Source organism: Pelophylax lessonae (genome assembly GCF_965119305.1).
Source record: "Pelophylax lessonae genome assembly, chromosome: 1".
NCBI lineage: Eukaryota > Metazoa > Chordata > Amphibia > Anura > Ranidae > Pelophylax > Pelophylax lessonae.
In genome coordinates this window covers 773,890,285-774,034,463 of record NC_138768.1, presented here as the reverse complement: position 1 = coordinate 774,034,463, position 144,179 = coordinate 773,890,285, and the positions used below count along the sequence as shown (strand labels likewise).

General features: G+C 44.5%; 1 protein-coding gene across 1 annotated transcript; it reads right to left on the bottom strand.

Annotated features, from left to right (window-relative positions):
* Nucleotides 1–61,920: 61,920 nt before the first annotated feature.
* DHX15 (DEAH-box helicase 15) lies at nt 61,921–137,480 on the bottom strand. Its single transcript, XM_082267851.1, has 14 exons — nt 137,296–137,480; nt 113,303–113,645; nt 111,692–111,885; nt 107,869–108,028; nt 104,700–104,918; nt 102,269–102,436; nt 96,974–97,060; nt 96,068–96,217; nt 95,588–95,696; nt 85,016–85,207; nt 81,079–81,201; nt 69,532–69,722; nt 63,595–63,764; nt 61,921–62,487 (listed from the first exon to the last, which is right to left on the bottom strand). The coding sequence occupies exons 1-14, from the start codon at nt 137,355–137,357 to the stop codon at nt 62,370–62,372; spliced, it is 2,286 nt and encodes a 761-aa protein (XP_082123977.1). The 5' UTR covers nt 137,358–137,480; the 3' UTR covers nt 61,921–62,369.
* Between the last annotated feature and the right edge of the window lie 6,699 nt (nt 137,481–144,179).

Genomic DNA, 144,179 nt, shown 5'->3' with positions numbered 1-144,179 from the left:
CCTGGAACATTTTATATTTTTTACAGCTTTTCTGGCACTGGAGAGATGGAGAATGGCTTGTTTTCAAAAATGGTCCATTCACATAAGTGAATTGATAATTATTTAAGCTTAAGCTTATATTTGTATAACTCCCCTCTAGCAGCCATCAACTCACTTCACTTGAGTTGACTGGCAGTTGCAGGGGGAAACAAACATCACGGTGAACATGGAAGTTATGCAGCAGTGCACTATTGCCAGGTTCACCTTTGATATTTGCTACTAGTTAGGAAGTGCTCTCTTTTGTAGAGGACAGGTTATGGCACACACCTGGAATTTATTGCAATGCATGTCTGTCTGCTGGTCTGTTGTACTCTGTAGCAATAGCAAGTGTAGGGGGTTCCCTCAACCAAACAAATACTAAAGGTAAAAGTGTATCTAGACAACTGAAGGCAAGCCAGGCAGCCACGGTACAGGAAAGGACATCCTTGAAAGATTAAATCAATCATACATTGAAGCGTAAAACCTTGATTAAATCTTTACTGGATCACAAATACACACAAACCTGACCTAACCTATATGCCTTGAGTTGTACCAGTGTGCCAATGCCAAACCTTTCTTCAGTTCTCATGATTCTGATGCAGACAATCGTGTTGTGTGTTTTTTTGTGATCCCATGAAGATTTACTCAAGGTTTAAGCTTCAGTTGATGATTTACTCTGTCAAGGGTTTTCCTTCCTCTAATGGTGGCTTTGGCTTGGCTTCAGTTGGGTTTAATCGTGGTAGAGACAGAGACTGTCTGCAGGACAGGTAACGTTTTCTGTAAAGTAAGTGACATAAAAGTGACATAAGTGAATTGATAAGCTTAAAGCTTATATTTGTAACTCCCCTCTAGCAGCCAATCCATCAACTCACTTGAGTTGACTGGCAGTTGCAGAGGGAAACAAACATCACGGTGAACATGGAAGTTATGCAGCAGTGCACTATTGCCAGGTTCATCCTTGATGTTTGCTACTAGTCAGGAAGTGCTCTGTTTTGTACAGGACAGGTTATGGCACACCTGGAATTTATTGCAATGCATATTCACATAAAAGGATTTATATATAATGTTTTGTGGGAATTTATGATGACCATTTTCACAATAATATTAGCTTGGCTGGCTGGCTTCTTCTATCTTGGCTTGCCTTTAAAGTACAACTATAGGCAAAACTTTATCCAAAATCAAAAAAGTTTTGCCTTTAGTTGTACTTTAAATGGTGGTAGACCTGGCTTATATTAATATTTTCTTTTATGAAGCAGTAAACTGCACTACTACAGTTTTTTACTAATTTTACTGTTACTTCTAGTAAAATACTAGTGTTGTTGTCTGTCTCTGCTATGCTGTTTGCATTTTCAGACCCTCCTATATGTTTGCAGTGCAAGTGCACTAAAGTATGCAGGGCTTGCAGGCCATGACAGGGTCCAGGAAAGTGTCCTTTGAAGCAAATGAAAATAAAAAGGATTCTTTTATTTGTGACTGCTTGATTGTTTGTTTGTTTTTTATAAAGTTTTGAAAACCATTGGGCAGTGGGCTGGGCATGGGCATTGGGCAGTAATCGTGATGCATCGTGATGCATCGCGGAATCGAATTGTATCGAATCGCGACCCTAATAATCTTAATCGCATAGAATCGTGAGGTAAGTGAAGATGCGCAGCCCTAGTATCTACTGTATATGTGCACTAAGTCAAAGAAAAGTCCAAATATCCACACTCTTGATACTATATATGCAATCTTCTTAACTCTTAAGTTCTTCACGCCACACCAAGTGTTCAGTTCCACCTAACCCCAATCGGACACTTACTCACCGGACTTTAATGCCTCGCAATCTCATGTTCGGCATAATAAGCATTATAGCTTTAATTAATCCGATCCATCACAGAGACCCTCCAAATCAGCTTAGTCATAACAAGTAACAGCATTTATAAAAGAAAACAGGAACTCTAATAGTGTTAAAATACCATTTATTTTCCCATCTGTAAAAAATCCGCTTACAAGCAAGAAATCTTTAAGTGCCTTAAACTTATCACAAATGCTGCTGGAACCAGATAAGCTAAAACAGACCGACCGTGTCAGCGTCTCACCGACAGCTCCTCCATCACTTCCCGAACATCACTTCTGGTCTAATGTGCTACATCACTTCCGGTTGCCATACAGCCACGTTCCGATGGGTTTCATCACTAAGACTTTAAACAAAGTCGTAATGACAAAACGCTTTAGCACGTGGCTGTATAGCAACCAGCAGGGATGTAGCATGTTGGACCAGAAGTGACATTCCTGAAGTGACGGAGGAGCTGTTGGGTGAGATGCCAACATGGTTGGGCTACTCTAGCTTGCCTGGTCACTGCAGCATTTGTGATAAGATTAAGGCAATTGAAGATTTTTTGCTTGTAAGTGAATTTTCAATGGATAGGGAAATAAATGGTACGTTAACGTTATTGCACTATTGGAGTTCCTCTTTTCTTTCTCTTTTATGAATGATGTTACTTTTTATGATTGAGCTGATCTAGAGGGTCCTGGTAATGGAGCAAATTAATTAAAGAAAATAATTTTATTATGACAAACATAGGAATGTGAGGCATAAATATGCGGTGAGTATCCACTGAACGCTTGGTGTGGTGTGAACAACTTAAGAGTTAAAGAAGATTGCATACATCACATCAAGATTGTGGATTATTGGCCTTAGTTCACATATAGATACTGGTTGGGTCTTTCTTTCTTGGTATATTTCACGTGTAAGTTTTTTCAGTAAATTTGTCATATTATCATTAGTTTTAATATAAAATAGCATCGCTGTCCGTTCTACCTATAAAATAGTGTCGCTGTCCTTTCTGTCCTTTAAATTAGCGTAGCTGTCCTTTCTACCTAATTTAGAGCAAGTGCATAGTGGATACTATAGTGGCAGCTATCTATGCAAATCATTAGGATGATATTTTCTGTGGTGCAGAGGGATAGTTGTTGAGCATAAGGTGGTGGTGCACAACAGTTTATTTGGGAATGATTTTACATTTTATTATGTTTTATTTCTTTAGAAAAAAGTACAGAAAAATACTTGAATCTGCTAGAATCCACTGAACCTCTAACTTCCTTTTGTTGGCTGACAATGCTGCCTCTGCTGCACTGAATTCCTAAACATTGTTGTCAGCCCTGCCTGAGTTCTCCCCTGCTCTACTACAGAACTCTGCCTATGTTTGCCCCCCTCTATCCCAATCCACTGCATACAATTATTTCCCAGAAAAGCAAAGTTACTGCCTTGACTCCCAAGAGCCTCTCCACGCAATGGGTCCTGTTTATGAGTTAGTTCAGAATGGTAAATAAATAAATTGTTTGACTATTCACTAAAATATCCAATCAAGTGCAAATGAAATAAGCAAATAGAAGTTTGCTTTTCATGTGACTAGATAAATGGAATGGATATTTACACAATTTAGGTGTCGATTCTAAACCTATACCTACCTAAATCAAGTATCTAAATAAGTCTCAATGAGTGTAGGTATAGGGTTCTTGGGTAATGTCGTTTTGGGGGTGGATCCATCTCAGTAGTAATAGAGCTGCCAGCAGCTTCCTATCCAAGACTTTTACAAGCCTAGTGATGATGTCACAGGGTGCATTGAAAGCTGTTTCTTGGTAGAGAAACAAGGTAAAAGAACAAATCAATGCTCTAGAGCAGTGGTCTCCAAACTGCGGCCCAGAGAAATGTGGTCCCTTGCTTGCCTTTTTTAAGGCCCCTGGGACACTATTCCTCCTTCTGATACAATACAAAATTCCTTCTACTTCAACAATGGGGTATAATTCCTGTCACTGATACCAACAATAGGGCACTATTTCTATCACTGTCCCCAAAAATGAGGCACTATTCTGATATCAATGATGGGGCACTATTCCTCCCACCGGCACCAATGATGGGGCACAATTCTTCCCACTGACATCAGTGATTGGGGCACTATTCCTCCCACCGGGAACCAATGATGGGACACTATTCCTCCCAGTGACACCAACTGCAGGGCCCTATTCTTCCCACTGACACCAATGATGGGATACTATTTTTCCCGCTGACACCAAATGCAGGACCCTATTCATTCCACTTACACCAATGATGGGGCACTATTCCTTTCCCAGATACCAACAATGGGGCACTATTTCTTCCCCTAATACCAACAATGGGGCACTATTCCTCCCAATGACACCAATAATGGGGTATTCTTTACTCTCATTGACACCAGAGAATTGTCTACTCACACTAACTACAGTCCAACCCCTTCAAAATCTGAAGGACAGTAAATTGGCCCTTTGTTCAGAAATTTTGGAGACCCCAGCTCTAGAGTTAGGGAGGGAGGTCTGAAGGTAAAATTTGTGTCATTCATTCACTTCTAGTCCTCGATTTCTCAACGTCTTACCAGGTTATTATGAAGGGCTGTATCAAATGCATTTGCAATAAGAGCATTTGCCATAGCCTGGATCTGATTGTATAAAAAAATGTATTGTAATAAATACAGTGGGTACGGAAAGTATTCAGGCCCCCTTACATTTTTCACTCTTTGTTATATTGCAGCCATTTGCTAAAATCATTTAAGTTCATTCTTCTTCCTCATGAATGTACACATAGCACCCCATACTGACAGAAAAACACAGAATTGTTGACATTGTTGCAGATTTATTAAAAAAAAAAAACTGAAATATCACATGGTCCTAAGTATTCAGACCCTTTGCTGTGACACTCATATATTTAACTCAGGTGCTTTCCATTTCTTCTGATCATCCTTGAGATGGTTCTACACCTTCATTTGAGTCCAGCTGTGTTTGATTATACTGATTGGACTTGATTAGGAAAGCCACACACCTGTCTATATAAGACCTTCCAGATCACAATGCATGTCAGAGCAAATGAGAGTCATGAGGTCAAAGGAACTGCCTGAAGAGCTCAGAGACAGAATTGTGGCAAGGCACAGATCTGGCCAAGGTTACAAAAAGATTTCTGCTGCACTTAAGGTTCCTAAGAGCACAGTGGCCTCCATAATCCTCAAATGGAAGACGTTTGGGACGACCAGAACCCTTCCTAGAGCTGGCCGTCCGGCCAAACTGAGCTATCGGGGGAGAAGAGCCTTGGTGAGAGAAGTAAAGAAGAACCCAAAGATCACTGTGGCTGAGCTCCAGAGATGCAGTCAGGAGATGGGAGAAAGTTGTAGAAAGTCAACCATCACTGCAGCCCTCCACCAGTCGGGGCATTATGGCAGAGTGGTCCGACGGAAGCCTCTCCTCAGTGTAAGACACATGAAAGCCCGCATGGAGTTTGCTAAAAAACACCTGAAGGACTCCAAGATGGTGAGAAATAAGATTCTCTGGTCTGATGAGACCAAAATAGAACTTTTTGGCCTTAATTCTAAGCGGTATGTGTGGAGAAAACCAGGCACTGCTCATCACCTGTCCAATACAGTCCCAACAGGGAAGAATGGTGGTGGCAGCATCATGCTGTGGGGGTGTTTTTCAGCTGCAGGGACAGGACGACTGGTTGCAATCGAGGGAAAGATGAATGCGGCCAAGTACAGGGATATCCTGGACAAAAACCTTCTCCAGAGTGCTCTGGACCTCAGACTGGGCCGAAGGTTTACCTTCCAACAAGACAATGACCCTAAGCACACAGCTAAAATAATGAAGGAGTGGCTTCACAACAACTCCGTGACTGTTCTTGAATGGCCCAGCCAGAGCCCTGACTTAAACCCAATTGAGCATCTCTGGAGAACCCTAAAAATGGCTGTCCACCAACGTTTACCATCCAACCTGACAGAACTGGAGAGGATCTGCAAGGAGGAATGGCAGAGGATCCCCAAATCCAGGTGTGAAAGACTTGTTGCATCTTTCCCAAAAAGATTCCTGGCTGTATTAGATCAAAAGGGGGCTTCTACTACATACTGAGCAAAGGGTCTGAATACTTAGGACCATGTGATATTTCAGTTTTTCTTTTTTAATAAATCTGCAACAATGTCAACAATTCTGTGTTTTTCTGTCAGTATGGGGTGCTATGTGTACATTCATGAGGAAGAAGAATGAACTTAAATGATTTTAGCAAATGGCTGCAATATAACAAAGAGTGAAAAATTTAAGGGGGTCTGAATACTTTCCGTACCCACTGTATGACCTATAGTGCACAATTCTAAAGCTGAACTCTAGCCTTACCTTCAATTCTGAACAGTTATACAGACTGCTCCCCTGTGAAAAAAAATTGCTTATTCTGAATTCACTGCACAGTGTACCCTTTCATTCACAGCGCTTAGGGTGTTCACCTCTTCTCTCCTACACTCCCGGTTGGGGTAGGCCCTTGCCGTTCTCATGTACCATGCAGGGCTGTTGGTCCTGCATTGTGCTTGATGATATCAGCGTGCAACCGCCAGAGTCCTAAAACAGAAACGGAGGGGCAACAGTCAGAGTGTCGGGAGGAAGCCTGCCAGAACGAAGAATAAGGTAAGTATTACAGATTATTCTTCTTCCCCTAGACCTTAATGAGCATTTAACCCTTGCAGTGTGGTTGGAGGGGGGGGTGTATATGCTGTAGTTCGGCTTTCAGTTCTTTCAATCATGGAGGCTCAGCATCACATGAATCCATTAATTAGGGCAATCTGCAGACTGACACCTGGCCATAAAGGCATTTTTCTTTTTAAATTCTTTGTTTAGATCTTACAATCTGTAAAAAAAGAGGCAGATTTTCCACATATATGATTTCATCAATAGTGAAATGCTGGATTTTGCGTATTAGTAGTAACTTCTTATAGCAGCAGGGTTGCCCTCAACCAAGCATCGGTCAGTTGGAAAGTGATACCATGAATTTTGTCCCGGAAATTTGGCAGGGCAGGGCAGTCCCAAATAAAATATACTAGCAACCTCTGACATCTCCAGCAGAGGTGTGAGCACTGTAGAGACAATTTATGTAAAGTTTCAGGAACCCTGAACCAGCGAGCTACCATGTTATAGCGTGATCCCTGTATTTTATTATAAATAGAAGATTTGTGGGCAATCTGCATTATTATACCAAGAAGGTCATATTTAAGTCCTATTGCCAGCGAGATAGAAACAGGGAGACACAATGACTGGCAGGTTGCAATAGACACTTGTGTGAGACTGACAGGCCAAGTTAGATAGGAGAATCTCCAGACATATTTGTTCCAAAGCAGTGGGAATAGGTGGGAGGATGGAGTAAGAAATGTGTCAATTGCATGGCTTGCCATAGCGATAAAGGGGGATATGACATATGTTGAATTTTAGAAACAAATCTTCATCCAGACAACATCTGGAAGTATTGAAGCCAAGTGTTACCTGAATCTTTTAGGTAATTTGTTCATTTGGTCTGTAAATTTTGGATAACCAATAACTGGGGTCAAGCACAATGGGTAGGAGTAAGGATATGTTTCTTGTTTTGAGCAAGCACGTCAAGAGTAACCCCAATCAAGGGGTGTAGCCTGACCTATGGGAGTAGGTCATCTTGAAGCCACGGGAGATAATTGGGAGGAGTATATGATGCAGCTTGCACAATCTGATTCCATCGTTTTTCTTGATGATGCATATACCAGTCAAGAACTTATGTCATACGTATTGCTCTTTGAGATTTGAACAGGTCCAGCAGTCTTATACCACCTTGTATTTTAGGCTGTGACAGAAGGCAATAACTCAGATGATGGCCCTTTTGTGACCAAAGGAATTGGCTAAATTCTGTGCATACTTGCTTGAGAAAGTGTATCAGAACACAAATGGGAAGATCTTGTAAAAGGTATTGGAGTTTTGGGAGGACATCCAGAATGCAGTTTCTTCCAAAACAAGAAAGAGATTCTTTGTCCCACTTGCATAAGCCCTGTCTGATTTTAGTAATGAAAATTTGCAGAGAAAATAGATTTGACAGATTTGAGGTAAGATTAACCCCCAAGTATTTAATATGGGTTGAGTCCCAGCTGAAAGAGAAATGGAATTTAATGTTTTCAGGCGAACGTTGGGGCATAAAGTTGGTATTGAGGGCTTCTGATTTTTGGCAAATGACCTTGAAGTTCGACAGCTTACAATATCTCTAGAGCAGCAAGAAGGTTCCGGAGAGACAGTTAGTTGCGTTACAAATAATAACAAATCATCAGCATAGGCTGCAGTATTCCAAGCCTGCAGATACTAAGCCGTGAATATTCAAGTCAGATCCAATGTAGCAAAGGAGGGGTTTAAGCGTCAAGATAAAAACCGAGGTGGAGTGGAGTTATGGAAATAACAAAAATAAAAAAAACTCTTGACTCCACTCGGACATGGATTCTTGTGATTCATATGAAACAGCCTAGCTGGTAGATGATACTAAAAAGCCAACAAAAATGCAAATAAGGATTAACTTTTGGGAAACAAGAAACAAAACAATGACTTACTGTAGCTAGAAGGGCACTTCAAGCATATTATATAGAAACGTGAATCCTGGAGAGATAGACGCAATACAGGTGAGGGTGGTTGTCTAAAGGACCCCTCCTCTAGGCCAACTCCCCCGCGTCCAGACCAGGAAAGCACGGTAACCTTTTTGGCAGTCAGGACTGGAGATGTCGTGCATACTGGGTACGTAAGAGAGAAAACCTTAAGATGCCATCAAATAAAAGCAAAGTAGCAGGGTACATGACAAGGTAACATGACATGGGGCAGAGCAACTGACAAACAATACTGGGAGAGAGCCAACCTCTGGTGCAACACACCACGGTACTTACTGAGTCCTCAAATTAAGATGCAATCCAGGAGTCTGTGAGTCTGTGTACATGTCCATGGACATAGAAGTGGAGACTACATGTGAGCCACTGGAGAAATAAAAGCCCTGTCAGAAGGGTTCAAAAGGACTCTTTCAATACTTGTGGTCTGTTGGACACCTTGTCCTAGGGAGTTGGTCTCTCTTGGCGTGATCTGGACCTTTTCTGACATGGGGGAAGTCAAGGCAAGATTAAACCGCCCGATTCTCCTTCTGTCAGCGCCAGCTAGTTGGGGATGTCTATAGGCTTTGCACTCAGAAATGTAAACTGGTCAGGGAGCTGGTCTCAGCAATGAAGGAGAAAACTGTTGCCAATTTTCCTGACTTGGATCAGTGAACCTCACTTGTGCAGTGCACCATTGTTGTGAATCAAGTCCAGGGGAGGTTGCACCGCACATGGGCAAGGTGACTCTAGAGAGATCAGGGCAGTAGATGAACATGTGCTTTATCGAATTCCACCAGACAAGTGCACTATGCCCACTGCATTATTTCTAACCTGACCCCAAAGAAACATATCCAGCATAGAACATCCCTCAGACAAGAATACATTCCCACTCTTGACCCTACCACATTGTGTACTCTTTAAAGTTCTAGGTGATCAGTAAGAGGTTTGTCTAGGACTTTGTTGAGAATAGCAGTCACCATGGATCAGAGTTCCTAGCCAGGGGTAGCCTTCAGAATGCCATGATGCAACCATATGTTGGGTGAAGAATCTGTGAAGAAGAAGCAGCCTCTCCTTTAATTTGCAGCTGTGCTGGGTCCTGGGGATGGGGCCTTCTTGGAAGCAGCCTCATCTATATTCACCTCGCACACGTTCCTGGGAACAAGGCTCATCCGTAGTGGGTGCTGCAGGGACTAACAGCTGGTTACTGGAAAATCACAAGTAAATGCACATATTTGCCAGCACACCAAGGCTCCTTAAATGTGGTTCAAAAGTTTTTATTGCAGAATGATTACATCACAAGAGAAAGTGCAACATTCCGGAGGACCCCTTGGTCAGGCATGTGATGATCTTGGGAGCAGAACAGTCAGGTCCTTTCAGTGGGTTTGATACCAAGAAATCCCACAGGTTGGGCTGTGTAAGAGGTCTGTCAAGCTTTTAAGTCCTTTCCTCATCAGTCATATGCGCTAAACCCTTGTAAAATAGCAGCGGGAGAGAGAAACGACTCCTGAAAAAACACGTCTGCTCTCCTCCATAGCGGGGCATGTCCCCTTCTATAAAGGCATTAAATAGTTACATATCCTTTCTAAGAGCCAGCCTACTGCTTGCATCAGGGTTGAGAGCATTTGAGAGGCGTGCTGAGTCAGGGTGCTGGGATGTTTTTAGAAAGCTATGTACAGCATCCTGCTAGACCTTCCCACCAGCCATAATATGCATGCAATGCATAGGGAAGCACAGAGAAACAGTGATGATGTCACTGGGTCCAAAATAGGGTATGTCATGAAAAGAAAATGGTTTTATGAGGGAAAGGATGAACCAGGGAAAGCAAAACATAAGCAGATTAGACTTTAGCTTAAAGCAAAACAGAAATGAAAGTATGCTTGAAAGAGAACCGGAGAAACAATGAGGCTTAACCAGTGATGCAAAGAGCATCATTTCAAGTGCAATGGCCCAAAGCTTCCAATCAGGAATTATGTTTCATTGCTCACCATCATTGTTTTCTTCACTGCTTTACTAAATAAGCTTGCTATGTCTGTCTGTAGGTGAGCATTAAGGCTGGAGCTGCTAAGGCACTACTGATCTATTTCAGAACTGTAGGAGGCTAATAAAACTGCACTGCATTTAAGCTTGATATTGTACATTTCAGTGCTTTTCAGCCACTCTGATTCAATTGTAATGATGGGCTATCACCTGCAGTTACAAACTCAAAACTGCATGGCGTCTAGAACAGCCATCAAAGATGAGATAAGATGGTGTGAAAAGTCACAAGACAAAAAAATGTATGCCGATTTTACTTTTCTGTTTAAAATGAGGAATGCTACATATTTAGCAACATTATAAAAATTCCCTCTTGTCAACTGTGTCAAATTGTAAAAATGTTCTTAAAGCGGTAGTATCCCACTTTTTGAAACTTTTACCTACAGGTAAGCCTATAATAAGGCTTATCTGTAGGTACAAATAATATCTCCTAAACCGGCACGGTTTAGGAGATATTTACAGTGCATGCAGCCGCTCGCGCGAGCGGCGCATGCGCACTGAAGGTCCGGGGGACCTTCAATTAAGTTGCCGGGAGCTTGCCGGAAAAATCACTCCCGTGCGCATGCGCGGGAGTGACGTCATCGCGGCTCCGGCGAATCATCGCGCCGGAGCCGTCTCTTCCGGCCAATCAGCGCGCCGGAGCCGCCGAACCCGGAAGAGACGACGAGGGACCATGGCAGCGCCCGCAGCGATGTCCGGGGGTCCGTGTCGGGGCTTCGTTTTAAGGTAAGTTACACATAATGGGCTAGTATGCGATGCATACTAGCTCATTATGCCTTTGTCTTGCAGGTTTTTTTTTTTTATTTTTTTTTTTATAGAGTTTACAACCGCTTTAAAAGAGAAGTTTGGGTTTTGTTTTTAGAAATCATACGTATGTAGCGCTACCCCCGTAGGAGCCGCTGGTGAATGTGGTTGTCTCCCATCCTGCACAGCCAGGCACACAAATTTTGAGTCACTCAGAGACAAGAAGCAATCCTTGCAGTTTTTTTTTTTTTTTTATTTAAATTTATTTATTTAGGGGTATTGAACTTTGATGGGGGAAGGGTGCATATGGGATGCCTACTAGATTGAAGGAAATTGGTAGGGACTTAACTATATACACTCCAGTATATACAATCTCTTCTCCTCAGCCTCCAGCACATAAATAGCTCGCAGACTATCACTCCCAGAACCAGCTAGCACTCATTTGAGGATCTGATACTGGCTCTGTCAGGCCCAAAGCAAATACCCATTGCAGGCAGGGACCGGGGGCCCCTATGGTGTAGCAAAAATGTAAGTATTTTTAGTGCTAGCTGTTCTACATGTGGCTACTGCTCCCAGTAACACCTCCTCAGACCCTTCTGGCTGCAGCTGCCCTTTCCACTGCCTGTGCCACCACAGTCCTCCTGACTGTCTCTGTTACCATCCCAGACCGTCCCATCCCAATCCTCTCAGGCGTACCTCCCAGTCCTCCTGACTGGGTGTCACTCACCAGCCCTCTTGGCTGTTCCTTGTTCCTCCTGGAGACTTGCCTGGCAGTGTTCACCCACTGTGCTCTCATTGCTCCCTTGCCTCCTGGCCAGGACACCTCAGTGTGTCTTTAGAGGGTCCAGTCCGCACCCGAGCCCAGGCCCAAGGTCACCCCCCCCCAGACCAGGGAGCTCCCTAAAAGGCTATGACAACCTAACAGCCTAACGCTCCATCTTCAGCTTCCACTTAAACAACTCCTCCCCAGCCAGGCTGACTCAGAGTATTTGGCAAGAGACAGAGAAGGCAAGAAAGGAGGAGGAGTGGCCCTGTATGCAGGGCCGGTGCTTCCACTAGGCAAACTAGGCAGCCGCCTAGGGCGCATTGCCACCTAGGGGCGCAGCCATGAGTCAGCACTCACTCTCCGTCATGAATGATCCTTGTGAGCTGAGGGGAGGGGCGGCAGGGGGGGAGGAAGTAGGGACATAAGAAGATGCCAGGTGTCTGAGGCAGTAGCAGAACTACCAGGCCCTGGCTTTCCACCATTGTTGGGGGAGCCCCAAGGGGCAGGAAAGAGCCCACTGGAGTGCTACCTGCATGATGATCCTTTTCGTCTGGAGCTGCGCGGCCTAAACCATGGGCGGGAAGTCACTCTCTAAACTGAGCTGGTAGGCAGCGGTTCATTTCCCTGGGTCGGTATTAAGCAGGGAGTGGAGGAGAGCTGAACTTGAGCCGGAGCTCAACACTAGAGGGCGGCACCTTTACTGGAGCAGAAGCGACAAGGCACCGGAATAGTCTGAGGATGTTGGTGATGAAGGAGGTGCGGAGCTCTCTGACTGCTGCTTCTCCCTCCACCAGGAGTCGGTTGGAGCTGTGGTGAGCACTGTGGTCCAGGAGAGGAGCGTCCTGGGAGAAGGAATAAGCAGGATGACGGTGAAAGAGGGCAGAGTGCAGGCCACTCTCTTCATACTGCCCAGTGAGTGTCCCCAGAACAGAGGATCAGGGTCCCTGGGTGTGACATGGAGGATCCCTGGTGTGAAAGAGAATTGGGGTAACCAGGTGTGCCACGGGGAATCTAAATCACCAGGTGTGAAATGGGGGAGAGGGGTCACAAGTGTTACAGGGGTTCGTGGTCACCAGGTGTGCCATGAGGAATTGGGATCCCTGGGTGTGCCATGGGGGATTAAGGTCCCCAGGTGTGACATGAAGGAACATCAGGGTCCCCAGGTATCACATGGAGGAACATCAGGGTCTCCAGGTGTGACATGGAAAAACATCAGGGTCTCCGGGTATGACATGGAGGAACATCAGGGTCCCCAGGTGTGACATGGAGGAACATCAGGGTCCCCAGGTGTGACATGGAGGAACATCAGGGTCCCCAGGTGTGACATGGAGGAACATCAGGGTCCCCAGGTGTGACATGGAAAAACATCAGGGTCTCCGGGTATGACATGGAGGAACATCAGGGACCCCTGATGTGACATAGAGGAACATTGAGATCACTGGGTATGACAACATGACATGGAGGAACACAGGGGTCCCTGGTTATGACATGGAGGAACATCAGGGTCAGTGGGTATGACAGCAGTATATGGAGGAATATTGGGGTCCCAGGATGTGACATGGAAAAACATCAGGGTCTCTAGGTGTGACATGTAGGAATATGGGGGTCACTGGGTATGACAGCATTACATGGAGGAACCATCAGATCAGGGTCACTGGATATGACATAGAGTCAGTTTTGGTTACGTTGCAGTTTGCTAATCATGCAGTAACTCGTGTAGGTGTGATATATAGACCACCTGGTCAAGTCAAAGAACTAGATGATCTACTAGTTGAAGAAATAGCTAAAATGATAATGAAAGGAGAAGTTATCATTATGGGAGATTTCAATCTTCCAGATATAAACTGGAAAACCAAAATAGCAAGTTCTACCAGGAGTACAGATATTCTAAATTCCCTACTGGGGTTGTCTCTGCAACAAGTGGTTGAGGAGCCAACCCGGAGGGGGGCCATTTTGGATTTGGTATTCACAAATGGGGATTCGGTATATGATGTCATTGTAGGCGAAACCTTGGGATCTAGTGATCACCAGTCAGTGTGGTTTAATATAAGAACTGTGAAAGAGTCACACCGCACAAAAACAAAAGTTTTAGATTTTAGAAAAACAGACTTTTCAAAAATGAAATTAGTCATAAATGAGTCCTTATCAGACTGGTACGGATTACATGGAGTCCAGGAGAAATGGGACTACTTAAAAGGTGCATTATTGAAGGCAACAGAAAATTGCATTAGACTTGTCAGTAAAAGCAAAAAAAGGAAGAGACCACTGTGGTACTCAGCAGAAGTGGCCCAAATCATTAAAAATACAAAGCTAGCATTTTGTAATTATAAAAAAACCCAGAGCAATGAAGATAAGGAAATCTACAAGATTAGGCAGAAAGAGGCCAAGAAAGTTATAAGAACTTCTAAAGCGCAGGCAGAAGAAAAACTAGCTCAGTCTATGAAAAAGGGGGATAAGACATTCTTCAGATATATAAATGAAAAAAGGAAATTAAAACAAGGAATAACTAAATTAAAAACAAAGGACGGAAGGTATGTAGAAGAGAATAAAGGGCTAGCCGACTGCCTTAATGAATACTTCTGTTCAGTTTTTACAGAAGAAAAAGAAGGAGAAGGACCTCCACTTGAAAGGATGACTAATGAATTGTTTGATGCATGTGTCTTTACAGAGGAAGACGTTCTAAGATTGCTGTCTAAAGTGAAGACAAATAAGTCACAGGGTCCTGATGAGATACACCCAAAATTATTAAAAGAGCTTAGTGGTGAGCTGGCAAAACCATTAACAGATTTATTTAACCAATCATTAATAACAGGAGTCGTCCCGAAAGATTGGAAATTGGCAAATGTCGTGCCCATTCCCAAGAAAGGTAGTAGGGAGGAATCAAGCAACTATAGACCAGTGAGTCTGACATCAATAGTAGGCAAATTAATGGAAACCCTATTAAAGGATAGGATTGTGGAACATCTTAAATCCCATGGATTGCAAGATGAAAAACAACATGGGTTTACTTCAGGGAGATCATGTCAAACAAATCTTATAGATTTTTTTGACTGGGTGACTAAAATAATAGACGGTGGAGGTACAGTAGACATTGCATATCTAGATTTTAGTAAGGCTTTTGACACTGTCCCCCATAGAAGACTTATCAATAAACTGCAGTCATTGAGCATGGACTCCCATATTGTTGAGTGGATTAGGCAGTGGCTGAGTGACAGACAACAGAGGATTTTTAGTCAATGGAGAACATTCAGAACAAGGTCATGTTACCAGTGGGGTACCTCAGGGATCTGTACTGGGACCAATTTTGTTTAATATCTTCATAAGTGATATTGCAAAGGGCCTCGATGGTAAGGTTTGTCTTTTTGCTGATGACACAAAGATATGTAACAGGGTTGATGTTCCTGGAGGGAAACGCCAAATGGAAAAGGATTTAGGAAAACTAGAAGAATGGTCAGAACTCTGGCAACTGAAATTTAATGTGGATAACTGCAAGATAATGCACCTGGGGCGTAAAAACCCAAGGACAGAATATAGAATATTTGACACAGTCCTGACCTCAGTATCTGAGGAAAGGGATTTAGGAGTAATTATTTCAGAAGACTTAAATGTGGGAAGACAATGTAATAGAGCAGCACGAAATGCCAGCAGAATGCTTGGATGTATAGGGAGAGGTATAAGCAGTAGAAAGAGAGAAGTGCTTATGCCGCTGTACAGAACACTGGTGAGACCTCACTTGGAGTATTGTGCGCAGTACAATAGTACAGAGAAGAGCTACTAAACTAGTACATGGATTGCAGGAAAAAACTTACCAGGAAAGGTTAAAGGACCTTAACATGTATAGCTTGGAAGAAAGAAGAGACAGAGGGGATATGATAGAAACTTTTAAATACATAAAGGGAATCAACTCGGTAAAGGAGGAGAGCATATTTAAAAGAAGAAAAACTACCACAAGAGGACACAGTTTTAAATTAGAGGGGCAAAGGTTTAAAAGTAATATGAGGAAGTATTACTTTACTGAGAGAGTAGTGGATGCATGGAATAACCTTCCTGCAGAAGTGGTAGCTGCAAATACAGTGAAGGAGTTTAAGCATGCATGGGATAGGCATAAGGCTATCCTTCATATAAGATAGGGCCAGGGACTATTCATAGGATTCAGATATATTGGGCAGACTAGATGGGCCAAATGGTTCTTATCTGCCGACACATTCTATGTTTCTATGTTTCTATGCCCCCTGCCAACCTAAGTTGGGGATCAGTCAGGGCCCTCAGAATACTCCAGGCAGCTCCACCTTACTCCCCCTTCCCTTTTTTTAAAAGGTTCCAGCTTATTCTAGAAATAGGGGGGAGGCACCAGGGACCTGAAGAACGGCGAAGAACTGGCTCGTTTGAGGATAGCCCTGGATCCCTGGACAGGTAGGTTTCCTTCTAATAAAAGTCAGCAGCTACGCTATTTGTAGCTGCTGGCTTTTATTTATTTTTATTCAAACACACTGAAGAATGCTTTTTAAGCAATTGGAATTTTGATGGTGCTCAAGGATCCACATACCAAAAAAACTTAAATATATTTTTTTAAATTTAAACTACTGTATACATATAAAACTACTATACAATAAAGAATGTTCCTATTGTAAGGGTTAATTTCAGTCAGCATCCATTCCTTCTCCCATCCAACGTGAGGTACTTTACCGAACGGGTACCTAGGAACAGATCTGAACCACACACTAGTAATATCCCATATATATTCAGAGCTTTATTTCCTGTATACAAACTTTTAAATGTGAAAGCAAGTGGGCAGGTATAATATGGCCCTTTAACCACTTACCGCAAATCGACATAGCCCTACTTCGGCTGCAATAAGTGCTTGTACCGGGGTGATGCCTGCAGCCAGAGGCATCATCCCAGTACCATTTTTTAGAGCCGGCGGTCGGCTTTCAGGCGGTAAGGACCGATGCGGCCGATCCATCCCACCGAGCTACCAGCCGGCGGTTGGAGTCCCGGTCAAAGCCGGATTCGGCTTCGATCAGGTCTCAGATGACGTAACCTGGAGGTGGCGTCCATGACATTACGTCCGGGTTACTCGGCTGCTAAAGGGGCCGGATTCAAAAAGTGACTGTATTCAAAAATTTAGTTTTCGCCATTTTGAATACATTGAAGTGCAGTGGAGGGGTCTAGGGTCTTTTAGACCCCTGAGATCCCTCCATAAAGAGTACCTGTCACTGCCTATTTCTGTCACAAGGGATGTTTACATTGCTTGTGACAGCAATAAAAGTGATCAGATTTTTTTTTTTAAAAAACCTGTGCTAAAATTAAAAAAATAAATAAAATAAATAGGGGGAAAAAAATGTTGAACTGCCCCCCGGTGCATGAAAGAAAACGTATACGGAAGTTGCGCCCGCAAATGAAATCGCTGTTCAAACCACACATGTGAGGCATCACCACAATCGCCAAAGCAAGATCAATAATAAAAAGAGCTACTCTGTAATTCTAAACTGGTAACTGTTAAAAAATTTTAAAACTTCACCTATGGAGATTTTAATTGACCGTAGTTTGTCACTATGCCGCGGGTGTGCACAATTTTAAACCGTAACATGTTGGGTATCTATTTATTCGGCGTGACATCATCTTTCACAATATACAAAAAAATGGGCTAACTTTACTGATTAGTTTTTTTTAATTGCAGTGAAATATAATTTTTCCCCAAAAAAATGGTGTTTGAAAGACTGCTACGCAAATACCACGTGACAAAAAATATTGCAATGACCGCCATTTTATTCCCCAGAGTCTTTGCTAATATATATATATATATATATATATATATATATATATATATATATATATATAATGTTTGGGGGTTCTAAGTAATTTCCTAGAAAAAAATACTGATTTTAACTTGTAAACAACATGTGTCAGAAATGGGCTCGGTCCTTAACCGCTTGCCGACTGCGCACAGTATATTTACTGCGGCAGTCGGCCCCGGCCAGGCAGAGTGACGTAGGTCTACGTCGCTCGCCTGTCACTCCTTCCAGAGCCAATAGCGGGCGGGCGCGCGCCCGCCGAGGCGCGCGCCCGCCTCGGCTCGTTCACGGAGGAGTGCGGGAGTGTGACTGGCGGACCCGATGTCCGCCGGTCACACTACGATCGCCGCTACAGCGGGAGAAAGACAGAGCGGCTTGTGTAAACAAGCCACCTGTCAGTTCTCCCTGTGTAAAAGTGAAGATCAAACAGTTCTACTATGTAGAACTGTTGATCTTTGTTTTTACACTAGTAGACCTGTCCCTGCACAGTTAGAATCACGCCCCTAGGACACACTTAACCCCTCCCTGTCCAATACTGTTAACCCCTTCCCTGCCAGTGTCATTTTTGCAGTAACAGTGCATATATATAGCACTGATTACTGCAGTAATGTCACTGGTACCCCCAAAAGTGTCAAAAATGTCAGTCAAGGGTCCGATCTGTCCGCCGCAATGTCGCAGTACCGCAAAAAAAATCGCAGATCGCCGCCATTACTCGTTAAAAAAAAAAACACCAAAAATGACAAAAATCTTTCCCTTTGTTAGTAAACGCGATAACTTTTGCGCAAACCAATCAAAATACGCTTTTTGCGATTTTTTTTACCAAACATAGGTAGCGTAAAACAAATTGGCCGAAAATTTTAAAAAATTTTGATTTTTACATTTTTTATGGGGGGAATTTCATATAAAAAAAGTGAAAAATATTGTTGTTTTTGCAAAAATTACGCTCTTTTTTTGTTTATAGCGCGTGATCAAAAAATCGCACAGGTGATCAAATACCACCAAAAGAAAGCTCTGTTTGTGGGAAAAAAAGGACGTGAAATTCGTTTAGGTACAGCGTCGCATGACCGCGCGATTGTCCGTTAAAGTCACGCAGTAAAAAATCGCAAAATAACCCCTGGTCTTTTAGCAGGAAAATCCTCCGGTGGTAAAGTGGTTAAGAGCCGGTTCACACTGGGGCGACTTGTCAGGCGACCTGGTCGCCTGACAAGGTGCCGTGGGTCGCCTGCCATAGATTAGCACAGGACCCGTTCTAATAGGAGCGACACAAGTCGCTCAGACTTAGAAAAAGGGTTCTGAGCTTCTTTGGGGCGACCTGGAGCGACCTGCATTGACTTCAATGATATGAAGTCCGTGCGGGTCTCTCCGAGGTCGCAGTGCGCGCTGTGCACCGCGACTTCACAGGTCGCCCCGGCAAGTCGGGTCGCCTGTTTGTGAACCGCCACTAAGTGGTTAACCAATAAAAATAATACAGGTTGAAAAAGGAGTATACATTTTAGCAAATTCATAAGTCATTAAAATCTTCTAAAACACTACTCATTGTTTTGACTTTCCTGTGAGAAATGATGCCATTATCTTAGGCTAGTTGCATTCTCACACTACTTTTTATGACCAACTTTATTATCTTAGTTACATTGTTAGAGGACACAAGCACAAGTAGAACAGTGAAAGGCTGAGTGAGGAACAGACAAAGAGACAAGAGAAAAACAGAGAAACATAAAGAGTAACTCTACCATGGACTAAAGAACAAACATCGAAGTATAAAGGGTAACACTATCAGCTGTATGTCACTTCCTCTATTGATAGGGATGCCTAACATTCCCTTCAATAACTCTACCACATTGGAATCCCAGTAACTGCTTGTATGTTTATAATTTCCAAATTACAGATATGATTACTCCTAAATATCCAATGGGTACAACATCTATTAAGAATTAAATCTCGATGACATGGTATCCAAGGGGGAGTTTCTATGAATACTTTATCTAGGCAATTTGCGAGAAAAAAAAAACGCTTCTTCAGGAGGGAGGGAGATGTAATAGATCTACAATTGAAAATAAAATCATAAATGGTATTTCATATATTCACGCAATTGTAAAAAGGGAAAAGCATATTATATAAAGTGGAAGTACTCACTGCTAGTAAGAGTAGGACCCTGTTGACCAAAAATTTCACAACACTGGGTCCCTCATGGCAAGCACAGGGGTATTCTGAGGGGGAAAAGAGAAAATAATAGTGCATATAGGTATAATGGTGGAATAATATATCTTATCTATATATGGGAAATAATAACTTAGGTCAGCATATTAATATATACTAGCATGGAACATTAGTTCACCAACCTGATAAATGTAAAATAAAAAGGAACACCTGCAGTCACTGTAAATGATGGTGATCAGAATATTAGTAATGCTGAAGATGACCTATACCATTTTCAATTGTAGATCTATTACATCTCTCTCTATCTCCTGAAGAAGCAGTGTTTTTCCATGAAACAGTTAGCGATTCAAAGACACTTATCCTTGGATACCATATTAGTGATATATAATCCTGATTTGGAGCTGTACTCATTGGATATTTAAAAGTAATAATTATATTTGTAATTTGGAAATTATAAACATACAAGCGGTTACTGAGATTCCAAGGTGGTAGAATTTTTGGAGGGAATGTTAAGCACCCCTATCAATAGAGGATGTGATATACAGAAAGGGTTTTTATTGCATAGTACTTACTGTATATGTGTTAATGAGTGGTTATGTGGTTTAAATACAAACAAAAAAAAAAAAAAAAACATTTTTAAGTTTATTTTGTTGTGTGGCTTCTTGAGCACCATAAATAAAACGTCCAATTGTTTTGAATATTTTATAAGCTTAACCCCTTTAGTCTGTAATAGATGACTCTACACCTGAAAATATGCAGGCCCCTGCTATTACCCCCCAACTTACAAAACAAAGAGTCACAACAAAAACAGCCTCGGCTTTGCTAATGTAGTTTTGGCCTTTCACCTCAACCAGGACATCGTTCTTCTGTTCCTCTGTCTGATTTCAGCTCATCGGAAGGCAAGCTCCTTCCATTGTCTGGATGTAGTTTGGGCTCTGTAAATTTACCTTGCAGCTACAGTGTTCATTAGAATGACTGACTTTCTCCCACAAAAGGATACCTGCTTCTCTTTCCACAATTCCACAAGTTTATGGTCTCAAGGATTGGGTTCCACCCTTTCCTGTCAAGGTGCATGCTACTGTATCTGTGATTGTTTCTGTAGCTTTTCGGCATCAAGTAACCTTTTCCAGATTTGCAAGGCTGCCACCTAGCCCATATTCTCAAAGATTAGTCAGGTGGATTTTCAGGCCTCTTCTGATGCTTTGACATAAGGTTCTTCAGAGGGTTCCCCAGTTCTGTTGTTTTTTTCTAGTGGGCCTGTTAGTGCTTTGTTGCTGATGCCCACTCCTCAACTGAATTGCTTTTGGCAGTCTGACATTCCCTGAATTCCTGTGTCCCTCCATCGATGAAAAAAGAAAAAAACAGAAGTTACTGGCCAAAAAAGACTTGTTGTTATACAACATAGAATGCATAAAAGGAGGAGCTGTGCCAAATCAAAATAATTTAAAGTGGAACTTTAGACAGTAATAAGATTTGTGTACTTAATGTAAAATCTATTTCTTGTAGACCATGGAGGGACACAGAAACTTAGAGACTGTCCGGTTATATTGCTGCCAACAAGTGAAATGGACACTAGCAAACAAAAATAAATTGTGGACCAGCCTAGTAAAAGCCCTCCTGCTTACAGCACGCCTCAGTTTTGTAATAAAGCCGTACTAAGCGCACAATCATAGACACAGAAAGGTGGGATCTTTGTACATCAATAGACTCCAGGAAATATAATTACAAAAATCTTTTTTTTTTAATTGTGTTTTGTTTTTTTATTTATTAAATTTGTCATAATCACCTCTAAATCAACTGTCCTGGAAGAGAATTCTGCAGACTTGCTACCAATTCCAAGGCAGAAGAAAAGTATCTGTCTTCGAAGCCTCTTAAGGAAGCTGCTATTCTTCTTCTGGATTACATATTAGTTATAGTCTATTCAGCTTCACAGCAAGTAATGTCTCAGCCACTGAATTGAAATGGAACCTGAGATTCAGAGAATAGCTTCTATTAGAGGCTGCTGAGACAGGTGTTAGTGACAAATTCTCTTTAATGACCAGAGCAATTGCCATAAAACAGACTTATACTGGAAAACAAAGGAGTTATTTTAAAATGTACTCTTAAGAAAAGTAAGAAAACTGCTGAAGTACTTGTAGTTCAATGAAAGTAATTTAACAATCCTCCAAATGCCAGGTCAAGTGACCAATGCCGATACGAAGGATTTGTGGGTACATAAAAAAGTCATCAGGCACATCTGCTAATTGGCTACCTCAGTCCCAAAGATCACCTGCACCATGTGACCAAAGCTTACAATGTCTGAACAGGTTGAGTATAAAATGATCTAGAATTTGTGTGTTGAAGGGTCGGCTGGTTAAATAACACAGCACCGTCCCCAAATTGTAGGGCAGTAAATCAATAGGGTCCAGGTGTGAGAGTGGAAAGTAGAGGATGAGGGAACCAGGACAAAGATAGGAAGGTGATCAAGCACACCTGGGCAGTAGGGGATTTAGTTGTGCCAGATATGTATACAAACACAAAAAATATTTTTTTATATTCTTTTATAAAATAATCCCAATATTTTATTAAGGCATAGGCTTATACACATTGATTTTAATCTTTAAAAACAAAGAAAGTGTTTAGAAAAGTGCACAATGTACACATGCATATAAACAATCTGTGGTCAGGTTAGCTGGGGGATCAACGCGTTTCGCAGAAACAGCTTCCTCAGGACCCAACAGCAGTATCTCAAAGCATCTCTATAGTCACATTTTCTGTTGTTTTAAAAACATAACTCAAGGAGATAAAGGCATTATGCCACCCATCAACTGTCGTAACCCAGGCTGTCTTAACGTGTATCCCGGTAAAACCTGAGATATATACAAAGACGGGGGATGGGCTACTGATCCAGCCTGTAATGACTATGACGGATGTGTCCACACTCGCCCATAGGTAACCCCATGGGTGAAAGAAAAAATCCCCTCTAAGACAGGGGCAGGAGGTGAAGCAGTCAGGAGGATAGATGTCCAATTTGAAACGAAAATCTCATAACCACAAAGGGAAACAGGTAATAGTTTCCATCCACAACTAAGCCAATAGCCACAAACACAGACTGTCACCTATATGCCCCAGGGATAGTGGACACACCCGGCATAGTCATTATAGGCTGGATCAGTAGCCCATCCCCCGTCTTTGTATATATCTCAGGTTTTACCGGGATATAGGTTAAGACAGCCTGGGTTACGACACTTGATGGATGGCATAATGCCTTTATCTCCTCGAGTTATGTTTTTAAAACAACGGAGAATGGGATTATACACAAGTGCTTTGAGATACTGCTGTTGGGTCCTGAGGAAGCTGTTTCTGCGAAACACGTTGATCTACCAGCTAACCTGACCACAGATTGTTTATATGCATGTGTACATTGTGCACTTTTCTAAACACTTTCTTTCTTTTAAAGATTAAAATCAATGTGTATAAGCCTATGCCTTAATAAAATATTGGGATTTTTTTTATAAAAAGTTATTTTTTGTGTTTGTATACATATCTGGCACAACTAAATCCCCTACTGCCCAGGTATGCTTGATCACCTTCCTATCTTTGTCCTGGTTCCCTCATCCTCTACTTTCCACTTGCACACCTGGACCCTATTGATTTACTGCTATAAAATGATCTATGCCTTTGTTGTGATTCTACCTTTGGAAGACAGTTAGCAGGGTTAGAAATTAATTCAATTGAATGAGATATGCAGACTGACAGCTCAAAAACTGTGTCCAGGAGCCCACTTATGCAGGTAAGCTGTCTTTCTGTTTTTATATCAAAAACTGTTTTGTGGCAGATTTTGTAGAGAATTTATTGGAGATGATGCGACTGCACAAGTCCACTCATGAACACAGCTGATGCCCAATCAGTCCTCCGTTAGAATTAGCTTTTTGTGTTTTTGGAGTACTTTAGTGTATTCAATTTTGAGTTCTTTGTATTTGTGTTTTTCCTAATCTTTGTGTAATTGAATGTTACGTAACATCGTAAAAAAAAACACACACACATATATATATATATATATATATATATATATATATATATATGTACATTATACATATGATACATTGTGTTGCTATGGGGTGGTGATTTTATTGCATATGTATTTGTTAGTTATTATAGCATAGTTAGATTTTTAAGACTGTGTGTTTTAAAAACCTAAGCTCCCCCCATTGATATGCAAATAAACCAGTCAGATTGGCTTAGGAGCTAAGCAGAGGACAGGATATGATGTAAGTGAAAGTTTGGGGCCAGAGCATAGCACTTTTGAACAAGCATGTGAGAAAAAAGACAAAGTTGTTTCTGGAAGGCAAAGAGGCAAGATATGGCTGCTAGAAGCTAAAGGACTTTGGAGAAAGTTGTTGGACTCTGAGAAAAGAACCATGAAGGACATTACATCTTGATTCCATCTCTAAGTTGAGTAACTGTTTAGTTTACTTATTGCATACATATTGTACATGCTTATTTTGCTAGAATTGGCTTGTGCATGTTGTAGGCATATTTTGTAACTATGAATTGTATTTTGAGCAGTTGTATGTGTGACTTTTCTGTTTAGTAAAAGCATTGATATATTACAAAGGTCTAGGTTTCCTTGGCTTCTACCGCAAGAACCCTCAAAAAGACGAAAGCAAAACATTTGGGGGCTCATAGGTGGAATTTGCGCTAAAGCCCAGCTGAAGCAGACCTGTTTTCTGTGGTGTATCCTGTTGCTTGTGCTGAGTAAAGATGCTGTGTACACTGTTTAGGAAGATTAAGGCTGCAAAGGTTTCTTGTGTCCAGGAAGAGAAGGCGTACCCTTCCTATCTGGGCCAGGGACAGTGGATGTCTGTTGCAAAGGAGCTGACTAGGTATGCTTCTCCTTTGAACAGAGCTTGGGGGGATGGAGTCTCTGACCTTTCCCCAGATTTTAATCTCAAACGTTTTAGGTTCAGTAAGGAAGAGATGCGGGCAGTTGCTGTGTTTAGTTTGCACTTCCTGCATGCTCTACATATTGAATCTGAAAAGAGGAAAAAGGCAGAGTCAGAAATAGACCTCCTGAAGCTTGTAAGCAAAAGTAGGACATGTGCCATTATTACTTACCATAAGTGGGAAGCTGGGAATTTGATCAGCTCAAATAGAGATGGCTGAGTTGAGTAAGATAACAAGAAGACAAGACCTATGGTCTCCAGGAGACACATGTGGACTGATTTACTTCAAGGTGGAGGTCCCTAGAGAGGAAATAGATGGGATTCCTACACCAACATTGCTTAAAAAGTTGAAGCAAGTGGTTGGTAATGGTAGATTCAGTCACATTGGGTGTTTATGTTGCCATAAAATGGGTCATTTTGCTACAGGAGTGCCATGCTGTGAAGACTGGACAACAGAAGGCCAGTGTTCCCAGAACGAAGAGAGATTCAGGTTTATTCTTTCTGATGGAAATCAATGCATTTCCGTGAAAGTATTAAAAGGCAACAGTGGGGACCCTACAACAATTTTGCAGTTGAAACTGGGGAAATAGAGAAATGTGAGCTATGTTTTTGGCACAGTTGGAAGGAATATTTATTTATTTAATGTTTTTATATTTTTATTGAGTTTCATTTCAATTTAATATACAACAATAAGAAAAAGAAAGTTCTTCCATATTACAAACTCATATTATCCCCCCCTAAGTCCTCCCTCCCCTTACATTTATAACCTTCCCATATTGCGGTCCTACCTCTATTTACCTGAATAGGTTTAACATGACCCAATTTTTAATCAATCAATTATTCTTTCCATGTTTCAATGTAATCTAGTCTTTTTAAAGTTAATCAATTTTCCCATTTATTGGAGAAACATTCTATTTTTTTTTTCTTCCATACTACACAGGTATTCCATGTCATGCATATATTTGACCCTACCGCACCACTCCCTTGTAGTGGGAGCTTCTGTATTGAACCAATTTTTTGGAGTTGTCCCTTTTGCTGCATTTAGCAGGTTTGGAACTATTGAAATTCTATATTCTTTTAAGGGCCTACTTGTTCTATGAAATAAACATGTCGAGGGGTCATCTATGATGGTCTCTTTGATGATTTTCCTAATTAATTGTTGTATTCTTAACCAGAATTCTCGAATCTTGGGACATCCCCACCAGATATGAGCCATTGTGCCCAGCACCTGACAACCTCTCCAACACATATTTGATTTCTCTGGCTGAGAGCTATGCGCTATAACCGGTGTAATATACCACCTTGAGAGACACTTATACAGTCAGGTCCATAAATATTGGGACATCGACACAATTCTAATCTTTTTGGCTCTATACACAACCACAATGGATTTGAAATGAAACAAACAACATGTGCTTTAATTGCAGACTTTCGGCTTTAATTTGAAGGTATTTACATCCAAATCAGGTGAAAGGTGTAGGAATTACAACAGTTTCTATATGTGCCTCCCACTTTTTAAGGTACCAAAAGTAATGGGACAATTGGCTGCTCATCTGTTCCATGGCCAGGTGTGTGCTATTCCCTCATTATCCCATTTACAAGGAGCAGATAAAAGGTCCAGAGTTAATTTCAAGTGTGCTATTTGCATTTGGAATCTGTTGCTGTCAACTCTCAATATGAGATCCAAAGAGCTATCACTATCAGTGAAGCAAGCAATCATTAAGCTGAAAAAACAAAACAAACCCATCAGAGAGATAGTAAAAACATTAGGTGTGGCCAAATCAACTGTTTGGAACATCCTTAAAAAGAAAGAGCTCCACAACCCCAAAAGACCCGGAAGACCACGGAAAACTGTGGCGGATGACCGAAGAATTCTTTCCCTGGTGAAGAAAACACCCTTCACAACAGTTGAACACTCTCCAGGAGGTAGGTGTATGTGTGTCAAAGTCAACAATCAAGAGAAGACTTCACCGGAGTGAATACAGAGGGTTCACCACAAGATGTAAACCATTGGTGAGCCTCAAAAATAGGAAGGCCAGATTAGAGTTTGCCAAACAACATCTAAAAAAGCCTTCACAGTTCTGGAACAACATCCTATGGACAGATGAGACCAAGATCAACTTGTACCAGAGTGATGGGAAGAGAAGAGTATGGAGAAGGAAAGGAACTGCTCATGATCCAAAGCATACCACCTCATCAGTGAAGCATGGTGGTGGTAGTGTCATGGCGTGGGCATGTATGGCTGCCAATGGAACCGGTTCTCTTGTATTTATTGATGATGTGACTGCTGACAGGATTAATTCTGAAGGGTTTCGGGCAATATTATCTGCTCATATTCAGCCAAATGCTTCAGAACTCATTGGACGGCGCTTCACAGTGCAGATGGACAATGACCTGAAGAATACTGCAAAAGCAACCAAAGAGTTTTTTAACCACTTGCCGACCGCCGCAAGTACATATACTGCGGCGGTCAGCCAATCACAGGCAAAGTGACGTATGGGTACGTCACTAGCCTGTGAGGCTCTGGGGAGCGAGCGCGCGCTGCCGGAGGTGCGCTCCTGCTCCTGCTCGGTCACGAACCCCCCCTCGCGATCGTCCGTTAGAGCGGGAGAAAGGCAGGCGGCTGATGTAAACAAGCCGCCTGTCATTCTCCCTTGTGTAAGAACAGTGATCATACGGTTCTACTATGTAGGACCGTTGATCACTGTTCCTACCGCTCAAGCCACAGCCAATCACAGTTAGAATCACGCCCCTAGGGACACACACAACCCCTCCCTCTCAAAAAAAGTTAACCCCTTCACTGCCAGTGTCATTTTACAGTAACAGTGCATATGTATAGCACTGATTACTATAGTAATGTCACTGGTAACCCCAAAAGTGTCAAAAATGTCAGTCAAAGGTCCGATCTGTCCGCCGCAATGTCGCAGTCCTGCAAAAAGGAAATCGCAGTTCGCCGCCATTACACGTTAAAAAAAAAAACAACAAAAATTACAAAAATCTTTCCCTTAGTTAGTAAACGCAATAACTTTTGCTCAAACCAATCAAAATACACTTTTTCCGATTTTTTTTTATACCAAAAATATGTAGCATAAAACAAATTGGCCTAAAATGTTAAAAAAATTTGATTTTTACATTTTTTGGGGAATGTCATATAAAAAAATGTGAAAAATATTGTTATTTTTTCAAAATTGATGCTCTTTTCTTGTTTATAGCGCATGATCAAAAAATCTCTGTTTGTGGGAAAAAAAGGACGTCAAATTTGTTTGGGTACAGCGTCGCACGACCGCGCAATTGTCCGTTAAATTCACGCAGTGCCGAATCGCAAAATAGGCCTAGTCAGGAAGGGGGTAAAATCTTCCGGGGCTTAAGGGGTTAAGGGAAAGAAGTGGAATGTTATGCAATGGCCAAGTCAATCACCTGAGTGTGGTTATGAGTAAGCGACTGGTTATGTCGTGAAACGCGTCAACCTGACACGGCTGTTCCTGTACACTGTCTGTCTGTTACACTTTTGAGGAATAAAGAAAATTATTGGTTTCATCAAAAATCCTGAGTGCGGTCTCACACTTCAAAATTTGCATATCCCTGGATGGCGGATCCGAATGGCACCAGGTCTTGATACATGCACCTGAGCGGCTTTCCCTTCTCTCCTCAAGTCAATCACCTGACCTGAATCCGATTGAGCATGCATTTCACTTGCTGAAGACAAAACTGAAGGGAAAATGCCCCAAGAACAAGCAGGAACTAAAGACAGTTGCAGTAGAGGCCTGGCAGAGCATCACCTGGGATAAAACCCAGTGTCTGGTTATGTCTATGCGTTCCAGACTTCAGGCTGTAATTGACTGCAAAGGATTTGCAACCAAGTATTAAAAAGTGAAAGTTTGATTTATGATTGTTAATCTGTCCCATTACTTTTGGTCCCTTAAAAAGTGGGAGGCACATATACAAACTGTTGTAATTCCTACACCGTTCACCTGATTTGGATGTAAATACCCTGTAAATTAAAGCTGAAAGTCTGCAGTTAAAGCACATCTTGTTTGTTTCATCTCAAATCCATTGTGGTAGTATATAAAGCCAAAAAGATTAGAATTGTGTTGATGTCCCAATATTTATGGACCTGACTGTAATTCATCTCAATGGTATTCACATCCCTGGCCGTACAATGTACAGCTCTCAGCACACCATTCAATTTGTCCTCTTCCAAACTTAACCCTATTTCTCTTTCACAATTTTCTATAAAGTGGAGTTTCTTCATACCCATCAGATCAGTAAACATCTTATATATTTGAGACATAGTATGACTCAGGCCCGGATTGGCTAATCGGGAGCAGCGGGAGAATTCCCGGTAGCCTGGTCTGTTTTTTGGCCACGAGGGCCGTTGTCATGGCACTGGAACAATATTCCTTCCAGTGGCAGATCACTGAGTACAGGGACACTGGAGCTCTGATCCTAGCCGGGGGCGGGCTCTGGGGCATAGTCATATAACCCCGCCTATTCCGCTCCTCCCCTGCACTGCTTGTTTGATAATGTGCTGGTGGTCCCCGTACCCCCTTGGCTGGCTGGGCGGAGTTAGTGCTGCGACATCCAATAGCGCTGCCAGTGACTGTGTCAGACCGGTACAGAAGGGCGGTGTCTCGGTCAGGTCCGCCATTGGCTCTGATCTGAGGCTGCGTGTCAATGGGGGACTCCGGAGTTTCTCTGCTGGGGAGGTGACACAGGGGAGACAGTAGGTGCCGGTGCATGGAGTATCCCCGCTGTAATGTCAGAGGGATGGGGGAGGTGTGGTCCGTATCTGTATATAAACTAAAATATGTGTAAATATGTACAATATCAATGTATATACTACTATTTTTATGTGGGAGTGAGCTGCTGCTGAGAAAAAAAGGGGGCTTCCTTTTTGTGATGTAAAATATGTAGTTGTATCAGCGCTGCTCATAAAAAAATTTCATAACATGTGCTGTAAAAATATTGCTCAATATTCCAAGTGCTACTATTATGACAAAATATTCTATTCACCTATCTAAATATAATAATTATTAAATAAATGTGCAATCATATAATAATGTGAACAACTCTCTGTATAAATATCAATATATCAATAGGTGCCAAGTGCCAATCATATAAAGTGCCAAGTGATGTAAACCAATATATTATATTATATAAGTGACCATAAATAAATAAATAAATAAATAATGTCACACAGGGATTTATCCCATAAATACAAAAAGTGCTCCGTGCTCAGTATTCCAAAAATTGATGATAGCAGTTCCACATAAAGTCTCTGTGCACACACAACCAGTGCTCTGTGCCAGGTGCTAAACACTATGTGCTCCCCTCTTGGTCCCTCACTCACCGGATCGTAATTATATGAGCGCCTGTAGATATAAATCCTTGAGCTGTACAGGGCTTCTCTGCAGATAGACTCTGGGTATATGTGGGGTGGGCTCACACAATATTCCTAACAGGTAACATAGATTCCGGATTCTCTGGTTATACTCTAAATGCTCCCCAATAGGAATGCCATAAAAGAGAGAAGATCCTCCATAGTGTAATATGTCTAGTAAAGCTTTATTCAATAAGTAATCCACTTACATAAAACCAAGTAAAGAAATCACTCTTCTTCCGCGTGGTGGACGCTCCTCTCAGCACTCTGGTATAGTGAGAGTGGTGAGCAGGGCCGGCCTTAGGTGATCAGGCGCCCTGTGCAAGCTAATCCCGTGGCGCCCCCCCGCGCGAATTTTCTTGCACCTTTTTTGCACTTTATTTGACTTTTCTTTTTTATGATCACTAATAACTTAGCCCCCCTTACATAAGAGCCCCCCTTACATCAGAGACCCCCCACACAAAGCCCCCCTTAAATCAGAGACCCCCGACACAGAGCCCCCTTACATCAGAGACCCCACACACAGAGCCCCCCTCACATCAGAGACCCCCAACACAAAGCCCCCCTCACATCAGAGACCCCCGACACAAAGCCCCCCTCACATCATAGACCCCCGACTCAAAGCCCCCCTTACATCAGAGACCCCCCACACAAAGCCCCCCTCACATCAGAGACCCCCCACACAGAGCCCCCCTCACATCAGAGACCCCCGACACAAAGCCCCCCTCACATCAGTGACCCCCGACACAAAGCCCCCCTCACATCAGAGACCCCCCACACAGAGCCCCCCTCACATCAGAGACCCCCGACACAAAGCCCCCCTCACATCAGAGACCCCCGACACAAAGCCCCCCTCACATCAGAGACCCCCCACACAGAGCCCCCCTCACATCAGAGACCCCCACACAGAGCCCCCCTTACATCAGAGACCCCCGACCCAAAGCCCCCCTTACATCAGAGACCCCCGACACAAAGCCCCCCTTACATCAGAGACCCCCCACACAGAGCCCCCCTCACATCAGAGACCCCCCACATCAGAGACCCCCAACACAAAGCCCCCCTCACATCAGAGACCCCCGACCCAAAGCCCCCCTCACATCAGAGACCCCCCACACAGAGCCCCCCTCACATCAGAGACCCCCGACACAAAGCCCCCCTCACATCAGAGACCCCCCACACAGAGCCCCCCTCACATCAGAGACCCCCGACACAAAGCCCCCCTTACATCAGACCCCCCCCTCCCCACGGAGCCCCGCACATCAGAGACCCCCTTACACAAAGCCCCCCTAACATCAGAGACCCCCTACACACACACACACAAAGCCCCCCTCACATCCTCACATCAGAGACCCCCCCACAAAAAGCCCCCCTTACATCAGACCCCCCCTCCCCACGGAACCCCCCACATCAGAGAGCCCCCCCTTACATCACAGACCCCCCACAAAAAGCCCCCCCACACAGAGCCCCCCCCCACACATAGCCCCCCACATCAGAGAGCCCCCCCTTACATCACAGACCCCCACACATAGCCCCCCTCACACAGAGCCCACCCCCCCACACATAGAGCCCCCCCTTACATCACAGACCCCCCCCCCCCTTACATTTTTTGAAGGAGAGAGATGTCACTTACTTTACTTTGTCTGCAGCTTTTTTTTTTCTTTAAACTTCCCGCCCACACATCCCCGGGAGTGTGGGCGGGCGGGAGGAGGAGAAGGGGCGGGGCGAGGAGGAGCTGACGATCTCTCCTCTGGCGTCAGTGCAGGGAGGGAGGAGAGATCGTCAGCTCCTCCTCGCCCCGCCCCTTCTCCTCCTCCCGCCCGCCCACACTCCCGGGGATGTGTGGGCACTGGGCAGGAAATCAGCGTGGATTCCGTGGAAGGATCGGAGGCTGAGCTGTGTGAGAGATACACAGCTCGCCTCACTGCAGCAATAGGTGATCGAGGCACAGCTGCACAGCAGGAGGTAAGCGGCGGCCGCGGCCTGTGTTGGCCCTGTCCAGGCCGCAGTCGCCGCTCACCTCCCGCTGTGCAGCCGTGCCTCGATCACCTATTGTTGCAGTGAGGCGAGCTGTGTATCTCTCACACAGCTCAGCCTGATCCTCTGCGAGCTGTGATGGCCGCACGGCGCCCTTGTTGCCCATGGCGCCCTGTGCGGCCGCACAGCTCGCACACCCCAAAGGCCGGCCCTGGTGGTGAGAGGAGGTTCCACCACGCGAAAGAAGAGTGATTTCTTTACTTGGTTTTATGTAAGTGGATTTGTATCCGTATCTGTATATGGCGTTATATCTCATAGACTGCTATATACACATCAGTTGTGTCACCCACACATAGATAGCGGTCCAGGGGAGATCAGTGTTCAGGGAGCAGAGGAAGATCAATACTACCCCGTCCGGAGATAGGCTACTAACCCCCTGATTTCAAACCCCCCATTGCCTGCTATTGGTACAGTCTTTATCTCTTTAGTTGTGTGTAAATTATAAGCTGCCCTGGATATGTGGGAGGCCAGAGGCCTCCAATCAATAGGCTGCATTCACGTCTCTGTGAAAATTGCAGACACTGAGGTGGCACCATTGCAAACTTATATTCCGAGGTTTTAATTACATTAAATTACCTAAAGTGGGCCGGTCTAAGGCATGAAACTCCAGGGCTGAAAATGAGTCCCACTCCGGCCCTGGTATGACTTAATGTTGCTGATGGATTACAAAGCCTTTTCACGATGTTCAATTCCTTTTCCGATCTGATGGGTTAAGGAAGAGATCCTACAAATTGTTTCAATTGCCTATATCTCCACTCATTTAATATCAAACCTTCCCTATTTTTGAGTTTGTGTAAAGACCTAATCTTCCCATTATGTGTTATATATTTTAACTGCAAATCCCTTAACAAACCACTAAACTGTTTCTCTATTACTGGTAAAAAATATTTTGTGCCTTGTGATAATAATGGAGAGTTGTATTCCCACCCAGCCTGCTTATATAGAGCATCCCATATTTTAAATACTACTCTCATAATTTTGTGTGCATAATCGTGTACCTCCCTATACTTTGGTCAGACTCAAATGTTCTTATCCAAATGTGTTTGACCTAATGTGATTTCCATCTCAACCCATCATTTCCCTGTGTTTTTTCTTTTTATCTATTCTACCATTTGTGATATCACTGCTGCTGTGTTGTATTGTTTAATATCCAGTACCGCTAATCACCCCTGCATCTTAGCCCTGCTGAGAACTGCATACTGCCCCCTGTGTTTTTTCTCCTGCCATATGAAATTTAACAACATTCTTTTAATAGTTTTGAAGAATGCTATTGGAATAGCAATAGGTAACATTTAGAATCTATATAATTGTAGCACCCGCCTAGATAGGTGCTAGGTAGGGAGTATAGTTTGTTCTGCCTGCTTATCACTAGAGCGGTAGGTAAAACATAGTTGCTCTATCTGCTTAACAGGGGAGCAGGATTTCTAGTCAGGCCTGTTGCATGTGTCTATGTGTGATTCATCCGGTCTGAGGTAGTGTCCCCACTGTGTCCAATAGGGGAGCTTGTTGGACAGTGGAGGAAACCCAGCCAGTGATGCACAGGCTTTGTAACTGTCCCAGTGGGTTGGCACAGAGAGTGGTGCATCCTGGGATAGATTATAAAAGCCAAGGGAACCTGTGACAGGGTGTCTTTGGGTGGGAAGCCAGGTCCCAGGAGAGGGCGATGGCTGTCTCTCCTCCTGTTTGCTGAGGAAGGTGGCACAGGCAGTCGGCCTAGTGAACCAGTGGTGTGGCTGAACCCGGAGATCCAGTGAAACTGACTGTGGAGGTGAAGGCAGAGAAACTCTGGAAAAACAGTGTCCGTGAGTACAGGGGAGCTTGCCAAAGGGTCTACCCAGTAAGGGGACCACTCCAGTGGCTAGAGTCAGCGGACGGGTTTCAGAACACAGGCAGTGATAGTAAAGGGGGTGCTAAGTTGTTAACCCTGAAGAGAATATTCAAACAGGAACAGTCTATTTATCTTCACTTCTGTGGCAAGGTGAAGTAGCGGCCTTGCCGCACACTACAGAGCGTTGTCCTCAAGTTTGTGCATAGTTCATAGTTGGAGTATCCCACTCATCCCTTCTCCCATCCCAGTTCTAAATAAAACACAAAAACCAAATCCGCTGGACTGATTATTGTCTGAGCCAAGAACTGTTACTGCCGTTTATCTACTGTCAGTTGCTAATGGTAACCCAGGGGACCCAAGAAAGTGTAATTCTCAGCAGCTCTCTAGGGGGCAGTGCTACATAATATTTTAGGCAGGATTATCATTTTAAACATATTTATTCTGCCTAACCAAGAGATTGGGCAGCTTGCTGTATTCCTCATATTTAACTTTATCTCATCAAGCACAGGTATGTAATTAGCTTGATATAAATTTTCAGGTAGTGGGGTTAGGTTTATCCCTAGATAGTTTAATTTTTCCTTCACCCAAGTAAATGGAAATTCCTTTCGTAGGGAACATTTAATCTGCTTTGTCTTTCACTCTTTTAAGGTGCTGAGCATTGAGAGATGGAGCAGGCAGAACAGAAGAACTTGAGGAAGATGCGGATGAGTTCCTGATGGTGACTGAATTGGAGTGGACTTTCATCTGAGCATTTCCTTATGACCAAAAAGACAAGAGACTTTCATCATTTGGGACTTTCTTTCCACAGACTGCAAAGGACATTGCTAGCCCTGCTCAAAGTAATGTTGCAGCCTTCCAAGGACAACATAAATTCTGATCGCTCAGAAGGGGTGCCAGGGGCGCAGGCTGAGGGGGGGCGCAAAAACACTGGCAGTGTAGCAGTGAATTACCGCTCCTCCGTGCAGCCTGCACCCCCCTCCTTTTCTTTACCTCGCCTTCCGCCCATCAAGTGCTGCCATCGGCTGCTGTGCTGATCGGAGGTGAGGGGGAGCGCACCCGGTAAAAGGTTCACAGGGGGGGGGAGTGTGTGTCTGCGGGGAGCCACGCCGCGATGCAGTGAGGTAGGATGGAGAGTGTGCGGACCGGTATGTGTGATCTCCGGGGAGGAGGTCCTCTGTCCATTGTGTGTCTGGGAGGACTCCCTCTCACTCCTTGTCATCCCCCTCACTCCCTGTCACCCCCCCCCTCACTCCCTATTAACCCTCTCACTCCCTGTCACCTCCTCTCTCTCCCTGTCACCCCCCTGTCTCTCTCCCTGTCTCCCCCTCTCACTCTCCCTGTCTCCCCCCTCTCACTGCCTGTCACCCTCCTCTCACTCCCTGCCTGTCATCCCCTCTCTCTCCCTGTCACCCCCCTCTCTCTCTCTCCCTGTCATTTCCCTCTCTCTCTCTCTCTCTCCCCCTGAAACCCCCCTCTAACTCTCCCTGCCCCCCCTCTCACTGCCTGTCACCCTCCTCTCACTCCATCCCTGTCACCCCTTTTTCTCTCTCTCTCCCTGTCACCCCCCCTCTCTCTCTCCCTGTCACCCCCCTCTCTCTCTCTTTACCTGTCACCCCCCCTCTCTCTCTCTCTCTCTCCCTGTCACCCCCCTCTATCTCTCTCTCTCACCCCCTCTCTCTCTCTCCCTGTCACCTGCCCTCTCCCTCTCTCTCCCTGTCACCTGCCCTCTCTCTCCCTGTCACCTGCCCCCCCCTCTCTCTCTCTCTCCCTGTCATCTGCCCTCTCTCTCTCAATTCAATTCAATTCAAATAAGCTTTATTGGCAGGACCAAATACATTTTAGCATTGCCAAAGCAGTTGAGTTTGGGGGGGGGGGGGGATTTTTTCTTCCTATTTACAATACGGGGGGGGGGGGTATTTTACCCTTTCCTTGATAAAGGCTTTAAGAGATGTTGAAGTTGTAAATTTAGATAAATATCAACAGGTGGAATGTTTTGCTATGGATTTTTTAGGTTTTTATAGCATATGTATTAGTTAGTATAGCATAGTTTGATTTTTAAGACCATGTGTTTTAAAAATCTAAAAATCCGCTGGCAACAAAGGCGAGTACACCCCTGCGTTAAAATAGCCATTTTCCCTCCACTGTGTCATGTGACTCATTAGTGTTACAAGGTCTCAAGTGTGAATGGGGAGCAGGTGTGTTAAATTTGGTGGTATCGCACTCATTCTCTCATACTGGTCACTGGAAATTCAACATGGCAACTCATGGCAAAGAATTCTCTGAGAATCTGAAAAAAATAATTGTTGCTCTACATAAAGATGGCCTAGGCTCATAGGCATCCGCAGGTAGGGGCAAGGGGGGCAAATGCCCCCCCCCCCCTGGAATCTCAACTTCCCCTTTCAAGTGGTTGTTAAGCCACTTTATGCCATCCTGTGTAGTCTGTTTAATAATCCTGTGTGTCTGTGTTTTAAAAAAATAAGCCGTTCTTTACCAGTTTTCAAAAGGGCTAAGCGATGCTCACATGACCCGTTGGCTCTCTCCTCTCCCCATCTGACAGCTGCCTGCAGCGGGCGGGGCTAAGGATTCCTCACTGATGTCAGTCGGGAGGGGAGTAGAAGGGGAGGGGGAGAGGAGGCGGGTCACGTGAGCGGCACTCTGAAAACTGTTTTGTTTATATAAAACACAGATACAGGGGCACACAGGATTATTAGACTGTAGAAAGGATATGAAACTTTAAATGAAACTACAGGAGCAGACAGGGAGGGATGGGGGAGAGAGGGGGGAGGAGGACAGGAGGGCTGCGAATGATGGAGGCACGTAAACTGACCACGGTGTCGGGGCTCAGCAGCCATGGTATATGGTGGTCAGTTTACAGAGGGGAGGACATAGCCAGGCAGGATAAGCCAGGTATTTTAGGTGATAGAAGGGGCCAAATTACACAGCAAAGCAATGTGCTGTATAACATGCTTTAAGGGAACAGGATCAATTTTATTTTTTTAGGTTAACAAATGCTTTAAAAATAAATGCTTCTCTTTGCTCTTTAAAAATAAATACTCAAAATAAGTATAATGACTAAGCTCCTCCCCTTCAAGACATTGTTGCAAAGGGGCGGAGCATGGGTGAAAAAAGTTCTGCGGACGCCCATGCCAAGGCAGGCTATAATAAGATTGCCAAGACTCTGAAACAAGGATGCAGCTCTGTGGCCAAGACCTTACAGCGGTTTAACAGGACAGGTTTCACTCAGAACAGGCCCTGCTCAGCATCATATCCAGAGGTCGTCTTTGGGAAAAAGACGTATGAGTGCTGCCAGCTTTGCTGCAGAGGTTGAAGGGGTGGGGGGGGTCAGCCTGTCAGTGCTCAGACCATATGCATCAAGTTGGTCTGCATGGCTTTCATGCCAGAAGAACGTCTCTTTTAACCACTTCCGGCCCGCGCTATAGCCGAAGTAGCGCGGACTCGAATTTCCAGGAGGCCTCCCAGTAACAGGCTCCCCGCTCCCGTGAGCGCGCATCAGGGAAAATCCGTGTCGGCCATGTCCCTTGGACACAGCCAATCACAGATCGTGGTGAATGGCCAATCATTTACCACGTGATCGGACCGTGCAATGAGAGATGATCTCACATGTAAACATATGAGATCATCTCTCATCGCCAGCTCTCTTCCTCACACGGAGACTGCAGTGTGAGGAAGAGGAGAGCAGATCACCGGTAAGGGGACACAAAGGAATGTAATCAGGGCACTGATCACCAGTGCCCTGATTACAGAAGAGGGGAAAAAAATGCCACAACTGCCCACAGTGCCCCCCATCAGTGCCCACAGTCAGTGCCCATAGTGCTGCCAGTCAGTGCCCATCAGTGCCTGCTCATCTAGGCACTGATGGGCACTGACTACCAGCACTATGGGCACTGATGGTGCTGCCCATCAGTGCCACCCGTCAGTATCCATCAGTGCCACCCATCAGTGTTCATCAGTGCCACCCATCAGTGCGACCTCTCAGTGCCCGTCAGTGCCGCCTCTCAGTGCCCATCAGTGCCACCTCTCAGTGCCACCTATCAGTGCTCATCAGTACCGCCTATCAGTGCCACCTATCAGTGCTTATCAGTGCGGCATATTAGTACCTCCTCATCAGTGCCCATAAGTGCCACCTCATCAGTGCCCATCAGTGCAGCCTATCAGTGCCCATCAGTGCCGCCTCATCAGCGCACATCAGTGAAGGAGAAAAATGTATTTATTTTCAAAATTTACTCACAGAAAATAAGAAAAACTTTTTTTTTTCAAAATTTTCTGTCTTTTTTCTTTTTTTTTTTGTTAAGAAATAAAAAACCCAGAGGTGATTAAATACCACCAAAAGAAAGCTCTATTTGTGTGAAAAAAAAAGATAAAAATGTCATATGGGTACAGTGTAGCATGACCGCGCAATTTTCATTCAAAGTGTGAGAGCGCTGAAAGCTGAAAATTGGCCTGGGCAGGAAGGGGGTATAAGTGCCCAGTAGGCAAGTGGTTAAAGATGATGCACATGAAAGCCCGCAAACACTTTCCTGAAGACAAGCAGACTATGGGCATGGATTACTGGAACCATGTCCTGTGGTCTGATGAGACCAAGATAAACTTATTTGATTGAGGTGGTATCAAGCGTGTGTTGCGGCAACCAGGTGAGGAGTACAGAGACAAGTGTTTCTTGCCTACAGTCAAGAATGGTGGTGGGAGTGTCATGGTCTGGGGCTGCACGAGTGCTGCTCGCACTGGGGATCTACAGATCATTGAAGGAACCATGAATGCCAACATGTACTGTGACATACTGAAGCAGAGCATGATCCCCTCCATTCGTGGTCTGTGCCGCAGGGCAGTATTCAAACATGACAACGACCCCAAACACACCTCCAAGACGACCACTGCCTTGCTAAAGAAGCTGAGGGTAAAGGTGATAGACTAGCCAAGCATGTCTCCAGGTGTAAACCCTATTGAGCATCTGTTGGGCAGCCTCAAACGGAATGTGGAGGAGCGCAAGGTCTCTAACATCCACCAGCTACGTGATGTTGTCATGCAGGAGTGGAAGAGGACTCCAGTGGCAACCTGTAAACTCCATGCCCAAGAGGGTTAAGGCAGTGGTGGAAAATAATGGTGGCCACACAAAATATTGACTTTTTGGGCCCAATTTGGACATTTTCACTTTTGTTTCCAGCGGTTTAGACATTAATGGCTGTGTGTTGAGTTATTTTGAGGGGGCAGCAAATTTACACCGTTATACAAGCTACTTTACATTGTAGCAAAGTGTAATTTCTTCAGTGTGGTCACATGAAAAGATATAATATAATACGGTATTTACAAAAATGTGGGGGTGTACTCACTTTTGTGAGATACTGTATTTTGTAACTGAATTGTGTTTTATGCAAGTGTATGTGAGGCTTTTCTGTTTAGTAAAAGCATTAATACACTACAGAGGTCTAAGTTTCCCTGGCTTATACCACAAGAACCATTAAAAAGACAAAAGCAAAACATGCTGTATATATACAGTCAGGTCCATAAATATTGGGACATCGACACAATTCTAATCCTTTTGGCTCTATTCACCATTTGAAATGAAACAAACAAGATGTGCTTTAACTGCAGACTTTCAGCTTTAATTTGAGGGTATTTACATCCAAATCAGGTGAGCGGTGTAGGAATTAAAAACAGTTTGTATAAGTGCCTTCCACTTTTTAACCACTTTAACACTGCTCACTGTGCCTCTACTGCGGCACAGTGGCTCGTTATCGTCTGGCGACGTAGACCTACGTCACCAGACATTCCCCTCTCTCGGTGGCGCGCACGCGCCGTCGGAGGCTTGCTCCCGCTGTATTCAGTCATAGCGGGAGCAAGCAAGTGAAATGCATGCTCAATCAGATTCAGGTCAGGTAATTGACTTGGCCATTACATAACATTCCACTTCTTTCCCTTAAAAAAACTCTTTTCGCAGTATGCTTCGGGTCATTGTCCATCTGCACTGTGAAGCGCCGTCCAATGAGTTCTGAAGCATTTGGCTGAATATGAGCAGATAATATTGCCCTGAACACTTCAGAATTCATCCTGCTGCTTTTGTCAGCAGTCACATCATCAATAAATACAAGAGAACCAGTTCCATTGGCAGCCATACATGCCCACGCCATGACACTACCACCACCATGCTTCACTGATGAGGTGGTATGCTTTGGATCATGAGCAGTTCCTTTCCTTCTCCATACTCTTCTCTTCCCATCACTCTGGTACAAGTTGATCTTGGTCTCATCTGTCCATAGGATGTTGTTCCAGAACTGTGAAGGCTTTTTTAGATGTTGTTTGGCAAACTCTAATCTGGCCTTCCTGTTTTTGAGGCTCACCAATGGTTTACATCTGTATTCACTCTGGTGAAGTCTTCTCTTGATTGTTGACTTTGACACACATACACCTACCTCCTGAAGAGTGTTCTTGATCTGGCCAACTGCTGTGAAGGGTGGTTTTTTCACCAGAGAAAGAATTCTTCGGTCATTCACCACAGTTGTTTTCCGTGGTCTTCCAGGTCTTTTGGTGTTGCTGAGCTCTTTCTTTTTTAAGGATATTACAAACAGTTGATTTGGCCACACCTAATGTATTTGCTATCTCTCTGATGAGTTTGTTTTGTTTTTTCAGCCTAATAATGGCTTGCTTCACTGATAGTGACAGCTCTTTGAATCTCATATTGAGAGTTGACAGCAACAGATTCCAAATGCAAATAGCACACTTGAAATGAACTCTGGACCTTTTTTCTGCTCCTTGTAAATGGGATAATGAGGGAATAACACACACCTGGCCATGGAACAGCTGAGCAGCCAATTGTCCCATTACTTTTGGTCCCTTAAAAAGTGGGAGGCACATATATAAACTGTTGTAATTCCTACATCTTTCACCTGATTTGGATGTAAATACCCTCAAATTAAAGCTGAAAGTCTGCAGTTAAAGCACATCTTGTTTGTTTCATTTCAAATCCATTGTGGTGGTGTATAGAGCCACAAAGATTAGAATTGTGTCGATGTCCCAATATTTATGGACCTGACTGTATAAGGTCCCACAGTTAATAGTGCATGTCAGAAAACAAACCAAGCCATGAAGTCCATGGAATTGTCTGTAGACCACCGAGACAGGATTGTATCGAGGCACAAATCTGGGGAAGGGTACAGAAAATTTTCTGCAACATTGAAGGCCCCAAAGAGCACAGTGGCCTCCATTATCCATAAATGGAAGAAGTTTGGAACCACCAGGACTCTTTCTAGAGAGGGCCGCCTGGCCAAACTGAGCAAATGGGGGAGAAGGGCCTTAGTCAGGGAGGTGACCAAGAACCCAATGGTCACTCTAACAGGGCTCTAGTGTTTCTCTGTGGAGAAAGAAGAACCTTCCAGAAGAAGAACCATCTCTGGAGCACTCCATCAATCAGGCCTGTATGGAAGAATGGCCAGATGAAAAGCCACTCCTCAGTAAAAGGCACATGACAGCCGCCTGGAGTGTGCCAAAATGCACCTAAATTACTCTCAGACCATGAGAAACAAAATTCTCTGGTCTGATGAAACAAAGATTAAACACTTTGGCCTGAATGGCAAGCTTCATGTCTGAAGGAAACCAAGCACTGCTCATCACCTGGCCAATACCATCCCTACAGTGAAGCATGGTGGTGGCAGCATCATGCTGTGGGGATGTTTTTCAGCTGCAGGAACTAGGAGACTAGTCAGGATCAAGGGAAAGTTAAATGCAGGAACCTACAGAGACATCCTTAATTAAAACCTCCTCCAGAGCGCTGGGGCGAAGGTTCATTTTCCAACAAGACAATGACCCTAAGTACACAGTCAAGAAAAGAAAGGAGCGGCTACCAGACAACTCTGTGAATGTCCTTGAGTGGCACCGCCAGAGCCCAGACTTAAACCTGATTGAACATCTCTGGAGAGATCTGAAAATGGCTGTGCACCGATGCTTCCAGGTTTTTTTTGTCAAAGCTTAATTGAACAAGCTGAAGTTAGAAGCTGATTGGCTACCACAGCTGCACCAGATTTTGCTCTCTCCAGTTTTAGTAAATAAACCCTATCAATGTGTCCTCAGCAGACACCCCTTGACTGATTAATCTTAAGGGAAAAAATAATCCATTCGGTATGGATTTTCCCAAACAACAATTTATGATTTATCAAGCCAAGATCAGAGAACAGAATAACTTCAGCCAGATAAGTTGTGCATTTTAATGGAAATATTCCATAAGAGAGATGTTTCTATGACCAGATCTCTGACTGCCATCTCTGGTCTCTGTTTGGTTAGCACTGTCACACTGAACTGTCTTGAACATCCAACAAATAAAACAAGACAATGACTTGTGTTAAGAACGAAGACATTGATACATATTACAAGAACAGGAAATTCCAGACTTTACAGCATATTTTAAGAAGAAGAATTCAGTGTTAAAGTTTAATGGAGCTGAAATGTTCCCCAGCAAGTTATAAGAAATGAATCAAAGGCATAGTTAACAATTAATACAATCAAGAATATTAAACACATGATCGGCTAACAGACAAGTTATACTATATGAATGAGAAATGAGTAACCTTTTTAAATGAAGGTTAAAAGTTAAAGGTTTTGATTTGTTGCATTACTTTTATTACTATATTTTACCTGTAGAATTTGGCCTGCATCCATCCATAAATGAAGGAAATAAAGTCGGGAGAAAGGAAAGAAGGAAGGTTGGAAGAGAGGGAAAGAGGGAGCGAGGAGGGAGGGAGGAGGAAGGAAGAATGGAAGCAAGGAAGTTCAGAAGTAATAGAGGGAGGAAGAAAGGAAGGGAGGAAAAGGAAGGAAGAGAGTGGTAATGAGGAGCAGAGAAGGAAAGTCTAGGTTCACACTATTGCGGGTGGTGCGGCTCATGTTTGCATGGGCACAGCAGTCTATTAATATGAATTGGTTGCTGTACCCGTGGGAAACACAGGAAAAAGGCTTTGGATGTTTACACAATGTAAGCTTTTACAGAAAAATACATTTATTAAATACAATGTACGTTAAATACACATATAAGCTTATGGGAAGATTTTTATTATATTAAATGGTCTTATGGTCTCTTTAGACTAATACAAAAGTAAAAAATATGTTTTTACTTGAAATACTCTCATCTTTTCATTCAAGGTGTCCCACAATACTGGGACACAAAAAGGTGGGTCCCCAATATAATCCAGTTCAAGTACATAAAAATACTTAAAATAGCTAGAAGTAGCTATAAAATGTAATTCTGGGCCTCCGATTGGCACTCTCCCCTAGAGGCTGCTAACCTATGCTCTAAAGTCTTTTGTTTTGTATGGAATTCCTTTTTTTATATTCATTAGTTATGTTTTCCAACAGATTTGCTATAAACTCTATTTTACAAGAGTGGCTTTTAAAAAAGCCTTTTATATGATGGTAAAATAAAGTTTATGAACTCATGGGAGTTTTATGCATTCCTACAATAAATTGATCTAGATTTTCATTTAATTTCTAATAAAAGATACAGATGATCAGACAAACGATACAAGAAAAAAAAGACCTTTCATGCTGCTACTGAGCACATTTGCTAGAAAGGAGCTATAAGTTCCTTTGTGAATGGCCCCACTATCTTTATTCATGCATGTCCATTAAAAAGCAAAGAAATGTCACCAGTCAGTCTGTGGAAACGTCCCTAAAGCAGATCATATAGCGAACTTCATTCAACATAACGAGAGGAGGCAAAACAAACTAACTATAAAATTGAACATAAAAGAAGCATTATTTTAGAATGTTAGATACCAATTGGAATATTAAACAACACACTATCCTGACCATTCTGTCTTTTCCATTTATAAATAGCAAAATAATACATTTTTCAGAGTTGCATTTCCTGAAGGACATACAGGGATTTCTTTTAAGCTGACCTCCAGGCACACAAAAAAAAATAGCCTAAATAGAGCGAATGCTGAATATGAAGTGGAAAAACCAAAAATTACAAACAGAAAGGCCTGTTTGTTGCCGAAGAGATATGCTGTGTCTCCCTTGCAATATAAGCTTCTTTCCTTCCTGTTCACTGGTGTAGGGATCTTCTGCTGTATTTGTACATAGATGTTTGTTTGTTACTTACCACAGTTATTTATTTATTTATTTATTTATTTATTTATTTATTTATACATGTATTTCCCGCCCCTGCTACCTGGGTCAAAAATGCCAGAAGATGGAAGTGGATAGGATGAGAGGAACTGAGCCACATGACTCTACACATTTTTCACCCAGACCATAAGCAGAGCCCCTTATTTGGGCTAGAAAACACCTTTGGCAAAGCACTTGGACCTACCACACTCTGTGTGTTTGTGGCAGATCATCCTTTTTCTACCATTTCGCAACATCCTTGTGCTTTCTGCCTCTTTGGGTCGCAGGACTCCCTTCACAGCTCCCAGGACAGACATCCTCTGTGTTATTCCTCTTTTATTTCCAAGCTGATTTATACCTTGTCAATAGCACCCACTCCTGAGGAAGTGAATTTATGTTCAAGAAACACGTTAAGATATGGGATGCATCTTCTTATTAATCTGACTGTATGGAAACATCTGTAAGAACAGTTTGATGGAATGGATACAGAAATAATGGGATTTTTGTAAGAACCTACCGTAAAATCCTTTTCTCTTTAGTCCATTGACAGACACAGCTCTCATACTTCTTAGCCATTTTGGCTATGCTGCCCCCTGCAGGAGTAGTACTAGGCAGGAAAAAAAGCAATTCACCATGCCCACGGGGCTGTCCCTATAGGCATAACCCTACACACCCTGCTCCAGCAAAACAGTTTTGTTGCAAGCAGTCAAAGAAGACAGAAAACCATCCCCGTATCAGAGGGACAGGTGCTGCGTCTGTCAATGGACTTGAGAACAGGATTTTACGATAAGTTCTTACAAAAATCCAGTTTTCTCTACCGTCCATTGACAGACACAGTTCTCATACTTCTTAGCCATTGAGTCGTCCCAAATTAGTGTAGGCATGAGGGGTGGGGAGGACGCAACCAGATAGTAAACGTAAACTCCAAAGGCTAAACATGGCCAACTAGGTAACAAGGAGCTCAACCAGGAACAACAGGAGCTCACCCATGAAAGAAAAAAACCCTATAGAGAAATAAATATTTGTCTTATGAAACAGCAGTCTGCAAAATCTTGCGGGCAAAGGAAGCATCTGAAGATGCCAACCTTGTAGAATTTTATAAAAGTGTGGACAGATGACCAAGTCGCTGCTTTACAAACTTGCGCTACTGAGGCCTGATGACGAAAAGCCCAAGAGGCACTCAGCGCTCTAGTAGAATGCGCCTTCACAGGAAAAGGAGGAACCTGACCCTTCAGTGAATAAGCCTGAACAACAGTCTGCCTGATCCATCTGGATATGGTCACAGCAGGCGCAGCCAAACCTTTCCGAGGTCCTTCGGTAAGAACAAATAGAGAGTCAGATTTTCTAAAAGTTACCGTCAGATAAACCCTTATCGCCCGAACCACATCCAGAGATTGCAAGGCAATTTACTTGGGATGCTTAGGCTTAGGACATAGGGAAGGCAACACGTCTTCATTGATATGAAAATCTAACACCACCTTAGGAAGAAAGGACGGATTAGGTCGGAGAACCACTTTATCTCTGGAAACCACCAAATAAGATGAACGACAGGACAAAGCAGCCAACTCAGACACTCTGCGGGCAGAAGTAATTGCCACTAGAAAGATAACCTTCGTGGATAAAGCAAGCAGAGAAATCTCCCTAATGTTCTCAAAAGGAGGCTTTTGAAGAACAGACAGAACAAGTTTGAGATCCCACGGAGGCAACGGGGATCTCCACTACATCCTAAGGCACAGAATTTTAAAGATCCATCTATCCCAGTGAATATGGCAAGCTGCTAATGCAGATATCAGACACCCTTTCATGCCTGCAACTACATGTCATCTGGTAAGAGGCTGACCCAATTCTTTGTGTGAAAGTGTTCGGTGGGTGTACCTAACTTTCCTGGTATTTATTTGGATCTTGATTTACTCATGCATTATGTATTCTTTGATCTCCAGCCACTAAGCACAACCTCATCTAAAGTCCCGCGGGCCAGTTTTCTCTGTTTCTGTATGCATTTAGGGATGGAGGTGTGCTTTGGTGGTAATCAGACCACTATTCTTTTTTGTACCTGTATTTAGGGTGGAAGACACCCACAAGTGCCCATCGGTGATCTGGTTTCCTCCCGGCTGTGATTTCAATCTTGGTAGCCCCCCCTTTTCCTTTTTTCCTTGTTTCCTATATTTACTCATGTAATACTTATTTACTTCAGATCCATTCTTCATTTTGTACAGTACGAAATATGTCAACATGCTCATTTAGCTCCTCTGTGATGCTTCTCACACTGGACACTCTTAATATTTTTTGATACTTTTGCTGGCCTTTGTGTGTCGGGGGCGCTGTTTCCTACCCCGGGAGCTGCGATGTATTAAGAGGGAGCCTCTGTCTCCCTTGCTGTCCCCGCCCCTCCCCTCCCCATGGGAGGAGCGGGTCCACCTTTACATCGGCGTCATGCCGCACACCCAGCGCTGTGCGTCAGTGGCCACACTGACGTCGCCACGCTGTTGTGTGTTTTTTCATCAGCGGGACGGAGAGGTCCGCACTCGGCGCTCCTCTCCATGTGATCACGGACGCCTCGGCTCCGTTTGATCTCTTCCCACCCGCTCCACATGACGTTAGGGTCCGAGGCTTGCTGCCGGGATGGGATCCACATGGTAGGTTGTTCACTCGGTGCCTTCCCTTACCTCCTCCTTCCCCAGGCGCATCTCCTCCCCACACCCATGCCCTTGGGTCACCAGTCCATCCCTTCCTCACTACCCCACCCCACTCACTCCACACCCTTCTCCACCTGTACACCATACACCGCTGTTCCCCTCTCTATCCCACTTTCACCTGTATGATTTCCTGCATGTTGCTTTTCCTTTCCCAACACCCATTTGGGATCTCCTTTTGTGCACCTCACCAGCTTTACCTTCCACCTATCCATCTCACCATCACCAGTAGCAATTCTGCTACCATTTCAGCATTTTCCACATTTGTCACATGACAGGTATGGAAGTTACATCTCCCCACCACCCATACACTAGCTATTAAGCTATATCATGTGCTATGGTAGTACATGCTATGAATTTTACTCATGCAACTTGTCCAATTATGCAATAAAAATTAATTATTGTTTTACTCATGCATTATGTATTTTTTGATCTCCAGCCACTAAGCACAACCTCATTTAAAGTCCCGCGGGCCAGTTTTCTCTGTTTCTGTATGCATTTAGGGATGGAGGTGTGCTTTGGTGGTAACCAGACCACTATTCTTTTTTGTACCTTGATAACACATACGCCCATGTGTTATTTTTATCTGGTAAGGGGCACATCCGATCACGGTGGAGGCTTCACTGCTCACATCTACTTTGGATTTTGCACTTTTGGATTTTGTTCACATGCATGTCAGTTGAACATAATTTTGGACATTTATTTTTCACCTTATGGACTCACTCTTTCTGATTGATAGATTGATTGTCACCACGTTGTCAAACCTGATTTATTATTAATTGGTTTATTCAATTTTGGATAGGTTTGTCTTCTCACATTATCACCATTTTTGTTGATTTGCCAATATATGTATCTTTTAGACACATCATTGAGCAGTTTAGCGCAACTGATACACCATTTTTCACAGAAAAAGCATTGGCCCAGACCGCCAATGGAATTGTCCAGGTAGCAGGCAGAGATTTGCCAAAGTATTGGTCCTGGGAGTAGTTCAGTAAGCAGGCACAGGCATGGCCAGTTCAGGTGGCAAGCAGAGGCATGGCCAGTCCAAGTGGCAGGCAGAGGCATGGCCAGTTCAAGAGGCAGCAGGCATCACTGTAAGGCTCAGGGCTTTGGTCATGTAAAACCTGAGGATAGGGCTTCACCCACCCAAATCTCTTTGAAGCTTCCGAGTCTCCAGATCCTAATCCAAGAAAACAAAAACCCGGAGAAAAAAGTTTTCTCCACTCAGAAATTCTATTCTGGAGCCCTGTGCTGTCTTGAATCCCACTAATACAGTGGCAGGGCAAACGATCAGTTCAGGAGGTAGGCAAAAAGAATGGTCATTTAACAGGCCGAGGTCCATTCATGTGTAAGGCAGAAACATGGTTGGCAGAGGCATAGTCGATAAACAGTCCAGGTCATACACAAAAATAGCAGAAACTGGAAAAATATCTTCACATCATAGTCGATAAACAGTCCGGGTCATACCCAGAAATTGCAGATAGTGGTAACTGGAAAAACGTCTTTACTTCACTAATAGCGTAGTGAAGTATGATAAATCCGATAGCACTCTTAAATACAGAGGCCTGGCTTGGAGGGACATTGGGCACAGTAGTATCGGGTGTCACAGTGAATTCCTATTCTTGAACACACATGACATTTTTTGGGGGTTTTGTGACCTGTGTGGGTAGGAGGGAGGATATCCGGAGAAGTGCCTTTCATGAAGTCTCGCTAATGTATCGGAGCAAATTTGTTCAGGAGCATGGCTATGGGGACAGAGAAGGGCCGTGATAACGTCCTCTTGAAATTTTAGATATGTTGTTTGGGTTGGGTGTATTTGGAAAAACTAACATATGAATTGAACAGGGCTAGTTGATTTAAATAAATGGCGACTTTCATATACCAAAACAGTGACCTCCTGGTGGCCAGGTAGGGCAACATCAGCTGGTCGTTCATATCCAACCCTCCCCCATGAAATGGTTATATTAATGAACACATTTTGGCTTCTGGACGGGACCTCGTCTTGTCTGAAGTTCCACCAAGGTGTTGTCATTTATTGTGGAAAGGATGTAGACGTCTCTTTCATCTCTTCACTTTACAGCTAGTACCTCTTCATTCCGCATACTGGCTTTTTACCCTAGATTTAATTTCCTGGTGACCAATCTCTGTGGGAAGCCCTTGCAGTTGGACCGTGCTGTCCCACAGGCCACAGTCTTCTTCAGGTAGAGATGGTGGAAAAGTGTGAGACGTGTAGAAATTGTCTACATATAGGTGGTAACCCTTCCCAAACAGTGGTTCTATCAGCTGCCAGACGATTTTGCCACTTTTCCCCAAAGAGGTAGGGTATCCAGGGAGTTTAGCTAACTGTCCTTTCCCTCGTAAATTTTAAAATCGTATGTTTAACCGGTGCCCCTGTCACATGCCTTGTAAAATGTTACCCCATATTTGGCCCGTTTACTGGGGAGGTAGTGCTTGATGCCAAGTCTTCCGGTGAAGTGGACTAGGGATTCATACACACAAATATTTATATCGGGGGTAAACATTTGCTTGAAGCTGGAGCAAAAAAAAAAACTAATTAGGGGCCAGATTTTGAATAATTTATCATAATTATTATTATTATTATTATTATACAGGATTTATATAGCGCCAACAGTTTGCGCAGCGCTTAACAAAATGAGGGCAGACATTACAGTTACACTACAATTTGGAACAAAAGGAATCAGAGGGCCCTGCTCGTTAGAGCTTACAATCTAAAAGGGAGGGTCAATTGATACAAAAGGCAATAGCTGTGGGGGATGCGCTGATGGAGCAAGAGAAACAGTGTTATTAGTTAGTAGCCGGGTAGGCTTCTTTAAAGAGAAGGGTTTTCAGGGATCGTCTAAAGATGGATAGATTAGGGGACAGTCGGACAGATTGGGGTAGAGATGATTTTGAGGGAAGCACTGGGTATTGTTGTTGAAATGTAAAAATCGCATTATCATTTCATAATGGGTTCTGGGCATCAAAGAGGAGTAGACTGGCATATGATGGATAGGTTGGGTAGACCAATAGGAATGGAGTTATTTTTTTTTTTTTGTCAGCCCCATGTTGAGGGTTAGTCCAAGGAAAATTTAAATTCTTCCACGGTGAGGGGTTTTCAAACAAAGGAAGGGCATAAGAAGAATTGGGAGTGCTGGCAATATGTTGGCTGGCGTACAGATTACAGTACACTGCTCCATGATGTAGTTCAGCAGATCATCCGTAAAAAAGAAATTAAAATAATAAAGTGGGGTTACATTTTCCGATTGTATTTGAGTGCATGGCTGTGCTGTAAAAGGGGGAATTACAGGTTCTGCTGAAGTATCAGGCAGCCATGTAGGGTATAATAATACATCCAAGAGGGTAGTATGGGTCCTGCCTTGTTGTGGATGGAACGCCCCGTTACTAGCATCTGGCCTATCGTGTAGGAACGATGCCATGCTTGTGCTTGCCACTGCACAAGGACTTGCAGAACTGCTGGTGGATGCCTGCCTATAATCTTGGAGTGCTGCACTGCTGGTGGATGCTTCAAGATTTGTTGTGCTGCTAGTGGATGCCTCAGGGTTTGTTGCTCTGCTGGTGGATGCCTGCACCTGCTAAAATTTCTTGAGCCTCTTTGTTAGGATTCTGTCCTCAGTTTCCATTGCAGAGACACTGCTTTCTACTGGCTCATACCTGCTATCCGAGTCTGATGGAGAGAATTCCCCGCTACTCTCGTCCGACATATTCTGGAGTAAATAGAAAGAATCCTCGCCGCTAAATAATTTTTTAGCCATGTGGACAGATGATTCCTGGGACAGATGTGTCAGATGTGTGACATGTTAAACGGGGATGTGGCAGATCACAGACAGATGTGACAGATCAGGGACAAGTGTGGCAGATCAAGGACAGGTGAGGCAAATCAGGGACAGGTGTGGCAGATCATTGACAGATGTGGTAAATCACGGACAGGTGTGGCAGATGATGTGCGCCAGATGATCGCGGACAGGGGTTTTCACTGTTAAGGACACTAGCTGGGTGATCAGTGTGTAACTAGCAGTAAAATTGCTATAAACTCACTGATCCCCAGGCTGAAAGCACAGATTGTCTCTTCTCCTCGCTGACAGGCTCTGTGTGAGAAGAGCAGATAGCCGTTACAATGGCTGTGTTTACATTAAATGACAGCTGTGATTGGACACAGACGTCATGTGATCAGGAGGGCCAATCATAGAGCCCTCCTGCCGAGCGGTGTTGCTCTGTCTCCAAGGGACACAGGCACACCGAGATCACGCAGCTGCGCGTGCACCCGGCCGCACAATATCTCTCCTTCTGAAGGACGTTCCTAAATGTCCACTCAGAAGGAGGAAGCTCCCAACCGGCCATTTATATGCATTGGCCGGGTGGGAAGAGGTTAAGAAATTGAAACGTGTGTTCTTTTATTGGATTTATATCTGGTTCCCACATTAACTGGATGCAGTTATATTCTGACGATTGTCAACCCTTGAAAAAGTCGCATCAGCAGGTGACATAATTTCCAGTCGTGGCTGAGATCAGAAATTTGGATTTACTAGTGTCTTTCTTGTGTGTGACACCACGGTCTCACTGGATTGATTGCCAAAGCGATTTTAACTAATGCCCCGTACACACATACCGATTGTCGGCCATAAATATTCGGCCGACGACCAATCGGCCGATTGTAGGCTTGTTAGTATGATGCTTCCGACAGCCGACAGCGCATTTTCGGCCAAACAGAATCTGTCGTGCAAGCATTAAAATTTTTGTTGGCCAACACCAGAACGGCCGATTGTTCGCCAGTCAGTACAGATTTCGGCCGACAGACAGCAGATTTGCAAGACTGGGCATGCTCAGACAAGAAAAAAGACAAGGAAAGTTAACCATCACATGACATCACTTCTGCAGTTGGCTGTTGTTGGCCGACAAAATTCGTGTGCAGTCTTTTGCAGTTTTCAACAGACACGACAGCCCTGGACAAAAGACGGCCAATCGTTCGGTACGTGTGTACGAGGCTTAAGTCTACATGTTTTTATAATAAAGCCGTACATTACTTCTACATCCACTATCTGGATTTCTATTTTTGTTTCTGTATTGGCCATTTTGAGCACCTTCCACCATTAAGGTGGAGACTACTGATCCAATTGAAGCGTATAACGATGAGTCCTACCATGAGCAGCCTTTGCACATAGTGGTGGAGCACGTGGATCTAACATGGAAATACATGATATATGATTATCACTATGTTTGAAGGATTATCACAGTATCTTAAATAAGAACTGTCTATGTGGAACGTTGGCTGGACTGCCTTTCTGGACTAATATGAGGTGAGAGGACAAAAAGAGAATACGATTTTCAGAACTCAGACGCCGCCAGGTACACCCTGATTGACTGAACCACATCCAAAGAATGCAAGGCAATCTCTTTAGTGGGCTTAGGACACAAGGAAGGCAACACAATGTCTTAATTTAAATGGAAACCAGAGACGACCTTAGGAAGGAACGACTGACAGGGACCAAGCACCACTTTGTTTCTGCGAACCACCAGGTAAGGTGAATGACAAGACAACGCAGCCAACTCGGACACCCTGCACGCAGAAGTAATAGCCACCAAGAAGGCCACCTTCTGCGACAAAGTAAGCAGAGGAATTTCACAAATATTTTCAAAAGGCGGTTTCGGAAGAACCGACACCACCAAATTGAGGTCCCATGGAGGTAACGGAGACCTCACTGGGGGAGCCAGGTGGCGGACCCTCTGAACAAAGGTGTGAACCAAGAATTTTTTGGCCCACGGGCTCTGAAAGAAAATTGCCACGGACGAAATCTGGCCTTTAATGGTACCCATGGCCAAATGCTGATCTACACCTCTTTGGAGAAACACCAAGACCCGAGACACCGAAAGGGAAAGGGGGGGAACGCCTCGAGACTCACACCACGCAATGTACGCCTTCCAGACTCGATGATAAATCTTCCTAGAAATAGATTTGCTAGCTTTTAACAGCATATGAATCACCAATCCAGACACCCCTCTATCCCTCAGCACCTGGCTTTTAATAGCCAAGCCGTTAAAGCCAGCGACTGTAAAGCAGGATGGAAGATCGGCCCTTGAGCTTCTCTGAGAGGGAGACTCCAAGGGACATCGGCGACCAGCCGTACCAGGTCTGAGTACCCAGATCTGCAAGCCCAGTCCGGGGCCACTAGGAAGACCAGAATCCCATCTGCCTCGATTCTTCGACAGAAGTGTTATAGGAGAAAATGCGTATACCAGACGATACTGGCCCCAAGGGGCCACCAGAGCATCTGTGGCGTCAGTCAGAGGATCCTAAGACCTTGCTATGAATCTCTGCAGCTTCCTTTTGAGACCAGAGACCAACAGGTACACATGAGGAGTCACCCCCCCTGAGGCACAGTTGATGAAACACCTCCTGGTGGAGAGACCCTTCTCCCTGATCCAACTTCTGCCGACTGAGGTTATCCGCCTGCCAATTTTCCACCCCTGGAATATGCACGGAAGAGAAGGCTAGAAGAAAGCCCTTTGCACATTTTAGAATGCCAGCTACTTCCCAGGCCGCTAAGCTATTTTTGGTGCCCCTTGATGACTGACATATGCCACAGCCGTGCACCTGCAGATGATCCATCCAATGAATTAGGCAAAGCCTGATTGCCTATCAATATCCTGGAAATTCGGGCAGAATGGACTCCTCCAGTCCAAACCCTCTGAGCCAGATCGGTACCCAAGACACCTACCCATCTGGAAAAGCTGGCATCAGTTGTAACCACCGTCCAGAAGAGGGGGGAAGGATTTTCCCTGTCAAAATGCCGTAGAGCGGAGCCACCAAATCAGGGATCCCCTCATACTCGGGCTCAGCAGGATCACATTGTCTAGAGACTGTGGATTCTTGCTCCATTTGACAAGGATCTCCTTCTGTAGAGACCTAGTATAGAACCCCCTCGAAGGTGGGGACCATCAGTCCCAGCACTTGCATATACAATCCCTGAGTGATGATCGCCGGTTGGATAACAGGAGCCACGTCACATCCTGCAAATTCTTGAGTTTCTCCTCCGGTAGAAAAACCCAGCCTAAGGTTGTGTACAGGGTCAGGCCCAGATAATCCAGTTTTGTGGATGGAACCAGAACAGATTTTTGGAAATTCAGTTTTCATCCAAACTCTTGCAAAGTTTGCACAGAAATGTCCAGATTGTCTTTTAGGGCATTCGGAGACTCTGCTCGCAGGAGATCGTCCAGGTACCCCAGCACCGCAATCTCCTTCTGCCTTCGTAAAGCCAAAACCGGGGCCAACACTTTTGTAAACACCCGAGGAGCCAAGGTGAGACCAAAGGGTAATGCCACAAATTGATAGTGCTCCTCACCCAGGGCAAAGCGAAGGAAACGCTGATGCCCAACATACAGTGGGTACGGAAAGTATTCAGACCCCCTTAAATGTTTCACTCTTTGTTATATTGCAGCCATTTGCTAAAATCATTTAGGTTCATTCTTCTTCCTCATGAATGTACACATAGCACCCCATACTGACAGAAAAACACAGAATTGTTGACATTGTTGCAGATTTATTAAAAAAAAAAACTGAAATATCACATGGTCCTAAGTATTCAGACCCTTTGCTGTGACACTCATATATTTAACTCAGGTGCTTTCCATTTCTTCTGATCATCCTTGAGATGGTTCTACACCTTCATTTGAGTCCAGCTGTGTTTGATTATACTGAATGGACTTGATTAGGAAAGCCACACACCTGTCTATATAAGACCTTCCAGATCACAATGCATGTCAGAGCAAGTGAGAATCATGAGGTCAAAAGGAACTGCCTGAAGAGCTCAGAGACAGAATTGTGGCAAGGCACAGATCTGGCCAAGGTTACAAAAAGATTTCTGCTGCACTTAAGGTTCCTAAGAGCACAGTGGCCTCCATAATCCTCAAATGGAAGACGTTTGGGACAATCAGAACCCTTCCTAGAGCTGGCCGTCCGGCCAAACTGAGCTATCGGGGGAGAAGAGCCTTGGTGAGAGAGGTAAAGAAGAACCCAAAGATCACTGTGGCTGAGCTCCAGAGATGCAGTCAGGAGATGGGAGAAAGTTGTAGAAAGTCAACCATCACTGCAGCCCTCCACCAGTCGGGGCTTTATGGCAGAGTGGCCCGACGGAAGCCTCTCCTCAGTGTAAGACACATGAAAGCCCGCATGGAGTTTGCTAAAAAAACACCTGAAGGACTCCAAGATGGTGAGAAATAAGATTCTCTGGTCTGATGAGACCAAAATAGAACTTTTTGGCCTTAATTCTAAGCGGTATGTGTGGAGAAAACCAGGCACTGCTCATCACCTGTCCAATACAGTCCCAACAGTGAAGCATGGTGGTGGCAGCATCATGCTGTGGGGGTGTTTTTCAGCTGCTGGGACAGGACGACTGGTTGCAATCGAGGGAAAGATGAATGCGGCCAAGTACAGGGATATCCTGGACAAAAACCTTCTCCAGAGTGCTCTGGACCTCAGACTGGGCCGAAGGTTTACCTTCCAACAAGACAATGACCCTAAGCACACAGCTAAAATAACGAAGGAGTGGCTTCACAACAACTCCGTGACTGTTCTTGAATGGCCCAGCCAGGGCCCTGACTTAAACCCAATTGAGCATCTCTGGAGAGACCTAAAAATGGCTGTCCACCAACGTTTACCATCCAACCTGACAGAATTGGAGAGGATCTGCAAGGAGGAATGGCAGAGGATCCACAAATCCAGGTGTGAAAGACTTGTTGCATCTTTCCCAAAAAGGCTCCTGGCTGTGTTAGATCAAAAAGGGGCTTCTACTAAATACTGAGCAAAGGGTCTGAATACTTAGGACCATGTGATATTTCAGTTTTTCTTTTTTAATAAATCTGCAACAATGTCAACAATTCTGTGTTTTTCTGTCAGTATGGGGTGCTATGTGTACATTCATGAGGAAGAAAAATGAACTTAAATGATTTTAGCAAATGGCTGCAATATAACAAAGAGCGAAAAATTTAAGGGGGTCTGAATACTTTCCGTACCCACTGTATATTGGGTTATAAAGGTAGGTAAGCGTCCTTGATATCGATAGAGGCCAGGAAATCCCCTTGATGGAGGGGATGCCACCAATGAGTGAATGGGCTCCATTCAAAATTTCTGAACCCGCACAAAGCGTTTCAAAGTCTTGAGATCCAGAATTGGATAAACCTTGTCTTCCTTCCCAGGAACAGTAAACAGGTTTGAATAAAACCCCTGAAATCGCTCCGATTCTGGAACCGGTACAATGACCCCCTGTGAGAGCAGATCCTGTACCGCTCCAAGCAAACCTCGTGGACGATCTGGAGACAAACGCAGATTAGAAGGTAAGAACCTTGCCGAAGGCAAGGACCGAAACTAGATCTTGTACGCACACTGAATGAACTCGTGGACCCATTTGTCTTGAATCCAGGAGGTCCACGGATCCAGAAAGAAGCAAAGACATCCCCCCCACCCCAAGTACGGGTGAGAGCGCCCGTTCAGGCAGAAGCGAGCTTGTCTGCAGTTCCGGGGGGGCAGCTCTTGACTTACTTGGCCAGGGCCTCTCCCCCCGGGGTTATGGGTGAATTTTGATCCCTGGTCCTTAGATTCCGAACCACTTATGGGCAGGTGAAGAAAGGACTACGCTTGCAACGAGTCTCTTTACTCCTGGCAGACTGCGGAAGCAGAGTACTCTTATGGGCCATACACACTATACAATTTTCTTTAGATTTTTTCCTTCAGACTTACCAAAACCATATAAATATGAGGTCAAACCTAAACACTTTCAATATGTATGCAATCAGGCAGGCCCTTGCACTACATAGAAAAGGTAAATCTAAGGCTGGCCATACACGATACAATTTTCTTGAAATTTACCTTCAACTATGTAGTACAAAGGCCTGCCTTATTAGATACAAGTGAAAGTGTTGTTTAGCTTTGACCTCATATTATGTGGTTTGTGGTAAATCTAACAGAAAATTGTACAACAAAAGTTGAACATGTATGGCCAGCCTTAAGGAAATCTGACAACAAAAGTTGTAATGTTTATCCAGCTTAACCCACCTGTAATTAATGATTGACTAATGATCTCCTCAATGCAAGCACCGAACAAGCGGTCTCCTAAAAAAGGGAGATCAGTCAATACCTTCTTGGAAAGCCTAGTCCCCAGACCAGCATTTCAGCCATATCATGCAGCGCAGTCACTGCCGTCAAGGACACCCTGCAGGCTAAGGGAGCCGCATCTAGAGAGGCATCACAGATAAACTGTAACCCCTGGACCAATCTTTCATGATGTTCAATCCTCGGTTAAACGGTATAAACGCAGTGTTATCCCATATTTATTGAATGCGGCCAAATGTCTGATTCCAAAACACTGGAAGCAGGCTTCTTGTCCCACAGTGGCTGAATGGAAGGGGGGGGGGGGGGAAACGGGTCATGGGAGTGGAACGCTGGGTCCATACTGTTGGGGACCGGCTGGATTGCTTTCATGACATCTGGTCGGGATGGATGTTCTGCTCTGATGAGATCCCTGATCTGTAGTCACTCCTTTGTCGGGGAATTGTGTACCTTCTTGGTGTTTTACTTTGGTAATGGCAACCATTATTAAGACCTCAGATTCTGTTCACCGGGATATTGCCCTCCATGTCGCTGTGGATGTTCATTGTCCCCACCCACATTACTAGTTCCATACTTACATGTGTGCTGGTCCTCCAGATTTTACTCTTCTCCCTCTCTATGTTTACGTCTTCCTTTTCTTTCTGCACTTTTTATTTTCTCTCTCTCTCTTCTTCTATCTCTTGCTCTCCCATACTTATTACGGTTTATTGGCTATCGTCTCCGATTATGCATTTGTATAGGTGTTATCTCACCTTTGGACTGGAGCACGGTTTTACTTCTGGGAGGCCCAGACCACTCTACAGGTTGACATAAGATAAGGTTACACTCTGGCCTATGGGCAAAACCTACTGATATGCGTTCATACCTGTTGTCTAACCATATTTGCCTTCAGTAAATCCACCCCAATGAGTTTTAGTACAAGAGAGTCGGGTTAGCGCCCTTCAAGGAAGCTAGGCTGCTCATGCCTTCTAGCTGGTTGATATGGGCCACTGCTGAGGTGGCATTGATTGACTGCACCCAAACTGTTGAGATGATTTACTAAAACTGCAGAGTGTAACATTTGATGCAGCTATACATAAAAAAAACAATTGGCCAGGCTTTGTCAATGCCCATTTGAGCAAGCTGAAATTAGAGGCTGATAGACAAAAGAATGCTCCGATTGGCAGAGCGAAACACGTCAAACCGTTACTCTCACGCACTACGTCACTTCCGGTATGAGCGGATGGAACGCAGAGGAAAGTTTGGCGTCCCCGAGTTAGGAGTTGTTACCGCAGATTGTGATCTGATACACTGTAAGTGCAATCTATATTGATTTTTAATAAAGTTGATAATACTGCACGATGAGGTCTCTCTCCATTTGAATTTTATGGTGGATCTATTCCTAGATGCTTTTTATCAGAAACTGTTGCGATCTATTGGTGAGGAGATTGATCTGAGGTGCTGATAATTTGGTGACTTCCTGGGAGGTGTTTTTTGCTTATAAGGCTTGAACCCTCATACAGTCCGCTGAGTAGGGGACTGAGAGGGGAGCACCCAGATACTTGAGCACTGAGCACTTTAATCATCTCTGGTGAAAGACAGCAGACAAGCACAGAGCACTTTTTATATGAAGAGGATAATTTACTTATTGTCACTGAGCACTGGACACTTTAATATTGATATCAATTATATGTTTACACCAATGAGCTAATGGCATTAATATATAGCACTTTATAACTTATAATATTTTTGGACATTTGCTTGGATTTATTTATTTACATATTCATGATAATGAGTTTTATATCACTGAGCACTTTATAACACATGGTATGATATTTATTTAAAGGATAATTTTGCATTTATTGGCATTAGCCACACATTATGGACTTATCCATGAATGAGCAGCGCTGATACTCACCTATTCATCCCCAGCCTGCCAGACATGAATCTGTTTTAGGACCTTTCCAAAAGTAGGGAAGGAAAGATTTTCCCACTGTTCAGGCTGGAGTGGTGATTCACAAAGAAGTTGTTGTGTGACTGATTAGGAGTATGGGTAGAGGGACAGGGAAAGCGCTTGCTTTTTCCATGCTAGCAATGTTTAGTTGGAGAGTTCTTGAGTGGCTTTGGGTGAACGATACTACCTCAATGGAGGAGACCATTAGATCCAGGAACTCTTATAGCAAATCTGACTGTGGGATTTCTATTGGATCTCATGTTTTCAAGCATGAGCTCTTAGAGAAAACTTTTGCTTGTCTACGATCAGACCCACGAATTCTAGGCAAATGGAATGCTGAAGAGATTTTTTTGAAATTGCTCATCCAAACAGAGGCCTGGAATAGCTGAATTGTCTTTTGGACATTTGCTGACAGTTGAATCCTGCAGGAGAAAGTCATCTAGACAGTCTGTCACTTGAATACTCCGAGTTCTGAGTAGGTAAGCAAGCATGCCAAGACCTCTGAACACCCTTGGAGCCGATTTCTTCACAAAAGGCCTTCAGACACCAGCAAAAAAAAAAACACCAAGGTCTCACACAGTGGGTGGGGTTATAGTGGAGGGGACTATTTTCTTAAATGTGTGCCAGTGTGCAACCACCTGTAGGTACACAAGCCTAAAACCCGTAGTGTATGAATAAGTTGCCTGTGTCATGTACAAGAGAACTGATTTTGCCACATTTTAGGCCAATTCTGTAATAACGTATTGCTTTTTTTTTTTTTGTTACAATTCCTACAGTTTCCTTTCAACCAAGTCTAGGGTAATCACAATAGCATAGTGGGTATGTTTTTTTTTTTTTTTTTTTTTTAGACATTTCCTTGACTAGAAATCTTATGAACAAGAAGTAAAATCTTTATTTTGTAGGTTGCTATGAACAAAAACACGTATCCATAGCAAAGTAATTGAACAAAGATTTATAATGATGTGACTATTATCTTCAGTTCTTTAAATGCAAAGGCCATTGTACATTGGATTGGTAGTTATCCTCTGCATCACGGAATTGTGCAGGGCCATCTGACATATGACTCAATTTGCTCACTGACCTGGAACTGACATTAGCCTAACTGGAATAGCCTCCTCTACGTAAACAAGAGGCATTGCCTAACATTACTGCCGGTATTATATGTCTATCCAACACCTGAACACAAAATCTTGGTACAGTGATATGCAACGCACCTTCAGCCATAAGCACCTAAACTAATTCAGTTCAGTCTCTCTGACCTCTCGATTCTGTAGAGGCTGAAAGGTCAACTCATTCATTGACCATATTGCCCGTTTATCAGCTGTACACAATTACATTGCACCAAATTCAATATGGTTGTATCTAGGGATATCATTAAGAAACTCATTTGCCATGCTTTTTGTTGGAAAACCTGATGCTGTTTTCCATACAGAGTCTTCATAAAGTCAGTGTCAGGCACCTATTGCATTGGTCTTAAGGTGAATCTGTAACCCATTTGTATAATTTAGGCTCGAGAGGTCTGCTATTAAAGCAGCACATTTTCCTGTGTGCACCTGCCTGGCAAGATAGCTTGTCAGGAAGAGGGTTAACAGTTTGATAATTTAATTTGCATTGTATGGCATTCAACCGGGAAAGTTGTCAACAGGGAGTTAAACCTCTGCCTAGCTAGCAATTAAAATCACTATTTAGTTTTAGCCTTACAGAACTCTATAAAGATGCAAAATTTGGTAAAATGAGTGAAACTGTTTTAAATGCGAACTAATTTACATAAATATACTGCACAGAGAACATTCATTTCTGAATGCAAATGTTTTCTAGGAACCCTTGAATAGAAGGGATACTTGTACATAATGCTAGCTTGTGGAGACCCTTAAAACGCTACACCCACAAACCATGGTGCCAGAAGTATTACATTAATTGGAGTTGGACAAGCTTCTAGCAGTGAAGGCATTAGTGCACAAAATACACACACCAACCAATACATATACACTGTAAAAGACTTTCCTTTAAAGCAATTGTTTTGTCCTCACGCCCCCATGAGGGAGTAAGCCCCCCCCCCCCCAAGCAGCTTGTCCCCATGTTAATGGAGACAAACGCCTCATCCCCACAATCCCGGCTGGTGGTTATGGGGGGTCTGCGGGCAGGGGGCTTATTATAATCCCCCTCATGTGAATGAGTACATAAGTACCCCTACCCATTCAAAAAAATAAAGTGAAAAGCCCCCTGCCAGAAGACCCTTACTACCACTAGCCAGGTTGTGGGGATGAGGCCCTTGTCCATGGGTACAAGGTGCTATGTGGTGGGGGGCATTGGACCTCCCCTGCACATAAAGCATCCACCCCCCCCCCCCCCCCATGTTGAGGGCATGTGGCCTGGTGCAGGAGGACGCGCCCATTTGTCCCCTTTCCTGACCTGCCAGACTGCATGCCTTAGATAATTGTCTGGTATGGATTTAGGGGGGCACGTTTTTTTTTTTTTTTAACATCTTTCTATTGCCGGCAATGGTATTGTATTGCTGGCAATTTAAATGTTATTTGATTCTTTAGAAATGTTAGTTTTGCTGCACTAGGTTTTATCCACGGTACAGGTGCACCACTTTAAAAGGCAGACTAAAGGGACCCCCCAGGCACTATATTTTAAATACATTTTTCATTTTTATTGTTGCACTTTAAGCAGCATTAAAATCACTGCTCCTGTAAACTCTTTAAAAAAATAAATAAATAATAATAACAATAAAATCTTGCATTGATTCTTGCCCCCCACACCCTTTTTATAGCCAATTCCTTGCATATAAGCCTTTAAAATGGGGACACTTGATTTTCCAAGTTCAGGTCCTATGGACTTTAATTGGGTTTGTGGTTCGGACCAGAACTTTTTCTCTGTTCAGGAGTTCTGGTGCGAACCAAATGGGGGTGTTTGGCCCAATCTCTACTGTACTGTATACGGAATTTTTTTGTTTTAATGAATAGCACTTAGTATAAATAGACTTTATTGAAGCCAGTGCCTCCACACTGAGGCCGATGGTTGGGTCTACAGGTGCACAAGTTGTAACATTTCACAACTTCTAAAAAGGAATGTCAACAGTTACAATTCATGCAGAACACGGTCCGATAACATTGGAGAAGCATTTTCAGACATTTCTAGAGAAATGCTTATAGCATTGTTGTATATATATAGAACTACTTCCAATAAACTGCAAAACATTGATCAACGTTTCCAGTACAAGCTACAGTGTCAACACAAAGGGGAACCATAAATGTTTCATTTATGAAAAGTGTGTCAGATTTACCATCATGAAAAAAAAAAAAAATTAAAAGCTTTCAAATAAAGGCCATCACTGAACCATCACATAAGATACAAATTTATCAGTCCATTGTCTCTCCAGAAGCTACACTGGAGAAAAGCTGATGTTCACTCATCCTCAGTACTGGGAGTACTCCTTGGTTTGAAATTTGGCAATGATCCGTTCCAGCTGCCTCTTTGCTTCACACTGCGGGAAATTGCTCATATCATAGTACTGGACAGCAATCTTCACCAACCTGAAGAGTGGAAAAAGAAAGTTAAGTGTGGGGGGGGAGGGAAGTACTCTTAAAGATAAGAAAAACCCATTGATAGAAATCGAGAATGGGTTAAATCAGTAAAACAATGTTATCTGCTTTGCATGGAAAATGCCAGAGAATTTCCTTCAACTTTATGTAGTATGCTATGCCACAAATCTAAAAGACCCTTTTAAGGTATATGACTGGGGACCCCTTGCCCTACCCCCCCATATTAGACAAAGATCAGTATTAAGGCACACAAGCGGTACACGTGTTACAATGCTTTCCTTCATAGCCGCAGCAGTTTTAATTTGTTTTGCAGAGTGTTTTTTTTTTACCATTCTGCTAAACATTTTGTTAATCAGTACTGCTTGGATCTTGAAGAACGGGACATACCCCGAAAGCTTGTCCTGAAAATTTTTGTTAGTGCAAATAAAAAAAGTATCACGGACAGTACTCAATTGTCTCTGTCGCAAGTGCACTAATACGGCTACAATGACCTTTTGCAGAGTTTGAAAGGCTGCATCGCCTGTCAAACTCGCCCTTTGAGGCCAATGACACTGCACTGCAACAGCGAGCAAAATGCACACACACTATACATTCCTGGGAGGTGCCAGGATCGCATCCTGAATGCCTGGCTGTCACTGCTGTACTGTTCTCGAAAAGTGATTCACCATGGATGTTTAACATGTGATCAGTGGGATTATTCATATTTATAAAGTACTGATATTAGGTCCCCAAAAACCAGGAGAATGATTTAATAAAAGTCTGCACAAAGCTTGTGGTAAAAATGCAGGCATCTCTAGCACTCTGTAGGTTTGTTAAAGTGAACCTTCCCTCTCTAATGGTATATCGGGTGAGGGTTTTGCAAAACCACAGTGGTGCCAACATGCTCCCTGCCCCCACTAAACACTTACAGCAAGTAAAGCAAGGTAATGAAATGCGGTATGGCTTAATCAATATAGAACAGAAGCAATTAGGAGTTTGTACTTTGGATTGCCAAAACCTATGCAATGTTTAGGTTATCTGAATATGTTTGATCAAAAACCCAAATTTTACTACAATACAAATTGCGTGTATAGCAGAGTTATAGGGCTTTAAACATACCATTCTGGCTTTATGTCTGTGCATGTGCGGATGTAGTTCTTTGTTGTAAGCACAAATTCGTTATACAAGACCCACTCAGGCTTGTGGTCCAGAACTGTTGAGGGATGTAACTGCACGACTTGGTTGTCTTTCACGGTCAGATAATGGCCAGTCCGTTCCAAATGCGCCACCTTATGAGAGAAGATAAACCCAACTGTTAGAATTATAAGGATTATAATTCTTACAAAGCCGCTCAATAAAAAGGTACACACAGATAGTGAAGTTTATTTACACTTCATTGCTGAAGGGCACAGACAAATCTTTTCACAGTCAATAATCATAAGACTTGTACAGCTGCACAGATGTCAACAGTATGTCGAAGCACAACACTGCCATCCTTGAAATGCAACTTAATAAAAAGGATACTGGTTTGTTTTTAATATTATCAAGATAAACTAAATCCATGGACCCATTTACTTTGGAGCTCTCTAAATTGGTTACTGGAAAGAGGCAATCACTGGTGAAATAAAACAAACAAGTGTTGATACTTTAAGCGTTTGCTCACAACATGGTCATGGAATCCTACAGTATCCCAGGAGCACTCAAAAAACCCAACACTACCAGCGGCGCTAAAGAGCTTGGCTACTGTGTAACAGATCATTGCTCTCTGCACCGCAGCAAAGGAGGAGAGTTATAAACAATACTTTTAACAAACTGTGAATAACTGGAGGTTGAAGTGTTGAGGTCCCCCAGCCCACAGCTGGTGGTCACATAGTTGCGATGAAGGTGAAAAGGGTTCTCTCTACACAGATAACCTCTTTGCTCATATGCCCGGAGATGATTATTTTTTGTAAATCAGCTAATCCTCCTCCTCTTCGCAAAAATGGCTGACAAAAGCACAACGGGATGTCAGACTCAGGTGGAACGCACACCTGCTAAGAGATGAGCGGCGAGGATTGTAACTTTACAGACGTTTAACAGCCGGTGCTGCTTTATGGCACATGGAAATGTAAGTGCATTGGCATAAGTTTTTACCAAGGATATTGTATGATAAACATATTGCACGATTATAGCGTTATTGTTTTTTATTATGGGACTTTCCTGCTGATATTGGATATAAGAGTAAAGGAGGTGGACACCATGTATACACCATCTATAGGATTGTAACTACATAAGCTTGAGGGTTCTGCTGGACCAAAGATATCTGGTGAGTGGCCTCCCCTTATATTAGGTGGAGGAGCACGCAAGCAGAGGGGAACACTATTGAGTGTGAAGATCACTCGCGTGTTGAAGGAAAGATGGCATGGTGAAATAATTTGGATTTTTGTCTTACTGTAAAATTCTCCCTGATGTTCATTGACAGACAGCTCCAGAATCTTCTTAATCATTGGGTTATGCTGCCTCCTACAGGAGTAGGTCACTAGGCAGGAAAAAGCTTCACCATGCCTATGGGGCAGTCCCAGGGGATATACTCCCACTTTCTGCTATAGGCACTCAGTTTTGTTGCAAGCGGTGTCAGAAGAAATATAACCCAACTCAATTGCGGGGTGGGTGCTGTGTCCATCAAACATCAGAGAAAAGGATTTTACGGTAAAACAAAAATCCAATTTTCTTTTTAGTTCACTGACGGACACATCTCCAGAATCTTCTTGACCATTGGGATGTCCCAAAGTGGTGTCAACATGAGAGGTGGGAAAGAAACAGCAGAAAAAATTCCCAAAAGGCAAATACGGAGGTAATACGGAGCTCAATCAGTAACAATTGGAGCTCACCTGAAACATACACCCTCAAAGAGGACTAGTCCTCCCAAACAGCAGCCAGCAAATCCTTGCGGTCAAAGAAGTATTCGCAGATGCCAGCACATCCACTGTAAAAATTTTGTTAAAGTGTGCACGGACGCCTGATGGCAGGCATCACCGACGCCTGATGGCAGAAGGCCCAGGAGGCACTAAGCACCCGCGTAGAATGCACCTTAACTGAGAAAGGAGAACCTGACCCTTGATTGAATAGGTCTGCACCACCCTTCTGTCTGATCCATCTGGAAATGGTAGCAGCAAACGCAGCCAAATCCTTATGAGGTCCATCCATAAGAACAAAAAGCGAATCTGATTTCCTAAACAACTCAGTAGCCGCCAGGTACACCCTGAACGCCCGAACCACAGCCAGAGAAGCAAGGCAATCTCCTTAAGATGCCTAGGCTTAGGACAAAGGGAAGGCAACACCATGTCTTCATTCAGATGGAAACCAGAAACAACCTTAGGAAGTAACGACTGACAATGACAAAGCACTATTTAATCTCCGTGAACCACTAAGTAAGGTGAACGAGAAGACAAAGCTGCCAGCTCCGACATCCTACGTGCAGAAGAAAAAGCCACCAAGAAGGCTACCTTCTGGGACAATGTAAGCAGAGGAATCTCTCAAATATTTTTCAATGGCAGTTATTTAAGAACCGACAGCACCAATCGGAGATCCCACAAGGGCAACGGAGACGGCACTGGGGGAGCCAAGTGGCGAACCCCATGAACAAAGGTGCAAACCAAAGAATGCGTAGCCAAAAGACGTTGAAAGAAAACCGCCAAGGCCAAATCTGGCCCTTGATGTTACCCGAGGCCAGACGTTGCTTAACAACTCGGAGGAAAGCCAAACTCCGAGGCACCAAAAAGGAGCGGAGGTGAACCCAAGAGATTCACACACGCAAAGTACGCTCATTAAACACGATGGTAAATCTTCCTAGAAGTGGATTTACTAGCCTGCAGCATTGTGGGATTTACCGATTCATACAAACCCTCTATCCTTCAGCACCAGGCCTTCTTTCAGCCAAGCCATTAGGCCAGCGACTGTAAGGAAAGATGGAAGATTGGCCCTTGGGCCAACAGATCTCCTCTAAGAGAAGGTCTCCAAAGAGCATCGGCGACCAACCGTATCAGATCTGCGTACCAAAACCGGCGAGGCCAGTCTGGAGCCACTAGGATGGCCGTAATCCCTTCTGCCTCATACCTACGCAGGAATCTTGGCAGAGGTTCTAGAAGAGGAAAGACGTATAGAAGACGATACTGGCCCCAAGAAGCCATCGGTGTCTCTCTGGCATTGGCCAGAGGATCACGAGACTGAGATTTTCCCTGTCGAAGCGCCGGAGAGCAAACAAACCAAATCAGAGACCCCTCCCAGGGAGGGGCCCATGTACATCCTAAAAGACCATCAAGGGAGGGAGGACACTACTCACCACACAATGGAACAGGGTGGGCACCACTCCAGGTAGACCACCGCACCATCTTTGAATGGGGGTGCTGCAGGCTAGAGGTACACTGCGACTCAGGTTGTAACCAGGTCTGAGCATCCTCACGAGACATTTAACTTGCCAACCAGCCCCCGTCCACTGGGGCTATGTCACGGCCGACCTAGCACGGAGCTAAGATTGTGTCACGCTTGCTGGTCAGATTGGGGAGACCTTAAGTATCTAGAATATCCAGTGCATCGCCCGGTCCGGCAGTTGATTGTAATTCTCACAGGAACAGAAATTGATAAGAGGAAAAAAATCCATTTAAAAAAGAAAAAATGCTAGGACTGGAGATCCCAGCAAGGAACTAGGTCATTATTCCTGACTAGGCAGGAAAAAAAAACTGAGTGCCTATAGCAGGAAGTGGGAGTATATCCTGGGACTGCCCCATAGGCCTGCTAAAGCTTTTTCCTGCCTAGTGTCCTACTCCTGTAGGGGCAGCATAACCCAATGGTCAAGAAGATTTTGGAGCTGTGTCCGTCAGTGAACGAAAGAGAAAGTATTTTTCACAAGGTGAAGGAAAGATGGCGAAATAGAAGATTTTTTTTTGTTTAGAAATATATCATATTACAGGACTTATACTGGTTACCATTTTTTTTTTTTTTTAAACACATTTGTCTTTTGATTTTTCATGATTGCATTGGAATATTTATAAATACACTAGTTGGGTTTAAGCTAGGGCCTCAACACACGAATTACATATATTTTTGGGGTATGCTAAAATTGATGGCAGCAGTTTATTGAATAGCACTATATAGCAATTGCACACAAGGGGAGCACTTTTTCATATAGCTATCACAACATGAGATGCCTCAAGTGCTGTCATTGTATGGGGGAGGCTATGTAAACATCCCTGAAGGTAAGGTAATACTTAAACCACTTCAGCTCCAGAAGATTTTACCCCCTCTATAACCAAGCTATTTTTTGCTATGTGGCACTGCGCTACTTAAATGGGCAATTGCATGGTCATGTAATGCTGTACCCAAATGAAATTTATATAATGTTTTCACACAAATAGAGCTTTTTGGTGGTATTTGATCACCAGTTTTTTTATTTTTTACTAAATAAATAAAAATAAAAAAAAAAAAACCCCCAAACACAAATTTTTACTTTCTGTATTACATCAAAATTTATTCTTCATGAATGTTAGCCAAAATGTATTGTGCTGCATTCCTTTGGTAAAAAAAAAAAAACACAATAAGTGTATATTGATTGGTTTGCGTGAAAGTTATAGTATCTACAAATGATGGGATATATATATATTTTTTTTTTTTATACTAGTAATGGCAGCGATCAGCGCTAATATACACTGCAATGAAGGAGTTAACTGTGTGCCTACAATGTTTACTGTGTGTTCTGTGAACTGTTTTAACTAAGATGTGCTGGTTTTTACTTCCTGCTTAGCAGGAAGGAAAAAAAAATGAAAACTGTGAAGAGATCTGTGTTTAACAACACAGAGCTTTCTTCTATCATTCGCTCATCGGGTTCTGGCCATAAATCATTGGCTGGGAACCGCTGATCAGCTTATGCTGTAGTGAATGACAGCACAGCCAGGGAAGCGGGAGCCCAGTAAATCTGCAGTAGGCGGCCAAGTGGTTCAAGACAAGTGGTTTGAGTTTAAAATGAAAACAAATATCAGCTAGAATGTCTAAAAACCTTGTACACCCATAGGCAGCTTTACCTGAATAACCATAAATTAGGGCACAAATGTTACAAATTATGTTCACCCTTTATCTCGCCACAACATAAATGCAGCTGTAGAACAGAAAAGAATAAGCAGCAGAGGGGAGTTACAAATCCCTCACATGGCATTGGGCTGCCAAGTCTATCCTATTTGAAAATACTAGCTGCCTGCCTGATTGCTGACCCCACGTCCTTGAGTCAATGATCTAGAACAAATTTGAAAAACAGGAAATTCAGTTCTAACTTTGACTGCAGATATCAACCATTTTCAATAGGAGGCAATTTACATATTACTTCTTTAACCTCTTGCCAAGGACTATACACATCTGCAGCCTTGCTGAAGTTGGAAGAGGTTAATCAATGCTAAAAGCACCTGCAATGTAGATACACAGAGGTTTTCAGCCACTATTGGTTTAACTGCTTTAAAGGGACCACAGTGACCAGCTCAAATTATAGGTAGTGACAGGGTCTCTCAATATGCGTTCACAATTTCTTCTATGAATGAACCTTGCATACGTAAAGTTATGAGGGCTGAATATATAGATTTGCAAGTTATTATTTGGACATGCTTATGTCAGTGATTGAGAAGAAACGCATCTTGAGCAGGCCTTTATGAAAAATTCCCAGTAGACCATGGATACATTTCTGTGCATGAAGCACTCATCTAAATATGAGGTGACATACTTGACAGTGTGCCATATGCTAGGTAATTTCATCTAATTCAAGTGACTGAAAAAGCAAAACAAGAGCACGAGTCAACATGAACATCAGGAGTTAATTTCTTCATATCACAGATCAGTAGGGAGGCCAAGATCCATTTATGTGGAGTTAATTGCTTGTACTTTCTCAAGTCCCTCCAGTTCTCACATTCGAATTCCTAAAAGACCTTGTTATATGATTTTAGTCACTTTCATAATCGTTTATGCAATTTATTTCCCATCTGAGCTCAACCTCAAAGGCAGGAATTCAAAGTTCCTTCTACAGACGTTCAGACGTACCTGCATAAAATAGCCGGTAACCAAAGCTTTTCTAATATTAATGTAATAATCCCGGCTTGTGAAGTCTGTACTTCGTCGTGGCAAGTTAAATCTGTCCATGATTCGTGACAGCTGCTGCCGTACATTGTCTGCAGACATCAGGGACCTGTAGTTAATGAAGTTGTCATAACACCACTGAGACGACTCATGATCTGGGGAAAGAAGAAGATTTGGACACCTTGATCAGAGATGGAGGGAAGAAAAAAATCGGAAATACTCAGCTAAATAAGACCTTTCCAACTTTCATACTCTAAAGGAAAATCTACTGACAGCAAACAGCAAAGTATAACTTTAGATTAGATTTAGACATCTGTACAATCAAAAATGGGCTCTAGTAACACTCGGAACACTTAAAGGTGAAGTACAGCCAAACAAGCTTGTTTGGCTGTACTTCTCCTGTGGATCACAGGAGTGCAGATCGTTCAGCACTCCTGTGACCAGTTTTCAACCGACAGCGAGCTCAAACCTGCTGTCAGCTGACGACACAAAGATGGTTCCAGGCTGAGGAAATATCGCGATTATATGATCAGGATCCACCCAAAAGTCTGGAATGGGACCTGGCTCAGCCTCTCAGCGAGCCACTGAGAGCCTGAGTCAGCCATTCAGGGGTTGGACAGAGACCAGAACGGTGATGGACAGTCATCAGCTCTCTGCTTACAAAGCACTTAGAACTGAGCGATCGCTCTTCAAGCCAGCAGAGGGCCGATACTGCATCCACCTATGCAAGTTGTTTTTTTTTTTTTTAAATAAAAAAAAAAAAAAAAAAAAAAAAAAAACACAACAGCAGGGACCTGTAGTTAGTAATGAAGTTGTCATAAAACCACTGAGACAAAAAAAAAAAAAAAAACCACATTCCCATACTTCTTGTTTAAGATCATGCAACTGCCTCTTCCCCTTGCCTACACTTGGAGCCTCACAGCTTCACTTCTCTAGTTAAATCACACACTGGCAGAAAGAGCAGCCTTGTGTGAATGCCTGGTGGACTGGTCAAGTCTGTTTGTACACAGGCCAATCCTTAGCCTGCAAATATATAAATCAGTGTTGCCCATACAGGGATAGAACTGTGTTCAAGAATATGTTACATTTCCAAAAAACACAGAACCACAACAGAAAAAAAAAAAAATATAAAAAAACCTTGGTTTCCTATAACATGAGGTCTGGTAATGTTGACACAAGTCTATCAGAACAAGTTTGTTGAGCACTCTTGCCTTGCAGCATATTTGGAGTCCGACACAAAAGCAAAGTTCCTATACTCTACTTCCATGAAGATTGCTACAAATGTGCACATCTTTCCTAAACTGTTAACAGGGAAACTAGACTAAGGCCTCTTTCACACAGGTGTTCTGTATGTCCGTATATCACCCCATCCGTTTGCGGGTGATATATACTGACATAATGCATGTCAATGGGATTGCGGATGACCATCAGCTGACATCCGATTTGCGTCCTTTCAGTTCTGTTCCGTTTTTTGGAACGGAACAGAACCCTATTTTTTTCTTCCGTTTAAAAAACTGAAAGGACGCAAAATCAGATGTCAGCGGTGTCATCCGCAATCCCATAGACATACATTATGTCCGTATATCATCCTCAAACGGATGGGAAGATATGCGGACATACGGACCGGACGACAAGTGTCATCCATGACCGTAAAAAAAAAAAAAAAAAAAAAGCCGAAGCGGATCGCAATACGGTCCGCTCCGTGTGAAAGAGGTCTAAGTTCTTAGGAATTGTATTCCAAGTAACTTTTTAAGCACACAGAAAAAGCAGACTACTTTTCCAGACTTGCAATCCTCAATTTTCCAAGTCTTGGCGTCCAAAGATTAAGCCACCATTTCCCAGAATACATGACTTGTATGATTTGACTGGTTCACAATTTTTTTGCACTACCTCCTTTAGTGATGGCTGCCAGTGCTAGGCACCAGAAGCAGCATGACTAAATGCTGTATTCGAAGGCCTTGTATCCATAGACTTTAATGACAGACAAGAAACCAATCTGACTGAACGCCTGATCTCAAGGATTTGGCACAAACAAACTGTAAAAGCAAATGGATATCTCCAGTTGCCCCAAAGGAGGTAAGGGAAGCGAGTCTAGTAAGATAAGCGACCATATTTACAGCCACAAAAGTAGCAGTATAGTAAGGTTGCACAAGTAGTAAAAATAAATACAGGTTACATTCTAGGTTTTCAAGATGGAACAAAACTTGAAAAGTGGCAGGAAACCTTGATTTCTCAACAGTTTGTTTGCACCAGCTTGGACAAAATGCTCTACATGCCAGAAAGGACTGGCTACTGCTTAGGCTGTAATATACTGTTACAGAAGGCAGTACTGGGTTCCAGCAGAAGTATGAGTAATCCCCTCCACTCCAGAATATAGACAATCAGTTTGATTGCATCTCTGTCATTTAGGAGAAGCCTTTTTCCTCAATGTATACATGACTTCATCTGATTGGCTGAGATGGAGATCCTTACATCATCCATCCACCTCTCCATATTTTCCTAAATAGTTGAGATGCGATACACCCAAGTATATAGCGAATAGTAGAGGGGAAGCGGTTTGTAGTGCTGCCGGAACATAGTGTTGCTTACAGTAACACAAGCTAAATTAGCATATACATTACAGCCTAAGCAGCCAGTCCATTCTGGCATGCATATCATTTCCAAGCTGGTTCAAATTTGGAAGGGATAGTAAACCCAGGACTCTGTTTAACAAGGTTAATATATATTTGGACACAGGCACAATTTTCATACTTTTGGCTCTGTATGCCACCAGAAAAAATTAAAACAAAACAATCCACATCAATTTGAAGTGCAGTCTTTCAGCTTGAAGTTCAAGGGGTTGAACATAAGAATCAATCACAAATTTTAGCAACTGCAACCATTTTTATACACAATCACCCCATTTTCAGGGGCTCAAATGTAATTGGACAAATGAATATCATAAATAAATGTTCATTTTTAATATTGTGTTGAGAATCCTTTACTGGCAATGGCTCCCTGAAGTCCGGAACCCAATAGAATTTTTGTAAGATCTTACTGTAAAATTATTTTCTCTGAGTCCTCTGACAGTCGCCGCCCACTCATACAGTCTTCGCTTATGGGTATTGACCTCTTATCCACAGGAGTAAGCTAGGCCGAAGATTGTTAGAAACTGTCAAAAACTTTGCATAGACACACCTACAGGGGGCTGTCCCTCTGGTCCAATACCCCCGGCTAGCCTCATTACAAATTCAGTTTGGTAGCAAGCAGTAGATAGTCCATGAACCCCAAAAGAGGGGTGGGGGGCGGCGACTGTCCGAGGACTCAGAGAAAATAATTTTACGGTAAGATCTTACAAAAATTCTATTTTCTCTTAAGTCCTCTGACAGTCGCCGCCCATTCATACAGTCTTCACTTATGGGATGTCCCAAAGCAGTGTAGACATGAGGGGTGGGAAACGCAACCGTCTCAAGGTAACGAAGCACCCAAGATCAGATAAAAGAACCTTATCTGAACCAGAAAGGTAACCCACCGGGTAACAGGAAAGCTCAACAGGAGCAAACAAACCCAGGAAGGCAAAATAACCAAGGGGGGGGGGGGGGGGGGAACCCCAACAGGAGGGGACTGGCTAAAAACGCCATGAATCCTCCCCCCCCCCCCCCCCCGAGTACTGCTGCACTCACAACTTTGCAGCCAAAGGAGGCATCTGCTGATGCCTAAACATCAAGTGTGTAAATGTTGTAAAGGCGTGCACGGACGACCAGGTCGCCGCTGGCACACTAGGGACCCTGCCGCCTGATGGCGAAAGGCCCAAGACGCACCCACCGCTCGGAAGAGTGCGCCCTGACAGGGAAGGGCGGAACCCGTTCCCTAAGCGAAGAAGCCTGTACAACCGTCCGTCTGAACCATTCAGAAATGGTTGCCGCAGACGTAGCCATACCCTTCCGAGGTCCTCAGGAAGGACAAAAAGAGAATCTGACTTTCAGAAGGATTCGGTAAACGACAGGTAAACCCTGATCGCCCTGACAACTAACAACCTGACATCTAAAGAATGCAAGACAAACTCCTTAGGATTCGCACACAGGGAAGGTAAAACAATGTCCACATGGAGATGGGTTTCAGACATCACCTTCGGAAGGAAGGATTGAGGAGGTCGCAAGACCTCCCTATGAACAACCAGGTAGGGGGAGCTGCAAGATAGGGCCGCCAACTCCGACACTCAGAGCAGATGTGATCGCCACCAGAAAGGAGACTTTCCCTGACAGCGCAGCCAGAAGAATCTCCCTGATGTTCTCAAATGGAGGCCGTTGCAAAACGGACAGAACTAAATTCAAGCCCCAAGGGGCTAAGGGCGCCCTCCAAGGGGGGGGGGCCAGATGACGTACTCCTTGAATAAAGGTGCGGCTCAAGGAATTTGACGCCAAGGGGCGCTGGAAAAGAATGGCCAGCGCAGATATCTGACCATTAATAGTGGTCAGCGCAAGACGTTGGTCCACACCGGATTGCAGGAAGGCTAACACCCTCGCCACCGAAAGGGAGCGAGGATGGAAACCCTGCGATTCGCACCAGGCGAAGAAAGCCATCCAGGTACGACGACAAATCTTACCAGACGAGGCATTCCTAACTCCAAGCAAGGTAGGAATGACCGTCGACGAGAGACCCCGCTCTCTCAAGACCTGGCTTTTAACAGCCACGCCGTCAAAGCCAGCGACTGTAAGGCAGGACCGAAGAGCAGCCCGAGACAACAGATCGTCTCGTAAGGGGAGTCGCCAGGGAGGCACGACGACCATTTGCATGATGTCCGCGTACCAAGACCGGCGCGGCTAGTCGGGGCCCCCAGGACCACCAACCTCGGTTCTGAGACCAACCTGCGAAGGAAACGTGACAACAACTGGACCGGGTGGGGTGGGGGAGGAGGCATAAATCAGGAGATACTGATTCCAAGGCACCACCAGCGCGTCCGAGGCGGCTGCCAGAGGATCGCGTGTTCTTGCCACGAACCTTCCCAACTTGTCGTTTAGAGGAGGCGCGCAATCGCGCCGCAGCATCTGAAACACCTCCGGGTGTAGGGACCATTCCCCCTTGGTCCGAGGTTTGGCGATTCAGATAATATGGACCCTTGGTTTCATTTATTGTGATTTGATTTGGATGAACATTTTAGTGTTTAATATTTTCATCTAGAGTGCCATCGAGAAGATCTGAATTCATTGTCCAATTTCTTCTTAACTTGATTATTTTTAATTTCCATTTATGTATTTTATTGTAATTTACATGTATTTTACCGCTATGTGAAGAGAGTGCGGCATCTTTCTCCTACTTATGGTTTTAAGTGTAAGCACCAGAGGGCGCTGTGATCTCCGATCAGTGGCGTGCAGTTTTTACTGAAAGTATTGTTATGAATTTCCAGTTTCTATTATAAGACTGGTCTTTTAACCTTTTTTACCAAAGCTGGTCCCATGTTATGTGGTGATCGCTGTAAGGGGGTTGTTATACCTCCGTGTTGGTCTCTGTATCTGCCATATCCGGGCGGTGGAGCGCCAGCAGACCGTTTCCGGGTACTGGTGAATCTGATTATTTCCGCCCGTCTCAATACTATATATATATATATATATATATATATATATATATATATATATATATATATATATATATATATATATATATATATATATATATATATATATATGGCGTCGACGCCGTAGGACCACACCCCTTGACGACGTCAATCTCTGACGAAACGCGTCGGGTGGAGCCTACGGCGACGCACGCCACACGAGGAAGAGACACGGCGGCCATTTTGCTGGTGGGGTGCACGAGCACCCAACCATAGGAAGGTGAATTTGCAACGCTCTCTATTAGCGGCTGTCTAGTAAGTCTAATTTTTATCCTTTGGGGCTAATAAACTTTTAAACAGTATACACTATGAGGTGGCGTTTTGTTTCCTCCTATGGGGACCCCGTAAGGATTGGATGACTGCCTGCTTTATTGGTACGAACAAGTGAGGAAGAGTGAAGGATCGCGGCTTCCCAGGGCTTGTGTATTAAGCGCTTCTGACCTTTGTGATGAGGGTCATTGGGATCTGGTAAGGATCAGTGTGTGCGGGTGCCTGGTGGTGGTTTCCCTCGCTGAGGATCTTCACTTCTTTCTTTTTGAATTTTCCATTGTGCATTCATGTGAAAGATATAAGAACTGTTGCATGCCATCCGCAACTGTTAAGGACGTTCTGTGCAGACAGTAACAAGATTAGCGCCACATTTTGTATCCATGACTCAGATAGTCGGCCTGCCAGTTTTCCACACCCGGAATGTGAACTGCCGAAAACGCAGAGGCCCGCATCTCAGGCCAAGGCAGAACCTCGGCCACTTTCTTGGCCGCCCGGGCACTCCTGGTGCCCCCTTGGTGATTGATGTACGCCACCGCAGTGGTGTTGTCCGTCTGCAGCCACACAGGGTGGCCCTGAAGACGATCCCACCAACGGAGCAAACACCGTCTTCCAAGACAGTTCGGTAGGGAGGATTCCTCCTCCAACCAAGTGCCCTGGGCAGACAATTTGCCCAGAACGCCACCCCAGCCTGACAGGCGTCCGTGGCGATCACCGTCCATAACGGCCGGAAGGATTTCCCTTCCGCTAGAGCCGGAGACTGGAGCCACAATAGAAGGTCCGCTCTGACCCAGTGACTCAAGGTATCCACCTTACCAAGGACTAAGGATGCCTGTACCACCCGGCTAGGATCTCCTCTTGCAGAGATTGCGTGTGGAACTTGCAAACGGCATCGCCTCGAAGGCTGACACCATCAATCCTTGGGACCGCATGCAGGTCCTGAGTGAGGAGGATTCGTTGGGGGACCTGACCTCGTTCTGAAGAGTCCGGAGTTTGTCCTCCGGCAGGAAAACTCTCGCATGGGCGGAGTCCAGGACCATTCCCAGGTAAGGGAGACGAACAGAAGGGGACAATGTCGACTTCTGAAAGTTGATGGCCCTCCTGAACTCCTGGAGCGTCTGAACCGTGGTTGACAGATCGTGCCACAGAGTTGGACTGGAACCCGATCTTAACAGGAGATCGTCCAGATATCCAAGGATTGCGATACCCTGCGCCCGCAACAGGACCAGAACAGGAGTCAAAACTTTGGTAAACACCCTTGGAGCCGAAGCGAGACCGAAAGGTAACATCACGAACTGCTAGTGCTCCTCCGCGATTGCGAATCGGAGGTACCTCCGATGACCCTCCAAGTTAGGGATGTGTAGATACGCATCCTTGAGATCGATTGAAGCCCGGAATCTTCTGGGCTCAGAGAGGCCACCACAAATCGGAGGGATTCCATACAGAATTTTTGAACCCGCATAAAGCGGTTTAGAAACTGTAGTTCCAGAATTGGACGCACCTTGACCTCCTTTTCTGGGCACCGTGAATAGATTTGAGTAAAAACCCCCAAAACCCGTCCCGATGCGACACCGGGACGATCACCCCCTGGGCGAGGAGATCCTGAACCGCCCGTTGGAGATCTTGAAAACAATCTGGGGTCAAATGAAGATTTGAGGGAAAGAATATATGTCTGCTGGGCACGATCGAAATTTGATCTTGTACTCCGACCGAATGAGTTCCTGAACCCATCTGTCCTGAATGGCAGACGGGGCTGCCGTGCCAGAGTGGGCGGCTTTAGACTTGCCCGCCGAAGGCTTCTTCTGGCCACCAGAGGCCATAAAGGATTTGCCCTAGTCCTGTGCCTGAAAGGCATGAAAGGACCCCTGGTTAGGTTTAAAGGAAGGACCCCGCTTACCACGGAAAAAACTTACCCTTGGACACATGGGGCAGCAGAGTGCTTTTACCCCCAGTGACCCCCTTAACCAACTTGCCCAGCGAGTCCCCAAAAAAGGCGATTCCCTGCATAAGGGATGTCAGACACCGTCTTCCTGGAAGTCTGGTTGGCCGACCAGCTTTACAGCCACACAAGGGGACAGATTAGCACTGCAACAGCAGATAAGCGTGAGACTAAAGGGGCCTCAATCAAGGCCGCATCACACAGGCATAAAACCGCCTGAATAATTTGGTCCACCATCACCAAAGTAGCAGGAGGGGCGGAATCAGCCACAAGGGTGCGTCTGAGCACCTTAGTGCACTCCACCAGAGCCTGAGAGACCATTACTGAGGTGAACACGGTCTTCAGCAAGGAACCTACCACCACATAGGAGTGGCGGGTAAGAGATTCCACCCGCCTATCCGCCGGGTCTCTAAGCACCGGATAAGCCTCCGTGGGCATCAGAGTGGCCTTGTGTAATCTGGATACCGTGTGGTCCACCTTAGGGGCCACAGTCCAGCGCAAATCCGTTGGAGACGCAAAGCGATAACCATTTAGGTACCACAAAAATGGGCTTTAAAGTGCGCCATTGTTCATTCACCGTTTCGTGAAACTCAGCAGGACAGGGAAATACCTGAGCCGCTGTCTGGGTTCTGCAGGTGCCAAAGGAAGACCGGTTACCCGGTGGCCGGGGCTCATCCTCTAAGTGTAGCGCATCTGTAACAGAACTAATAAGCGCGGGCATAGCAGCGTGTTCTTTGGCTGACCCAGAGGGGGGAGTCGTCACCCTTATCCTCCTCCCCTTCCGACAGAGGACTGGGACCCTTCAGGGGGCACACAGTCCATGGCAACCATTCCAGCTCTGAATCAGAAGACTGAGAAAGCCTGGGCCGTTTTCTAGAGGCCAGCTCAGACATCAACAGATCCACTTTAGACGGCAAAGTCGCAATGCAGCAGTAAGGGAGCCCATCGCAGAGCTGGGGGGAATTTGCTGTCCTGGGACTCCATAACACACATTTAAAAAATGTATGGCGCTGGCCCTTTAAGTGACAGCGGCGGATTCCGCCGCAATGAGGACTAGTCTATAGCACTAAGGACCCGAACATAATACTGCCAGCAAAGGTAGTACCCTAAAAAACCAGCACACAAGCCCCCCAGAAGTGTTACCACACTCCCAGCACGATCGGATCGTCAGGATGAAGGAAATGACGTCACGCCGCTAGAGGCCCAACAGTGGTCTGAGCTAAGCAAAAATGGCTGCCAATGCAAAGTAATGGGGAGGCTCCGGGAAAATGTCCGCCGAACCCAAAGCAAAGAAACATTGCCACACGCAAGAGGGCGCCCGAAGGGCGCGAATTACACTAGAGAAAATGACTGCTGACTGCCCATACATGAAGCCAGAACAGCCTGCCCACATCCAAAATGGTGGCCCCACTATTTTTACACCGCAGCGGCCCCCACAACCATACCTGTACCCCCAAAGTTACACAACACACTCCCGAGGGACTCAGGGACCCTCGCAAACCCCCCACAGAGCGGCATGACCGCAAATAGCACCCCAGCAGGGACCGTGAGGGAGACACAGGGACCACACAGACCGACATGAGGGGGATCACACAGACTCTAAACAGACTGCCATCCCCATGAGAGAAGGCCCCACACACACACACCCCTGGGCATACGTCATAGACAGAGGGGGGTAGCATGGTACTCACCGATCCATGCAAATTCGTCGGCGCCACTCTGCGATGGGAAGCCTCCCATCCCAGGTGGTGGGGGTGCCGTCAGCCAAAAGAGGATTCTAGCAACACACGGCGTACCGCAGTTGAGGCATCCTAGCGAAGTGGCCACTTTGCGGGCTTTGTCCTTAAGGACAGGGACAGGTCGTTTGTGAGGCCAGGGCGTATGCGTAGCCTGCTAAACGCTCGATGGCGGGCTGGGATTCCGTAAGGCTCTAGTACAACCAGTCCGATTCCCAGCTCCGCAAACGCTGTAGTATTCCGAAGTCTGACTAACTAAGCGCAGGAACAAATAAAAAGCTATCAGTGCAAAGAAAACACCTTAGTATAAAATAAAATGTAAGAAAACAGAAGAAAAGGCTGAGACTGTAGCCCCAGCACAGGGAAGCCTATCTTACTCCTAACTAGGCAAAAGACAAACTGAATTGGGAATGAGGATAGCAGGGGGTATTGGACCAGAGGGACAGCCTCCTGTAGGTGTGTCTATGCAAAGTTTTGTGAATGTTTCTAACAAAATCTTCTGCCTAGCTTACTCCTGTGGATAAGAGGTCAATACCCATAAGTGAAGACTGTATGAGTGGGTGGCGACTGTCAGAGGACATAAGAGAAAACTGGGTTTCCTCCTTTCTGATGCTTTGCCAGGCTGTAACTGCAGCTATTTTCAGTTCTTTGTCTGTGGGTCTTTCGGCCTTTAGTTTTGCCTTCAGCAAGTGAAATGCATGCTCAATTGGGTTGAGATCAGGTGATTGACTCAGCCATTGCACAGTATTCCACTTTCCTTCAAAAGCTCCTGGGTTGCTTTTGCAGTGTGTTTTGGATCATTGTCCATCTGTACTTTGAAGCGCCATCCAATCAACTTTGCTGCATTTGGCTGAATCTGGGCTGACCGTATATCTCTAAACACTGCGGAATTCATCCGGCTGCTTCTTTCACATCAACAAACACCAATGACCCAGTGCCACTGGAAGCCATGCATGCCCATGCCATCACACTGCCTCCACCATGTTTTACAGATGTGTTCTTTGGATCCTGAGCTGTTTCAAGCCTTCGCCACACTTTTCTTCCCGTCATTCTGGTACAGATTGTTATTAGTTTCATCCGTCCAAAGAATGCTTTTCCAGAAGTCTGGCTTTTTTTTTTTCTTTTTTATTGGCAAAGTCGAATCTGGCTTTTCTATTCTTCAGGCTTATGAATGATTTGCACCTTGTGGTGAACAGTCTGTTTTTGTTCTCATGAAGTCTTTGATTGTAGACTTTGACAATGATACGCCCACCTCCAGGAGAGTGCCCTCTACTTGTCTGGATGGATGTTGTGAATGGGTTTTTCTTTACCATAGAGCGGATCCTGCAATCACCCACCACCACTGTTGTCTTCAGTGGACGTCCAGGTCTTTTTATGTTGCTGAGCTCACCAGTTGGTGGTTCTTTCATTAGAATGTACCAAACTGTTGATTTGGCCACCCCTAATGTTGCCATTATCGCTCTGATGGATTTGTTTAGTTTTTGAAGCCTTAGTGGCCTATTACACTTGCATGAACGGCTCCTTTGAACGCACGATGAAGGTTCCCAGCAAAAGATTCTAAGTTTGGTTTAGCATTTGTAATCAACTCCAGACCTTTTACCTGCTTAATTGATGAAGAAATAAAGAGGTAGCAGCCCACACCTGGCCATGAAACATCTTTTGATTCAATTGTCCAATTACTTTTGGTACCTTGGGGAAAAAAAGGGGGGGTGGGCACAATTAAGTGAGTGGGCGCTTTCAGCTCAAATCCATTTTAGAACTGTAGAGTGATGTTTTGGTAAATAACTGAAATAGTGCCTGTGTCCTAATACATATGGGCCTAACTGCATCTTGTGTTTTACTGCGGATGTGCAAGGGCACAACACACTTTTTCACACATTTTCCTTACATAAAAAGCAAACAGAAATGCCTATTAAGTGTATTTTCAAGTGTTATGTGTACATAAACACAGAGAAAAGAATTTAAGGAAAACTCACTTTGTTTGAAAGCGTGGTAGACATTCAGCAGTGTCAGATGATCACCATCTATGTGGGCAAACCTCATCTTGGCTTCATCTGCAGCTTTCTTGACTTCCGTGGGTCGAATAAAACACTGTGGGACTAAACAAGGTTGGTATGGGCCCAACACAAATGCCCATATCGATGAGTCACGCATTCACTGACAGAGGAACAAGGCCTAGCTAGGTCAGTTCACAGAGCATAGGGCAGGGCAGGATTGGCCTCCAACTGCATCTTGGGCTGCTTACTACATCAACAACTAACCACATCTGTAAGACAAGAGGGTTTCACAACTACAGAGAACCTGATTATAAGAGCTAATACTTATGTAGGTAACAACATGACAGCCATCATTGGAGCAATTGTATGCATTACAATCACAAAGTCTCAATGAAATGATCCAAAACGGCTGCCTCTTCAAGATTGAACCTATTAAAACTGAGTTGCAGCATTGTGGCCACTAAAGGCTATTCCTTAGACTTAGCTGAATAAAACCACAGCTGGCATGGTGTGGTGTGGAGGTGGTGGCAGTAGTGGACTGTAGCAAAAACATTGAAATGCTGTCAAATACAATTTCAGCGTACACCTTTTTCTTGCATGTGCTCACAAAGTACAATGTAAGCAAATGTGAAGAACAGAACAGTGTCCCTCAACTATTTAAAAGTATATACCATTTTATAAGGCAATATTTACTGGATTATCCCTGGTGTGGAGAAAGTAATGCTAAGAAGCCCTTATTATCCCTACCCCCATATTGTGTACAAATCTATTAAGGTTTTCCATTTTTTTGTTAATGGTTTCATTTACCCAACTATTTGAAACAAAACCAGTGGATTAGAGGACAACGTTTCTGTCAAATTTCTTCCAACTTGGAGGAAAAAAAAGACCTAAGTACTACTTGAAAAGGTAAAGCTGAACTGCAGGTTAAAATAAAATTAACCACACAGTTGGCCTCCCCCAAAAATACAAGGGTTGAATGTTCATTCTGACCTAGATGAAACAAACAGCTAGGTTGGGACCCCAACAGTGATTTGGGTTGAGACCCTCACTTACAAAGCAGGATTGATGGTCCTGCATTGAACATAATGACTTCAAAGTGCTTGGGATTGACAGAGTGGCAAAGAGCAGCAGAATTGGGGGATTGGACACATGACTGGGAAGACAACTTCAGGAGTGAGGAATAAGTACAACTGCTCTTCATGTTCACTGCAAGGGGGGGGGGGGGGGGGCACACTGCAAGAATTGCTTTTCATCTTGCATGCTTGGGATTAAATATAAACACTCACTGGGTTTGGTTAACAAGTTAAAATATACTATACTATGGTCACCAGACATTTTTTATGGCTTCTCCGGAGCTTTCCATGTTTGCAATCCTCCCAGAGACCAAAAATCCAGCTTGCATGACAGGATCAAAGTATTTCCCATTGACTGCCACACCAAGATGATGTACAGCGCAAAAGCACAAGGAGGAATAGGCATGCTGTGATTTCCAATTAAAATAAATTGCTGGTCTGAAAAGTTTGTGTGTGATCATCAGGCACACAAACAGATGAAAGCTAAGAACATTCTGAAGACTGACTTTACGTTGATGAAATACAAATAAAAATGGTTTAAAAGGAAAATCTGTGCTGACAGAATTATGCAGGCTTCAACTCCAGGAACCCTCCTCTGGAAAACATGTATGCAGACCCAGCAGCTCAGATGTCACATGACTGTTCTGGGATGGGAACTGGGAACTAGAAACAGCCAGGCAGTTAGCACTTTCAAAAGAGCAGCCTGCATAATCTCTCCACAAGCTTCGGATATTCCTCACTGTAAGGGTTATGGAGGACAAGGTTTAATAAAAAAAAGTGACACAACTGACCTGACTAAAGGCTAGACTTGCACACCATAAAAGGCCGGTACTTTTTTTTCCCCCCTTTTATAATTTTACATTTATAGTATCTACCTGGAATATTTGCTCCACTTAGCATTTTAAGTTATCTTTAGGATGTCACCTAATGGTTTGACCAATACAAAGATCAAGTTTAAAGAGTAACCCCAGAAGAAAGTAATTCCCCTCTGGGTGATTTATGTATATTGTAGGGATTTTAACAAATTGTTGCAGATTTCTACTTTTTGTAATTCCAAAGAAATAGCTGTTTGTCTGTGATCATGTGCTTAGTGAATCTGTATGGGAGTGGACTTTAGAATTATCAATCAGCAGCTGCAATGGACTAATGAGGAAAGTGATAGGGTCTGCATCCCCTTAAACGTGATTTCTCTTTGGGAGTATCTCACCAAACGTGACATTTTTGTTGCAGGGGATGCTAAAAATCAGAATTTTATCTTCGAGCAGACTTCTGGGAAAATCAGTAAGCCAATCACACAAGCAGGTAATTACATTTTCAAGGGGCAATGAAACCGCAGTAACCTGCCTGGGAGTACCACATATATGATCATACCAACGTATTAAACTCATATATGGTGATATGAAAGTTTGACGAATGTTCTTACGAACCTTTAACATTATAATGTCTGTAATAAACTGCGTATTTAAGAGATGAAAAGTCTTCTACTGATTTTGGTTACCCTCAAAATCCCATAAGAGGAATTATATAGGTTAAGAGTCAACTATCTGTAGCCAAATTAATCTACTCTTGCAATTAAAACACAATTTTTATATTTTTTTACACTATACCCATGAAATGAAAATGTGATTTAGGGAATAAAAAGACAGGCCGATTTGGGATGAATGCCAAACAGTAAAATGATGTAATCACATTTAAATACGTTTTGCCAATTCATATTTCTGCTATAGTGGACATGCAGATGGTATTAGAACTATGTGAGGGGACACATTTTAAAAACCCTTTTGAGCAGTGAAAATCTTGCCTACACACACTAGACTGCCACCACCTCCAGACAAACTATTACCAAAGTAACTCTGCCCTGCCCATCTGCTCTGAGTCTGAATAATCTGAAAACAGCTCTAAAAAAAAAAAAAAAAAAAAAAAAAAATTAAATTAAAAGAACGATAGGGATTTTGCAGTTAAGAATATTTACATACTGCAGCAAACAAAAAGAAAACATGTCACTTTTTTTAAATAGTCTTTAGGCCAAATTTAGAAGAGTCATACTGTACTGATTGCCTGCTAAAACTTTCTCCGCCATCTGGCAAAAAGCTGTGCATATCCTTTTTTTGATTCTGCAAGATACGGAGTAACCGCTATGACATTCACAATTACATATGAAAGTTTTACTGCAATAAGCCAAGGCTTTTAGAAAGAAATGCTACTTAGTAACCATCACAACGTGATTTAAACATGAATTGATCCATTTCGTATAACGTATAGCTGTAGGATTTGATATTGTATACGTGTACTTTGCATAAGGAAAAAAGTACTTTACATGTAGTTGTGAATGTGTCAATTACCGCTTTTACTGGACACTACCTACCTTGCAATATTTACTTCATAAACCATTTAGGTAAATCATAATGATGCTCTGCACAGTTGGACTCGAGCAGTTTGTTTGTCCCACAACAGCCAATCAGCTTTTTCTTTATACTGTGCAGTAAGGATTGACTGATGTGGACAATACAAACGACGAGACAATTCTTCCCTCAGACACACACAAATTCGTAGGCCACTAACCGTGCATATTTGCTAGACCTCTCAGACCCAAACACAGCTGTGTTAATCTGAAACGTAAAAGTGCCGAACCAATCCCGTCACTTGTGATTCTGTGACAAGAAAACATGCGCTGTTAGTGGTCTGTGAGCGTGTTAGGAACAGAAGGCAACCGATGGACACTGCTGTTGCATTTAACACATGTAAACTGAAGCTAGAGCCCCTACAATAGGGCTATATTCAGTCTTGAAATGAAGGTGTGTTGAGGGAAACAGGCATCACCTTTACAAGTACCCTGCTATTACCTGACAACATAGCAGTTATGGATAGGATCTCATTAGAACAGTTGTATTCACAACTGGCAATAACCATCTTGGCAAGCTGAGGGTCCAGAGGAAACTCCGCCATCATGGATCCCAGTTCAGTTAGGTCACCGTCATCGTTTAAGGCAGCCAGGTAATTCAGCAGCTCCAATGCTCGCATTAAAGTTTCAGGTGCTATGGTGGAAAAAAAGAAAAAAATGTACCATTAGTAACAAGAGAAAAATTACACCAGCCTTTGTGATAGTATTCTTGGTTTCTGAACAAGCCCCAACTCTTTACTATTCTACGGGACAGTTCAGCAACACCTTTGTATGCTATATCCTCAGTAAAAGTGATCCTTTTACTGGAACAGATGTTTGTGACTCAAGCAGCCAACCGTTCCTGTCAGTGGATGGATTCAAAGCTGAAACAGATCTTTAATGGATGCATTGGGCATTCACGGTTAGCGCCAAACTATTTAATTGCAAACTAAAAGGAATGATGTGCTGAAATCACAAGTCGGGTGAAAGAATTCCCTTGAAGGACGAAAAAAAAAACCCCCACACACAACATTGTGTATGTCAGTCACTTTATTAAAAAAATATGAAAGATATATTAAGCAGATTATAAATTAAGTGCACAAGAGCATAAAGTATTCTCTTCAGTCAGCAGCCCAACATGATTTCTTTCTTTACTATGAAAAACTCAGAGGGTTCTTGACAACCGTATCTTTAAAATATATTTTGCTATACATGTACAAGCATGTGCTTAGACAATTGAATTGTTTTATTATATATGTTTAACACCTGTAAAACTATTGCACAGGACCTCAAAAATGCAATTGTACCTAGAACTCAATAGTAAAGCATCTGCTTTGTGCCAAGTAATGCAGCACAGAAATTGTCAAATATCATTACGCTGCTGGGACAAGGTAGGTCCCCCCAATGTCCAGGCTTATATATTTTACATCTATTTTTACAGATGTCATTCAGCAAGACCGCCATGCCTGATACAAATAGCCCCCAAATAGTCTCTTGTACAACTAAATGCAAATAATGAGAAAAGCAAATAAAAGATTAATTTAGGTTAACGTTGCAGTAATACCTTAAACTGTCCACTCATTAAAAATAAGTAAATCCTCTTTAAAAAAAAATAAAAAATCTGCTAAACTATCCATTAGTCACATTTTGCAGACCTGGGAAAAATGTTAAAGAGTGAACAAGTTTTGTATGTGACATTTTTAAACACTATGCCATTTTAAGGAAACACGTGAAAGCAGCTTGCAAAAATCTGGTATTAACAAGGGAAGCAATAACATGCCATGTGTGATATTCTGCAGTGCTACAGAATGTGTCAAAAAACTGGACATTACATACATTTAATATTTAAGTCTAAAGCAAAACGCTCAGCCACAGCTACGATCAAGATGAGGTAGTTACTTAAAAGTGGACTTTTCAATAATAGGTTGATATAAATGAAATAGTCAAAATTAACAGGAAAAAGACCAAGTGGCCTTTTTTTTTTTTTGGACATTCCGGTCTAAAGAAAAGACCAAGGTTGTTCTAAGCATGTATATTCATATGGCACTTTTCCACTGCGAGTACTGGCTCGGCTCCACTCAGCACTGCTTGGCCCAGTTCGGTTTGCTTTTCCACTGCGTAGTACGAGTCGGCACGTTTCAGCACTGTATAGGCTCTACTCGGCACGTTTTGCTTTTCCACTTTAGTAAGTGGGTGGGATTACAACGATTCTCTGACCAATCAGTGGCTAGTAGTGACAAATAATCAAGGCTGCATGCGAAGCATTGTGGGATATGGTATAGGTACAGCCCGCTTGGAACCCCAACCGAGGTGGTACTGTTTAAGCGAGCCGTACCGTGTACTGGAAAAGCGCCACTGTACCAAACCGTTCAAACACGTACCATGCAGTGCAAAAGCGCCAAAGCGAGCCATACCATGCAGTGGAAAAGCACATATATATTCACTTATAGTTGACCTGTACTACCTTTGCTGGAAGTTAATTGCAAGAACCCCCTACTTGGCTCTCAATTTATTTAAACCAGCTTCCCCATCCAGAGTTCTGTAACTGTGATTGCATTAGAGATTATAAGGCTGCTACGACACTACTGGTTTTCTCCCCCTTGTGCAGGGGGACTGGTCTTTTGTAACCACAAAACAAAAAACACCACAAAGGATATAGTACTTTCTCAAGCTACCAAAACTTTTTTTTTTGGACATGTATAATGTAGTAACAAGACAGTACAAAAGGCCAAACCTCCCAACCCCCCCAGGGAACACTCTCCTCCCAACTACTTCCCCCCCAGCTCCTTCACCCCCAACAACCTCCTCACTCCTAAGTTTCCCCCTGTAATCCAGAGTCCCACCCAAGACCCTCTCTCTACCACCTAGCCCAGCTCCCCCTTTAGGGCTGCAACAAATTATTTTCATAATCGATTAGTTGGCCGATTATGGTTTTGAATAATCGATAAAAAAAAAAAAAAAGTGGGGTGTATAATTTAATGTAAAGTTTCAAATAAAAAAGGCAATTTATTCTTAAATATCTCTATGCAGTGGTAAATATAAATAACCAACTATATGGTTATTTATATTTACCACTGCATAGAGATAGAGTTAAACTGGATTTTTGACTTACCGTAAAATCCCTTTCTCTTAAGTTCATTGACAGACACAGTCTCTGATGTATATCAGTAGGGTTATGCTACCCCCTACAGGAGGACACTAGGCAGAAAAAGTTCTGGCTATGCTTATGGGCAAGTCCCATTGGGTACCCCCTCTCTTCCTGTATAGGATGTCAGTTTTGTATCAATGCAGTGTCAGAGAAATAATACCAACCCAACTCAAAATAGAGGGGCGGGTACTGCGTCCATCAATGAATTTAAGAGAAAAGGATTTTATGGTTAGTCAAAAATCCAGTTCTCTATCGTTCATTGACGGACGCAGTCTTTGATGCATATCAGAAGGGACGTCCCAAAGCAGTGCCATCAAATGAGGGGTGGGAACAGCAGAAAATTAAGTGCCCAAGGCTAAACATAGCCAACCAGGCAACATAGGACTCATCAGAAAAAGACGAGGCCCACCTGAAAAAAAAACATCAAACACCCTCAAGGAAGGCTAAGAAGCCCTCTTAAACAGAAGCCTGCAAATCTGTGCAGACAAAAGAGGCATCTGCAGATGCCAGCACATCCACCTAAATTTTGTGAAGGTATGAACAGACAACCAGGTAGCCGCCTTGCAAACCCAAAGCACAGATGCATAATGGCGAAAAGTCCAGGAAGCACTTCGTGCCCGAGTAGAATGCACTAACAGGGAAAAGAGAAACCTGACTCTTAATTGAATAAGCCTGCACCACTGTCTCATCCATCTGGAAATAGTCACAGCAGACGCAGGCAGACCTTTCTTTGTGCAAATTCCTTAGGATGTTTTGACTTAGGACACAAAGAGGGTAACACAATGTCCTTATTGAAGTGAAAACTGGAAACCACCTTTGGAAGGAAAAACGGATCCGGATGAAGTACCACTTTATCCCAGTGAACCACCAGATAGAGAGAACAGAACGCCATCAGTTCAGACACCCTGCACTCAGACGTAATAGCCACCAAGGCCACCTTCTGCGATAAGGTAAGCAGGGGAATCTCCTGAATACTTTCAAAAGGAGGTTTCTGAAGGACCGACAGCACCAAATTAAGGCCCCAAGGTGATAACGGAGGTTGCACCGGAGGTGCCAAAAATCGCACCCCTGGATGAAGTTACGCACCAGGGAATGGGTGGGTAATGGCCTTTGGAAGAAAATTGCCAAGGCCGAAACCTGACCCTTGATAGTATGCAAGGCCAACTTCTGATCAACTCCCCTTTGAAGGAAGGCCAAAATCCGAGCCACTGAGTAAGCACAAGGGGGAGCTCCAAGAGACTCACACCACGCAATATACGACTTTCACATACGATGATAAATCTTCCTAGAAGTCGATTTCTTCGCTTTAGGCAAAGTGGCAATCACTGAAACAGACAATCCCCTGTCCTTCAGCATCTGGCTTTCAACAGCCAAGCCGTCAAAGCCAGCGACTGTAAAGCAGGATGGAAGATTGGCCCCCGAGACCATAAATCCTCAGAGAGGAAGCCTCCAAGGAGCGTCTGCGACTAGCCACTCCAGAGCCACAAGAACAACCGGTATCCCTTCCACCTCAATCCTGCGGACAGGGTTCATACACATTTTTACCAATAAAATTCCATGACTTCACGTAAATATTCATGACCTAAAGTTTCATGAAATGTCTATGTATACATGTTAAATAAGAAGAAAATCCATGTCACACCCAGCTTATTTTTTACTAAAATAAATGACAATCTTTGTAGTGTACAGTACCTCTGCAGTTAGGGTTTCATTTCTGGATACAGCGTGACTCAAAATGGTCCCTTGTTTTACAGTGGATGAGATTGAAGCACCGCTGCCCGCAGCTGAGAGCCGGTGTCACTTCAGGCACACGGGTGAAAAAGCCAGCGATCGGATTGTAAGCCGTCGAGCACGCAGCTGCAGACTGGTGCTTTGCACCTTTAGCATGGCTAGACAGCGCTGCCTCTCCCATGTTCGAAATGTCAAAACGCTTTACGACACACTGTACATTTAGCACGTCCCGGGTCCTGATCTTTCTCCAGCCACCTCTCATACTTTTCGTCATGAAGCCATACATTTTTAAAGCTGCATTTCCCTGGCATTGCTGTAACACTGTGAACACATTAACTTTAGCTGAAACGGTTACCCCGGTTTGTAATTTGACCAATATACTGTAACTGGAAAAAGATTAATGGCCGCTCCTGCTTGGGGTTAAGGCATCAGTTCAGGCAGTCATGATGGAGGTTCAAGCGGACTGGTATGGATGGCAGTCTGATGCACAAAAAGCAGCACCTACTCTTTTAGGCCCAAGCCACAGTCATGAGGTGCAGGCGGACTGGTATGGATGGCACAGATCTGATGCACAAATGCGGCACTTACTCTTGGAGAAAGAACAGTAAATGGGTGCTCCTGCTTGCCGGAATAAAGTAGTTCAGGCAGTCATGAAGGTGCAGCTGGACACTGTGATATGGATGGCACAGTTAAATGCACAAAATGCGGCGCTTACTACTCTTAGGCCGAAGCTACAGTCCGACAAACAGGCCGAAAAGAGTTAACAGAAAGGCGCCACTCAGTGGATTGGATGCTTAATAATTTTATTGACATATTTTACATTGGTATAAGCGTATAGGACTGGTAGGTGTCCTTCCGGGTCTGCAGTTTGCCCTTACTGTCAGTCACTGGCCAGCAGCAGCCGAGGACATGAACCAATCAGGCAGCGGGGAGGGCCGGCCGCGGTTTGCCCCGAGACTGACTGGCCAGCAGCAACAGCCGGGAGATTACAACCAATCAGGCAGCGGAAGCGTCACGGGAGGGCGGGCCGGCCGCATGAACGTGATGACGCGGGGGTGCGGTAACCAAAACTGTTACCGCCCCCTTACGCGTCATCACGCTCATGAGGCCGGCCCGCCCTCCAGTGACACTTCCGCTGTCTGATTGGTTGTAATCTCCCGGCTGTTGCTGCTGGCCAGTCTCAGGGCAAACCGCGGCCGGCCCTTCCCGCTGCCTGATTGGTTCATCTCTTCGGCTGCTGCTGGCCAGTGACAGTAAGGGCATACCGCGGACCCGGAAGGACGCTTACACCGATTTAAATACAGTATGTGGCAATAAAATCATTAGGGAATAAAATTATACAAAAAAATCATTAAGCATCCGCTCCCCGCTCCTCCACAGTTCTCATATTCCATGACTTTTCCAAAACCTAGTGGGGTTTACTAATTCTCCATGACTTTCCCAGGCCTGGAAAGTGTCATCTAAAAATTCCATGACTTTTCCAGGACCGTACGAACCCTGTGCGGAAGAAGTCTTGGCAGCAATTTGAGAGGAGGAAAGGCAAGCACCAGCTGATACTGACCCTACCGGACCACCAGTGCATCTGCGGTGTCTGCCAGATGGTCCCAGGAGCAGGCCACAAACCTCTGCACTCTTCGGTTGATCCGAGACGCCAACAGATCCACATCTGGAGTGCCCCAACTAAGGCACAACTGCCGGAAAACATCCGGATAAAGAGACCATTCCCCTGCATCCAAGGCCTGTTGGCTGAGGTAATCTACCTGACACTCCTGGAATGTGAATAGCGGAGAGAGCTGGAACAAAGTGTTCAGACCACTGAAGGGTGCCTGCCACTTCTAAAGCCGCAAGGACACTTTTGTGCCCCCTTGGTGATTGACCTAACCCATGGCATTGTCCGATTGGATTGCGCACCGGACAACCCTGCAGGTGCTCGGTCCAGTGGACTAGGCAAAACATTGATAGGTAACCTGGACTCTTCCAGGGACCATACTCCCTGAGCAGACAACCTGCTGAGAACCCCTCTCAACCCGGACAGACTGGCATCCATGGTGATCATCATCAAATACACAGGGAGGAAGGATTTTCCTAGCTTGAGCATCAGGGACCGAAGCCACCATACCAGGGACTCCCTGGTCACCTGGCTCAGATGGATCTGGTTGTCCAGGAAACTTGGATTCTTGTTCCATATGAGAAGGATTTCCTTCTGGAGGATCCGCACGTGGAATTGAGCGAAGGAGACCGCCAACAGTCCCAGAACGCTCATACAGGTCCGAAGGGACGATCATTTTCTGGACAGCAACAGCTGAACCACAGTCTGGAGTTTTTGAAGTTTTTTCGGAGGAAGAAACACCCTGGCTGAGGAAGAGTCTAAAGTCAGGCCCAGATAGTCCAGTCTCATGGAAGGGACCAAGGATGACTTCTGAAGGTTCAGAATCCACCCAAACTCCTCCAGAGTTCTCATGGTGATGGTGATATCCAATTTTATTTCCAGCACCGTAGGAGACTCTGCATGTAGAAGTAGATCGTCCAGGTACCCCAGGACCAATATCCCCAGCTGCCGCAACAGTGCCAGGACCTAAGCCAACATTTTTGTGAAGACCCCAGGAGCAGAGGCAAGACCAAAAGGGGCAACGCGACAGACTGATAGTGATCCTCTCCCACGGCAAAACAGAGAAACCGTTGGTGTCGTGTACATATTGGTATGTAAAGGTAGGCATCTTTGAAGTCCATGGAGGCCAGGAAATCCCCGATGTAGGGAAGCCACCACCGTGCCAACTGATTCCACCTTGAATTTTTGAACTCGCCCAAAGCAATTCAGTGCCTTCAGGTCCAGGATCGGACACACCTTGCCTTCCTTCCTGGGGATCCTAAACAGGTTTGAATAAAAACCCTGAAAACGTTCCTTGCACTGAACCGAAAATATTACACCCTGTTTACCAGATCCGGAACTGCCCCAAAGAGAGCCTGTAAGCGATCCGGGGATAGTCGCACATTGGAATGAAAAAACCTTACCAGAGGTACGGATTGAAACTCGATCTTGTAACCATATGATCTGAACCCATTTGTCTTGTATCCAGGACAGCCACAAACCGGCTAAGACGTCACCCTAGATTCGGGTGAGGGCGCACCTTCAGGCCGAGGTGACTTTGTCCCCCGGTCTGGAGAAACTAGATTTTTGTTTGCCAGACCAGTTTGCGAAACAAGGGCAACCGTAAACACCAGACTTTTCTGCCCGTTGGATCCTTAAAGGACCGGGAATCCTCCACTGGGATTATGGTAGCTTTATTCAGTCTTGATACCGAAGGGTTCCACCGTAGGTGGCACAGTCCACTTCTTTATAAGACACTCCTCAAAAGGGTAGCGTCAAGCGCTTAGGCACCCCACGGGAACGCTTTGGGCGGTCCCATTCTCTTGAGCATGGCGTCAAAATACGCGGGAAAGGGCAAAACCTTTGCCGCTCTGAATGACTTGCGAGTGCCAAAACGTAACCTGCACCTCCGTCACAGCTGTGTCCTCCAATTTAAGGGTCTCACGCACAGATACAACCATTGCGTCCCCCAGCACCTTATCTTGCACGGCAGTAAAGGTAGAAATGTCTGCGGTGGCTGAGTCAGACTCAGAATCTGAGACATCAGATAAGGCAGGGGTTGGCAGAGGGCGTTTTTTAGCACCTCGCCCTTTAAAGGCTACCTCAACCTGGGACACAAACGATTCCAGGACCGCCGAAATGGCATCTATAGACCACTGCGGTTCGGAAGGCCCTGCGGCCTCCTTGAGGGGGTCAGATGGGGACAAATGATCTTTAGGGTCCATGTTGCACCAGGGGAACCCGTCAGCAAAAGTTGAAAACAAAGTGACCAAAAATGTATTTATGTTTTTTTTAAAAAGCATTCCACCACGCCACAATGCCCCCCAGAGGTCAGGCAAAGTGCACTGGAGAGCCCCAGGCTCAGTGTACCAAAGATGCACCAGGAGGCCTAGAAAGTCTGCACAGCGCGTCAGCAGCAATCTCGATCCAAAAAGGGAGGATCTGAGAAACAGCCCAGGGTATAGGGAGGGGCTCCACCCACAAAAAAACGCCTCCAGGAACTCCCATTCTGATTCCTATTAGAGAAGACCACCGAAAAATGGCCGTGCTGGGTGTACCAAGATCGCCGCCGATGATCTCAGCACACGAGGCTACAAGAGAATGGTGGCCTGCAGAGCAACTGAGGGCCCTCGAGGGGACCCCCCAGACTCCAAAATGGGATCCAACATTTACTCACCATAAAGTAACAGGCGGGCGCCATCTCCTGACAGAACCCCTCTCCGCCGAAGTGGGGGGCTGTTGGCTAAATAGGAACGCTGCCACTCAGGCCTAGACCCAGTCGTGTGCGACCTGGAGAGAAGTTTAACTCACAGGGCCAGTCCCTGTCCAGTGGGACTATGTCGCAGCCGACCCAGCTCAGAGCTAAGACGGCGCGCTCAATGGCTGGCTGGGGTGACCACTGGATCTATACATCCAGCACGTCGACCGGATCCAGCTTAGTTTCTTGTAGATCTCAGAGAAAAAAATCCAGAGAAAAAGCGAACTAAAAAAAAGAATCTAGAAAAAAAAAAAAAATAATAAATTTCCCAGGACCAGGGATCCCAGCAAGGAACTAGGTTCTTACTCCTGACTAGGCAGATTAAAACGGACATCCTATGCAGGAAGACAGAGGGTATACCACCTGGGACTGCCCATACGCCTGTGGCCAGAACTTTTTTTCTGCCTAGTGTCCTACTCCTGTGGGGGGCAGCATAAACCTAATGAAATGCTTTAGAGACTGCATCAGTCAATGAATGATTGAGAAATCTCTAATTCACTCTGAGAACACCAGACAGAAGAGAAGAGAACTACTGTATATACTATTAGAGGTATATATATATATATATATATATATATATATATATATTAGAGGTTGAATCTGGTAAATATGAGACTCCAAGATCTTATTTTTTATTTAAAGAAAAAGAATATTAAAAAAGTTTATGATTTTCAGAAAGAACAGTAATATAATATTGTATGACAGATTCCCTTGTCATAGGTAGGTGGCTTGATAAAAGCTACCTGCACCGGCTGTCACTTATGCTGGCCATACAAAACAATGTCTTCCTCTAAAATAAATTTTAAGAAAGTTTGTTCGATTTTCTAATCGTTGGTGGGGACGTCCGTTTTCGACCACAGTAACGGTAAATTCAAAGAAGCAGAATAGAAAATTTCTTGGTCAAAGAAATTCTCAGATAGTGTAAGTGGTTTTCCTTCAGAAATGACTATATATATATATATATATATATATATATCATATGATACATGGGCATTTTAACTAGGAGTCAGACATGAAACTATATAAAAAGGTGGAAGGGAGATAGTACTAAAAGCTGAGACTTTTTTTCATGGATAGGATCATTTTAAATATAATGCACAATACTGGTAAAAGTTTACTTTAAATGGAATTGTAATGCCTTAAATCACCTCCAGTCTATCAGTTTCCACCTTCAAATGCTGATCTTCCCCGTACAGAAAGTCTTTAAAGTGATGTTAACAAATCATACATTCTGTATGCAAGCCAACTAATCAGCTGACCAACTAATCGATTATGAAAATAGTTGACCACTATTTTCATAATTGATTAGTTGTCGATTAATCGCTTAGTTGTTTCGGCCCTATAATTTTTATTATAGAAATGGTAGCTTGCTGTTTTGTATAGATTTTTGGAGCCACCTTCCCTAATTATTGGGTAACATCACCATGTTACACATCACTATCAGGATGACTTTAAAAAAAAAAAAAAAAAAAAATTGTACCCATCACTTCTGCACTTTTGTGTAGGCAGACTGTAGTAGGTGGACCTGCTGGACCCCTCCCACAGCTAGTCTCTCAGCATTGGCCATGTGCAGCAAAGTGGCGTCACCGTTAATTTTACAAGGCGATGTCTGTGTTTGCAAAGACACACAAAAAAAAAAAAAAAACACAACTACCAGCCTATGCACAGTTTTATATTTTAGATAATTTAAGAAGATACACAATGTCTGTGTATTCTTTAAAAAGGATTGCTGAGCTTGTAAGATATTTCAGCCACACATGGCCTGGGATTAAGGTTTTGCATACACTGCACAGCAAAATAATCCCCTTACCTGGAGGATCCATAAAGTCAAAGTGGACCAAGTCATCAATACCAAGCTTTTTCAACTGCAGCACCACGGAACCCAAATTTGACCTCAAAATTTCAGGGTATGTGTTATCCTAAAGAAGAATAGAGATATACATTTAATAGGTGATACTACACAAACCTTTAAAATTATTTATTTTTATAGCAATTACTGTCAGCCTCTAAATAAAGTTAAAGTTGACCATCAGGATTATATTTCCATAAAGCTGTGGACAAATACAAAAATAGACCATTAAAGTTGTCTTTTAATTCAGTAAGTATTCATTAAAAATAATTCAGTAAACTGGAACTTCTCCATGCCAGTGATTGCATGCCACAGGATCCCTCCCCTCCCCCCCGGCCAAAGAAAAAAAAAAAGTAAAGAAGCAGAATAGGAATAGTCAATGCAAACTACATATCTTACCAACAGCAAAGAATGTCTTAATGTAGGTTAATAAAGTTATACCTGCATTTCAGTTTTGTAGGCTTTCTCTGTGTAAAGTCTAAAGCACTTTCCTGGCCTAGTACGACCGGCACGACCTGCCCTTTGCTGTGCTGAAGCCTTGCTGATAGCTGTCACCAGAAGGGACTCTACTCTAATGCGAGGGTTGTACACCTAGAATAAATCAAACAGAAAATTATTGACAATGCTACATTGTGAACATTTTGCACAGCACTATGAAATATACCACTGCACTGACATTACTACACTGCATCCCTTTAAACTGCTGGTCCTCCAGATACATTTTAAAGGCGATTACAGACATCGAATGTAATTCAGGCCGCATTGTTGTGCACATCGCACGTGATGTCTTTGCAATGCGAATATAGCCATACAGTTTGTATGGCTGAAATCGCATAGCATCTACATCAAAATGGTGCAGAACCCTTCTTTTGTCCGCACTGGAATCTTATCACATAGGTGTTCAGACCCATGCGATCTGATCCCATCCAATTCCACAGTTCGCACCGCAATCTGCAAACTGATTTGGGGTTGTCCTTAACTTTATATTGACACTCACATCAGTTCGCAGAACACAGTGTGAACTGCCTGCGATTGAGATATGTGATGTACAGGAATCGCTAGGATTCCCGCATTACATCAGTGTGCACCTAGCCTGAGGCATGGTGCATCTCTGTATAGATGTAGACAAAAGTATATGAATGTGCAATTTACCAACTGTAACTGTAGAATAGAAACCCATCAACCCAGCAGAGGAAAGCTGGTGTGGCACCTACTGGTAAAGGTCCACAAACTTTAGCAAAGCTAAAATTGTGGCCAAATTTGATAAGAATTCTATACAACGGTTCTTAATTGTTATCAGACTTAACTCAGGACTGCTTAAATTCTAAAGACTAGGACTCAACATACCTTTTGCTTAGCAAAACCAGGATCAATCACAAATACAACACCATCAATAGTCAATGAGGTCTCAGCAATATTGGTGGAAACGACAACCTGTAAAAGAAGAAGACATTGCAAACAACTTTTAAAAGACAGTACAGGCACCATGACATCTACGTGTATTAATAGGCACGGGACTGAAAATTATCATGATTTTATCATCGGAAACCATCACTGGTAGAGGTGCGCAGAAAGGAAATTTTGGTGCCAAAACCAAAAAAAGCAGAATTCATTTGACCGAAAACCGAAACCAAAAATGACAGTTTTTACAAAATATTTATATAGAATTGTATTATATTCCACTATTTAATATCATGAATTTAAAATTGCCAGCCATTATTGGCCCCTTTCGTGCAAGAAAAGCTCCAGAAAAATGCATCCCTTTAAATACTGTGTATGTTTTCACACTGGTCCATTGTACTTCTGTTGTGGTGTTAAAAATCTTGCTTGTTGCATTTTTGGTCAGAAAAAAAAAAAAAAAACACCGCACCTCCCCGCTGAAATGCATTGAAAACACAACAACACACGTGTTCCGTCTTAAAGTGGTTTTTGAATTACATGACCTATAAAAACAAATTATAAGCACAGTAAAATAGAGGCAAAATTGCCATGTTTTCAGTGCCATTATCGCCACATTTTCCTCTTAGCAAAAGGCCGATAACACCATTTTCAGCCTGTATGTTTTTGCGGCCAAAATTTGGTGCATCCCTATTCACTTGTGTAGGAAATGGTGTCTCCATGTTTCAGGCATTCTAGGACACCAAAATTTCAGATTCCTGTTGAGGCAGTCATACTTTCCTTAGCATCCAAGACATACACCCAGTTGTGTACTTGTCCCCAGTTATGCAGTCTCATCTACTGTGATATATTATTATTATTATACAGGATTTATATAGCGCCAACAGTTTGCGCAGCGCTTTACAATGTGAGGGAAGACAATACAGTTACAATACAGTTCAAAACAGGAGGAAGTAGTGGGCCCTGCTCGTTAGAGCTTACAATCTAGAAGGGAGGGTCAAGTGAAACAAAAAGGCAATAACCGTGGGGGATGGGTTGATGGAGAAAATGGAGGTACATTTATTAGGGGCTGGTAGGATAGGCTTCTCTGAAAAGGAGGGTTTTCAGAGATCGCCTAAAAGCTAATAGAGTAGGAGATAATCGGACAGATAAGGGTAAGGAGTTCCATAGGATTGGAGAGGCTCTGCAAAAGTCCTGGAGGCGAGAATGGGAGGAGGTGACGAGGGGGCTAGAGAGCTGGAGGTTTTGAGAGGAATGAAGAGAGCGATTTGGTTGGTATTTTGAGACGAGGCTGGTGATGTAGCTGGGGGCTAAGCTGTGGATTGCTTTGTAAGATGTTAGTATTTTGAATTTAATTTGTTGGGTGAGCGGAAGCCAGTGGAGGGCTTGACAGAGAGGAGTAGCGGACACTGAGCGATTGGTGAGGTGGACGAGTCTGGCGGCAGCATTCATGATGGATTGAAGGGGGGTATGCCAACGAGAAGGGAATTGCAGTAGTCGAGGCGCGAGATGACCAGAGAGTGAACTAGGAGTTTTGTTGTGTCTTTGGTTAGAAAGGGGCGTATTTTGGAGATGTTGCGGAGGCTGAGGCGGCAAGATTTGGACAGCGATTGGATGTGGGGTTTAAAGGAGAGTTCAGAGTCCAGGAAAACACCTAAGACCTTGGCATGCGGGGATGGGCTGATAGTAATGCCATCGATGATATACTGTCCATATGTCTATAGGTGCTCAATATCTATAGGACAGCAGCAAGCATGTGTAAAGAAAAGTTAGTTAAGATCTTTACAGTATATACACAAAACTGATCTGAAGGGGACAATATAGCTAAAAAAAACAATTTCCACTGTAAGATGTGCAGGAATCAGCAGGAGCTCTGATGGGTTCGTGCTTGCTATAACCAATGTATAAAACCGATAAACCAGAGGCAAAAAAGCTCCACCCAATTTATGGGAGAAGGATTTTTTCTGACGGTTATTCAGCCCAGCTTAGCTATGACATACCAAAGAGTAGTCGTCACATAAAAGTCCTCTGTATATACAAAAATGGTCGAAAGTATTGTGACGCCTGCCTTTACACGCACATGAACTTTAATGGCATCCCAATATTGAGTTGGCTCACCCTCTTCAGCCATAACAGCTTCAATTTTTCTGGGAAGGCTGTCTAAAAGGTTTAAGAGTGTCGATGGGAATGTTTGACTATTCTTCTAGAAGCGCATTTGGGAGGTCAGGCACTGATGTTGGATGAGAAGGCCTGGCTCGCAGTCTCCCCTCTAATTCATCCCAAAGGTGTTCTATCAGGTCAGGACTGTGCAGGCCAGTCAAGTTCCTCCATTCCAAACTCGCTCATCCATAGCTTTATGAGCCTTGCTTTGTGCACTGGTGCGCAGTTGGAACAGGAAGGGGCCATCCACCAACTGTTCCCACAAAGTTGGGAGCATGAAATTGTCCAAAATGTCTTGGTATGCTGACGCCTAAAGAGTTCCCTTCACTGGAACTAAGGGCAAAGCCCAACCCCTACAAACCCACCCCACACCAAATGATTTGGATCAGTGCACAAAGCAAGGTCCATAAAGACATGGATGAGTGAGTAATGCCTCGTACACACGCAACGATTATCGGCCGACCGATTGTCCGTCTTTTGTCCAGAGTGGTGTTTTGTTGGTTGGAATGTGCCTAGACTGCACACGAATTTTCTCGGCCAACAAAAATCAACTTCAGAAGTGATGTCATGTGCTGGTTTACTTTCCGTGTGTTTTTTCTTCTCTGAGCATGCCCAGTCTTGCGCATCAGATTTTTGTCTGCCGAAATCTGTACTGACTGACGGAAAATTGGCCGCTGTGTTTACGGCCAACAAAAATTTTATAGCCTGCACACCAGATTTTTTTCGGCCGAAAAGTCGCAGTCGGTTGTCGAAAACCTCATACTAAAGCCGAAAATAGGCCGATCGGACGTTGGCCGAAAATTCCCGGCCAATAATCGATACGTGTGTACGGGGCTTTAGGGGTAGAGGAACTTGACTAGCTTGCCTAGTCCTGACCTCAACCCGATAGAACACCTTCGGGATGAATTAGAGCAGAGACTGCGAGCTAGGCCTTCTCGTCCAACATCAGCGATTGAGCTCACAAATGCGCTTCTGGAAGAATGGTCAAACATTCCCATAGACACACTCCTAAACCTTGTGGACAGCCTTACCAGAACATATGAAGCCGTTACAGTAGCAAAGGGTGGGTCAACTCAATATTTAACCCTACGGACTAAGACTGGGATGTCATTAAAGTTCATGTGCGTGTAAAGGCAGGCGACCCAATACTTTTGACAATATAGTGTACATGTTACTCTGAATGTGTAGAACAATTACAGCCATGAAAAAACAGTGAACAGTGTTGTTTCCGCTTACTGATTAAAAATAGTTTTGAGTTGTCACAAATTCCTCTGCGGTTATATTAAACATATTCAAGCACATAAATGTAAAAGCAAACACCTTCACATCTTCCAAGACTGAGCATGCCTCATCAGCAAAACTACATTTGCTCTGTGTTGGAAATGTCATCTGTGGACAGCGGGATTATGTGAACGTAGCAGAAGGGGATACCTGGGTATCTATCGAGGCTTAAAATTAATTTATAGCCATAGCCAATCATTAACATGATTTCTTAATCGTTGCGGAGTAACAGCACCTGGTACATGCAATGCAGCAGTAAATGAAATTTTATGGATGACTATAAATTCAGTATCTCCTTTATTAATTCCAGACACATAGAAGTGCCCTTATACATTATTTTACAATGCAAGCCACATGAAATGAAGAGGCTTCAGCACAGACATGTGAAAGATTAAATCTGCTTTTAACCACTTCTGGACAGGAAGGATTTGACTCCTTAATGACCAGGCCATTTTTCGCGATTCAGCACTGCGTTACTTTAAAGGAAAACTGCGCGGTCGTGCGACACTGTACCCAAATATAATTAATGTCCTTTTTCCCCACAAATAGAGATTTCTTTTGGTGGTATTTGATCACCTGTGCAATTTTTATTTTTCGCACTATAAACAAAAAAAGAGCGACATTTCTGAAAAAAAAAAAAAACAATTTCTCACTTTCTGCTATATACCATTCCCAAAAAAAACAAAGTTTAAAAATCATAATTTTTTTATCCTTTTAGGCCAATTTGTATTCTGCTACATATTTTTGGGAACAAAAAAAAACCCAAATAAGTGTATTTTCATTGTTTTGCACAAAAGTTATTGCATCTACAAACTAGGGGAAAGATTTGTCATTTTTATGTTTATTTTTTACTAGTAATGGTGGCGATCTGCGATTTTTAGCGGGACTGCGACATTGCGGCAGAAAGATCGTACCCGTGACATTTTTTACACTTTTGGGGGGACCAGTGACATTACTACAGTAATCACTGCTAAAAATATGCACTGTTACTGTACTGACATTGGAAGGGAAGGGGTTAACCTAGGGGTGATCAAAGGTTTAAGTACGAGCGTAGGGTTACTAACCGTGGGGGAGGGGGGGGGATGGGCTTGTGAAATGGCCACAGAGACCTGTGATCCTATATAGGATTATTTGATTATTTCAGAGAGAAAAAAGGCCAGCTGTGTTTACAACAGCTGACCATCCTCAGCGATTGCGGGTGCCCGGCGGCAATCGTGGCCGCCGGCCCCGTGGATTGGCTTCCCCTCTGGCTAGAGGGGGCAGGAGCGCACCCCAAAGCACCACTCACGCAACCGACGTAGGGCTACGTCGGTTCGCGCAGGAGAGCCAGCTTGCCGCAGTAAATGTGCAGCGGGTGGTCTTAAAGCATTTAACATACAATTTTTACGAATAGGAATTGGAAAGCCACGCGATTATTTATATAAAGCAGTAGTAAACTTGGGGGGGGGGGGGAGAGACGCATAATGTGCTAGTATGCAAAGGACTTGCCTCAAAAACGAAGCCCCCCGCCCCCCCAATGTTGGGCTGTCACCACTGCAGGTTTCCATCTTCACCCGGTCTTCCTTCCGGGTTCGCGGGCTGCAGCAGCTTGGTTGGCTAAGCCGCAAAGACGTCATGAGTAAATGAGTCTCAGCCACGGCACACAGCTCAAAGAACGGCAAGAGCGCATGCGTCTGACGTTACTGGCTGCTGCTCACTAGAATATCTCCACACGCGTAGGAGATATTCATTTTACCTACAAGGTGCAAGGTACTAAAACTAATGAAATTAGAAGAGTATCCCAACTAAATTCTCAATACTTACTTTCCTTCCTATTGCACCATTTGCTTTCTTGGGTGGAGGGGGCTCAAATATTCTCTGCTGCTGTTGGGGTGGGAGGGTAGAATATAATGGGATGATCTTTATGTCGCCAACTTCAGGACCCAAGTCATCAATCTCCCGCTTAATCCTTTTGCAAGCTTCATCAATCTCCTACAAAAACAAAATGAAGCAAGAGACAGAACACATCTGTAAATCTGCATACAATGCAACAGAAAACTGACAACAGAATAAAAGCTACCAGTGTGATTATTTTCACTAAGAAACCCTTGCACTGGGGAGAGAAAAAAAAAATTTGTCATTACTGAACTTCACAAAATGCTAGATATGCCCAACTGTTATGCCAATTATAAGTAAGCAACTACAAGCACTAAAGAATGATCAGCAATGACAGCATGTATTAGCATTGCCCCCCCCTAAATGCAGTTACATTTAAGCCCCCTTCACATGGGGAGATTTTCCCTGTGCCCCATACCAGGCAGTCTTCTACTGGCACAGGTACTACGTGCATCCCTGTGCCAGTTTCACATTTTAGTCTATTGAAACATGCAGCTGCACAGACACAACCTCTGTGTCCCTAGGTGGGTGAAGGTCCCACAACTCACCGTGTGTATTTGGGGACCCACACTCACATCTCATATAGGCCAGTAAAAGACAGCCCTGCATGGGGCACAGAGAAAACCACCTCATGTGAACAGGGCCCAATTATCCCACCCAATAACTTCACTGATTCCCCACACCGTCAGAGAGTGGGGCATCCAGGTTTGTGAAGACCTTCCCTATGCGACTGCTCTGGACTGAGCAGCCAATCACCAGGCATAAATGCTTTCAAGAACAAATGTCAACCCCATCTACACTCCAAAAAATGGCAACACGAACTTAGATGGGATTGCTGCAGCAGGGAGAAGCATGAGGAAGGCTGGAAAGTATAAACCTCTGTAGACATGACCAAGGTACAGACAGACAATAGGCAAAGTGACAGGGACTTCAAGTTTTCTTCATATTTTGACTTTTTTTTTGCAGTTTTTTTATTTAAGGAATATGAGACATCACAAATTAAGAAAACATAAGAGGTATTTGTGACAAACAATGGTAATATATGTTATATCATAATAAACACAACATAAACTTGATAGTATACAAAATAAATAAATATATATATATATATATATATATATATATATATATATATATTACACACACACACACACACGGTAAAGGGAATAGGAAAGGGAAAAAGGGAGATTTCTATTACAAGAAGAATAAAGTGAAGTCAAAGAGTGCAACCAATACCTGGGAATGATAATTTCGGTGATATTTTCTGTAAGGTGTTATGTACTGGTGTAAACCTGGTCAGCAAAGGAGTGGGTGGTGGTTGGGGAGAGGAAGGCACTCATGACAGTGAGAGTGGACTCTCACTTAGAACAAGTGTAAGATGACCTGGGGTATTAAGTGCATCACAGGCCCTTTGTTCTTTGCACAACTTCATGAACCCTAATTTGAGCCGTGGTAAGAGGTCTAGGACCTGCATCCATGCACATTAATTCAGTTGGGGTATGGGTGAAGAATGCTGGAAGCAGTCCTGAGACCCCCCTTTGTCTAATTGGGACCCATCTTCAAGTATTGGCATGTGCAAGGAATATGGGTAACCTACTTACATACACAAGTAGCATGCAAAAGACAGGTCATTAAATAGAATTTGTGCATTGTGCATTCATGAGAAATGAGTCACTACAGCATTCCACTTGTGTAGTTTTACACTGTAGAAAACCATTTGGTCTATCTCTTCCATGATCAGTTGCTAGTGATTTCAGTCCCTTCATATCATATATTAGTCAGCACTGTCCTTTATGTTTAAACTATCTTGTGCTACAAACCTTCACCCAATTCACAGCAATTGGCATTTAAAATTAATTAATTAAAAAAAAAAAAACACACCACAAAATGTTTTTTTGTAAGTGCTGCATATTTTGCAAATACACAAAAGAGAAAGGTGTGTCTACACACCAATTCTGTACAACCCCAATTCCAAAAAAGTTAAAGACGTGTGTAAAAGTAAAATCTACACTGTTTTCAAATAGAAATGCATTAGAAAAACTTCCAGATCTCTCTAAATTATAATGGAGAGAGCCAATTAAATTTTACTATAAAAAAAAAAGAAAAAAATGATGTAAAAAGGATGTAAAGTGCCTAGGTCAAGCAAGCAACATCTACCATTATCAACAAAAACGGAGCATTCAGATTTGAGTCAACATTCCCTTCAAAACTGTAAGAGGTTATACAAAGGAAGAGTAGCCAACATATTGGATAAATATCTCAGAGCAATGTTCCTGAAATATGCAACAAAGAAGAAAAAGGAAAGGAATAAAAGGAAATTAAAAAATGGCATGCCAGTCAGGACTGACACTGTACAAACCTCTTGGCCTGTGAGAAACAAAAGTAGGTCTCCTTCTTCCTCTTCACACATGTGAATCTGGATTACTGTGCGGATAGCAGCTTCTAGATAGTCTCTCTCTGGCTCTGGTGTATAGAAGATTTCTACAGGATGTGTGCGTCCAGGAATAGTCAGGAGAGGACAGCTATCAAAATACACTTGGAATTTGCCTGCATCAAGTGTGGCACTCATGACTATAACCTAAATCAAAACATGAAAGAAAAGATACATTTTCAGTGATCTTCTGGCTGTAGCACTATACAGGATTACCAGGCTTAAAAAAAATAAATAAATAAAAACACATTTTTAATGCAGGTAAATGCAAACCGGTCATTAACAAAAGATGCAATACGTTCGAAGCAGCACAGCCATTTAAATCGACTCCTATTAGTCTCTGCAACTCCTACCGACTGTCCACTTTCTAGTGGAAGTTATTCAGGAAGATCACTTTTAAACATGCTGGAAGGTACGCAAACCCACCATGTATCATGGGCACCCTGGATGGCCATGGTGGGTGTCTGCAGGGAGAGCAGAGGATGATCAGTAAACATCTGTTCACTGGTCATCCCTGCATTGAAGTCAGAAGCAACAAGCATTTTGTCTCTCGTTTCTCAGCTGTTATTTCCAGCTGCTGTGGCTAGGGAACAAGGTGACCAAACTGAGGTCTACAAAAAAACTGTAGGTGTACAGCAGAATGAACTGAAGTTTCATGTGTCTCTGTTCAAGCAAAAGTAGTAGGGGTGCACCGATCAGACTTTTCTTGTCCCGATATCTGGCATTGTGTATCTGCCGATACCGATCTGTAACTACACACATACACAATATGCATGCGGCTGCAGTACAGAGCAAAGCCGCTGCTTCACGTGTACGGCTCCTCCATTCACAGGCGGAGTGCATCTGATATCACTCTGCCTGTGAGCCGGACCTATACAGGAAGTAGCGGCTCCCATCCCATACTACTACACCAAGTAAGGGACGGCTGAGCCGGAAATCCGCAAAACCGGATCGGCCCGTGGATTGGAGGCTTCGTGCAAGTAAGGGGCGGCTGAGCCGGGACTCAGCAAAACCGCATTGGCCCGCGGATCGGTTACTTTTACCGATCCAACTATTGTGCCAGTATCGGTGCCGATATCCGATCCTAATATCGGATCGGTGCATCCCTAAAAAGTAGCAGCAGGGACACTGTATGATGGGAAGGAGGAAGGGAGTAAGAACTCCACCGGATGTAGTCACAGCTCTGAACGTATAATGTTAACCTCTTTCAGGGTAGAAACTGTTGGGAATGGGGAATTTAAAAGGCAGACTAGAGTGGGTAAATTAAGTTTTGAGCACGTCACCATTTATTTTTTTTTTGGGTTAATAGATTTCTAAAGGTGCTATTGACATGAACTTTCCACTACATGTGGTAACAACCAATGCAATCCGTACATACAAAGAAACCGGAACAAATAAGTTCAGAAATTAAGTTATATGTAATAAAATGAAAAGACAGGAAAAAGTAGTAAAAACGCTAACTGATATTTAATACTTCATACAAAATCCTTTGTTGGTAATGACAGCTTAAGACCCCTCCTGTATGGAGAAACTAGTTAGCATGCATTGCCCAGGTGTGATTGGTCTCATTCTTCCGCACAGTCTTCAAATCTTGAAGGTTCCATGGACCTCTTATGAACTCTGATCTTTAGTTCTTTCTATTGGATTAGAGTCGAGCGATTGGCTGGGCCATTCTAGCAGCTTTATTTCCTCTTTCTTTGAAACCAATTGAGAGTTTCCTTGGTTTTGTGTTTGGGATCACTGTCTTGCTGAAATGTCCAGCATCGTTTCATCTTCATCATTCTGGGAGATGGCAGCAGATTTTTATGTCCTTGTACATTTTTCCATTGACCTTTCAATGATATGAAGTTTGCTATTTCCATATGCTGAAAAACAGCCCCACACAGTGATGTTTCCACCTTCAAACTTCACTGTAGGTATGGTGTTTTTGGGGTGATGTGCAGTGTCATTTGACCTCCAAAGATGGCGTTTTACGGCATCCAAAGAGTTCGATTTTGGTCTCATCTGACCAGACTATGTTCTCCCAGTATCTCACAGGCTTGTCTAAATGTTGTGCAGCAAACTTGCTTCAACATGCTTGATCTTCAGCAATGGAGTCTTGCATGGGGAGTGTGCATACAGGCCATGGCGGTTGAGTACATTACTTATTTTCTTTGACACATTGTACTTGCTAATACCAGGTCTTTCTGAAGCTCTCCACAAGTGGTCCTTGGCTCTTGGACAACTCTACAGATAATTCCTTTTCACATCTCGGTCAGAAATCTAGAGGAGCACCTGGGACCACGTCTGGTTTATGGTGAAATTATGTTCTTTCCACTTCCAGATTATGGCCCAAACGGTGCTCATTGGAACATTTAGATGTTTAGAAATAATTATGTAACCAATGCCATCTGTATGTTTTGCAACAATAGGGTTGCAAAGGTTATAAGAGTGCTTTACTTTTACCCATCATGATATGCGTCTTTTGTGACCCCTTGGTGGTGAAAGACCTTTTAATATAGACAATCAGTTGAGACTGAACCAGCGGATATGAATTTGCACTGAAAAGGGGCAGGATTGCTTTCAGCTGGTGTCTTGGCTTTCCATGCCTTTTTTGCACCACCTTCTTGCGTGTTTCATACTTTTTCCTTGTGTCATTCCATTCTATTACATATAACTTAATTTCTGAAGTTATTGGTTTTGTTTTTTTTATCAATGTATAGATTGCATGAGTTGTTACCGACACGTGGTGAAAATTTAGAGTCAACAGCATCTTTAGCAATATATTTACCTAGAAAATTGGTGACGTGTTCAATACTTATTTTTCCCCCTCTGTATGTAAAGGAGGTAACTCCTGTTTCTCAGCTTAACCAGCCTACGTATTAAATAAGTATTCAAAGACAGGGGCAAGCGCTAAGGCAACAACAGCTCTAGACACAAACTTTTACCAGAAAATCCATATTTTTCATGGGAAAGGCTGCTGCATTAGGTTCTAGACTTAAATCATAACACAAATAAAACTTGGGCAATGTTCAGATTGGGCAGTCAGGACTTTGTAGGCAGCATGCTCCAAGTCTACTGAATAGTTTTTGTAAGGAAAAAAAAAAAAAAGGCTTACCTTTAAATCATTCCTTTGCCGTACAACCTCTTTTAAAACGCCCATTAAAATATCAGTCGCCAACGTTCTCTCGTGAGCTTCGTCCAGAATAACTACACCATATCTTTCTAACAATGGGTCATTCATAGCCTCACGAAGCAACATACCATCAGTCATGTACCTGGCAAAAAAGAAAACCACGTAAGATAACCAGGTATGCACAGACAGTAGGTAGCCTTGCTGCTTGACAGTTCTAAGGCTGCAATTAAAATGCTCACCCTTAAAACCAAATTTTCCTAACAATATAAGTTTTACTCCTTTTCTTGGGAGTCCATTGAAGAACATCCAGAAAAAAAAAAAAAAAAAAAAAGATACAAATTGAGTTACAGTGAGTAAAATAAGTATTTGATCCCCAAACAAAATGTGACTAGTACTTGGTGGAGAAACCCTTGTTGGCAAGCACAGAGGTAAGAGGTTTCTTGTAGTTTATACCAGGTTCGCCTACAATCTCAGGAGAGATTTTGGTCCACTCTTCTACAGATCTCTAAATCCTTAAGGTTTCTTGGCTGTCCCTTGGAAACTTAAAATTTCAGCTCACTCCATAAATTTTCTATATACGATTAAGGTCTGGAGACTGGCTAGACCACTCCATAACCTTAATGTGCTTCTTGTTGAGCCGCTTCTTCTTTGTTGCCTTGGTGGTAGGTTTTGGATCAATGTCATGCTGGAAGACCCATACACGACCATCTTCAGTTTTCTGGCTGAGGGAAGGTTCTCATCCAAGATCTTACAATACATGACCCCGTGTATTGGCCCCCTCAATGCGGCTAAGTCGGTCTGTATCTTTAGCAGAGAAACCACTCCAAAGCATGTTTCCACCTTCGTGCTTGACTGTAGGAATGGTGTTCTTAAAGCAGAACTCCACTCAAAAGGGGAAGTTCCACTTTACGGACCCGTCCCCTTCCGTTCAGAGCACTGCAGAATTCTCCCTACCCCTGCAGTCTTCTGGGCCACCGACAGGTCCCAGAATGCTTCATCCACCACTCAGGATACGCAGCGTGACTCACGCATGCGCAAGCTGTCACAGCCGAGTACCCATAGCGAAGATGCCAGCGCCGCCGAGGGAGGATGGAGGATGAAGATGGCTAAGGTGAGCTCACCGCTGGACAGTGGGACAGGTAAGTGGCTTTTTTTTGTACCATCCAGTACAGGGGGGAGAAAGAATTTGCCCTGGCGAAGTGCCGGAGAACAAAGCCACCAGATCAGGGACCCTCTAGTACCCTGGCTCAGCAGGATTGGATTATCTATAGACTGTGGATTCTTGTCCCATTTGACCAGAATCTCTCTTTGCAGAGATCCCTTGTGGAACTGTGCAAACGGAACCGCCTCAAAGGCAGACAACATCAGGCCCAGCACCTGCATTTAAGTCCGAAGGGATGACTGTCTGTTGGACAACAGAAGTTGAATTGCTTCCTGCAGCCTCTGGAGTTTTTTCAGAAGAAGGAACGCTCTGGCTAAGGCCGAGTCCAGAGTCAGACCCAGATAGTCCAGATTTGTGGACAGAACCAGAGCAGACTTCAGAAGGTTCAGAATCCAACCAACCTCCCTTAGAGTTTGCAGAGTAATCTCCAAGTTGTCCACCAGAGCAGTCAGAGACTCCACTTGCAGCAGATCGTCCAGGTACCCTAGTACCACGATCCCCCGCTGATGCAACAATGCCAGCACTGGAGCCAACACTTTTGTGAAGACCTGAGGAGCCACAAACTGATAATGCTCCTCTCCCAGGGCAAAGCAGAGGAAGCGCTGGTGACCAACACATATTGGAATGTGAAGGTAAGCGTCCTTGATGTAGATAGAAGCAAGAAGATCCCCTCAGGGATGTCACTACCGTGCTAATGGACTCCATTTGAAACTTCTGCACCCACAAAAAGCAGTTTAGCACCTTGAGGTCCAGAATTGGGCATACCTTGCCCTCCTTCCTGTGGACTGTAAACAGGTTTGAATAAAACCCCTGAACACATTGCAGTTAGAACCGGGACAATCACCCCTTGGCTCAGCAAGTCTTGCACTGCCCCAAAGAGACCCGTAAGCGGTCTGGGGACCGGCACAAGTTGGAGGGAAAAAACCTTTCCAGAGGGAAAGAACGAAATCTGATCTTCTAGCCGGACTGTATGACTTTGTGGATCCACTTGTCCTGTACCAGGGAGGTCCACGGATCCAGAAATCAGCAAAGACATACGGGTGAGGGCACCCCTTCATGCTGAGAGAGCCTTTTCCGCAGGTCTGGAGAAGCCAGCTCTCGGCTTGCCAGACCAGGTTCGTTTGGATCCTCCGGAGGAGGCCCTAAAGGGCTTTGATCCCTTGTCTTAAGACAGAGGGGGGGAAACACGCCTAAGGACCACTGCTGAGCTTTGCAATCAGAGGAGCCGAAACCAAAAGAGGCATCACAGATAAACTGCAGCCCCTGGACCAACTGGTCCACCAGCTCAGCAAAACAGGGGGAAGCTGCTCCCCCTCCAGGTCCTGGCGTAAAAACTTTGCCCACTTGGTCAGAGTTTGTGACACCAGGGCAATAGTAAAAACCGGCTTAAGTGCCGAATCACCCACAGTGTACATATGGTGGGCCACAGCCTCCGCTTTTCTGTCAGCCAGGTTCTTAAAGGCAGGGAGTCCTCATAAGGGTACCGCATAGCAAAACGGTTAGGGACCACAAGGGGACGTTTTGGACAACCTCACTGTTTAGCGACAATTTTGTCAAAGTAAGCGAAAAGGGGGCACACTCTTGCCTCTCTGGAAGGCCTGCGAGTGCCAAAAGGAATCGACGCACTAGCCGCAGCCTCCATTTTCAAAGTCTCACTCCGCACAGATACAATCAGTGCATCCACCAGCGCCTTTTCATGTGCGGCTACAGAAGCAGAGGAATCATCCTCACCATCTGAGAAATCAGGGTGACTGATCTGAATCCGATGATACAGATGAGGCATGTGAACGCAGGGGGGACGCTTTTTGATTCCCCATTTCCCCAGGATCAAATCCACCTTGGACACCAAAGACTCTAGAACCACCGTCCGTGCAGTAAGGGATTTTTGGGACCCGGAGGGCCCGGCAGCCTCCGAGAGGGGATCGGGGGGGGGGAGGGGAATGTGCTCCAGGGACTCCATGAATGAAAAAGCAGGACCCAAAAAAAAAAGTGTAAAAACACGGCAGCACCACAGGTCGCCAGGCACAGAGCACCAACTGATCCTATAGCAGAGAGGGAGAGGACCCCTACCAGACTCACCACCCACCGATCAGGCACCGCAGCACCAGGCTATCTGCACACACATGCGGCGATCAGGAAGAGAAAGATCCACGAGTCAGTACCATGGGATAAGGCGGGGCTCCCACCGCCGAAATCACCACCCATATACGCTTTACAGTCATGGCCGCCGCTATTAGCAATTACAAACCACTAGAAAATGGCCGCCGAATCTATATCACACAGGCTACAAGAAAATGGGGGCTCCACAAGGCTTCGGGGGGCCCAAAAGACCCAAAAAAGACACCAGCAGGAAGGGGGGCCCTGGCAGGAGCCCCCACCAGGTACAGCCCCCTTCAAAAAGACGATCATCCGGTCAAACACCATGGCAGCCAAATCAAAGAAGCTTGTGGACAAACTTTCCTGGTTGCAGATGGCACTATACCCCAATCCCTGTGCACAGAGAAATATATATAAAAAAATGCTTTTTGGTATTAGCCTTAGAAAGTTTTGTTCAGTCAGCATTATATATTGTAATTTTACATATTTAGAACTATAGGGAGAGGCCCATGCACCTAAAGAGACGCAAGCTCCTCATTTACTTACTTCAGGATAGTTTTTGCACTGCTGCAGTCTTCAAATCGAATAGAGTAACCAACTTCCTGGCCCAGCATGACATCCATTTCATCAGCGACTCTCTGTGCCACACTCATTGCGGCTACTCTTCTAGGCTGGGTACATGCAACACCTCTCTTAGGCCCGGGCAAAGATCTCATGTAATCAACACACCACTGGGGAATCTATAATGCACAAAGTGATTTTACCTTTTTAAAATTCAGCCATTCTTAGATTACAAAAAAATGTGACTTATTGAATTTAGGTTTTCAAAGCTAAGATGCGCAAGGTGTCACTGTCAATTCTCAGAAATTGACCAGCATGCTGGTGAATCATCTCAAGGACCTCCCAATCTGGGAAAAGGAAACACTCTAATGCTCAAGCTGCCACCACTCAAGTTACAGGGTTGTGGGAAACCTTGCTCCTGACATCTCTGGTCATGCATTTCCCTGCTCCTCAGTTTGGATGGAACATGTGCTGATAATACACCCCCACAATGAGGAGACCCCTTAGATATTTGTCCACAGATCGCAACCATATACTGTTGAGATCAAAGTTGAATTGCCAGCAACTAACCCTATCCAATGGGATATAAGAGGTTTATTAATACCTTTCACATGTTCTATAGTTAAAGTACAACTAAAGACAACTTTTTTTTTTTTTTTTGTATTTTGGATAGTGTGGAGATGCATTAGAACAGCTGTCTGTTTTTACTATTGTCTGTGCCCCTGTTCGAGAGATTCACCCTCTTTATTTGTCTTGTTTACCATTATCATCAAAAGTTAAAAACAATCAACACAACTGTAATAGAGGGGAAATCTTTCAATGGGGACACTAGGTCTGGTGACCCCAATGGACTTCCTTATTTTTCAGATCTCTCCCCAACGGGACACAGATGGCCCAAAAAAAAAAAAAAATATATATATATATATATATATATATATATATATATATATATATATATATATATATATATATATATATATATATATCTCACACACACATATACACGGGTTATACCCTCCCTTACTGTATCCAAAATGAAAAAGTTTTTTTGCCTATATGTCTACTATAAGCTGGCATGTTTGGGGTCTACCATCTTCTTCCTGTGTAATCAAGCTTTTGCAGAAAGTTTATAATAATGCACTGTACAGTACGAAAGTTATGAGTTCTTCTATTATTCAGATTTGTCAAGCATCTCAGGGGCCAAGATGGAACATTACACTTGGAATGTGCAATTTAGATGACTAGACTGGTATACAGTGAGAACTCTCATCGGATACTAGACCCCTGCTGTCAAAATATAAATAAGAGCCTGGCTTCCTTTTGATACCGTATCGGTAAAGTATGTTCAAGATTACCTCAGCTCTTACCAGTCTAGGACAGGACTTGTGCTGGGACTTTAAAAATGTTCATGAAAAATGTACAGGCCATGCAGTGGAGTACAGCTCATCTATAGAAATAAATGGGCCTATAGTCCAATTAGCTAAATGTACTTAGCCTTAAAGAAAGCAAAATGCAGCCACCTCATCTAAAGAATTGTTTCTGGGTTTAGATTAACTTTAATTATGTGTCAGCATTTCTCCAGAAAGCAGTAGATACCTGTGTGGTTTTCCCAGAACCAGTCTCTCCCACTAAAACAAAGCTTTGGTTTCTGGTAAGAATATCCGTAAAACGCTCCTTGTACTCCCAGACTGGCAACTGCAGCCGTTTCTTTAAGATCTCATAGTACCGCGGTGTGTGGGGCAGGTTGGTGAATGGATTGATGCCTTGAGGAAGCGCTGCTGGCTTTACAGTTGGAATACCACCGGCTGCTATAAATGGGGTATTTGATGCGCTACGTGAATCCTTATCCTTGTCCCTATCTCTTTCACGATCTCTATCCCTGTCCCGATCCCGGTCTCGATCCTTTGATCTGTCGTCTCTATCTCGATCTCGGTCCTTCCTAAAATAAGAGATAAAAAAATGATTGAAAAGAAAATATCAAGTGACTAACATATGCTATAGCAGACAGTGTAAAGATGAAAGATTTGGGAGCATCAACACAAGAGTTATAGCAGTTTTTTTGGTTTTAGGAAGGCAAGCAAGAGTTAAATCCACCTCTTACTAATCTTCCAATTGCAACCTGTTTGCAAGAAACAGCTGAATACAAAAACTGTAAGGCCCCTTTCACATTTGCAGACTGTGTCAGTTTTCATCCATCCGTTGACAGATTGACAAACTTCATGCAATTTTTCTTTGAAAAAAAAAACATTACTGAACTGATGAAACGAAAGGTCCGAATATGTTAAAGGGCCCCAGCAGCATTAGGCCCCTTTCAGACTAGGCGGACAGCATCAAGAGGACCCACCTGCTCAGCTGGGGATCTCTCCGCTGATCCCAGCTGAGCAGGCAGGTGACAGGAACTGTGTCCATTCCACTAGGCACAGCGGACACAGCTTGCTGTTTTCTATGGGGTGGTCTGATTGAAATGGACTGCCTGCCCGTTTCCATTCGACTGTCATCCAATCCAATGGACGGGAACCGGATCCCCATCTGTTTTTAGCAGACCGAATTGGACTGGATGCTGGCAGGTGTCAGCCAACATTGGTAGCTTCATTGAGAATAGGTTGTCTAATTGGGTTCACCTGGAAAACTGACTGATCAGTCCGCTGGAGTGAAAAGGACATTACTATCAAACATTTCCATTCATCAGTAATATTCTAGGAAACTGATAAATTCTCATAATTATTGGGACTTCTTTACTCTAGGGATGGACAGGTATTGAAGCCATTCCATGGAGTTTAGCAGGCAAACTGGTGAAAAACATGCGCTTCCACTGACAGAAGAAAATACCCCAAGGAGTTACTAGCAGCTGTCAATGTTTTGGGCATGATGCCAACTTGTCTTCTGAAAATGTATTCATCTCTATTTTGTGTGCATCTAATGTAATCTAACATTATCTCAACTCATTCAGATTGCAATTTTACAAAGAAAACCTATTACCAGTTTGCCAAAGGACCTTAACCACTTCAATACCGGGCACTTTCACCCCCTTCCTGCCCAGGCCAATTTTCAGTTTTCAGCTCTGTCTCACTTTGAATGACAATTGCATGCTCATGCAACACTGTACCCATAAGAAATGTTGATCTTTTTTTTTTTTTTTACTAGAAAATTACTTAGAACCCTCAAACATTATATATTTTTTAGCAAAGACAGGAGAATAAAATGGCGGTCATTGCAATTATTTTTGTCACGCGGTATTTGCGCAGTGGTCTTTCAAACGCAATTTTATTGAAAACAAATTAATTTCACTGCATTTAAGAAACGAAACAGTAAAAGTTAGCCAAATTTTTTTGCATATTGTGAAAGATGTCACACCAAGTAGATAGATACCAAACATGTTACAGTTTAAAATTGTGCACAATCGTGGAATGGTGTCAAACCATGGTACTTAAAGATCTCCATAGGCGTTGCTTGAACATTTTTTAAATATCTTGGATCCTGGCATTTATGGGCCTGAAGAAATGAGGATTAATTTTAGATATATACCATAGTTTGTATACTCTATAAACTTTCCTACAGACTAAATATACACTGATTTGGGTTATTTTCACCAAAGAAATGTAACAGAATACACTTTGTCCTAAATTAATGAACAAATATTTACTTCAGGGTTCATACACATTTTCACCAATAAAATTCCATGTCTACGTTTTATGTCTAAAATGTCTACGTATACATGTTAAATAAGAAGAAAATCCATGTCACACCCAGCATATTTTTACTAAAATAAATGACAATCTTTGTAGTGTACAGTACCTCTGCAGTTAGGGTTTAGTTTCTGGATACAGCGTGACTCAAAATGGTCCCTTGTTTTACAGTGGATGAGATGGAAGCACCGCTGCCGCAGCTGGGAGCCGGTGTCACTTCAGGCGCACGGGTGAAAAAGCCAGCGATCGGATTGGAAGCTGTCAAGCACGCAGCTGCAGACTGGTGCTTTGCACCTTTAGCGTGGCTAGACAGCGCTGTCTCTCCCATGTTCGAAATGTCAAACGTTTTACGACACACACTGTACATTTAGCGGACATGATACAGGACAAGGTCAGAGACTGCAGACATGATAAAGGAGGTGGTCAGAGACTGCAGACATGATAAAGGAGGTGGTCAGAGACTGCAGACATGATAAAGGAGGTGGTCAGAGACTGCGGACATGATAAAGGAGGTGGTCAGAGGCTGCGGACATGATACAGGAGGTAGTCAGAGGCTGCGGACATGATACAGGAGGTAGTCAGAGGCTGCGGACATGATACAGGAGCACAGGGGAAGCAGAGAGCACTGGAGGAGCTGAAGGGCACGGGGGGGGGGGGGGGGGGGGGACTGGAGAGAATTAAGGGGGGGTTTGGAAGGCGCAGGGGGGGGGGGGGGGGGAGCATAGAAAACCAGGGGGATGGAGAGCACAGGGGGAGAGGGGGGGACTGGAGAGCACTGTCTGGGGGGAACTGGAAATCACTGAGGGGGGGAGCCAGGGAGCTGGAGAGCACTGGGGGAGCTGGAGAGCACTGGGGGAGCTGGAGAGCACTGGGGGAGCCGGAGAGCATGGGGGGGAGAGATGAAAAGCACCGGGGGGGCGGCGGCTAAAGAGCACCGGGGGGGGGGGGCGGCGGCTAAAGAGCACCGGGGGGGGGGGGCGGCTAAAGAGCACCGGGGGGGCGGCGGCTAAAGAGCACCGGGGGGGCGGCGGCTAAAGAGCACCGGGGGAGGGGGGGCGGCTAAAGAGCACCGGGGGAGGGGGGGCGGCTAAAGAGCACCGGGGGAGGGGGGGCGGCTAAAGAGCACCGGGGGAGGGGGGGCGGCTAAAGAGCACCGGGGGAGGGGGGGGGCGGCTAAAGAGCACCGGGGGAGGGGGGGGGCGGCTAAAGAGCACCGGGGGAGGGGGGGGCGGCTAAAGAGCACCGGGGGAGGGGGGGGGCGGCTAAAGAGCACCGGGGGAGGGGGGGGGCGGCTAAAGAGCACCGGGGGAGGGGGGGGGCGGCTAAAGAGCACCGGGGGAGGGGGGGGGGCGGCTAAAGAGCACCGGGGGGCGGGGGGCTAAAGAGCACCGGGGGGCGGGGGGCTAAAGAGCACCGGGGGGGGCGGCGGCTAAAGAGCACCGGGGGGGGGCGGCGGCTAAAGAGCACCGGGGGGGCGGCGGCTAAAGAGCACCGGGGGGGCGGCGGCTAAAGAGCACCGGGGGGGCGGCGGCTAAAGAGCACCGGGGGGGCGGCGGCTAAAGAGCACCGGGGGGGCGGCGGCTAAAGAGCACCGGGGGGGCGGCGGCTAAAGAGCACCGGGGGGGCGGCGGCTAAAGAGCACCGGGGGAGGGGGGGCGGCTAAAGAGCACCGGGGGAGGGGGGGCGGCTAAAGAGCACCGGGGGAGGGGGGGCGGCTAAAGAGCACCGGGGGAGGGGGGGGCGGCTAAAGAGCACCGGGGGAGGGGGGGGGCGGCTAAAGAGCACCGGGGGAGGGGGGGGGCGGCTAAAGAGCACCGGGGGAGGGGGGGGCGGCTAAAGAGCACCGGGGGAGGGGGGGGCGGCTAAAGAGCACCGGGGGGCTAAAGAGCACCGGGGGGCTAAAGAGCACCGGGGGGCTAAAGAGCACCGGGGGGCTAAAGAGCACCGGGGGGCTAAAGAGCACCGGGGGGCTAAAGAACACCGGGGGGCTAAAGAACACCGGGGGGGGGGGGGGCTAAAGAACACCGGGGGGGGGGGGCTAAAGAACACCGGGGGGGGGCTAAAGAACACTGGGGGGGGCCCAAAGAACACTGGGGGGGGCCCAAAGAACACTGGGGGGGCCCAAAGAACACTGGGGGGGGCCCAAAGAACACTGGGGGGGGGGCCCAAAGAACACTGGGGGGGGGGCCCAAAGAACACTGGGGGGGGGGCCCAAAGAACACTGGGGGGGGGCCCAAAGAACACTGGGGGGGGGCCCAAAGAACACTGGGGGGGGGCCCAAAGAACACTGGGGGGGGGCCCAAAGAACACTGGGGGGGGGCCCAAAGAACACTGGGGGGGGGCCCAAAGAACACTGGGGGGGGGGCCAAAGAACACTGGGGGGGGGGCCAAAGAACACTGGGGGGGGGCCAAAGAGCACCGAGGGGGGGCTAAAGAGCACCGAGGGGGGGCTAAAGAGCACTGAGGGGGGGCATTTTTACATTCAGCGTATAGCACTGGTACAGGTAGGTGTCCTTCCGGGTCCGCAGTTTGCCCTTACTGTCAGTCACTGGCCAGCAGCAGCCGAGGAGATGATCGTGAACCAATCAGGCAGCGGGGAGGGCCGGCCGCGGTTTGCCTGGAGACACTGACTGGCCAGCAGCAGCAATAACAGCCGGGAGATAACAAACCAATCACAGACAGCGGAAGAGTCACTGGAGGGCGTCCCAGAACGAGAGCCGCACCGCTCCGCCGTCATTGGGCGGTGGGCCAGCGGCAAGTGGTTAAATACCACCAAAAGAAAACTCCATTTGTGTGAGCAAAATTATCAAAATTGTATATGGGTAGTGTTGCATGACCATGCAATTGTCAAAGTGTGACAGCGCTGAAAATTGGCCTGGGCAGGAAGGGGAAAAAGTGCTGGTTTTGAAGTGGTTGGCAGTGGCAACAGAATCTACCATCGCAAGCTCCTTTTTATAAAGAAATGAGGTTAAGAAGTATCCTGTTTTCTATATATTGTTTACCTGGTAATCATGCCAGTCACTCTGATTTCAAAACTATACACTCCCACTTCTCTAAGACCCTTATGCAGCTGAAATGATAGAAGTAATCCCATAATCTATTATCCAAAAAAAAAAAAAAAAATGTTCAGGTATTTTGGCAGGCACCAGCTGCAAGAATACAACAGCTGCACTTATAGCATGGAAGGAGGAATCTGTTGAGTTTATTTTTGTTCAGGCTCCGTTCACACGTGAGTGTTTTTCAGCTCAGAGCTCAGAAACAGTCACCAAGCAAAATCCCATTCACTTCAGAGGCCCCTGTTCACATTTAAGCGTTTTTTCACCTGTAGCAAAACGGTTGTCACATGAGCTACTTTTCAGGCAGATTTCTGCATTTTTGTCCCCTTAGACTTCAATGGAAAAGGCCAGTGAGAAATTAGTGTTTTTAGCTCAAACAACTCCCCCCACTTTTCTAGCATCACTACACACCTTACACAGGTATCTATTGGCCACAAAAATGCCTAAGAGGAAAACGCCTGGAAAAAAAAAAAAAAAAAAAACTCCTATATTTGCAAATCTGCCTGAAAAAATGCCTTAAAACACTGAGCTCAATTGTAGTCTAAAGCCCCGTACACACGCATCGATTATTGGCCGTGAATTTTCGGCCAACGTCCGATCGGCCGATTTTCGGCTTGTTAGTATGATGCTTCCGACAACCGACTGCGACTTTTCGGCCGAATAAAATCTGGTGTGCATGCTATAAAATTTTTGTTGGCCGTCAACACAACGGCCGATTTTCCGTCAGTCAGTACAGATTTCGGCAGACAAAAATCTGATGAGCAAGACTGGGCATGCTCAGAGAAAATTTGTGTGCAGTCTAGGCACATTCCAACCAACAAAACACCACTCTGGACAAAAGTCGGACGATCGGTCGGCCGATAATCGTGTGTGTGTGAGGCATAAGTCCACAGGATGAACAAAAATGAATCGGTGTGTATACCTGAACGTTATGATGCCCGCAGCAAGGCAAATGACTCTGCACCTGTACTTCTCTGCCTGTCTGAGGATAACATTGGAGGGTTGGGACTTCCCCCGATTCTTGTCAAACATACAAACTTTGCCATTCACTTTACATTCAAAAGGAAGGATTTGGGAAAACTTACAGGGAGGTTTCCCAACAAGTTGGGCACAAATTAGTCAACATGACCAAAAGCTAAAAGTTTTCATTTCCCTTTCTATTTTTTTTTTAACCACTTACTCATTGGGCACTTAAACCCCATTCCTAACAAGAACAATTTTAAGCTTTCAGTGTTGTCAGTCACATTTTGAATGACAATTACCCAGTCATGAAACGCTGTACATATATGAAATGTTTGTCCTTTTTTCACACAAATAGAGATTTCTTTTGGTGCTATTTAATCATCATTGGGTTTTTTATTTTTTGCGCTATAAATGAAGAAAGAGAGAATAAAAAAAAAAATGCATTTTTCTGTGTTTCGGTTTGAAAATTATTAATTTTTCTTCATAAGTTTTGGCCAAAAGTTATACTGCTACATATCTTTGGTAAAAATAACCCAAACAAGTATATATTTGGTCTACGTGAAGGTTATAAAAAGTCTACAAGCTATGCCGCATGGGAGACTTTTACAAAGCCTGGCTACATACAGAAGCCCAACATCCAAGTAGCACCTCCAGGTTATTTTAGAAGAATTACACATATAATTTCCTGACAACATATCACCTTTGAAGGCCCTGGAGCACGAGGATAATGGAAACGCCAACAAAATGAACCCATTTTGGAAAGCAAATACCCCCCAACAATTAATCTAGGGAGGCATAATGCGTCTTTTGAACGTCTCTTTTTTCCAACAAGTTTTTGGAAAATAAAAACAAATTTTTTTTTTTTTTTTTACACAAAGCTGTCAATTTAGAAGACATTTCTAACACATAGCAATGACATACCAAAATACATTCTGCTCCTCCTCCTGAGTATGCTGATACCACATGTGAGACTTTTACACAGCCTGGCCACATACAGAGGCCCAAAATGGAGGGAGCACCATCATTTCTGGACTACCCATGACACTTTTGTGAGGCACCACTGAGGCAGGGGATGAGTGGTGCTGCAGCCTCCCTCCTCTCATGCTGTACCGATCGCTATATACAGCGTGCGAGGAGAGGACTGAACCGGACATGCACTGGTTTGTTGATGACAGAGCGTTCACGTAATAAAGGGCCGCTGTCATTGAACCGATCGGAGGCCACGTGACTACTCTATGTTTCCCACCTCCCGGAATGACATCTCAGCTCTCTCCTCCTGATGACACCAATGGGGAGTCTCGACCCCTCCCGCTCTAGCTGTCAGATCAGGAGAGGGAGACTAGAGTAGTCAAGTGACTGCCAAACCGGAAGGTTTTACCCCCCTTAATGACCAGGCCCATTTTTTTGCAATATGGCACTGCGTTATTTAACTTGACAATTGTGTGGTTGTGCGACGCTGTACCCATTAAAATTGATGTCCTTTTTTCCCCACAAATAGAGCTTTCTTTTGTTAGTATTTGATCACCTCTGCGTTATTTATTTTTTGCATTATAAACAAAAATACCCCCATTAGGCTCCGTTCACATCTAGGCGTTTTGGGGCGTTTTTCTGCTCTAGGATCAGCTCTCAAAACGCCCAACAAGACAAATCCTATTCATTTCAATGGCCCCTGTTCACATCTGAGCGTTTTGACGCTGTAAGCAAAACGCCCAACGCTCAAAAAATACATGAGCTTCTTTTTGGGCAGATTACAGGCGTTTTCCATTGGTTTCTATTCAATCTAAAAACACCTGCACAAAAAACGCCTGTAAATCGCGGTAAAAAAATCGCAGTAAAAAACGCGCGAAAACGCTCAGGTGTGAATGTAGCCTTAGACTTACCGGTAACGGTATTTCCATGAATCTTCCAGGACAGTTACTTAGAGAGATTATTGGCTCTGCCTTCTACAGGAAACACAGATAAGACAATTTCAAAAGCCCTACCCTTCCTCTGTCCTGCAGTTATTTTGAAGATTAAAGAGGAAGTAAACCCTCCTCTGACACTTTTACCTATAGGTAAGCCTATGATAAGGCTTACCTATAGGTACTGTAAATATCTCCTAAACATATCTCCTAAACATGTACCGTTTAGGAGATATTTACCTTGGATGCATCCAGTGACGTCACTGGCGCATGCGCTCTGAAGGACCGGTCGCTCGTGCCGTTCCTTCAGAGCCCCGTGCCGTGACTGTCGGCTCCCGTGCACGGGAGTGACGTCACCGCGGCTCCGGCCAGATGGCCGGATGCCGCGATCCCGGAAGATGGGCGACTGGACATGTCGCCCGTCATCCAGCTAAGCGGGCGGCACGGCGGGGGCTCGTTCTAAGGTAAGTATTTCATAATGAGCTAGTATGCGATGCATACTAGCTCATTATGTGTTTCTCGTGCAGGGTGAAAAAGAAAAGAAATTCAAGTTAGACTTACCGGTAACTTGTTTTCCAATAGTCTTTCAGGACAGCACCTTAGAGAGATGGCTCCTCCCTCTCCTCATCAGGAAACACCCCATCCACCAGATTTTAAAAGGAGGCTTCTCCCACCATTCATCAGTTTGTAGAAGAGTACCTCCGGCCCATGCTGGAACACATAAACAGATATGGTTAATCACAGCAATACATTTTATACAATAGGGCGGGATCCTCCTGCTGTCCTGAAAGACTATTGGAAAACAAGTTACCGGTAAGTCTAACTTGAATTTTCCCTAAAACGTCTTTCAGGACAGCACCTTAGAGAGGATTATCGAGACTTACTCAATTTAGGGAGGGACCACAGCTTGCAGGACCTTTCTGCCAAAAGCCTGATCTTCAGCTGCCAAAAGGTCCAACCTATAGTGTCTTGCAAATGTAAAGTAGCTTGACCACGTAGCCGCTTTGCAGATCTGATCTGGAGTGGCACCAGCTTTCTCTGCCCATGTAGTGGCTAACGCTCTAGTAGAGTGAGCTCTGATCCCCTGTGGGGGAGACAATTTCATTTGGGAGTAAGCCTCTGAAATAGCGGATCTGAGCCATCTGGCTATTGATCCTTTTGATGCCTGGCGACCTTTTTTGTTGCCAGAGAAAAGAACAAAAAGAGAGTTTGATGATCTAAACTCTTTAGTAACCTCCAAGTAGTGTATAAGAACCCTTCTTACATCTAGGTAGTGAAAGCCTTCTTCCTTATCTCCTGATGGATTAGGGCAGAAGGTAGGTAACACAATTTCTTGTGAGCGGTTTCTCGTTGAAGCTACTTTTGGGAGAAACCCTGGATCTGTCTTGAGAATTATCCTGTCTGGATATATGGACAAGAAAGGTTCGATAGCTGATAAAGCATGTAATTCACTGATTCTTCTTGCTGATGTTATTGCCACCAAGAAGACCGTCTTGAGGGTAAGGTTTTTTAGTGTAACCGTTTCTAGTGGTTCAAAAGGTTCCTTTGTGAAGGCCTGAAGGACCACCGACAAGTCCCATTTGGGGAAGCTTCTGACAGGCACTGGTCTGGAGCGGGTAAGGGCCCTGAAAAATCTGATGATTAAAGATTCTGAAGAAATGGGCCTTTCCAAGAATACCCCCAGGGCTGTAACTTGTACCTTGAGGGTACTTACTGCCAAACCTTTTCCTGCGCCCTCCTGTAGGAACTCCAAAATTGAAGTAGTACTGTTCAATTTTTGATCTTTCGATTCACACCAGGTATTATATGTCTTCCAAACTTTTGCATATATATTCCTTGTGACTTTTTTCCTACTGGAAAGTAGAGTAGCAATTAATGCGTCTGAAAATCCTTTCCTTTTCAGCAGTTGCTCCTCAGATACCAGGCGGTGAGCTTTAGCTTTTCCACTTCTGGATGATAGACTGGACCTTGAAGCAGTAGGTCTTGACGAAGAGGGAGCTGAAAAGCAGGTTTGACTGACAGTTGAAGGACAGTCGAAAACCAAACCCTTTTGGGCCAATAGGGTGTGATCAGGATCACTGAGGCTCTTTCCATTTGGATTTTTCTCAATACCAACGGAATGAGCTGGAAGGGGGGGAAGGCATACCCCAACCTGAACCTCCAGGGATGTGCCAGGGAATCTACTCCCAGAGAGTTGTCGCTTCTGTGGAGTGAGAAGTAAAGTGGAAGTTTTGCGTTTTCTTTCGTTGCAAACAGATCCACCTCTGGCTTTCCCCAAGTCTTGGTTATCAACATGAAGACTTCTGGGTTCAAGCTCCATTCTGCTTCTCGGATCTTCTGCCTGCTTAAATAATCCGCCACACTGTTTAGTGTACCTTTTAGGTGGATTGCTGACAAGGAAAGTAACTGCCTTTCCGCCCATTGCAGAATTTCCGTTGCCAAAAGCTGTAGGGTTTTGCTTCTTGTGCCCCCTTGCTTGTTTAGATATGCCACTGTAGTGGCGTTGTCTGAAAGGACTTGAACATGAGTCCCCTGAAGATTTTGAGAGAAGGCAGTTAGGGCTAGGCCGACTGCCTTTAATTCCTTCCAATTTGAGGATTTTCTTGTCTCGGTCTGAGACCAAACCCCCTGTGCCAGGTTTTGGTTCCAGTGGGCTCCCCACCCCCACCTGCTGGCATCCGTTGTTAACCTCTGGTCTGCCGGGAAGGACCAGGCCAAACCCTGAGACAAGGTTATCCGATTTCTCCACCACCAAAGGGACCTCTTGACCTTGGTGGGGATTTTTACCTTTAAGTCCAAAGTCTCTGGATTGTGATCCCAGATTCTGAGGAGGAAATATTGGAGTGGTCGAAAATGCAGCCTTGCCCATTGGACAGCTGGAATTGATGCAGTCAGGTTTCCAAGGACTGACATGATCTCTCTGATCGACCACCACTGATTTGTTTGTAGCCTTGCTACCAAATTCTGTATTTTGACCTGTTTGTCTTCTGGTAGGAAGATTCTTTGTTCCACAGAGCATAACTGAAACCCTAGGAACTGAACCCGCTGAGCCGGTGTGAGATTCGATTTCTTGATGTTCACTATCCATCCCAGAGCTTCTAGATGACCTCTTGCCTTGTGCAGGTCCTCTTGAAGTTTTTCCTTTGACGGGGCAAAGAAAAGCAGGTAGTCCAGGTAAGGCACCACAGAGATTCCCTGAAGGCGGAGGGGAGCTAGACACTCTGCCATTACCTTCGTAAAAATACGAGGGGAGGATGATAGCCCGAAAGGGAGTGCTTTGAATTGGATATGGAGCATTTCCTTTCCCAGATTTACTGCCAACCTTAGGAATCTCTGTGAGTGAGGGGCAATAGGGATATGTAGGTAAGCATCCCTTAAGTCGATTGATGCCATGAAGCATCCTTTTGTTAACAGGGTTCTGACTGTAAGAATTGAGTCCATTCGAAACTTTTTGTACAGAACTGACCTGTTTAATGGTTTCAGATTCAGTATAAGACGAAAATCCCCCGATGGTTTCTTTATCAAAAATATGTGGGAATAGAATCCCTGATGTTGTTCCTCCACTGGAACTGGACAGACAACTCCCTGTCGCCTCAGGTCCTTTAACAGGTCCATCATAGCCAGGGCTTTTTCTGCATCTCTTGGGAGGTTTGTGACAAAGAACCTTTCGGGTGGCGTCTCTGAAAACTCTATGTTGTAGCCTTGGGACAGCATACCCAGAATGTATTGATTTTCTGTTATGGCTGCCCAATAGGGGAGGAATTCCCTCAATCTTCCTCCCACCGGCAATGTCTTGTCATTGTGTTTTGTTGGTTGACACAGGAGGATGGAAGAGAACACCTCCTTTCCCTTTGGGTTTTTGTGTCGACCAGTTTCTTCTCTTCTCCTGGGGTCTGCTATTTTGCTGAGCTTTTTGAGGTCGAAAAAGCTTCTTTGCTGCCTGTTTCTTCTTCACAGGAAAAGACTTCTTTTTGTCTGCTGTTCTATCTAGAACAGAGTCTAGCCCAGGCCCGAATAGTAGATCCCCTTGAAAAGGAAGTCCACATAGCTTATTTTTAGAAGCTGTATCTCCAGGCCATGTCTTTAACCAAAGAGCCCTTCTGGTTGAGTTGGATAAAGCTGCAGATCTTGCGGTCATCTTCACTGACTCCGCTGAAGCGTCAGAAATGAAGGCTATGGCCGTGGAGAGCGTGGAAAAGGAATCCAAAATTTCCTGTTTAGGTGAGTCTGCTGTGATGTGTGCTTTTAGCTGGCTAAGCCAGTATTCCAGATTCCTGGACACACAGGTTACTGCCATGGCAGGTTTCAGACTCCCCATGATGGATTGCCAGGATCTCTTAAGTTGCTGGTCCATCTTCTTATCCATGGGATCCCTCAGTATTCCCATGTCTTCAAATGCTAGGTCTGTTGACCTAGAAACCTGGGAGAAGGCTGCATCAATCTTTGGCATCTTATTCCAGGGAGCTCCTGGGTCCTCATCAAAAGGAAATCGCCTTTTAAAGGCTTTAGGGAAGAAGGTTTTCTTTTCCGGATCAGTCCACTCATGTTTTATTGCATCTGAGATGGTCTGATGTACTGGGAAGATACGGCCCTTAGGCTCTTCCAAGCCTGCATACATTTTGTCATGTAGGGACAGTTCCTTCTTTTCTTCCTCTAGACCCAGGGTGATATAAACTGCCCTCAGGAGACCATCCACTTGCTCTAAGGATAGTTTGTATTTAGTGGGCCTGCTTTGTGCCCCTCCCTCCTCTTCTTCCTCTGAATCCTCCTTGGAATGTGAGGGGGAATTATCTCCTTGGGTGGAAGGAACCCCTTCTGTCCCCACCGAAGGAAGCAATTGTGAACCCTGAGAGGACAGTGAGGCTGATGGCTGACTCAGGGCAGGGTCCTGTAGGGATGACCGAAAAGATTGGATGGTAGCATCCAATTCCTTCCTCACAGATGCGACTAAATCGCCACAAACTGCAGATGCTTCTTCCTTTACTAGTGCATCAATACATCCCTGGCAAAGTGTCTTTTTCCAACTTTCCGACAACTTTGCTTTGCATGAAGGACACTTTCTCTTGAAAACAGTTTCAGAGCTTTTAGCCTGGAAGACATGAATGGGAAAACATACACATGCTTCTTAAAAGTCAGCCTGATTCTCAGGGCCACCAAAGGTGCACAGAAAGACATTTAAAGGGAAGTCCCATGTGCCCTGACAGGCCCCCAGCCACCGGGGGGATAGTAAAAGGGATGGAGAGAGACCCCACAGTAAGATAGGCCATATAAAGATACCCCTTACCTGGGCCTTACTGGTGCCTGTGCCTGTCCCACTCGCTGAAGAAGCTTCCATCGCTTGGCAGCGGTATCACCCGTGGCTTCGGTACCGGTTCCGGAGACCAAAGCGCACCTGCACTGGACCGGATCCGGAATAAGGCACCAGCTTGCTCCTCCCTTCTTCCTCTGCGTCCGGCGGAAATGACGCCATACGCCCCCTGCAGAACGCTGCCCTTTCCGGAACCTCACTTCCGGTCCGGACGAGCGTCACTCGATCCGGAGAAATGGCGGCAAATTTGAAAAAAAAAAAAGCGGCGGAAGCCTAAGAAAAATCGTTCCGCTCCTCCAAGATGCCTTCCCAGGGCTGTGCTCTGCGGGGTCCTGACTCAGCCTAGAGCACTGAAGAGGAAGAAGGAGCCCATGCACTGCAGTCGGTCGCGTGAATGGGAGAAGCAACCGTCTCCAAAAAAAAGGGTAGGTGGACGTAGGAAGCCCGGTCTCTCAGGATAGCACCTTAAGAGCCCAGCTCCCCACAGAGGTGTTCCTCGGCCGGAGGAAACACAAAAACTGATGAATGGTGGGAGAAGCCTCCTTTTAAAATCTGGTGGATGGGGTGTTTCCTGATGAGGAGAGGGAGGAGCCATCTCTCTAAGGTGCTGTCCTGAAAGACGTTTTAGGGGAAAAAAAAAGGTTTACAACCTCTTTAAGTAAACCTCCACCAATGTGCACAAGGCAGAGGAGAAATAGAAAAAAAAAAAAAAAAAAAAAAAACTCAGTAACCACCACCAAGCTATAAGTCAGAATGGTGTCCAAAAAAGGACAGGGTGGAAATCCAGACGCTGTCCTGGAAGATTCACGGAAATACCGTTACCGGTAAGTCTAATGGGGGTTTTCCCCTTTATCTTCCAGGACAGCTACTTAGAGAAGATAAGCACAATTCTATATCTTAGGGAGGGACAAAAGCCTGCAGCACTTTACTTCCAAAGGAGAGGTCCCACTGGAGAGCATTTGTACTCTATAATGCCTGATGAACGCATAAGGAGAAGACCAAACCGCGGCCCTGGAAATTTCTTCCCACAATGCTCCTGCTCTTTCTGTCCAAGAGGTAGACACAGATTTGGTAGAATGCACTCTAATCCGGTTAGGAGGGGCCTGACCTGAAGAACTGTAAGCTTCACAATTTCTCTGATACACCAAGCAATGGAGCTCCTGGAGGCCCTAGCGCAGTGTTTCTCAACTCTGGTCCTCAGGGCACATTAACAGGCAAGATTTTAAGTATTACTTTGGGGAGATGTAGACTAGAATACTGCAATCACTGAGCAACAAATAATATCACCTGGGATGTATTTCAGTTTTATTGCAAGCCTGGCCTGTTAGTGTGCCCTGAGGACCGGAGTTTGAGAAACACTGCCCTAGACCCCCTTTCAGATCCACAAAACGAGATGCGGAGAGGATTTTCCAAATTTACTGGTCATTTCTAAATAACGAAGGCATCTTCTAATGTCAAAGCAACTAAATCTTTTCCTCCTCAGGATTTCTGGGGGAGGTACAAAAACTAGGAAGGATTACTTCTTGGGACTTGTGAAACCTGTAGGAAACCTTAGGTAAATACAGAGGGTCTGGTAATAACCACCCTATCGTCCAAAATTCTCAAAAAGGGGTCTTTACAGGAAAGGGACTCTAAATCTGAAAACCTTCTGCCTGAAGTGAGGGCTAACAGGAAAGCCATCTTCATAGATATTGACTTTTAAGGAAATCTCACTCAAGGGCTCGAAGGGAGCTTTGGTAAGCGCATTCAGCACTAAAGACAGATCCCAAGGAGGAATCTGTACAACTAATCTAGGAGTAGGTCTAGATAAAAAAAAAAAAAAAACTTTCAATCAATGGATTCTCGGCCAGCCTGACATCGATTTAAAGTGAAAGGGCAGAAATCTGTAAAGGGTACTAACAGAAAGACCCTTTTTAACTCCCTTCTGTAAAAAATCTAGGAGACAGGAAATAGAAAAAGAATCAATTCCAGCCTTATTCTGTCAGGTTACAAATGTCTTCCAGACTTTGCCATACATTTTTCTTGTGACCAATTTATGACTGCCTAGAATAGTACTAATAACCCTTTCCGAACATCCCTTTAACTGTAGGATGAGCCGCTCAGCCTACAGGCCGTCAAGCTGGTAAATCTGAAGGTTTTGATGGAACACTGGCCCTTGCCGAAAGAGATCCCTTAGATCTGGCAGGGGCCGGGGGGCGCAGTGGAGAGGGAAACCAACTACTTCTGGGCCACCAAGGGGCTATCTGAATTACCTCCGCCTGTTCCTGAACAATCTTTTGGATCACTAGAAGTAACATGACTATTGGCGGGAAGGCATAAGAAAGAAACTCCAAGGAAAGGTCAGTGCATCTGTTCCCAACATCGTTGTCTCTCTTTCCAGGGAGAAGGCGGCAGGGAGAAGTAACATGACTATTGACAGGAAGGTATAAGAGAGAAACTCCAAGGAAAGGTCAGTGCATCTGAAAAAGAGCAAAAGAAAACCTTCTACTGATAGAAGATTAGTCTCCACACTGGCCCCATCTCAAGAAAGCACATACCTTTGGGGCCATGTTTGAGGAAGAGGCAGCCACTGGGTCAGTCTGTGGGGGTGCTCTTTCCACACTGTTAAAATCAGCTCCATTGCAAGAGAAACCCCCCCGATGTGCACTACTGGTAAAGTATCTCGCCAGCCAGGAAGTGCTCCGCTGCCTGAGGACTCTTTGCAGCCAGAAAATCAGCCACTATCCATGTTGGTCATTGGAAATATAACAATCTCTGTGTCCGGGAAGTGTGCCGCGCTACTTCTGGTTCTGCGCCATTTTGCTGCGTCACCAGATGCCATCTTGGTACACCCAGAGAAGGAAAACATGCAGAGACGCCCACACTGTATTCTCTCCCCACGCGTACGTAGCGGGACGCACCTCGGAGCCGAAAGATGAGTTACCCTACCACACTAAAGCCCCGTACACATGATCAGATTATCGAACGAGCCGAAAAGTCAGAGTCAGCTGTCAAAAGCACTATACTAACAATCCGAAAATCGGCAGATCGGTCGCCAGGCGAAATTTCCCTTCAGATTTTCTTATCGTGTGTACGGGCCTCAAGGCAAGTATCACTGCAAGGGAAAAACTCTCTGAGAAATATTGGGATTACAGTAGACAAGCCACAACTGGTCTAACACCTGTAACCTAGAGAGGGTGGGGTCCACCAACCACAGTAACCAGACCCAAGAAAATAAACGTTACATGTGTACTCCTGAAGGTCTGGAAACACAAAAACAACTGAGGGTCAGAGAAAGGGGAAGGATTTTTAAATCGTGTCTCATTTGTATTTCCTGTAGTAAGCTGAGCCAGTCATCTCTCTAAGTAGCTGTCCTGGAAGATAAAGGAGTAAAAGAGAGAATTCTGAAAACAAAAGACAATATTTTTTACTTTCTGCTATAAAACATTCCCAATAAAAATTATTTAAAAAAAAAAAAAAAATCCCAATAAGTGTATATTGACTGGCTAGTGCAAAAGTTCTCCCGTCTACAAAGTATGGGAAAATTTTATGTCATTTTTACTCATATTACTTTATTTTATTTTTTACTAGTAATGGCGGCGATCAGCAATTTTTAGGGGGACTTTGACATTGCAGCAGACCAGTTAAATGTGCTCCTAGGGAGTGCTAACTGTGTGGGGAATCGACTCACTGGATGAACACATACCTGGGTTCATCTCTGACAGAACGGATACATGCCTTGTTTACATAGGCAGACCGCCGTTCTGTCTCCATGGGGAGTGATCGCGGGTGGCCGGTGGACATCACGTCCGCCGGACCTGCTTATTGGCTCCCCTTCTGGCCAATACGCCAGATGGGGAGCCCCCAATATCTATTATACGAAGCGACGTACAGGTACGTTGTTTCGCGTAATAGAGCTGACCTGGTCGCCAAGTGGTTAATAATGGACATTCTTAGGCCTCGTTCACTTGGGCATACTTCAGCAAACGCCTTTGCGAGGACCATGTTTGCCCACATGGGGATGAACAAGTGTTCTACAAAACCCCGTACAAGTAGTTCTATTCATGTTGGTTGAGATGCAGCAGCTGCAAGGACACATCTGCTGCTCCCAGTTGACAGCTGTGTATGTCCCAAAACACACCCACATGGCTGTCAAACTGGGAGCAGCAGATGTGTCCTTGCAGCTGCTGCGTCTCAACATTCTTAGAACTACCTGTACGGGATTTGCAGAACACTTGTTCATCCCCATGTGGGCAAACAAAGCCCTTGCACAGGTGTACACTTAAGTAGGCCCACGTCAATGAGGCTTTTTTGTGACAATTTTTTTTTAATCTATTAAAGGAGTTGTAAATTCACAGGGTTTTTATCTTAATGCATTCTATGCATTAGGATAAAAAGTCGCCTGTGTGTAGCAGCCTTCCCAGCACCACCTGATGCTTACTTAAGCCCCATCTTTATCCAAGCCCCATCTTTATCCAGCGAAGTCCATGAAACCCTCGGCCGTCCGGGACTCTCCCTCCTGATTGGCTGAGACACAGCCGCAGCGCCATTGGTTCCAGCGGCTGTCAAAGTCAGTTAGCCAATCAGGAGAAAAAGGGGGTGGGCCGAATGGCAGCTCTGTGTCTAATGGACACAGAGCTGAAGCTCAGCTTGGGTGCCCCCATAGCAATCTGCTTTCTGTGGGGGAACTCGATAGGAGGGAGGGGCCAAGAGCAGCAATGAGGGACCCGAAAAGGAGGATCCAGGCTGCTCTGTGCACAAACCAACTGCACAGGGGAGGTAAGTAGAACATGTTTGTTTTAAAAAACAAGACTTTACAATCACTTTCAACATTCCAACCCGAGAGTGCAGAAGCAAATGGGTGGTGCGGACACTCACACAAAGCATTTTTATGGGAGAGAGTTGTCTTATCTGAAGACAAAAAATACTCATAACATGCCTCTATTCCCAGATATGCCAAGTAATCTGTTACGTGTCACAGTATAATTACCAAACCCCAGGTGGGAGTCGATCACCAGAGAAAGATACAAACACTGCAACTGCCTGCAGGAAACCCCAGGAGCCAAGTTATGGCTTTTAGAGCACATTGCCATCAACAGATGTTTCTTGGCTCATTATAACAACCTGCTGACTTGGCTTTTATCCAGATATTGGTGTTAAAATATTAAACCCAAAATAAAAAATGATATTGTAGCTTACCAATTCTTAGTTGTGATGGTTGCATTAGCTTTCTTTTTTTCCCCCAAATCTTGATCTTGCAAGCAAGCCCTGCCACAATACATTTACTACGGCAGGGTGGTAGCGGCAGGCTCAGCAACAATGGGTTTGCTCACCCACGATGAGTGCTGACCGGGAAGGGGACCCGGACATGACGTCAGACTCTGGGGGAAGGAGGACCAATAAGAGGCTTGAACTGCTATAGAGCCACTGGTGATGAGCGGCATGTGTGGTGACCCAATGCAGTGGGGGACATGAGGAGTGCCTGCTTCTCGTATGGTTGTCCTAACAACTTTCCAATGTTCTATTTACTATATTGGCATCATTCATGACTATTATTGCTGCCATCATTCATCATCATCGGTGGGTTCATATAGCGCTTACATGTGGTTAACCCTTGTGTGACCGATTAGGGATTACACATGCTCTGAATTGAGATGAATACATTGTAAAATCTCAGTTACTGTCAGTTGGTCTAAGAGCCCATTCAGACTAGCGCGACTTGTCAGGCGACCAAGTCGCCTGACAAGTCACGGTCGGTCGCTCGCCATTGAGTAGTACAGGACCCGTTCTAATAGGAGTGACACAAGTCACTCAGACTTAGAAAAAGGGTCCTGAACTACTTTGGGGCGACCTGGGAGCGACTTGCATAGACCTCCATTATGTGAAGTCCCTGCAAGTCGCGCCGAAGTCGCGGTGCATGCTGTGCACCGCGACTTCACAGGTCGCCCCTCGAAGTCGATCGCGCCAGTCTGAATGGGCTGTAAACAAGTTATAAATATATTTGGACCCAACATGTAAACTTGGTGTGATGTTTCTGTTCAGATTTTTTTAACTTAAAAATTGACAGACAACCTTTATTACCAATAATATGTAATGTACTTTACAATGTTCCTGACATATTTCAGCTCCCTGGATTTTTTTTTCTTCATCTGGCCTTTAGACATTACTCCTACATGTAAAAATCTACTTTTTTTTTGCTAGAAAATTACTTTGAACTCCCAAAAACACATTTTTAGCACAGACCCTATAGAATAAAATGGTGGGTGAAGCAATTTTTTTTTTGTCACACGGTATTTGCGCAGCGTTTTTTTTTTTTTTTTTTTGAAACAATTTTTTTGGGGAGAAAAAAAAAAAAAAAAACTTTCATTAATTAAACTAAAAAAATGAAAGAAAAAAAATACTAAGCCCAATTTTTTTTTTATACAGTGAAAGAGAATATTATGTAGAGCTGCACGATTCTGGCTAAAATGAGAATCACAATTTTTTTGCTTAGAATAAAGATCACGATTCTCGGCGCAACATCATCTTTTACATTATATAAAAAAACAATTGGGCTAACTTGTTTTTTTTCCCCAAAAAACTGCATTTGAAAGACTTCTGCACAAATACCGTGTGACATAAAAGATTGCAATGATCGCCATTTTATTCTCTAGAGTCTCTGCTAAAAAAAATAAGTTTTTTAAATTTAAAAATAAATTTTCTAGCAAAAAATACTTTAAGGAGGTTAAACTGCTCTCCCTTAGCCCCGGTTCACACTTGTGCGTGTGCGGGGTTCACATGTAATGTCGGAGCGCACTGCTCCGACATTACATGCGATCGGCTGTGCGGTGCGAGTTTAGCCATACAGTTTGTATGGCTAAATTCGCACTGCACCCGCAGCAAACACGCACAGGGACCCTTTTTGGCAGCCGCATCAGGATCGGATCGCACAGCGGTTCACACTTGTGCAATCCGATCCTGTGCGAACTGCACGATCGCACTGCGATATGCGATCAAACTGGGGGTGTCGTTAAGATTACATTGACACCCCCAGCGTATCGCATATGGCAGTGTGAACAGCCGGGGGTGCGTGTGCGATGCGGGAACAGGCTGCGGATTCGCAGCCTTCCCGCATCGCATAAATGTGAACCGAGGCTTACAGCCGGAAGTTCATTACTTTGATCTAAAGAACGAAAAGATACATTGTAAAGCATTTTGTTTATACTTATCTAGCAGCTTTAACAATTTGATAAACATTTGCCGAAGACTTTTTTTTTTTTTTTTTTACAGCTGTGAGTGAGCAGAAAACGGCTCAGTAAGAATCGAGGACATGCAGTTTTTGCAGTTTTAAGATAGTCAGGGGGGTGAATCGAGATCGCGATTTTTTAACGATTAATTGTGCAGCTCTAATATTATGCCAAGTAAATAGATACCCAACATGTCACGCTTTTAGTATTGGGTCTGCCCGTTGAATGGTGGCAAACTACAGGCCTTGAGGCGGAACAGGAAGTTCCAAACTGCTCGTCGCTCCTGGTTTCTGGGGTTACAGAGGAACGAGGTCAGTTGCTCTCTCTGTACCGGGAAGCCCTTGCTGCCCGCATCGCTCCCGGGCTCCGCTACCAGAGAGGAGAGCCCGGAAGAAGCGGCGAAAGGGTGGTTGCAGGGGGGTTGCCCCTCCCGCAGAAGTGATCGAGTGACTGGCTGAATAGATAGATACCGGGTTGATGCATGTAGGTATAACCACTGAAACCTCAGGACATCCTATAGAGGGCAAGTGGTAAAAATCCAGCCTCACCCTGCTCTGCACATGCTCAGATGCTCTCCATTTTTAGGCACTGCCAGCCTTAATCACTTCAGCCCTGGAAGATTTACCCCCGACCCCATCATTCATGACCAGGCCATTTTTGGTGATACAGCACTGCATTACTTTAACTGACAATTGCGTTAGTTGTGACAATGTACCCAATAAATTGTATGTCTTTTTCCCCACAAATACAGCTTTCATTTGGTGGTATTTGATCAACTAAGCAGTTTTGCATTATGAAGAAAAAAAAAAAAATGTTTTTTTACTTTCTGCTATAAAACACATCCAATAAAAAAACATGTATTCTACTACATATTTTTGGTAAAAAAAATCCCAATAAGTGTATACTGATTGGTTTACAAAAACGTTATCACGTCTACAAACTAAGGGAAAGTTATATGGATTTTTTTTTTTTTTAGTATAATAACGACAATCACCGACATTTAGCGGGACTGCGATATTACAGCAAGACACTTTTTTGGGGTTAACCAAAATTAAATGTCTTTCTAGGAAGTGCTTGCTAACTGTGTGGGGGAAGAGCTTGTACTATGGGAAGACAGATCCGTGTTCCTGCTTAGCAGAAACACAGGATCCCAGCCTTCCCTTGTCACAGAACGGCGATCTGCCTCTCTCGGTAACGATCGGTGGGTTCGCTGGACTCACTGATTGGCTCCTGCTGGGTCTAAACAAGGCGGGAGTGGGTGGTCGTCAGCACTCCACAGACACGGAAGTGCAGAATCACATACTGTCCTGCACACAGGAGCCGCTGCCCCACAGGAAATGTATGTGGGGCGGTCGGGAAGAGGTTAAGGGCTCTCACACACTATATCCGTCAAACGGACTCCGCTTTTCTCAGCGGGGGATCGAGCCGCTGAGCAGCAGGATGACAGCTGTTCTCTGCGTTGTGTGCGGAGACACAGCTGTCAGTTCCCCATGCATCTATATGGGGGAAATCGGATGAGAATGGGCCGTTGGTCCGTTCTCATCCGATCCGCCGGACGGATGGAAAATAGGGTTTCTATCCGTCCAGATTTGACGGATCGGATGTCAGTGGACATGTCTACGCTGACATCCGATGCCCCATAGGAATGCATGGGGGGACCGTTCAGATCCGCCAAAAAAACTGACAGGCAAATCTGAACACCTGTGTGAAAGGGGCCTAAAGCAGACTTAGGGCTCTTTCACAAGGTCCGCATTCCGTTGCGGACTGTGCTCTGCTCAGCAGGGATCAATCTGCCGATCCCCGCTGAGCCGGCGGATGACAGCTCCGTCTCAGCACTGTGTGCGGAGAGGGAGGTGTCAGAGCCCCGCTGCTCTCTATGGGGAATCAGATGAGAGCGGACCGCCTGTCCACTCTCATCCGATCCCCAAGACGGATGGAAATAGGGTTTCCATCCGTCCGGATTTCACGGACAGGATCGGATGCGGATAGCAGCGGACATGTCACCACTGACATCCGCTGCTCCATAGGGCTGAATGGGGCATCTGATCAGATCCGCCTAAAAAACTGACAGGCGGATCTGATCAGACCGCCCGTGTGAAAGAGCCCATAAACCCACCAATTTACCAGTTTAAAAAAAAAAATCATACATTTAGGGCACGTGCTGTAAGAGTCGGTTCACACTGGGGCGACACCACTCTGCACGACTTCGGGAGGTGACTTGTCAGTCCCATGCACCACGACTTCGGAGCGACTTGAAGGGACTTCACATAATGGAAGTCTATGCAAGACAAGTAGCTCCCAGGTCGCCCCAAAGTAGTACAGGACCCTTTCTAAGTCGGAGAGACTTGTGTCACTCCTATTAGAACGGGTCCTGTACTACTCAATGGCGAGCGACTTGTCAGGCTGACAAGTCGCGCTAATGTGAACCGGCTCCTAATCTAACACTCCCATTGGTTGTGCCCACAACCAAACTGTCAAACCATGCAATGGCTGCTATCATACCTGAGCACATGTGCAGCATCATGGTAGTTGTAGACAGAGGCCAAGATGGCAGCTTGGCTACAATGATAGGAAGGCTCACTTCCACCTAAACCCAGCACCTGTATCTCGGGGGGGCTGGAGACAATCGGGCAGCAGCACAGGAGTCTGCCAGTCAGTTTTGCACACAATCCCGGTGGCTCCAGCCAACGGACTGTGTGCCAAGCCCAGCAGTATCCAACGTACCGCCCACCCCCCCCCCCCGTATGACGTATGGGCCTGGCAGCGAAAGGGTTAAACAAAAGCTGATCATTGTGGGCATCCCTGCTGGTTATAAACGGTTTGTCTCTTCTCTGTACACATACATTCTACTAGACAGTTTGTTCTTTAAAAAAATAAAAAATTCCTGGCTGGATCAGAGGAAAATAAGGGAAAGAAAGAATAAAAAGGAAGAGTAATGCAGCCAACACTAAGAATCGGTAAGCTGCAAAATAATAAAATGTTGGCTTTACTGCTTGAATACTACAAATAAAAGACAACGCTTTTTTGTTTGTTTTGTATGGAATGGAGGGATTGAACATGTCAGTGTGTATTTCTATCTGTATCCCCGGTATCAGAAAAAGTCCAAATTTTGGTTATCACCAGAACAGGAATAAAGAGGATATCCTCCAATGGGGACACTAGTTCTGGTGGCAGCCAGGCATCCCCTCACTTTGGAATTTCCTTTCACTTCCTGTTTAGATTATCGGACAGGAAGTGAAGGGAATTGTCTCTAATGGGACACAGATGGCAAATAACTGACAGTCAGTACAGAGCCGGGTGACACTCCTCCCACAACACAGGCAAATCGCCCTCTCCTATGTACTCCCCGGGAGGCCTGAGTCCACCATCGTGCTCCTAGGCCGCAGCCGGCACATTCAGGCCTCCGCCATGTTGCAGCGCGGACAAAGGAAACACCGAAAGCTCGCCTGTCCCCCTCCCCCCGCACTCACCCCTCTCTCTTCTTGCTCGCGGCATAGTCGTCACCCAGGTCTAACCGGTGGCGCTTCGACATGGCCGCTCCTTCTGCCACCGCGGAGGTCACGTGTCCGAGCTGGGGCCGTACGGAGGAAGAAAGCGCGCCGGGGATCAGGAGGAGCGCGAGGAGGAAGGAAGGCGCATGCGCTGTTTCGCCAAAGGGAAAAGGCGGGGCGGCGCAAACGGCGTGAGATAAGAAAAGAAACTTGATTGGACGATGTGGGTTAAACTAGAAACCTTAGACTGGGAACACCGTCTGGCCTATCAGATGGAGGGACGTAAGACGTCATCACGTCTGGGCCGTTGCAGTCGGTGCCAGAACTAGGAGGGGGCGATACAAGGAGGAGGAAAGGGAGGTTCAGGGAGGAGGAAAGGCATGGCGGGGAGGAATCCTTTAGTTATTGTAGAAGGGAATCAGGGTGGTAGTGACCTAAGCATGTGGTAAGTGTGGCTTCCTATAGAACTGGAGAAACTATTTTTACCACTTAGAATAGAGCAGTGGTTCTCAATTCCGGTCCTCGGGACCCACTAACAGGCCAGATTTTAAGTATTACCTTGGGGGATGCAGACTAGAATACTGCAATCACTGAGCAGCAAATGAGATCACCTGTGATGTAATTTAGTTATCTTGCAAACCTGGCCTGTTGGTGGGTCCCGAGGACCGGAATTGAGAACCACTGGAATAGAGTAAGGGAGGGCTAATGCTATATGTCTCTGTTGGGAAGATTTACTTCACGTAGCCAAAACAGGAACAGGAAAAAATCCCTCTTAAAGAGGTTGTACACTCGTTCAAAAAAAATTTTTTTTTTTTTACAACCTGCAAGAGAAACACATAATGAGCTAGTATGCATCGCATACTAGCTCATTATGAAATACTTACCTTAGAACGAGCCCCCGCCGTGCCGCTCTCTTACCTGTATGACGAGCGACATGTTCAGTCGCCCGTCTTCCGGGATCGCAGCATCCGGCCATCTGATTGGCCGGAGCCGCGGTGACATCACTCCTGCGCACGCGCGCGGGAGCCGACGGTCACGGCACGGGGCTCTGAAGGAACGGCACGATCAGCCGTTCCTTCAGAGCGCATGCACCAGTGACGTCACTGGCTGCATTAAAGGTAAATATCTCCTAAACCGTACATGTTTAGGAGATATTTACCTGGTGCCGTTCTGTCAGAGCCCCGTGCCGTGACCGTCGGCTCCCGCGCGCATGCTGGATGCCGCAAACCCGGAATAAGGGTGACAGAACATGTCACCCATGGGAGAGGTGCGCGGTCGGCACTTTGGGGGCTTCGTTTTAAGGTAAGTATTTCATAGTGAGCTAGTATGCGATGCATACTAGCTCATTATGTGTTTGTCTTTCAGGTTTTTAAAAAAAAAAAAATTGGAGGTTTACAACCTCTTTAACCACTTAAGCCCCGAAAGATTTTACCCCCTTCCTGACCAGGGGGGTTTTTGCGTTTTTTTTTTTTTTTACTGCGTGACTTTAATGGACAATTGCGCGGTCGTGTGACGCTGTACCTAAACGAATTTGACATCCTTTTTTTTCCCACAAACAGAGCTTTCTTTTGGTGGTATTTGATCACCTGTGCGATTTTTTGATCATGCGCTATAAACAAAAAAAGAGCATCAATTTTGCAAAAATAACAATATTTTTCACATTTTTTTATATGAAATTCCCCAAAAAAAAAATGTAAAAATCAAAATTTTTTAACATTTTCGGCCAATTTGTTTTATGCTACCTATGTTTGGTAAAAAAAAAATCGCAAAATGCGTATTTTGTTTGGTTTGCTCAAAAGTTATTGCGTTTACTAACGAAGGGAAAGATTTTTGTCATTTTTGGTGTTGTTTTTTTTTTTTTTTTTAACGAGTAATGGTGGCGATCTGCGTTTTTTTTTTTTTTTTGCGGGACTGCGACATTGCGGCGGACAGATCGAACCCTTGACTGACATTTTTGACACTTTTGGGGTTACCAGTGACATTACTACAGTAATCAGTGTTATACATATGCACTGTTACTGCAAAAATGACACTGGCAGGGAAGGGGTTAACTTTATTGGAGAGGGAGGGGTTAAGTGTGTCCTAGGGGCGTGATTCTAACTGTGATTGGACATGGCTACTAGTGTAAAAACAGAGATCAACGGTCCTACGTAGTAGAACCGTCTGATCTCCATTTTTACATAGGGGAGAATGACAGGCGGCTTGTTTACATTAGCTGCCTGCCTTTCTCCCTTCCCGGCGAACGATCGCGAGTGACCGGCGGACATCGGGTCTGCCGGTCACACGCACTGACTTGTTAGGGAACGAGCCAGAGCGGGCGCGCGCTCGCCCGCTATTGGCTCACAAGCCAGTGACAGGCTAGTGATGTACCGGTACATCACTTTGCCTGGCCGGGGCTGACCGCGGCAGTATATGTACTTGCGGCGGTCGGCAAGTGGTTAAGACCACCCGCCGCACATTTAATGCAGCAGGCTGCCTCTCCTGCGCGAACCAACTTAGACCAATGTCGGTCACGCGTGTGGTGCTGGGGGGCAAGCATGCACCGCCGATGTCCCCCTCCCGCCCCCACTAGGCAGCGGGCATGCTGATGCATGGGGCCGGCAGCCGCGATTGCCACTGGGCACCCGCGATCGCTCACACTGAGAGAGAAGGACGGGCAGCTGTTGTAAACACAGCTGACCGTTCTTCTCTCTGTAATAATCACAGAGCGCCTGTGATCCTTCTATATAGGATCACAGGTCTCTAATATCATTTCACAAGCCCATCCACCATACAGTTAGAAAACACTCGCCTAGGCTTGCACTTAACCCTTTGATCACCCCTGGGTTAACCCCTTCCCTGCCAATGGCATTGCAGTACTAGTGCATATTTTTAGCACTGATTACTGTAGTAATGACACTGGCCCTCCCAAAAGTGTCAAAAATGTCCTTTAGGGGTCCGATCTGTCCACCGCAATGTCGTAAACCCTTTTTTTTAGAAATGTCCCTCTTTTTTTTGTTTACAGCGCAAAATATAAAAAATGCACAGGCGGTCAAATACCACCAAAAGAAAGCTCTGTTTGTGGGGAAAAAAAGACATCAATTTTATTTCGGTACAGCGTCGCATGACCGCACAAGGTAAAACGCAATATAAGTTGCGGGACGCCTGTCGCCCAAAAGAAGTTCAGGAACTACTTTTAGGCGACAGGCGTCCCACAGTTCTGTTTGCATGATTTTACTGCGATTCGACGGGCAAAATCGCACCGCCATCGGAGTGCCTTTGAAAGTGATGGCGATCACAAGCGGCAATTCGGGATCGCAGGCAGAATCGTGGCAATTTCACCCGCAATCTGGGACGCCTATATGTGAACGGAGCCCTAATCACCAGTCACTGTGAGAAATGTGCACTCACCATCAATCCAGCAACCTCTATGTTGCTAAAGATCAACAAGCGCTATGGGATAAATCTTCCAGATCCTCCACCATTCGTCAGTAGGTCTAATTCTTCAATATTCACTTTTGTTTTTGTGCCCAGACCCCGGACCAATGTAAACAGCCTATCTGTCAACCAACACCACCGTTTGCTTGGCAACCGGCATGCATTCCAACAGCCGGAAGTTCAGTTTGGACATGATGTCAAACCGGAACGGCACCCACTAGAGCCTTGACTAGTTTCACTGATCACGTCTTCAGAAGACTACCTACGGATAGTGATGTCGCGAACCTAAAATTCGCCGTTCGCGAACGGCGAACGCGAACATCGGCAAATGTTCGCGAACCGGGCGAACCGCCATAGACTTCAATAGGCAGGCGAATTTTAAAACACACAGGGACTCTTTCTGGCCACAATAGTGATGGAAAAGTTGTTTCAAGGGGACTAACACCTGGACTGTGGCATGCCGGAGAGGGATCACGCAAAAAAAAGTTCTTAAAAATTATAATTTTTTGATAGAGAGCCAATTATTGGAAAAATTAAAAAAAAAAATAAAAATAAAAAATTTCTTTGGATTTAGCATCTGGGGGGTCTAAAAAGTGTACCTGTGAAGTTTCAGCTCTGTAGCATGTCCAGAACCCCTAAAAAACAGCATTTGTCTTATATTTTCAGGAATATGGCTTCTCTGCGGCTGGCTTTTTCTCTTGCAGGCATTTATCGGGCATTTTTTTAGGCAGGCATGTCATTTTTTGTATTTAGTGTCTGGGGGGTCTAAAAAGTGTACCTGTCAAGTTTCAGCTCTGTAGCATGTCCAGAACCCCTAAAAAACAGCATTTTTCTTATATTTTCAGGAATATGGCTTCTCTGCGGCTGGCTTTTTCTCTTGCAGGCATTTAGCGGGCATTTTTTTAGGCAGGCATGTAATTTTTTGTATTTAGTGTCTGGGGGGTCTAAAAAGTGTACCTGTCAAGTTTCAGCTCTGTAGCATGTCCAGAACCCCTAAAAAACAGCATTTTTCTTATATTTTCAGGAATATGGCTTCTCTGCGGCTGGCTTTTTCTCTTGCAGGCATTTAGCGGGCATTTTTTTAGGCAGGCATGTCATTTTTTGTATTTAGTGTCTGGGGGGTCTAAAAAGTGTACCTGTCAAGTTTCAGCTCTGTAGCATGTCCAGAACCCCTAAAAAACAGCATTTTTCTTATATTTTCAGGAATATGGCTTCTCTGCGGCTGGCTTTTTCTCTTGCAGGCATTTAGCGGGCATTTTTTTAGGCAGGCATGTCATTTTTTGTATTTAGTGTCTGGGGGGTCTAAAAAGTGTACCTGTCAAGTTTCAGCTCTGTAGCATGTCCAGAACCCCTAAAAAACAGCATTTTTCTTATATTTTCAGGAATGCGGCTTCTCTGCGGCTGGCTTTTTCTCTTGCAGGCATTTAGCGGGCATTTTTTTAGGCAGGCATGTCATTTTTTGTATTTAGTGTCTGGGGGGTCTAAAAAGTGTACCTGTCAAGTTTCAGCTCTGTAGCATGTCCAGAACCCCTAAAAAACAGCATTTTTCTTATATTTTCAGGAATACGGCTTCTCTGCGGCTGGCTTTTTTTCTTGCAGGCATTTAGCGGGCATTTTTTTAGGCAGGCATGTCATTTTTTGTATTTAGTGTCTGGGGGGTCTAAAAAGTGTACCTGTCAAGTTTCAGCTCTGTAGCATGTCCAGAACCCCTAAAAAACAGCATTTTTCTTATATTTTCAGGAATACGGCTTCTCTGCGGCTGGCTTTTTCTCTTGCAGGCATTTATCGGGCATTTTTTTAGGCAGGCATGTCATTTTTTGTATTTAGTGTCTGGGGGGTCTAAAAAGTGTACCTGTCAAGTTTCAGCTCTGTAGCATGTCCAGAACCCCTAAAAAACAGCATTTTTCTTATATTTTCAGGAATACGGCTTCTCTGCGGCTGGCTTTTTCTCTTGCAGGCATATATATCAGTGGTGGGTGGGCAGTGGCACAGTAAACTCTCTGTGGACCTGACAGCAGTCACTGGCACCCAGGCAACTGCAATTTAAAAAAATATATTTTTTTTTTTACTTTGCAAGCTGCTGTGCCACCTTATATATCAGTGGTGGGTGGGCAGTGGCACAGTACACTCTCTGTGGACCTGACAGCAGTCACTGGCACCCAGGCAACTGCAATTTTAAAAAATATATATTTTATTTTACTTTGCAAGCTGCTGTGCCACCTTATATATCAGTGGTGGGTGGGCAGTGGCACAGTACACTCTCTGTGGACCTGACAGCAGTCACTGGCACCCAGGCAACTGCAATTTTAAAAAAATATATTTTATTTTACTTTGCAAGCTGCTGTGCCACCTTATATATCAGTGGTGGGTGGGCAGTGGCACAGTACACTCTCTGTGGACCTGACAGCAGTCACTGGCACCCAGGCAACTGCAATTAAAAAATATATATATATTTTTTTACTTTGCAAGCTGCTGTGCCACCTTATATATCAGTGGTGGGTGGGCACACAGTGGCACTGCAGTGGGCACAGTACACTCTGTGGACCTGACAGTAACTGGCAGCCCAGGCAACTGCAATAATAAAAAATATTTTTTTTTTTCAATTTATTGCAACAAGATGCTGTGCCACCGTATATATATCAGTGGTGGGCAGTGCACTGCAGTGGGTACAGTGCACTCTGTGGACCTGACACAGCACTCACTGCAATTATGACAGAGGAAAAAAAAATATTTTTTAAAATGCAAGGTACTGTGCCTGTGCCACCCGAAATGAGTGTGGTGTGCACACAGTACAGTCTGTGGTAGGTCTGTGGCCTCTCACACACAGCGGGCAGGCAACTGCAGTGTACAATAGATATATATAGATATATATATAAAGAAAAAACTCTATTACCTTACCAGCCCTTAAAAGGGCTTTTGGGGACACTATATATATATATATATATATATATATATATATATATGTATATATATATAAATAAAAAAAATCCTCAATTACCAGCCCTTAAAAGGGCTTTTGGGGACACTAGATAGATATAGATATATATATATATAAGAAGAAACAACTCAATTACCAGCCCTTAAAAGGGCTTTTGGGGACGCTAGGTATATATATATATATATATATATATATATATATATATATATATATATTTATATATTAAAAAAAAAAAAAAACACAAATACCAGCCCTTAGAAGGGCTTTTTGGGGTGCTGATATTACAGCAGTAGTGGACCAAGAACACTGCAAGACCAGGAACACTGACTAACTGTCCCTAGCTTAACAGCAGCAGCAGCAGCAGCAGCAGCAGCAGCTCTCTCCCTACTCTCACTACACACACTGCTTCAGAATGATCTAAGATGGATGCTGCCCTTGCTTATTTATAGGAGGTGGGAGGGTGTGGGAGGGAGGTATGCTGATTGGCTCGAAATGTGTCTGCTGACTG

Excerpts from the sequence above, each read along its gene's own strand:
- DHX15 (XM_082267851.1), bottom strand. The coding sequence starts at position 137,357 with ATGTCGAAGCGCCACCGGTTAGACCTGGGTGACGACTATGCCGCGAGC. Across the intron at positions 104,919-107,868 it reads GGCAAAGGAATGATTTAAAG|GTTATAGTCATGAGTGCCAC; the intron begins GTAAGCCTTTTT and ends GTTTTGATTTAG. Across the intron at positions 62,488-63,594 it reads ACAGACATAAAGCCAGAATG|GTTGGTGAAGATTGCTGTCC; the intron begins GTATGTTTAAAG and ends TCCACTCTTCAG.